The 109735-nt window shown below is 41.2% G+C and overlaps 1 protein-coding gene across 1 annotated transcript; it reads left to right on the top strand.

Moving 5' to 3' along the window:
- Positions 1-13992: 13992 nt before the first annotated feature.
- Positions 13993-87150, top strand: LOC126354336 (surfeit locus protein 6 homolog). The gene is made up of 4 exons (XM_050003902.1): positions 13993-14302; positions 48486-48533; positions 68236-68316; positions 86057-87150. Exons 1-4 carry the CDS (start codon positions 14191-14193, stop codon positions 86689-86691), a joined length of 876 nt encoding a protein of 291 aa, XP_049859859.1. The 5' UTR covers positions 13993-14190; the 3' UTR covers positions 86692-87150.
- The last annotated feature ends 22585 nt before the right edge of the window (positions 87151-109735 follow it).

Genomic DNA, 109735 nt, shown 5'->3' with positions numbered 1-109735 from the left:
TGGCTAAATTAGAGAAAAACGTAGGGTAGTTCTTGAAAGACAAACTAACAAACTAACGACAGTAGTGCACAAAGAAGTCCATATGTTACTAAAAGGACCATTATCAAGAACGAGAAATCCCACAATCAGAATAAATGAGCAGCCTGTGAAAAGAAAAGATATCTGTAGGTAACTGAGAATTAACATCAATGAAAAGAAAACCTACCATGCACATCCAGAAATCGTCTTCTAGAGATGCATTAAAATCCTAATAAAATAGCAACAACTGACCAAAGAAATTTTCAACTGCCACTAAGTGCAGCAAGAACGTACCACAACGCAATCTTACTCGCTATTATGGTCTACGAGTCGAGTGTTTGGGCTCATAGAGCCAGAAAGGTAAGCATAACATGGGCTCTACGGCAAGTGCAGAGGAGTGTACTCCTGCGCCTGACAGGTGCCTAAGGAACAACACAGACTGAGGCAATGCTGGTAATATTAGGCTTGATATCGCTAGACCCAGCAGTAAGAAAGAAAGATGCACAATATTCGCTCAAAAAGCGCTAACATGATAAGGTAAAGGAGATACCATATACAAAAGCCATATCGAATAAGGAAAGAAAGCATGCTTTGATAGAGAATGGCAAGAAATCTGGGAGAGTGCAGAAACAGGGAGTGGGGAGGGGAGAACATACCAGTTCCTTCCTAACATAAAAGAAAGACCAAGAATGACATACTTGCTTACTTCTGACCACGGAAGCTATACATTACCTGTCGGGACATGGTCTGAATCTCATCAGCTTGCTAGATACGGTACAGTGCACCACAGACACTTGTGAATGTATAGTAGTCGCTACCCCAGGTAACATCATTGGGAGTGTGCCGTTAGACAAGATGCTACAGAGCATGAGAGGAAAGCATTTGGAAATGTAGCAGTCTATTATATAATAAAGAATGAGGAACTGTGGTATAAGCTGAGCTCGCTTACAGCTAAGATATACGCTTATGAACTGCAGCCCTGAAAGGCTAAGAGACAACCAAGAAGAAGCCATACATCATGATAACGAGATGCGCCACGGCCGAATATCCACTGCAACAACTTTCTGCAAGCAGTGAAGATACAAGCCTTGGGGAGAAGCAGAAAGGATTACCTGAGATCCTGGCAGCCATCTCCCAATCTCTACACCTTGGGTGGCACAGCAATACAGTCCCTGTGAGTCCTGAGTTGCACCTCAGTGCGCTGGGAGCTAACCATCCAGACAAATGAGAGATCCAGCTTGGTTCTAATATCAAGTAGTAGTTCAGTGCTGTATAGTATAATGTTGACATAGTGTATTCCAGAATTATAGCAAAATGTGTGACCTACTAATGCCACATAGTGTGATAGACCAGTTTCGTTATTATTATTTCCTGCCAAGCCATGTGTCTCTCAGGCACTGAGAGATGGTCATTAAGTGGTGGTGGAGGAGTTAGAGCAGGATGTCGTCGAGAGATGAGAAACACAATGGTAAGTCACGTAAAATGCCATCCAGGAAATGCTGGCTGGTCTGGTCAGCATTCCGAAGGCTTTCAAAAAGCCCAAAGACCGTGGTAATTGCCGTTTTCTGAACGTCTTTAGACGCCAATAGTACCTGTGTGCACATCGTCACGCAGTCAGTTTTGGTAAATAGAACTGACTCTGCCAAGCCATGACTAAGATTTTGCAGGTGCGATACCAGATATTGGTCCAGCATTGTTTGTGGGTTTAAGATATGAGAGTCCCAACATGGTCGCCACAAACAGTGTTTCTTGGGACTAAATGCAAGACAGATTACCATGGACTACGTGAGGTTGAACAATACCTTGTCGTAACATGGCCTTGGAACTCAGCCTTTGCTACAGTGAGTCACTCAGGCGCGAGTACATGTGGACAGCATGAGATGGGTGGGCTGGGCATGGTCACAATGTAGTGGACCATAGAATGTCTGATGTCTCTCAGTGGCCCAAGCATTCGAATGAATGGGCATTTGTCCAATATGTTTGTGTATGATCCAGGGGACTTCACTGGTTTAATGCTTAAAAATGGAGCTTGCCGTCATTGTGCTATTTTCATTTTCACTCTTGGATAAATAAGCTGAGCGTTTGCTACGTCAGTTAGTAGCTTCTTGTGGCCAAGGAAATATGCGTTCAGGATTGGCTCATTGACGACAGTCACAATGAAAGTACATGCTGATGTGTCGTCCAGTCCAAGGTCCAAATTTTGGTCAAGTGTGCTGTTTATTGTTGTACTTGAATTGTTTGCCACCATAAGAGACAATGCCTCAGCCTTCCTGCTGCCTCTTAGCATAGACTGGGGAAAACACACAGATCGGAACCTGTGTCGACAAGGTACGTTACACTACCAGACCATTCCATCACAGAGAGATTCCTGGATATTGTATGACAGCTAGGTGCGTCTAGGCCGAGATGCAGCTGATATTTGGGTGCTAGTAGGAAGGCCAATACCTTGTCAGTTCGTTGCCAAAGCAGAAATGATACCAGAATAGCTAGTATGGTGCTGCCAGTTGCACAAGCCGGATTTACAGCTGCTGGAGCAGCTGCCCTCTGTCATCAGTGTGCAAACCAATCGATGTACATGTTGAGTGCTACCACCTGAGTGGCCAGGTTATGAACTAAGTGGTGCAGGTTGGCGTCCATGTTGGAAGGTAAAGAAAGCTGTGCCGAGATTCTAAAGCAAATTTTGCTTGATTTCTTCTTGACCTCATGCATAAATAAAGCATTATGGAAAAGAACGACGTAAAGTAAATAGTACTATTAGTTATTGTGAGAAACTTATCAGTAATATATTACACTACACCGTGACAATCTTATAAACAGGACTTGTGTGCAACTAAGGCACACAGGTACGAAACAGTTAAAACATCAAGAGTCCTTCGGAAGTCAATGTGAGTCATCATGGAGCCTTCACCAGCCAGCAGCGACTTCGTGGGTGTGGGCATCTGACAGCGCAGCCAAGCAGTACGGTGACGCCGTTATTCCACGAGCAGGCGCATCTGTTGGGCAGCAGCTGAACGCTGCAAACCCTGACAACTTTTTTCTCCCTAAACTAACAGGCCCAGTACGTCAGCTGGGGGCGTTAGTCCGGCTGGTATTAGAGGTGTTACTGAGGGCTTCGCCTGTCTACGATGCTGCCGGGCGTGGTTGCAGCCAGTGACGTCACCGGTGTTCGACTCAGCGTCCTTTCGGTTGCGGAAGCGTGGTCGCAGCGTCTCAGCAGCTGCATCGACGACTGCTACTTCTGCAGCCCATGGCAGCACAATGATCGCCGAGAATTACAAACTACAATATTAGTGTCCAGTGAGTCTGTCTTAAGTTGGAAGTGGAGTGTTGTACATAGGGAGTGTGGTTTTAATAGGATTGTTGATTACAAGTCTTTGTGTGTAACTAGTTAATATCTTACAATAATGTCGGGAAGTGAAATGTCAGACGAAGAGTAATCTGTGTCCGATAGAAGCATGAGATCCCTTTTTAGGCCGATCTCTAAATTAAAACAATCTAACGGGAATTTTTTAGCTGAATTAAAACAATCTAACAAAGAATCTACTGCTAGATGAAAAGAGGAACTAAACAGGAATTAAAACAATATAATGAAGAATCAACGGCTAGATAAAAAGAGGAACTTAAAGGGGAGCTAACAAAATCTACAGACAGGTTGCAGGAACATCTTAATGAAACCAGTAGAGAATTAAGTGATAAAATAGAGGCTTCTAAAGTTGAAATGCAGGAAAAACTAGTAGGACTTAGAAATAAGATTGCTGATAATTGTAAAACATTAAAAGAACATATCCAAGAATCGCGTGAGGATAAAGCTCTCATGCAAAATGATATTACTGACTTAACCAAGAAACTAGATAATGTCAATATATTAGTTATAAATGAAATAGAGAAAAATAACAATAAGTCACGAGATGAATTTTCTATGCAAACAAACTGTTCGTAGAGAATTATTAGAATCTACACTCCTGGAAATTGAAATAAGAACACTGTGAATTCATTGTTCCAGGAAGGGGAAACTTTATTGACTCATTCCTGGGGTCAGATACATCACATGATCACACTGACAGAAGCACAGGCACATAGACACAGGCAACAGAGCATGCACAATGTCGGCACTAGTACAGTGTATATCCACCTTTCGCAGCAACGCAGGCTGCTATTCTCCCATGGAGACGATCGTAGAGATGCTGGATGTAGTCCTGTGGAACGGCTTGCCATGCCATTTCCACCTGGCGCCTCAGTTGGACCAGCATTCGTGCTGGACGTGCAGACCGCGTGAGACGACGCTTCATCCAGTCCCAAACATGCTCAATGGGGGACAGATCCGGAGATCTTGCTGGCCAGGATAGTTGACTTACACCTTCTAGAGCACGTTGGGTGGCACGGGATACATGCGGACGTGCATTGTCCTGTTGGAACAGCAAGTTCCCTTGCCGATCTAGGAATGGTAGAACGATGGGTTCGATGACGGTTTGGATGTACCGTGCACTATTCAGTGTCCCCTCGACGATCACCAGAGGTGTACGGCCAGTGTAGGAGATCGCTCCCCACACCATGATGCCGGGTGTTGGCCCTGTGTGCCTCGGTCGTATGCAGTCCTGATTGTGGCGCTCATCTGCATGGCGCCAAACACGCATACGACCATCATTGGCACCAAGGCAGAAGCGACTCTCATCGCTGAAGACGACACGTCTCCATTCGTCCCTCCATTCACGCCTGTCGCGACACCACTGGAGGCGGGCTGCACGATGTTGGGGCGTGAGCGGAAGATGGCCTAACGGTGTGCGGGACCGTAGCCCAGCTTCATGGAGACGGTTGCGAATGGTCCTCGCCGATACCACAGGAGCAACAGTGTCCCTAATTTGCTGGGAAGTGGCGGTGCGGTCCCCTACGGCACTGCATAGGATCCTACGGTCTTGGCGTGCATCCGTGCGTCGCTGCGGTCCGGTCCCAGGTCGACGGGCACGTGCACCTTCCGCCGACCACTGGCGACAACATCGATGTACTGTGGAGACCTCACGCCCCACGTGTTGAGCAATTTGGCGGTACGTCCACCCGGCATCCCGCATGCCCACTATACGCCCTCGCTCAAAGTCCGTCAACTGCACATACGGTTCACGTCCACGCTGTCGCGGCATGCTACCAGTGTTAAAGACTACGATGGAGCTCCGTATGCCATGGCAAACTGGCTGACACTGACGGAGGCGGTGCACAAATGCTGCGCAGCTAGCGCCATTCGACTGCCAACACCGCGGTCCCTGGTGTGTCCGCTGTGCCATGCGTGTGATCATTGCTTGTACAGCCCTCTCGCAGTGTCCGGAGCAAGTATGGTGGGTCTGACACACCAGTGTCAATGTGTTCTTTTTTCCATTTCCAGGAGTGTATTAAAGAGGTTTCTACCAAACCTGTAGAGATTTCTTCAATAGATAATATAGAATTAGAGACAGTAACTCATCGAGTAGAAAAAGATCATACTGAAATAGAAAACATGAAATTTTTAATTACTGAAATATACAGTAACCTTGAGACGTCCAAAGATAATAATACTGATGAAGGTACAGAGCGTTCACATTGTGAACACAGTCAAGAATCGATATTAGCTAACTGTGAATCCAGTACAGTAATGCGAATACAGGAAATTACTAAACGGTTATCGGAATTAGATAATAATGAAAACATTTCAAGTAGTAGAAGTACTAATGTAATCAGAGACAACAGTTGCATCTTGTTTGCTGGCTCAGTCGACAACAATACAAATAAAGATTTCACGGCAAGCAAATCCGACGCAATTCCGTCTCTGCAATCTAAACAAAATCCAACTATGTCTCTCGCAGAATGTTGGAATGATATAACGACAAATTCAAATATAGCAAGTCGATTTCCTGTATTCAAACCAGGAGGCGAACTTCACACTATAATGTTTATAAATGTTCTAGAAACTTCATTATCTCCTAAATGGAGTAATGAAAAATGGATTCAATTTGTAATAGGATATTTAGAAGCAAAAGCTGCGGAATGGGCAGTACTGCATAGAACTGAATTTAGGGACTGGGATGATTTTGTTAAGCAGTTTAAACAAAATTATTAGTCAAGAGGAAAACAGCACTTAACTTTAGAGTTGTCAGACTCTCATCCTTATTATATATGGTGGGAAGGTTATAGGAATTATTTCGAATGACATTTAAATTGTGCTAAATTAATTGAAGAACCAATTATTGAAAGTCATCTAATACGAGTCCTAATTAGTAGGTTACTGTATTATTTAAAGGAAAGAATGATAGATAGGGAATGGTCACAACCTTGTGAATTATTAGGATATTTAGAACAGTTAGATATACTTAATAGAGAATGGAAAGAAATGACAATTCTCGAAATAATAATAATTCAGAACCACGAAAATTTAGCAACAATAATCATAGACGGTTTTGTTATATAAAACGTCAATCTAAAGATAAAGAGAGCCAACCAAATCGTGGTAATAACTCTAAAATGTGGAAATTACACAACAACGATAATGAGATAAACCATCCTCAAGTAATTAATGAAGATCAAGTTGTATGTGACGTTATCATAGAAAGTTCTGAAAACTAGTAAAGTCCTTTAGTACAGGTCGACTAAAGGGAACTTTTAGTCAAAATTATACAAGACCCAATTGCAGTTTATCATTAAGCTGCCAAAAGGAAGGTGATTGGCAACAAGTGTAATTAAAGGATTATATAGTGTCGATCAAATTAAACCCTTCATTCCTAAATAAGTTAATATTTAGTATATGTTACATACAGTCGAGCGTTCATAGTTTATTCATGTGAAGTTTTTCGTGATAGTTACGTTTTATTTTAAAGAAATGACAGCAAGTTTAAACAACTGTTCTACAATAATCTACCGGTACTTTAAGAAGGGAAAGATAACTAAACAGGGATTTATATGGAAGAAATCTTTTGTTATTAGGTCAGAAGGAATTTTGTATATTTTATATTTACTTGGGTAGTAGGAACCAAAGGGGATGGTTAATAAATATAGAGACAATGGGCATCCAGAGCTATATGGCTCACGAGAACATTGCAGTGTGCCTTTAATAGAGATTTGTAATAGTGTTAATATAGAAGAGACCAAACAGGGCTCTCTCACTTGTTTCTCCTAAATAAATTGCAATTACCCAACAAAGTGTCCGAAGGTAAAGAAAGCCATACTGAGATTCTAAAGATAGTTTTTCTTGATTTCATCTTGACCTCATGCATAAATAAAGCACTATGGAAAAGAACGACAGAAAGTAAATAGTACTTTAGTTATTGTGAGAAACTTATTAGTAATATACATTTTGGAAGGAATAAATCTAGTAAATGAATAAAACTGAAACTAACCTATCACAATTTGAACGCTCTGTCCTAATGTAACAACGTTAAAGAACGTAGAAAATTATTATTTACTAACAACTATTAAATGAAAAGGAGTAATCTCCAGATAATCAGTTGTGAATTACAATAATAGCATAATTAAAAGTATATGACAAATAGTCACAACAATATCGTCATAAAACGATTGAATCTATCTAACAGCAAGGACTTTAGATTACGGAAAATGTGAGAAAAATGTATAATATTAACAGTTAAATATTGTATATAGAAAAAGTTTTATTTTCGGTTAAAATATGACAAACTGAGCTTGTGGGTAGGGTATGTAGTGGGACACAAAACTGAAGCGTCACCCATCCACCAGTGCCAGGCCAGTTTGCAGGTGAATGTAAGTTTAATTTAGTGTTTTGTTTTTATATTTTATATTGTTTGTGAATTATCTATTTGTATTTATTTTTATGTTTCATGTACGGAGAGGGCGGCGCAACGAACGGAGACAGCATCTTCACTGCCGGGACCAGAGAGAAAATTGCTGGGCACTATACGCCGCTGGTCGACAGCCAAAGAGCAACAGAAGATCCTGAAACCGAGTTGTTGGGCGTCGTCCTTTTAAAAACTGAAAAAATAAGAATTTGTAATGTTTCTACAACAATGACATCATAGAAAGTTTAATCATGTTGTAAATGTTCAGTCCTATTTTGTCAAGGCTCATGTTCACGTCTATATGTATTATATATGAAGATAATAAACTAGAGTATACTACAAAAGTTTAAATACGTGTTCTGAGAATTTATTTATGAAGAATTATATTAAGGAAGAAGTATTACTGATTTATTTGAAAAGATTATTAATTTTTGTCAACGCTCATCGCGAGTTTGAGTCTTAAATGTTTATTCAATGTGGTTTTAATATTTATTAAAGCAGATAACTTGCATTAATATAATTTCTGAGAAGAAACAAACGACATCTAAATTGAAAAAGGTTTGCGCAAACCAATTGGACTGAGTGACGTAATCCTGCGCATACGACGCAAATGATGATGTTTTAATTACAGTTTCGTTCAAGAACCATTCAGAGACAACTTTAAAAAGAATTTAAATAATTTTGAAGTGTTTTGTAACTGATGTAGTTGACGAAGTCTGCACATGATCATATGTCAAAAGAAAATTATTTATACAAAACTTACATCGTTACACTACAATACCCTACATGACTCATCTCCCCCCCCCCCTCCCCCCCTAACAAGTGTCAGCGGTATCTGAGGTTGAATGAGGCATGATGTCCTGCATGCATTGTCACTGTTCTTTGGAAACCAGGTATCCTGCTCCTGAATTCGGTGCTACCAGCAGATTGTGGGGAACTGCACTTGGGGTCATTTCCTTCATCACAGCGCCCATAGGCTGTTGCTTGTTGGCATTATGTTGGACATATGTATCTTCAGTTACTGCTCCTTTATCTTGAGTGGTCATGGAGCTGTCGATCTACCTAGCATCTTGTCTAGTGTAGATGGCAGGTTTGTGTCTCTCAATGGATACAGTCATAGGCACACCTCTGATGTCTATTGTATATGTCTTGTTGCTTCTACCAAGAACTGTTTCCAGCTCTTCATACGGCAGCTGCGGCCGCTTGCAAACCATGTCGTTCTATATGAATAAATGATGCAGAAGTCTGCATATACAAACAGGTGTCGTTCCCTTTGTTCTCTAGGTGCCACTGCCCGGAGTTTTCGGACGTGAGATCGTAATATGGGGGCAAACTGATGTATCGACCATATCATAAGCCACATTATGCATGAACTCCCCTGGCAGGCGCAGTGTTTGTCTGTACACTCATTCAGTTGTTGTAGCCTTCCGGTCGCTGTTAAATGGCGTGCAGAAACCACTGAGCACGATGGGTAATGTCTACACCCAATTTTGTGCAGGGCTACACCAAAGGGCTGCCATGGATAGGCGACACAGGTGTTTTACTTTTCTGTTCGCTACTGGATGAAAAGCAGTAGTGTGAATGGGCTTAGTGCCCAACAAGCTCGGCAACACTTTAAGTAATTAAGCCTCGAATTGGTGTACTTGATCTCGTGTTCAAATGGCTCTGAGCACTATGGGACTTAACTTCTAAGGTCATCAGTCCCTTTGAACTTATAACTACTTAAACCTAACTAGCCTAAGGACATCACACACATCCATGCCCGAGGCAGGATTCGAACCTGCTACCATAGCGGTCGCGCGGTTCCAGAATGCATCGCCTAGAACCGCTCGGCCACCCAGGCCGGCTGATCTCGTGTATCGTGTTTCAGTACACCAAACCTGGCGATCAATTTGCGTAAAAACATTTGTGCTACTGTCTTGGTTGTAATGTCTTTCATAGCAAAAGCTTCAGGCCATCTTGAAAATCGATCAACACGAGAGAGAGCATGTCGTGGTACATTCAACGTTCTTTTGGAAATAAACTATATGAGTCATAAATTGACTATAAGTCCAAATGTCGAAGTTGTCTTGGTGATGTTTTCTGTGCTTTCGTACTGAAAGCGTATGTCAGCGGTTTATGATCTGTGTATAAGTAAAATGCCGACTTCCTAAAGACTGCCAGAACTACCTAATTGCAGCATATGTGATGCACAGTTCTCTATTGTAAGTTGCCCAGTGTTGCTGTGACAGTGACAGTAACGGTAACTACAGTGCCTTTAAAAGGAGAAAAGAGAATTGCAGAGGGAGAAGCAGCATTAAGTGTTACGGGTAAACAGAAAACAGCACCTCCTCTCCGTCTAAATGATTTCTTAGTGGAAGGAGCAAGACGAAGAAGTCCACGAGAAAAGTAGTGTAACGAATTTCATAACACCTCACCAAAACGTTCAATCTAAAATAAACAAGAATTATGATCTTAAAATTTGCTATCTGAATGTTCAAGGACTATTAGATAAAGAATTTATTGTAAACAGTTTTGGACTAAATAACAAATTTTTCTGTCTGAGTGAACATTGGGTTACTGAGAGTGTACTTACATTTGTCAAACTTGATAAGTATAATGTAGCAAATAGTTACTGTAGAAAATTGCATATAAGAGGTGGTGTGGCTATATGTATTAATCAGTCAATCAGCTGCTCCATTGTTAAGTTGGACCTAGATTATTTATGTGAGGAACAGAACTTTGAAGCCACTGGTATTGTTATGGACAGTTGTAAGTTAGTAATAGTATCCCTTTACAGGTCACCTAAGGGTATCATCAATGTATTTCTAGAAAAATTGGTCATGCTGTTAGATGTACTAGGAGGGACCAGATAGTTTCATTATGACATAGTAATTGGTTTAGATCTGATGCAGATTTTGATATAACAACACATAAACATACTGTGACTGAGTTGAAAAACCTTCTAAGACAGTGCAATTTGCACTCAGTCAATAACAGACCCACAAGAGATAAAGCATGTCTTGACAATATTTTTGTCAACTTTACAACTAGAGAAGAATCATGTGATGTTACAGCGATTCCATTTTCAGATCATGACTCTGTATCTTTAAACTATACAAATAGGTATTGTATTGATAATAGTAATATTCCTAAGCCTGTCCCAAAAGTTATAATCACCAGACCTGTCACAGATGACAAAATTGTTCAGCTCTGTAAGTCCCTTGCTGAGTGAGACAGGTTCAACCAATTTCATGGTAACACAAGTTATAGTCTTAGTGCTGATTTGTCAGGGTAACTATTATTTGAGAGATTTTTTAAAACATTTCTGACACAATTTCATGACAACATCCCCATAAAATAATGTAAATTAACTGACAAAGGCTTTACAAACAGGGATACAAACAGACGAAATTCATGGTTCACTAAACAATTATCAAACATGAAAAACCAAGTTATGGTGTTGCACAATATATATAGCAATCAGAAAACAGAACATGCCAGATTAGCCTATACAAAATGTAGGAATGAGTATAAAAAAAGACATCGTGGAAGCCAAAAAAACTCATAATTTCAATACCATTGATAACTCCACAAATAAGTGCAGAGCTGTGTGTAAGTTAATAAATGGTGTTGCTAAAGATGTAATAAGCAAACAAATTAATATAAGTCCCCAAAAATTCAATTATTTCTTTATTAAATTTGTTGAGATATAGGAAATACTATAATCAAACCTGATATCAGTTCATCAGAGTTACTGTCTAAAAATGTTTGCACAACACCAACAGACACAGGTACGTTTATGTTCTCCTTGGTCTCACCTAGTCATGTCCTAAGCATTGTAAAACGGTTGAAATCTTCAGACAGTGTAGGTATATATGACATATCCTGTAATTTACCAAAGAAAGTAATAGACTATGTTGTGTACTCCTTTACAGTCTGTATAAGTAAATGCATATCTGATGGATATTTTCCCGAAGAACTCAAAGTGGCTAGGGTAGTTCCAATATATGAAAAGGAAGATATAGACTCACCTTCCAGTTACAGACCAGTCTCCATAGTCCCATCTATTTCTAAAATACTGGATTGTGTAATTTACCAACAGCTATCTGTTTATTTTGAAAAATTAGGAATAATTAGTGAATCTCAATATGGTTTTAAGAAAAAGTTGTCTACTGTGGATGCTATAGACTTTGTAGTCAAATACTTACATCAAGTGTTTGAGGATAAGGACTATGCTAAACTCACATTTTGTGATCCAAGCAAAACTTTTCACTGTGTAAATCATAAGCCACTCCTAGAGAACCTGGAATTCTATGGCATTAGACATAACAGCCTTAAATTAATAAAATCATATCTACAGAATCATACGCAAGTTGTTTGTGGAGGGAAATAAATGTCGAGTATAGAACAAGTCGTGGTAGGTGTTCTGCAGGGATCTGTGCTGGACCCCTTTTTGTTCCTGATAATGATAAATGATCTGCCGTCATTTATCAAGTCCACCACCGTGTTGTATGTAGATGATACAAGATTTCTTGATACTAGTGATTATTTCAATAGCCTTAAAACTTGTGCAGCAAAGACAATTGAGCAAGCATCCTATTGGTTCAAGGCAAATGGATTCCTGCTGAATGAAAACAAAACACAGAAGATGTTTTGTAGTCTTAGAGACAAGCTTCTGTCAGATGATCCAAGTTGTCAAATTTTTGGGGGTATACATAGATGATAAGTTATCTTGGGGTCAACATGTACAATATATTAGTGGTAAATTGTCAAGTGTTATTTAAATGTTAAGGCGACTTATGGGTTGTGTTCCTGAAAAATATGTAAGATCATCTTATTTTTCATTCTTTCAAAGTATAATAACATATGGAATTATTTTGTGGGGGAACTCTAGCTGTATACATGACACATATATACTGCAAAAAAAGCTATTTGGATAATTACTGGTTTTGCATATAAGGCACATTGTAAACCATTGTTCTGTGAACAGAAAATCATGACTGTTATGAACTTGTACATATACTATGTTCTAATTTATACGTAAAGAAATTACCAGAAACAAAAACCAGAGAAAATGTACATAGCCACAATACAAGAAGGAGTAGGTGCCTCTTTATCCCTTACCACAGATTGCCAATGTCACTCAACAGCTATGAAATCATGGGGTACAAATTATTTAATAATCTTCCTCAATCTGTTCAAGAATTACCTGAACAATTTTTCAAACAAACAATTCATGACTGGCTAGTCCTCCACCCATTCTATGATATAAGAGAATTTATCAACTGTAATATAATACTATAATGTTGACAACAAACGTTTTGTTTCTTTCAAACTATTAATTGTATTTTAGTCTGTATGTGACGTTGACTATTGCTGTAATAGCCGAATGACGATAAAATTATTATTAATTAGCTTGCGACTAAAGAGCGTGAGTGGCTACCACCTGTGTTCAACTTGTTGCTGAATATAGCTTCAATAGCTGTAGCTGATGCACATGACCGCAAGTGTAGCCTGTGATATTGCGTGAACTAAATGCGTAGCCTCTGCGACTGTGGGTTTACGGCTTGGAAAGCAGTATTTGTTTGATTTGTCCATTTCACTCTGGCATTCAGTTTCGGTGCGTCCTTCAGAATCTCATTCAGTGGGCTGTTATTAGTGTATGATTATGTTTGAATCGACGATAAAAATTAATGATGCCGAGAAAACGACGTAGCTCCGAAAATGTAACAGAACGGAAATACTTGACTACGACATCCACCTTATCTTTAGGAGGTCGGATACCATTGGAATCGATTGTATATCCAAGAAATTGGACCTCCACAAAGGTACATTTTTGCAGGGCTAATAACTAGACCTTGCATACGCAAATGATCAAATATCTTGGTTAAATGTTGTCGATGTTCCGCTTTAGATGCATACATTACTAAAATGCCGTTTATGTACACAACAGAAATCAAGATCACATGTGATTTCAACCATTAAGCGTTGAAATGTCTGGGCCACATTACACTGTCGGAAAGCCATTCTCACAAGGCCAAAAAGATCGGAAGGCGCTGTTACAGCCGTTCTGTGTATCTCTTCTGGTGCAACAGAAATTTGATAGTACAGTTACCGTGTATGTTGAAAAAACAGTAACTTGTATGTGTCCCAGTCACTTTTTTCCTGCTTTTTTGGCAAATAATGGGTGTTTAACCATTGCAATCATATGTACTCGGTTGCTAACCAAAAATCCCTCCAGTTGATAACATACGCAGAACGCACAGACCATGGAAGTATTCTTACCTCCCAGGCACAGCCATGCAGCAATGTATGTCTGTGGCAGCACGCAATGCCAACTCCAGAGATATTTCTACTCATCCTTGTAGTGTTTGTGTTTATGTAGAGGAAATGTGCATGCATTGCATAGTTGTTGAACATGAAGGTGAAACGACTTGATGTCCCAGCTCTACGAAAACTGCTTGCGGCCGAAAACAAAGTCGTAATAGATTTATGGAAATGCCTGCCTATTCCGGGACAGTACGTACAAGGTAAGAAATTTGAGATGACGAGAGTTTTCGCAGGGATCTTTAAACTTTAGGGAACTTTAAACTACAAGTTAACTCCAAAATTCATTAGTAGTCTCTTACTATATATTCAATAGGATGACTGACAGATTTAAAGACTTTTAGCTCAGACACGATCATCCTGCTCAAAGCCGGAGAACATTTTAGTCTACATCTGCGCCAGTAGAATGTGAGGTGTTACAGGACGAACAATAACAAATATTAACAAGCTAACCTAAAGGCTCTAAGGTAATAAAGCTGGTTACTTCATTAGATTTTGTACATTGATTAGAAACTTTACCGTAGTTCAAATTGTGCAACATATCAGATTTCCTTACGTTTAATGTCTGCACTACACACTATGTTTGATATTTCGTAGGGCACAGTAATAACATTATTTATGAATAATGTACAAAAACTTTCCGTTCGTTCACCCGAATATTGTTTATGTTACGCTAGAGTATGATCTTGAAATCTTGTTTGGGGCGACAGACCGAACTGTGACACAGCCCATCAAAAACACAGTCCATTATCTCCTTTATCCTCCTGACCTTTCCCTTTCCAGTTAATCTCAACAAAAATTTTGTTGTTAAAGTAAATAATTTGCAGAAGAAGTATGAGGGGTGTAAGAAGTACAGACTATAATCCTTAGAAATTGGTTTGAGGAAGTCATGACGTTGATCCATTGCAGGTCCTGTGTGGCTGGTAAACAACAAAAAGTATTTCTCACAAGGAGGAAAAAATAATCAGCAGAGAAAGTTACACTTGACTGAAAAGTCTGAGGCCTAGTGACGTGGTGCAACTTGATGAGACCAATAATCATGTTTGTGAGAGTGATATTTTTAATCCCTGTTCTGCCATACAGAGTGAAGTTTTCCACAGCTTGCTTAAATAGTTCATGATGGACACTAGGATGGTTCCTTTAAAGGGGCACAGTGTATATCTTTCTCCAGTCTGCGCTTGTGCTCCACCACTAATAACTTCGGTGTTGACGAAATATTAAACACTAATTTTTCTCTTTCACAAAAAAACTATAACCTATAGTTTAACTGGAAGCTAAAGTCTGAGAAGAGAGACTAAATTCAAGTCGTTTTTCTTCCACCCTTGATGGTGGAAGAAGATTATAAAAATACTGTAAAAACAGCGGAGGAAACATTCAGCTACTAAAAATAGGCCTCTTTGTTGTGCTTGTTTTATTGACATAAATGACTTGGGTGGACATTTCTGAATCTGCTGTAGTGAACTACCAGTTAAGCTGCTGGAGAAAACACTATGGAACCTAGATGTCAAAACAAAATAACACATTTTTGAACGTGTTTACTAACAAAGAGAATTACAGATTTAGGAGTTAGTTAGTATTGAAAACTGTGATGAAGCCATTCACTTAGCGGTATTGTTAACAATCAGTGTGGCCACTATGTCATTATACAGTGATGCAAATAAGACTACCACTTATGTAGATATCAGGACCCCAGTGGGAATAAGAAGTTTTGAATCAAGAGATTATTCGTGTGATTAACACCTTCAAACCTATATTGAAAAGATCTGACCACTGTGGGAAAATAGGAATTTTCAGTGAGTGTTTCATTAATACTTCAGAATACATAGTGCATATCAAAAAACATTGTCACAGTACATTTGTTGACTTGATCAACTTGCAACCAAACTGGGTATAAAGGAATATTCAATACAAGATGTTGGCTTTAACCAATGACCTAGGAAACATACAAAAAATGCCACAAATAATGTCTACATCTACATTTTTATTTGGCAGACCTCCATATGATGCTTTGAAGTGAGTAGCTTGCACCACTACTAGCCATTTCCTTTACGGTTGCACTCACAAATAGAGTGACTGTATAAGAACCTCTGCACGAGCCCCTAAGTGCTCATATCTTATCTTCATGGCTCTTAACATGAAATGTTCATTGATAGCAGTATAAACATTCTGCAGTCAGCCTCAAATGCCTGTTCTCTAAATTTGTGCAATAAAGTAGTGCCTTGAAGAAAGATCCTGCCAGGAATTTCCCTTCAGAGTTCACAAAGCATCTTCATAATGCTTGCATGGTAATTGAACCTACTGGTAACAAATCAAGCAGTACACCTCTGAATTGCTTCGATGTCTTCTTTAGTTAGACTTACTGGGAATCCCAAATATTGAACAGTACTAAGAATGGGTCACACCAGTGTTTTATATGCAGCATCCATTATGGATGAGCTACACACTCCCAAAATTCTTCTAACAAGACAATGATTAACCTTTCCCTACTAGCAACCTGATGTGCTCATTCCAGGTCATATCGGTTTGCAGTGTTATGCCTAGATATTTAATCAAAGTACCTGCATCAAGCTGCACCCTACTAATGCTATATTTTAATTGTACGGGACTGTTTTTCCTGCTCATCTTCTTAACTTAGATTTTTTCCAGATTTAGAGCAAGCTGCCATTCATTAAACCAACTAGAAATTTTGTCGAAGTCGTTTTGTATATTTCTAGTCACTTGATGACGGCACCTTTGTGTACGCCACAGTGTCATCAGTAAACAGCTGCAAATTGCTTTGCACCCTGTCAGTAAGGTCATTTATGTATGTAGAGAATAAAATCAGACGTATCCCACTTCTCTGGAGCACTTTGGTGATACCTATGTTTCTGGTGAATATTTGCCGTTGGCAACTACTTACTTGGTTCTATTACTTAAAAAGACTTCAAGCCATTCACATATCTAGGAACCTAAACAATATTTTTGGACTTTTGTCTACAGTAGATGTAGATGGATGTAGATGTAGATGGGTAGATGGTCTGCAGTGGGATCCATGTTAAACACTATACAGAATTCTGGGAATTTGGAATCTCTCTGTTTCCCTCCATCCATGATTTGTAGTATTATAATCAAACTTGTAGTGTGTTCAAGAATTCTGCTGCACACCGATGTTGAGGAAATTGTTCTGTAATTATGTGAGTCAATTCGTTTACCTTTATTACCTAAAGGAGTCTCCTGTGTTATTTTCCATTCACGTGGACTTTTCACTGGGTGAGAGATTCATGAAAAATGCAGGCTAAGTAAGGGGCCAATGTCACAAAGTATGGAGTGGTTACAATGTGATAAGTAATGATTTTTTGAAACAGTTCAAGCTGCAGATCAGTCTGTCACAACAACCAGTTTTTTTTAGTTATACATTTATCTTTGCCAGCAAACAACAAAATTGTGAATATATGCTCTAAAATGTGATGTCACAGCAACTATTATACCACTATATCATAGTATCAATGCATGTCCTAGTACATCAGTCCAGTCAGTGCAGTCGGCAACACCTGTATACAGTAGTGCAAGACTACTGTATAATGATGGTAGACTTTGCAGAGAACACGTCTGTTGCCCAGGCTATTCATTTATTTATTTGCATTTTCTTTCAATGTAGCCATCATCTGTATGTACATTTGTTCTCTGCAAACCACTGAGAGACACGTGACAGGGGGGATGTCCCATTGTGCTAGTTATTATGGTTTCTACATGTTCCATTCACATGTGGAATGTGGGAAGGATGATTATTTGAATGCCTCTGTGCATGTAATAATTATTCTAACCTTATCTTTACAATCTTATCATTCCATTTCATATCCCAATTATTTGTATGCATTGCCAATTCCAACAGTGACCAATTGATATTATAGTCATACGATAGCACATTCTTTTGTTGTATGAAGTGCACAGTTTTACTTTGAAGTGCCAAAGAAACTGGTATAGGCATGCATATTCAAATATGGAGGTATGTAAACAGGCGGAATACGGCAGTGCAGTCGGCAACACCTGTATAAGACAACAAATGTCTGGTGCAGTTGTTAAATTGGTTACTGCTGCTACAGTGGTAAGTTATCAAGATGTGAGTGAGTTTGAATGTGGTGTTACAGTCAGCACACGAGTGAAGGGACACAGAATTTCTAAAGTAGTGATGAAGTGGAGATTTTCCTGTATGACCATTTCACAAGTGTACCATGAATATCAGGAATCCAGTAAAACATCAGATCTCCAGTGTTGCAAGATCCTGCAAGAACGGGAACAGTGATTACTGAAGAGAATTGTTCAATATTACAGAAATGCAACACTTCTGCAAATTGCTGCAGATTTCAATGCTGGGCCCTTAATGTGTCAGTGTGTAAACCATTCACTGACATCGCTATGGGCTTACAGAGCCGAAGGCTCACTGGTGTACCCTTGATGACACAAAGCTTTATGCCTCGCCTGAGCCTGTCAACACCGACATCCCCCCCCCTCCCCCCTGCCCCCTCCCTTGTGGGCTCACCACTCTTTGGCTTGTTCATGCTTGGCTACCACGGGGCCCCAGCCTTTGCAGCATTTTTCCCCTTCTGTGCTGCATGTCTATCCTCTTGCTATGCCTTTCCCCTTACTTGGGGAACATGTCTGGGACGTTACTGAGAATGTTCTGCATTGCCTGTCGCTGACATAAGAACAGTCTCACCTTTGTTTTTCCCTCTCTTTTCCTTTCTTTGTGTCCCTTCTCCTCTTATTTCTCCACTTCCAGTTTGAGGTTCCTCTTTTTCTTCTTCCTCTCTGTGCGCTCCTGAAGGCTGGTTCAATTGTCTGATGTGTAACAGGTGACTGGGCAACACATAATTCTGAGCCCCAGGTTGACAGATAGGGTTTGCATGTACCCCAGGTACAGGGCACACCCACAGATGGATGATTGCCAGAGCTGCAACCTTCTAAATTATCGATTGGTCCCTCTGTCAGGTGTTCGGGAGCTGTGACCTGAGGTGTGAGCAATCACGTAAGGTGGGTGTGCGCTATTGTGAAGCCCCCCCCCCCCCCCCCTCCCCCAGTTGGAAAGAGTGTGCCATCAGAGGCAATGGCAAACATGGGGGATTTTCTCGCAATGAGTTAATTATCTTCCCAATCAACATCTACGATACGTAAATGTAATGAGGCTAATGATTCAAAACCCTTCCCACCGCACCACGGTTCCTCATGGTCTCATATACGGTAAATCCATTTGTTATTCAGAAAGGTGTTGGTGCAATTGCCAGCCCTGTGAAATCCTTCTCTTTTTATGGAATGGTACTTTGCTTTTGGAGACTACTTCTGGTTCTCAAGCACAAGAACTGCTTGCTCCCTTGCTTCTCCGTGACTACCCTGTTCGTGTCGAGGCCCATAGAACTTTGAATTCTTCCCTTCGTGTAATTTACACCAGGCCGGAATCCAATCTTACCTCTCTGATCAGGGCATCATAGCCATCCCTCCTTAGTGCCCACCTGCACTCTTTTTCTCACCTTTGATAAAGTGGTGCTTCTGTACTAGATCAAAGCAGGCTATGATATTATGTGCTACTACCAGTGTCATTGTTTCAACCACACTAGAACATCTTGTCGACACCCAGCCAAATGTGTCATCTGTTGTACGGATGCGCACAAGGACAATTGTCCACCTCCTTCTCCCTTCTGTATCAACTGCAATGGTGGCCATGACGTCTCCTCTCGAGATTGTCCCATGTATCTTGAGTGGGCTGTCCAGAAGATCCAGGTAAATGGAAAAGTTCCTTACCCAGTAGCTCGCTGGCTAGTTGCAAATACTGCATTCTCCCGTCTGGCACCTATAAAGTTCTTGCTCCATGAAGGACATGGCCACGCAGGCGTGCATCTTCCAATTCAGCTCTGAGGTTGTGAAACTGCCCAGTGTGAAGATACCATCACCATCACAATGTCCAGCTGTGCAACAAGCTGTCAAACTCTTGCCTCAAGGGGCAAAGCTACCAGTAGGCTGAATAGGACAGGACTAGTATTCCCATGAAGACTTTCTCTGTCCCTCCGGCCAAACAACACCCGAATATTCCTCCAACCAGAAAGGCTCGAAGAAGTCCACCAAAGGCAAACAGTCTTCTCCTTCGCCAACTCGAAGATTGTCTTCAGCGGTGTTGCCACGTGATAACCTTAGCCCGGCCAGCCTCTGTGTCACCAGATCACACCACGAACCTTTTCTCAGCGTTGGACACCATGGAGCAGGATCCTCCTCCCGTGCCCTCTAGTAGTGACTCTTCAGCAGCTGTCACTTGGCACCTGCTTTTAGTTTCACAGCGTCCGCTTGTACTCTTCCTTCAGAGAACGAAATTGCGCCCTCATGACCACTTTGAGCTTTCACATTTCCTAATGATTCGTTTGACGTTTGGAGAAGGCCTGCGACACCTGCTGGAGAACTGGTATCTGTACTCTGTAGATATGGGACTTCTGTGGCCATCAGCCCTGTTTCCTTCAGACATTTTTAAAAAAACGCATTTTCAAGGTGCGTTTGGGTTCTGCATTGTCGGCACCTTTATCCAGGAAAATGGTGTGCCTCAGGGTTCTGCCTGAGCGTTGTCCTCTTTGCTATCGCCATTAACCCTATACTGGCCTGTCCCCTGCCGACCATCTTCGACTCCATTTTTCTTGATTATTTTTCCATCTATTGCATTTCTCCACGGACCTGTCTCACTGAGTGGTGTCTTCAGTGATGTCTTGATTGTCTTTACTCCTAGAGCATCGACAATGGCTTTCGCTTTTCCACTGACAAAACTGTCTATGAATTTCCGGTGATGCAATTGGTTTCTCCCACCACTTTTGCATCTTGAGCCTTTTGCCCGTCCATTCGTAACACTACGAAACTCTGGGGGACCATGATTGATAGGAAACTCTCTTCGTCCTCCCATGCGTCTTACCTGGCAGCCTGCTGTACACGGTTCCTCATGTCCTACGTGTCCTCAATGGTACTTCCTGGGGTTCCAGTCGAACCACCCTATTCCATTTGTTACCGGTCCCTTGTCCTTTCGAAACTCGACTACAGGTGCTTTGTTTATGCTTCTGCATGTCCATCCATCTTACGCCATCTTAACACTATCCACCATCATGGCATCCATTTGGTCACTGGCACCTTTTACAGTAGCCCGGTTGAGATTCTGTGTGCTGAAACTGCTGAACTATCACTGTCCTACCACTGTGACTTTCTTCTCAGCAGGTATGCATGCTGTTTGTCTGCCATGTATCGCCACTCTCCTATGGCTCCTTTTTAGATGATTCCTTTGATTGCCATTATGGGGCACATCCGTCTTCACTGGTATCTCTTGGAGTCTGCTTTTGGCACTTTCTACGGTGGCTTAACTTCACACTACCTGCACCTCTTCCGGTAAGTGTGAACCCTTCACCACCTTGGCTTTATGTAGCAGCCCATGTTAACCTTGGCCTTCATTCGCTTCCTAAGAACGCTACTCCAACATCGGTCTGTCGCCTTCAGTTTCATGACCTTCACATGGAACTTCATGGAAGTACCTTTGTATACACTGATGTCTCTTGGACTGACCATGAGGTCAGGTGTGCCTTCATCATTGGCACTCGTGTCTTTCGATATCGGCTTCTGGAACACTGCTCAGTGTTTACAGCTGAGGTCTTCGCCCTGTATCAGGCCATGGAGTACATCCAGCAACACAGCATTTTAGATTGTATCCTTTGCTCAGACTCACTCAGTGACCTTCAGCATCTATGTGCACTGCACACCACCCATCCTTTAGTGCAGTGGGTCCAGGAAAACTGTCACTTGCTCACTCTTGGTGGAGCCAGTGTGATGTTTCTGTGTGTCTGCCAGAAAATGATGCTGCTGCCACGGCTGCAGTTCTCATCGGCGAGTTTCTATGTTCCCTCCAATGATCTCTCTGTTGCCATCTGTCAGGAGGTGTTGTCCCTTTGGCATTGTCCTCGCTTCATGGGAATAAGTTCCGGCGTATTAAGTCTGTTCCAGTGGCTTGGATGACCTCCTCTCGGCCGTCCTGCTGGGAGGTCATTTTAAGTAGGTTGCCTATTGGGCAACGCCTTTTTAGCAAGTGGTACTACCCCACCACTTTGTACAAATTGCGTCCAAGTTTTAACTGTCCGCCACTTCCTGATGGACTCCCAGTTTTTAACCATTTACATTCCTGCTTTGGTTTGCCATCTGAGTTCTCGGCCTTTTTAGCAAATGACGTGCAGGCTGTTGACCACGTTTTACTTATTATCGGCCAAAGGAATGTGCTGAAGGCAATTTAAGTTTTAATTCTGGACCTCTGTTTCTGTATGGTGTCTTTTTTAGTCCTTTTCCATGTGCCTGTTTTTAGCCGTCTTCTATTATGTTCATTGGGACTGACCTAGAGTTGTTTTTTAACTCATGTCTTATAGGTTTGACTTGGCTGTGTATGACCCCAGTTGTTTTTTGTGCCCTAAAGCAAAGCAAAACTAAACCAAACCACAAACTGACATTGGACTGTTGATGACTGGAAACATGTTGCCTGGTTGGACGAGTCTCATTTCAAATTGTATCGAGCGGATAGATGTGTACGGGTATGGGCACAACCTTATGAATCCATGGACCCTGTGTGTCAGCAGGGGACTGTTCAAGCTGGTGGAGGTTCTGTAATGGTGTGGGGCGTGTGCGGTTTGAGTGATATGGGACCTCTGATACATCTAGATACAACTCTGACAGGCGACACATACGTGAACTTCCTGTCTGATCACCTGCATCCATTTATGTCCATTGTGCATTCCAATGGACTTGGACAATTTCAGCAGGACAATGCGACACCTCACATCCAGAATTGCTACAGAGTGGCTCCAGGAACACTCTTCTGAGTTTAAACACTTCTGCTGCACAAAACTCCCCAGGCGTGAACATTATTGAGCATATTTGGGATACCTTGCAACATTGTGTTCAGAAGACATCTCCACCCCCTCATACTCTTATGGACAGCCCTGCAGAATTCAAGGTGTCAGTCCCCTCCAGCACTACTTCAGACATTAGTAGAGTCCATGCCATGTCGTGCTCCGGCTCTTCTGTGTGTTCGTGGAGGTAGGTGTACAAGTTTCTTTGGCTCTTCAGTGTACATTTCGAAACACTTAAACCAAGTTGCTAATCTCTGCACCACTTTGAAATGTTATCAAGATTTGACTGAATATTTATGCAGCTTCTTTCAGATATTACTTAACTATAGACAACTACATCAACTGCAGAAAGTCTGAGGTTACTGTTAATATTGTCTGCAAGGTCATCAATATACAGCATGAACAGCAAGGGCCCCAACACAATTTCCTGGGGCACAGCCAAAGTTATTTCTACATCTCATGATGACTGTTCATCCAGGATGACATGCTGTGTCCTCCCTAACAAAAAGTCCTCAATCCAATCACAAATTTCACTTGAGGTACAGTATAATAGAACTTTTGACTGTAAACATAGGTGTGGTGCTGAATCAAATGCTTTTTGAAAATCAAGAAATTCATCTATCTGACTGCCTTCATCCAAAGCTTACAGTATGACATGTGAGAAAAGTAGGAGTTGGATTTTGCATGATCATTGTTATCAGAATCCATGCTGGTTGGCATGGAAGAGGTCATTCCATTCAAGATACCTCACTTTGTTTGAGCTCAGAATATGTTCAAAGATACTACAACAAATCTATGTCAGGGATATTGTATGGTATTTCTGTGGATCACTTTGATACTATTCTTGTAGATCAGTCTTACCTGTGCCTTCTTCCAGCTACTGGACACAGTTTTTTGTTGGAGGGTTCTATGATAGATTATAATTAGAAGAGGGGCTAAATTGGCCACAAATTCAGTATAGAATCTGATAGGGATTTCATCAGCCCCAGAAATTTTGTTCAGTTTTAATGATATCAGCTGTTTCTTGACACCATTGAACCTAACACTTATCGTTCATCTTTTCAGTGGTACAAGCATTAAATTGGGAAATTCTCCTGGGTTTTCCCTTGTAAAGAAACATTTGAAAATGGAGTTAAGTTTCAGATTTTGATTTGCTGCCCTCAATTTCAGTTTCTGTCTTGTTCATTAGGGACGGCACACTAACTTTGGTGTCACTGACAGCCTTTACATATGACCAGAATTGTGGTTGGTTTTCATGAAATTTCATTTGACAATACTCTGCTACGATAGTTGAAGGCATCACGAATTTCTCTCTTAATAGCCAAAAATCAAACAGTGGAAAAACCAGTGGCTGTCAGATAATTTCATCTCCAAACATTGCCACAGTGACCCCATTCCAGAAATCCAGCAAGACTGGAGAGTCAGTACTCAAATCCTTAGGCCCATCCCAGAATCTCTCCCCAGAACCCATCTCTCTGCACACCCCTACCACTGCCTGCACTCCTACCTTTTACATGCTTCCTAAAGTCCATAAACCTAACCACCCAGGATGCTCCATTGTGGCCAGTTACTGTACCCCCACTGAGAGAATCTTTGCTGTTGGAGACCAAAACCTTCAACCTATTACCCAGAACCTACCCTTCTATATAAAGGATACCAATCATTTCCTCCACTGACTCCACAGTTCCTGTCCCTTTACCATATGGTGCCCTGCTTGTCACTATTGATGCCACCAACCTGTACACAAACATTCCTAATGGCATCGGTCCTACAGCTATTGAACACTACCTTTCACAATTCCCGACTGATTCCAAAAGAACAACCTCCTTCCTAGTCACCATGACCATATCATCACCCACAGTTACTTCTCCTTCGAAAGCATTGCCTACAAACAAATCCGTAGTATGGCTATGGGAAGTCGTGTGGAAGCATTACCTACAAACAAATCCGTAGTATGGCTATGGGCACTCGGGTGGCACCATCCTATGCCGACCTATTTGTGGGCCGTCTAGAGGAATCATCCTGAAAACCCAGAATCCTAAACCCTTCACTTGGTTTGGATTCGCTGATGACATCTTTGCTATCTGGATCGAAGGTGAGGACACACTATCCACATTCCTGTAGGATGTCAACGACTTATCCCCATTTGTTTCACTTGTTCCTACTCAACCCAACAAGCCATCTTCCTAGATGTTGACCTCCACCTCAAATATGGCTGCATCAGTACCTCTGTCCATATCAAACCTACTAACCACCAGCAATACCTCCACTTTGACAGCTGCTACCCATTCCATACCAAAAAGTCCCTTCCATACAGCCTATCCACCCTTGGTCGCCACATCTGCAGTGACAAGCAGTCCCTCTTAAAATATGCTGATTGTCTCACTAAAGCCTTCACTGACCGTAACCATCCTCCCAACCTTGTACAAAAACAAGGCTCCCGTGCCTTATCCTTCCAGTCTCCAAACACTTCCCAAAGTCTCACTGTCCAGCCACGGAGGAGCGTTACCCTCATAACTCAGTACCACCCAGGACTAGAGCAGCTGAATTACATTCTCTTCCAGGGATTTGATTAACTCTCATTGTCCCTGAAATGAGAAATGTCATGCCTACTATACTTCCCACCCCTCCCACAGTGGTATTCTGCTGTCCATCGAACTCGCAGAATATACTTGTCTATCCTTACGCAGCACCTGCTCCCAATCCCTTACTTCGTGGCTCCTACCCCTGTAATAGACCTAGTTACAAAACCTGTCCCATACATCCTCCCACTACCACCACCTACTCCAGCCTGGTCACTAACATCACCTATCCCATCAAATGCACGACTACCTGTGAAACCAGGCATGTGATCTACAAGCTAAGCTGCAGCCGCTGTGCTGCATTCTGTGTAGGCATGACAACCAACAAGCTGTCTGTCCACAGGAATGGCCATTGCCAAACTGCGGTCAAGAAACAAGTGGACCACCCTGTCGCTAAACATGTTGTTGTTGTTGTGGTCTTCAGTCCTGAGACTGGTTTGATGCAGCTCTCCATGCTACTCTATCCTGTGCCAGCTTCTTCATCTCCCAGTACTTACTGCAACCTACATCCTTCTGAATCTGCTTAGTGTATTCATCTCTTGGTCTCCCTATACGATTTTTACCCTCCACGCTGCCCTCCAATGCTAAATTTGTGATCCCTTGATGCCTCAAAACATGTCCTACCAACTGGTCCCTTCTTTTTGTCAAGTTGTGTCACAAACTCCTCTTCTCCCCAATTCTATTCAATACCTTCTCATTAGTTATGTGATCTACCCATCTAATCTTCAGCATGCTAAACGTGCTGCCAGACATATCATTCATTTCAACGACCCGAACCCACACGATATACTCATCCATCCTTACACAACACCTGCTCCCAATGCCTTAACTTATGGATCCTTCCCACCAACACCAGCTTTTCTGAATTGTGCAAGTGGGAACTTTTCCTGCAACACATCCTGTGTTCCTGTAACCCTCCTGGCATCAACCTTTGTTAATCACTGTCCTTACCCATCCAGCCCCTTCCCTGTTCCCATTCCAGCAGCACATAGCCATCATTCCACTATTACACCCTGACTTTTTATTTCGCCCCTTTTCTGCTACTTCCTCCCCTCCCCTCCTCCTCACCTCTCCCTTGCCCCCTGTTTAACCTGCAGTGCTTCACTGCCCACCATCCCCACCATACTATCCTTCCCCCTCCCCGCCCCAGCCTCCTCCTTACCCCTACCCAGTCACCACTCCCATCATGCACTGGTGCTGCTGCTCGCAGTGTGGTTACAGTTGCCTGAGACTGCAGACGTGTGTGCACACGTGCTCCTGTGTGTGGGGGGGGGTCTGTTGTTGATGAATGCATTAATGGCTGAAAGTTTTAATTGTGAGAGTCTTTGTTGTGCCTATCTGTGACTCAGCATCTCCGCTATATAGTGCGAGCAACTTTCATTTTCATGATATTGTCTCTTAATAGCCAAATGCATTTCATTCAGCATCTCTCTATCTATACCCATACGCTCTGTTTTATACATGTTATGCTGTAATCTCCATTCTGTCGGAAGTTTCTTAACATTGACTGTTTACCGTGCAGGTTTCTTCCCATTGTGAACTGTTCTACTGGATATATATCAATCCAGTGCATGCTCAACTATTCTTTTAAACTTAAGCCATTAGTTTCTTGACATGAAAGATTCAAGTTCCTCATTGAGATATGATAATACTGATTTTTTTAAAATCCAGTTTACTAAACATATATACCTTTACCCTTGTTTTAGTTGTCCTTTGTGTTAATCATTGTTGTCACAACCTCACCATGGGCGCTGATTCTAGTTTCAACGTGGGCATAATCAAAGAGGTCAGTGCTATTTGGTGCCATTAGATCCTGTGTAGTTCATGAGTGGGGTTCTGAACTATCTGTTCTATGTAGTTTTCAGAGAAGGCATTAATAATGTTTCACGGGATGTCTTATGCCCACCAATAACAAAAGATAATTTTTCCAATTAATCATTGGTTTATTAAAGTTTCCATTGGTGATAGCAGTATGATTGTGGAACTCGCGTACAAGTGAACTGAAGTTTTGTCTGAAGTTTTTAGTTGCATCAAGGTGAGTCTGGTGGTCGATAGGAGGATCCAATTACCATTTTATGCACACCCCTGATACTCATGTATTGCCCAAACAACCTCACATGCAGCTTCAGTTTGAGTGTTTCTTTTCTACTGCAACAAATACACCACCTCCATTTCCATTTGCCTATCCTTTCTGTATACACTTAAATCTTCCCCAAAAATCTCACTATCAATGTAAGGTTTCAACCGGCTTTCTGCACCTAGTATGAAATGGGGCTTCACTGGTTTTCATGAGCACTTCAAACTCTGGCACTTTGTTGCAAATGCTTTGACAGTTAACCATTGGCCTTTTAACTATCTGAACTGTGGGAGACATTTCTGTTGATCTTACACTGATACTTCTCAGTTTCCTACAGCTATCATAATCTCGATTTGATGAAGAGACACTTAATCTAAAAAGCCCTTGTTTGCACCCCACACACGTATCAGCTGCCTGAGTAGCAGCCTATGACATGTAGTGTATATCTGACCCCTTTAGGGGGACCCCACAGTCCTCATCCCTGTCATGTAAGTCCTAGCTTGTCGCAGAACTTTCAAGGCCCCTGGTTCAGTCCTTCCATTTGACTTAAAGAACAAAAGGGCCACAATTGTTTCTGGAAACAACGGTGCAAATTGTGAGCTTTGTTGAAACTCCATGCACAGAGGTGGTCTTTAACCTCCTCTGCCAGTCCCTGGAATGATCCAGGTATTACCATCGAGCCTAGATGATGGGCATTATATGTTTTAACATGCACCGCAGTTGGTTGCATCTTGTTCCCTCAGTGGCTGCTGGAATAACCTCTTCAACAATTGAATGAGGCCCCCAGGCATACACACTGAGTGCATCTGGTGTTCTTTACCTTCCCTTGCTGCCATTTTCCTAAGGTGCACCATCATTTGCCATACATTTGAACTGCTGACAATTAATAGACCCTACCCTTTTCCGTTTGCTTCCTCTTGACACTGGACAACACAGGTTTACCCAAAACAGGTGAAGTGAGACTCACTGGCTCAGTTTCAGTGAAAGACAGCATCTCGAACTTGTTTGTTAGGGCGATCAGTACACCACCCTGAGTCCTCTATGGTCTCCATCCTCCCTGTACAAACGCCGAGATCTACCATTGACATGCCACTCACAATCAAGTGATTATTTAATGACATATCCTGTACTTTCCACAGAGGAGACAGGTTCCACAGGAGAGGATCGTACTTTAGGTGCCTCTGGTGCCGGTGTCACAGATACATGACTCTCGGGAGTTCTTCCAACACACTGATTCACAACAGCTGCCAATCATTTGACAGTAGTCAGGGTGATTTCCAGCTGCTTACAAATGTCAACCACCCCATCCCAGGTTCAAGAACAGCAGTCACAGTCGCAGTGTATTTTGGCTGGTGCAGTTTATCATAGGACAGTGGAAAAATAACTTTAAATGAAGCCTGCTGATTATCTTTTAATCTTTTTCAAACATAAAAAATAGTATGACAATAATTGTACTTAGAAAATGTGTCATATACTGCAATTGTTGTCTCTAGTTATTGCTTTACAGCTGACTGGTTCATATTAGAATCAATGACTTAAAAATTTGTTAAACATAAACAATTTTCTGTCGGGAAAGATTTTAATTTTGTGTTGCAATCAGTGTCTTTAGATTTTCTTAGAGAATTTCATAGTATGTTAAACCAAATCAAACCATTAATACAAGGGCTTCTGCCTCTCAGTTGTAATGTTGTTGTTTTCTGGAAATTGGAAATTTTGTCCTGGTCTTGTGATCATGTACATCACTGCACTTTATAAATTTGGTTGGCTGTTTCATAAAAAAGTAACAAATTTAAATACATATAAAGAATATGTTATTAGGTATTTGTGCTGCACGAACAATTGACAACAGGAATCTCTATCTCTTGTTGCTCTTTTCCGTAACAGCTATATTCTTTTGCAGTTCTATAGTTTGCCTCACAATTAACAAAGGGGTAAATTCTTCAATATTATACTATTCTCACATTTGTCTAGAAACTATATTTGAAAGCTGGTTAAAGAAATATAAGGAACTTCTGATTTTTGCCACATGCAAAATTGATGTGGTTTGTTCCCACACTTCTGTTGCTGAGATTTTACATACATTATTCACATGAACATCTTTCGCGAGCAGTAACTATGTTGGAGTGCAACCCTTTGTCTGTCTTGGACAGTGTATACCCAATTGCGCTATTTGAGATTGTGAAAAACACTACTTTCAATTGAACAAAATCCAACAGCTTACCTCTCTAGAAACCCAACCTGTTATAAAAATGTCTGGTGTTGTAACCACTGCATGAGCTTGCTGTGTCTCTGCCAAAAATCGCCTGAACCACAAGGAATATATACACCTCAAAAACAACAACTTCAAGATGTGTTGCATGTTGATGAGGTGATTAGGTGTTAAGGTAAAACAGTCTGAAGCTGGCAGCCTCTGGTGCATCTGCCCCTCCCCCCCCCACCCCCCCCCCCCCTCCACCCCCATACCACCCCACCCAAGCAGGTCCAGGGGTAAGAATAGGCCCGAGGTATTTCTGCGTGTCGTAAGATGCAACTAAAAGGAGTCTCGCACGTGCGGCCTTTATGTGATGATCCCCTGTAGGGTTTGACCTCCATTTTTAAAAATTTTCCCAAAGATTGAGCCAGTTGGGGAAGGGTGCCTTCCATTGTGCATCATGCATTGAGATTTTTAGCCCACTTTCTCCTTGTTGCATTGCAGTCTTGCCCATTCTGCATCTCTTGGGCTTGGACACCTTCCTGGGTGCATTTTCCATCATGCACTATTCAGTGTCACTTTCTGTGTCCAGGATGACCATTGACTTCTTTGTACCTCATATCCAGCACAGTAGCCAGTCCTTTATGGTGGGGCTGCCATGTATCTTGTTGGTTGTAGCCCCCTGACAACACAGTGATCGCTCTGCTGGTGCCTGCGCCATTAACTCCCCACATATGCCAAGGAGTAGATGCCTCTCACCCTGGGACATCGGGACTCCCAGCAATGGCCATCCTGTAGGTGGCCTTTGCTGCAGCTGGGTGGTGCCCTTGGAGAGGGTTCCTGGTCATTGTGGGTGGCATCAGGGCAGATGACAGTGCCAGCAGTCTCTAAGCAGGCAAAGTTTGACTTTAATGCTAAGAAATATGACCCCAAGTTGTTCCCCTCTCTGGCCACACCATGGGAGGAATGTCAGGCTAAGGATGGTAGTGAAACTTATTCGCCCTGGTACCTGGTATTTATGAGAGTTGATGGGGAATGTTTCATGTCCATGAAGCTTAATATTTTGTGGAGCATTTGGAGGACAAATTTGGGGAGGTGGAGGGCTTGTCCAAAATGTGCTCTGGCTCAGTTTTGATAAAAACAGCATCCTCTGCCCAGTCACGGACATTACTCGTTTGTGGCAAGTTGGAGGATGTTTCTGTCACCATCATGCTGCATAAGAGCTTAAATACGGTCCAGAGTGTTATATTCCACAGGGACCTACTTTTGCAGTCTGACAATGAGCTGCACGCCAATTTAGAGCGGCGAGGTGTTCGTTTCGTCTGGTGCGTCCTTCAGGGTCCAAGGGGTAACTAGGTTGCCACTGATGCCTTCATCATGGCCCTCTAGGGTGACACATTGCCCGAGAAGGTCAAGGCATTTATCCCTCTTCCGATTCGGTGCTTTAAGTGCTAGAAGTTAAGCCATATGTCTTGCTGCTGTACTTCCAGCCCCACATGTCAAGATTGTGGATGTCCATCGCATCCCAATACTCCATGCGCCCCACCTCCCATCTGTGTCAACTGCGGAGAGCATCATTCACCTTGCTCACCAGACTGCAGGATTGCACAGAAAGAGAGGAAAATTATGGAATATAAGACCCTGGACCGACTGATCAACACTGAGGCCCGGAGGAAATTTGAGTGCCTACAACCTGTGGCTATGACCTCCCCATTTGCTGCTGCTACGAGAACAGTTCTCACCCCATCAGTTCCTCGAATTCCTGTCCGCTCTCAGAACTGAGAGACACCACCTGCTCCCTTGATGGTGGTGAGCACTTCCCTTCGTGTTGCTCCCGCACCACCTACTTTGGGAGCAACACCTCCCCAACCATTGGGGATTTCAGTCCCCACTTCTGAGCTAGAGAAGCATTAGACTTCTTTGGCTCCTCTCGCTAGGAAGGGGTCCCTTAGGTCACTCCCTCCCCAGGTTTCTGCTAGTGGAAAAGATGATACCTGTAAGCAGCTGAAGAGCCAAATAGCAGCTGTTCGTAGGGCTTCATGCTCACCCTCAGTCCCGGAGACTGATTCAGTGAAGGCCTCCCAGCCAGGGGAACCCAAGGAACAGTGCGAGAAATCGAATAAGTAGGACCCTAAGAACAAGGAACTTGTGGTGGCACCCACACCACCGCTATCTACAAGTTCTGTGTCTGAGGATGGGCTGCTCAAGCAAAAAGTCGGTGGCAGCAGGTGACCTTGAGGTGTAAAGTGCCTCATTGAATGTTCCATGCCTTCCCAGTCTCATGATGATGTCTTCGTCCAGTGGAATTGCAGCGGTTTTTTCCACTGCCTGGCTGAGCTATGGCAACTGTTAAGCTTTACACCTGCTTTCTGCACTGCCCTCCAGGAAACCTGGTTCCCGTCAATGCAAACCCCTGCCCTCTGCGACTATAAGGGATATTACAGGAACCATAGTAAATATAATTGATAGTCATGTGGAGTTTGTGTTTAGGTCCTAAACTCAGTCTGTAGTGAACCTGTGCCCCCTTCAAAACTCTATTGAAGCTGTGGCTGTCAGAATATGGATGGCGTAGGAAATAACTGTTTGCAATTTACATCTTCCTCCAGATGGTGCCGTATCCCTGAATCTATTAGCTGCACTGATCAACTCCCTAAACCTTTCCTACTTTTGGGAGATTTTAATGCCCATAGCCCCTTGTGGGGTGACACCGTGCTTACTGGCTGAAGCAAAGATGTCAAAACTTTACTGTCTCAGTTCAACCTCTGCCTCTTAAATACTGGGGCTGCCACACATTTCAATGTGGCTCAAGGTAGTTACTCGGCCATTGATTTATCAATTTGCAGCACACAACTCCCATCTATCCACTGGAGGGCACATGACGACCTTTGTGGTAGTGACCACTTCCCCATTTCCTGACAATGCCCCGGCATCAGGCCCGAGGATGCCTCCCCAGATGGGCTAAAAACAAGGTGGACTGGGAAACTGATGTCGCTCTGATGCCGCCATTGAATTTCCCCCATGTGGGAACATCAATGCGGTGGGTAAGCAAGTGACTACAACAATCCTTTGTGCGGCAGAAAACGTGATCCCTCGCTCTTTAGGGTGCCCCTGGTGACAGGCAGTCCTTTGGTGGTCACCGGAAGTCACTGAAGCTATTAAGGAGTGTCGGTGAGCTCTACAGCGGCATAAGAGGCGCCCTTCCATGGAGGAGCACCTCATAGCATTTAAACGGCTCCTTGCTCGGCGTTTGCCGACTTATCAAACGATGGAAGCAGGAGTGTTGAGAGATATGTCTTGACCATATGGTGCCATACATCACCTTCCCAAGTCTGAGCAAGGATCAAACGTGTTTTCGGGTACCAGACACTCAACAGGTGTTCCCGGTTTTAACATAAATGGCTTGTTATCTACTGATGCAAACGCAATTGCCGAGTGCTTTGCTGAGCACTATGTTCAAGTCTCTGCATCAGAGAATTACCCCACAGTCTTCTGCACTTTCAAACAATGGCTGGAAGGGAAAGTCCTGTCGTTCACTATAAACAACAGTGAATCCTATAACACCCCATTTACGGAGTGGGAGCTTCTCAGTGCCACTGCACATTGCCCTGACAGCTCCTTGACCAGATCGGATCCACAGTCAGGTGATTAAACATCTCTCATCTAACTACAAACGATATCTCCTCGTCGCCTTCAACCGGGTCTGGTGCAATTGCGGGAGAGCACCATCATTCCGGTGCTTAAATCCGGTATAAACCCACTTGATGTGGATAACTGTCGGTCCATCATCCTCACCAACGTTCTTTGCAAGCTGCTGGAATGTATGGTGTGTTGGCAGTTGGGTTGGGTCATGGAGTCTCATGGCCTACTGACTCCATGACAGTGCGGCTTCTGCCAGGGTTGCTCTACCACTGATGATCTTGTGTCCCTCGAGTCTGCCATCCGAACAGCCTTTTCCAGACGCCAACACCTGGTTGCTGTCCTTTTTGTTTTACGAAAAGCGCATGACTTGACCTGGCGACGTCATATCCTTGCCACATTATATGAGTGGGGTCTCCGAGGCTCGCTCCTGATTTTTATCCAAAACTTCCTGTCACGTAGTACTTTCCATGTCCAAGTTGGTGCCTCCCATAGTTCCCCCATATCCAGGAGAATGGAATCATGTAGGGTTATGTATTGAATGTATCTCTATTTTTAGTGGCCATTAATGGTCTAGCAGCAGCTGTAGGGCTGTCAGTGTTACCTTCTCTGTATGCAGACAACTTCTGCATTTCACACTGCTCCACCAGTACTGGTGTTGACGGTTTCCTGTTTTGTTGTGTCGCTTAGTCGTGTGCTGTGCACTTATGTCGGTGTTGCATCGTTATCCGGAACCAGAAATTTACCTTAATGCTGATCCACTCACTGTAGTGGAAACACATCAATTCTTAGGTCTGATTTTCAATGCTGAAGTGCTGTCAGCAGCTTCATGCCCTCCGGTGCCTGAGCAACACCAACTGGTGTGCAGATAGCTCTACACTGCTGCAGCTCTACAGAGCCCTTGTTCAATTCCGCCTTGTCTGTTGGAGTCTGATTTATGGTTCAGTGGGGCCCTAAGCATTGCATTTACTCAACCCAGTGCACCACTGTGGTGTTTGCCTAGTGACATGAGCTTTTATGACGAGACCCGGTGACCAGCATCCTGGTGGAAGCTGGAGCTCCTCCATTGCAGTTTAGGCGTGCACAACTGCTGGCCAGTTATGTTGCACCTGTACATAATTCTCCTGTGCATCTGAATTATTGTCTCCTTTTCCCACCCAGGCAGTTAATCTCCCACATTGGTAGTCCAGGTCAGGGCTTCCAATTGCAGTTCATGTCCGATCCCTTCTTTCCGAACTGGACTCCTTGTCTTTACCACCTATACTTGAGGTCCATTCATGTACACCTCCATGGTATACACCTAGGCCACGGCTTCACGTAGATCTTTCACATGGCCCTAAGAACTCAGTTAACCACGCGGCTCTCCACTGCCACTTCCCCTCGATTCTTGTCGTGTACCAAGGCCATGAAGTGGTTTACGACGACGGCTCAATGGCTAATGTCCACATCGGCTTCGCGTATGTCCATGGAAGAGATATAGAACAGCATTCTGTGTCCAATGGCACCAGTGTTTTCACTGCCAAGCTGGTGGCTATATCTCTTGCTCTTGATCAGATCCGTTCATGCCCTGGGGAGTTGTTCCTTCTGTGTACTGACTCCTTGAGCAGCCTACAAGCTATCGACCAGTGCTACCCTCGTCATCCTCTGGTAGCTACCATCCAGGAGTCCATCTATTCCCTGGAATGGTCCAGTCGTTCAGTGGTGTTTGGCTGGACCCCAGGTCATGTCGGAATCCCAGGCAACTAGCTGACAATCTGGACAAACAGGCTACACGGAAACCACTTATGGAGTTCGGCTTCTCTGCAACTGACTTGCGTTCAGTACTAAGCTGAAAAGTTTTGGCGCTTTGGGAGACAGAATGGCGCAACCTTGGTACGCACAACAAACTGTGTACCATTAAGGAGACTAAGAGTGTGTGGAAGACCTTCATGTGGGCCTCTCGCAGGGACTCTGTGGTTCTCTGTCAGCTCCGCATTGGCCACGCTTGGGTGACACACGGCTACCTCCTGCGCCATAATGACCCACCTGAGTATCGGTGCGATGTCCAGCTGACAGTGGCCCATATCTTGAAGAGCTGCCCTTGTTTGGCTGCCCTGTGATGGACTCTTCAATTACCGGAATCGTTGCCATTAATTTTATCTGACAACACCTCATCTGCTATCTTGTTTTTATTCCTTCTACCTGTTTCTTGTTTCTGTGGTTTTCTTTTCCTGTTTTGTCCATAGTAGTGTTGGTTGTCCTTCTATCGTTCTTCTGGTTCTTCCATTGTCCTATTATTGTGCTGTACGTCTCCTTTTCTTCTTTCCATTGTGTAACTATTTTACCAGGAACAAGGGATCGATGACCTCGCAGTTTGGTCCCTTCCCCCCCTTTGCTTTAAACCAACCAACCATGGTTAGCTGCTTTGATATAATGGAGATACACCCTGGGGAGTTACATGAAGAATGGACAATCTGGCTGTTGTGAAAGTGCAGAGTTACATGAGGAGAGTCAGTGCCACATGGGAAAAAACTGCAATGTTTGTTCTAACCTTCAACACCTTGTAATTACCGGAACTTATTCTTGTAGATAATATCCGACAGAAGGTTCTACTGTTTGGTCCGCATTCAGTTGTGAGCTTCAAATGTCAAAAGGTATGGTCATACCACTATGTCATGTAACAGAAGGGCTGCATGTGGAAATGTGGAGGCTCAGTTTATGAACTGGGCAACTCTTGTATACTACTCCTGAAATGTATAAATGGCTCTGGGGATCATCCAGTATGGAGCTGGAAGTACATGGTTTATAATGAGCAAAGAAAAAATGAGAGTTGAAAGTTGAGATGCATACTCTATGATGAACCTAAAAAAAAAATTTAAAAAAAAGCTTTCAAAGCTATGCAGCCTTGATGTCTGCTACCTATTTTGCATCAGCCCTCAAGAAGCCAGTTGCCAAGCACGTTGCCTTCACACAGACCCAGACCACAGATTCAAGTTCAAGTACATGCTCTTGTCACAGTACACATGGAGAAAAGCTACATTTGATCCTGAAGCCATTCAGAAGTCCTCAGTGAGGAGCTAAGCTCGACCACATACTACTGCACATCAGATGCCCATTAAGCTATCTTCTCTAGCCATACAACCAACTCCTCTTGTAAGGAAGGAAAAACATTGCACAAAAAGTAAATGGAAGAAAGTGGCAGCCAAACTATTGGCCAAGTGAGCACTCTTCCTTTGTGGTAGTGTATTTACACTAAGGAATAGTGATATCTTCATGGAGGAACCGGAGAGCTGGATACCAACTAAAGGTCCCCGTGACCTCTCTAGTAAATCATGAACGCCAGGAGCAAGGACCATTGGTCACTCCCACAGGGACTTCTGTATTGCAATGGAACATAAATGGATACCAATCGCATTTGGAAGAATTACAGTTCCTGGCCCAGGAGAGACAATTTTGTATCTGTTTACAAGAAGCTCATTTTAAAGTCACCATGACATCGGAGTTAAGGAGCTTCCATTCCTACAGGAAGGGTGATCTTCCTCAAATGGGGCTAAGGGTGGAGTAGCTGTTTTAGTCAATGACAGTTGCCATTGCTCTTGTGCCCCTGTTACCATGAACATACAAATAGTTGCAGTGGAATTAAAATTACTGTGTGTTCTTTACATCTTCCACTCTCTGACCTGTGCTCTTGTGGCACTCCCCCGCCCATTCCTCCTCAAGAGTGACAACATTGCACACAATGCACTGTGGGACTCAGCGACCACTTCCTCTGAGTGTCGAATTATTGAGCACCCATCCATTTAGAGTGTATCTGCCTGTCCTAGAGCTACAGTATAATTTTCAGCCATTGACGTTCATTCTTGCTACCCAGCTATTGTAAACTCGGCTCAGTGGGAAGTGACCACAGATCTGTACTCCAGTGACATTTTTCCAGTATGGATACACCTGCTGACTCAGACTGCAAAGATGGATGCTTAGCAGGCCATCTTCAAACAACAGAATGTCCACAGGAGTTGGTGGACCATGTCACCTGGATGATCCAATGAGCTGCCGCCAATTCCATTCCCCAGACTAACAATCATCTCAGACAATGACATGTCCCTTGGTAGAATGAAGAAGGACACTTGCCAATCAGACACAGGTGTGCAGTTTTATGGCAATTCAGACACCGCCCAACTCTAAAAAAATTTCGCACCTGCACACCTTTGAGAGCAAGAGTGAGACAACTCCTATGCGAATGGAAGAACTCTGGAAAAGAATTTATAACTTCCATTAAGCAGTCCAGGTATTCAATAAAAAGGATTTCAGGAAAGGGCAGTACACCTCCCCTAATGGCATTGTTGAGAAATGGAGTCATTGTAGATGCACCTAAAGACAAGGGCCAGGCTTTAGCTGAACACATTCTACTGTCACTGCATCATCCAGAAAAATTCCAAAACTTCATAAGTTCCATTGGACTGTGGAGATGAGGTAGCTTCACTACTTCTCCTGTAGTGAGGTGGTCACCAGTCTTCCCTTCTCAGTGTGGGAACTGGAATCATTTCTGTCTGCAGCTAGAGACACTGCTCCACCAGATCAGATTCTTTATGTCATGCTGTGTCATCTGTGCATTGGACCCAAAGACAAACTCCTATCATGTTTCAACTAGATATGCTTTGATGGACAGTACCCCGTCACTTGGAAGGAAGCAGTATTAATTCCCTTTTGGAAACAAGGCAAGTATCGTGCCTGCCTAAAAAGTTACCTGTGGGACAACTTAATTTTCTCTCTCTCTCTTTTTTCTTTTTTTTTTTTTTTCCTTGTGCAGCCATTTAGTTGATATGTTTCTTGGCCATTGAAGAGTTCACAACACCACTTGGAGAGACAAGATCCTTTGCTAACTTCAAAAATGGGGACTATGCAGACATCTGCTGCCTCATATTCAATCCCTTCTTGATGAGAGGTGCCTTTGCTATATTTGGCGATTCCCTGTTTGACGGCTTTGTGCAGGAGAATGTGGACCCCCAAGGTAGTGCATTCAGTATCATACTGTTGGCAGTCACTACAAACGGTCTCTCTCCTGCAGCAAGACCACCTTAAAAGTTCTTTGTGTGTGGATGACATTGCAATTTTCTATTCTTCTTCCAATCTTGTGATGGAGATGACAAGGCAACTTCAGCGGACCATAAGGAGACTCGAAACTTGGAATTTAGGTTCACACATAGGAATTCTATTTGTGTCAGTTTTCACTATGTTTATCGCAGCTTTCACCCTCTGGAGCCAAGGACTGGGGACACTGTTTTAAATTTTAAGGACAAGGTGTGCTTTTTGTACCCACTGCTTGACTTGAAATTAACCTTGCTCTTGCACCCGAAAGACCTCCAAACAAAGGACTTAAAATCATTTTATGTTTTGGAATGCCTTGGTGGAAAGGTGTGAGGAGCTGACAGGTCTTGCCTTGTGCAGTTTTATAGTTCATTTGTTAGATCACAGTTAGATTATGGTGGCATGGTTTATGGATATGCCCATATTTCATATCTCGAGATGTTAGACGCTGTCCAGCATGGAGCCATTCACATATCAAATGGAGTCTTTTGGACCAGTTCAATTCAGAAATTATATACAGAGGATGGTGAACCACCACTCGGTATTCACCACCACCTCCTAGTTTGACAGGCTGTTACAATCTTTGTGATATTTTTTGTGGTGCTCCACCCCAGCTTTGAGAGGCTGTTCGGAAGTTGGCTTCATGTGACCAAGCCATTGGGGATACATACTATTGACTGTCTCATGGACCTGGCATTCCGGTCCAAGCCGATGGACGTGGCAGGCATGTGTGAGTGAGATGTGCTTGCTTGTGTGAATGAATATGTGTACATTTCCTTTTCTGAAGAAGGCTTTGGCTGAAAGCTAAATCTGTAACTGTCTTTTCATTGTGCTTGTCTGCAACTCAACGCAACATCTTGACAGTAAGTGGCAATCTATCTTTCCCTTGTATTGTTGATATTACAACCTGGAATTTCCATTGTTGGATCGGAGCCAGTGCCTCGAAGATTTCTGCAGGCACCACGTATGGCACTTTGAACATCACCACCAATGAAGAACATCCAGGTGGTCTACAAATGAACAACACCAGGATGGTGTTGGTGGCAGGCATCTGGGCGCTAGTTAGTTGGTGCCAGGCGTTAAACCAAGTTGTTGATAGATAGCTTTGCTTTTAAACATTCTGTGTACATAGACACATGACCATGTTGGACCTCTGATTATATTTAGCCATGGCTGCCACAAGTTGTCAACAGTGTAGCATTTCTTCATCCACAAATCGAATGCAATATATTTCTGTAAAGTGCACTTTTGTCGACTAATATTTTGCTTTCATTTCCAGATTCCTACAGTGACAGATCCTTTGGTCACTTTCCACTCATTAACAATTAGCAGCGAGGATGTAACATTTGGTTCCTCGGATTATAACCAGCTCAACAAATTTCCACTGTGATGACTTCAGAGACCCAAAGTGGTTTTAAGCCTGACACTATGAGAAAACTTCCCCCCTCCTTCCCCAGCAGCTCACAACTATTTTGTGATACACTATGAAAAAACTTGTAACCCCATAGCTCACAAGTGTTTTGTGAGTACTTGGTTAGCTACCACAGGGCCCCAACCTTTGGAGCATTACTTCCTTTGCATGCTGCGTTCTGATACTTCTACTATTCCTTTCCCCCTCTGCCACTCCATTGAATGGTTTTCTTGATGCTGACCCTGCTTGGACCTAGTTTGTGATCAGGCTTCGAGTTTCCACTTCTCGTGCATTCTTCAACACATGGTCCCCCTTTGTTAGGTTTGGCATGCCACCAATTTTTAAAAATTCTCCAAAAATCATGCAGGGTAGGTCACCCACTGTGGTGTTTGCTCCACCTTTGTGCCTTTCCATCTGTGCACCCTTCCTTTTAATATGGTAATACACCCTGAACCCAGCACAGTAGTGATCCCATTGGGAGGGGTGGGGTTGTCACCTGAACAATGGTAGCTGCCTGACCACACGGTGATTACACTGTTGGTGCCTGAGCTAAAACCTCCCCATTTATGCCGAGGAGTATGTGCCCGCCTTGACTGGGGCACAGGGACTTCGGGCAACGGATTATTTGCCAGGTAGCCGTTGCTGAGGCTGGGTGGCACTCATGGGGAGAGCCTCCATTTGGAGTGGGTGGCACCATGGCAGATCAGCAGCAAATGAAGCGGATCAAGTTATCTCCTGCTGGTGACCTTACGGCCCCAGCAGTCTCTGATAGGACAGTCCTCTTTCAAAGGAGAGAGATATGACCATAAAATGTTCCCTCCCTACTACGCTGTGGGAAGAACATACAGCTAAGCAGCAAGCAGAGCAATACTTGGTTAGTACAAGGACGGGTGGTGATTCCGTCTCGGCCATAAAGGGAGAACTTAGAAGACAAGTCTGGGAAAGTGGCAGCCATCTCTGAAATGAAAAGTGGATCAAGTTTGATCAAAATGGTATCCCCTGCCCAGTCACGGGCACTGATTGCTTGTAACAAGCTGGGTGACATACCAGTGACTGTCACTCCCCACAAGAGACTAAATTTAATTCAGAGGGTCATTTTCCACAGAGATCTGCAATTACAATCTAATGATGAGCTACTTGGGAACTTGGAGTGAAGGGATTGTACACATTTTCCATGGTATATGTAGGGGGCCAAAAGACAGTGTGGTTGCTACCAGTGCCTTCATCTGGCCTATGAGGGTGATTTATTGCCTGAGAAGGTCAAAGTGATGATATACCAGTGTGGAGTGAAACCACATGTTCCCTCCCCTATGTGTTGCTTCAAGTGCTTGAAATTTAGCCACATGTCTTCCATTGCAAAGCCCCATCTATACAGATTGTGGATAAGTGCTGCATGTGAGTGCTCCCTGCGCATCTGTGTCAACTGTGGAAAGCACCATTCTGTCTGCCCACTAGATTGCTTGGTTTCCCAGAGAGAAAAAAATACCAGAATACAAGACCCAGTTACCGAGAGGCCAAGAAGAAGTATGAGCAGTTGCACCCAGCATGTTAAACAGTGTCGTATGCTGCAGCTACGATGATGTCGCCCCCTTCGGTTACGGTACTCCTGCCCATTACACTTCCTACGGTGGGTTCTGAGGGCTACTCAGTCATGCCTGCCTCCATGATGGTTGTGATGTCCCCTCTTGCTGCTTCCCCCACATCTACTTTGGGATCATGGCTTTCTGGCCACCAGGGACATTGGTCCTCACCTCCCAGCCAGAGACAAATCACCTTCCTTTGGCTTCTCTTGCCAGGAAGGGATCCCTTGAGACACTTTCTTCCAAGGTTTCCCTAGTCTACAACTGGACACCAGCCAGTTGCTGAAGGAGCCACAGACTGCTAGTTGCAGGGCTTTGCGATCATCATATTTACCTGAAACTGATTCAGAGAAGCCCTGGCAATCATCAAATCCTCTAAGAAGAGGAAAGAGAAGAAAATGTCCTCCAAGAAGGGCATTCCATGGACCCCCTGACATTACCAGATCCCGCCTGATCCACTCCTGTGGCTGAGGTAGAGATTACAGCAGCCCCTGAGGCCCCAGTTCGCACCAAGCAATGGAACCTGGAGCCTATGTATATTGTTGCCATAATACCTCAACCAGTGACAGCAGGTGACCCTAAGGCATAACCTGCCCCATTTGTCCCTTCGTGGCCTCTTCTGTATTGCCCTTCGGGAGACCTGGTTTTCAGCTATGCAGAGCCCACCCCTTTGTGGATACCGGGGATATTATAAGAATCTTTCTGCCTATGACAGGGTGTTGGGTAGAGTTTGCACATATGTTCTAGACACTCTATGTAGAAGATTCATACTTCTTAATACACCTTTGGAGGCTACAGGTGTTCATTTCGAGGTATTATACATGCAGTGTTTATCTCCCTCCCAATGGTGAATTGTCTCAGAACATACTGTTTGCATTGATTTCTCAGCTCCCCCACCTTTCCTAATCTTGGGCAATTTCAACATCCAGAACTTTTTGAGGGGTGAAACCATGGCCATTGACATTGGTAAAGACCTCAAAAATTTACTGGCACAACTTGACTTTTGATTCTTGAGTACTGGTACCCTACACACTTTAGTGTGGCACATGGGCCTTCTCGACCATTGACCTTTCAATTTGCAGCTCTTGTCATCTTTCATCCATCCACTGGAGGGTCCATGATTACCTGTGTGGTAGTGACTATTTCCTGGTATTTCTGTCCCTCCCTCAGTGTCACTCCCCTGGATGTCTACCTCTTACTAAATGCTACCTGGAGCCATATAATGCTCCATCAGTGAGTGGAAATTCTTCAGTGTCCTAGTCCACTGCCCTGATACAGCCCCAGTGCCAGATTGCATCCATAGCCAAATGTTCAAGCACCTACCAGTGAACTGAGTCATATCTTAGCCATTCTTAAATGCCTCTGGAGTGAGGGTCAGTTTCCATCGCAGTGACAAGAAAGCAGCATTGTCCCAGTACTAAAAGTTGCTAAGTACCCACTAGAGATGCACAGTTATCGCCCAGTATGTCTCACCAACGTTTTCTGTATGTTGATTGAATGCATGATGAACTGGTAACTATGTTGCCTCCTTGAGGGTGGTTTTCGCCAACGTCTTTGCAGTACTGATAATCAAGTTTACTTTGAGTCTGCCATTCGAACAGCTTTTGCCTGATGTCAACACCTTATAGCTGTGTTTGACATGCAAAAGGCGTATGACACCACACCCTTGTTACCTAACAGAGATAGGGTCTCCGGTGTCCACCCCTGATTTTCATAACTTCCTGTTGCACTCTACATTCCAGGTTTGTGTTGGTGCTTTCCACGGTTACTCCCATAGCCAAGAGAATGGAGTCCTGCAGGGCTCTGTATTGAGTGTCCATCTCTTTCTGGTAGCCATCAATGGTATAGTAGTAACTATTGTGTCCCCAATATCACTCTCCTTGTAAGCTGATGACTTTTTCATCTGCTATTGCTCCTATAGTGTGGGTGTCGCTGAACGTCGACTGCAAGGCACCATAAAAAGGCGCTGGACTGTGTCTTCACCCATAGCTTTCGATTTTCCACGACAAAGACTCACGTCACGCACTTCTGTCACTGCTGTACCACTCACACATTCGACCATAACTTTCCCTTGATGAGACTTATGTGGTGGAAGCTTATCACTTTTTAGGATTGCTCTTCGATTCTTGGTCAACATGGATTCCCCATCTTCGGCAGCTTAAGTGAAAGTTCTGGCTGCACCATAATACATTTTGCTGCCTGAGTAACACCAGCTGGGATGCAGATTGCACTACTCTTTTGAAGCTTTACAAAGTCCTGACACCATCCCACCTCAAATTTTTGTCATCACCCTCAGCATTGCAGAAACTGGATCCAATACACCACTGCGAGGTTTGCATTGCGACAGGAGCCCTTCAGACTAGCCCTGTGAATAACTTACTTGTGGAGGCTGAGGTCCCTCTTCTATGTATCAGGTGCCAACAGTAGCTTGTCAGTTATGCTACCCACGTTCGCAGCTCTCCTAAGCATCTGAACTACCATATCTTCTTTTCAAAGACTGTAATCCATCTCCCATATGACGGACTCGATTAGGATTACAATCACAATTCACATCTGGTCTCTCCTGTCTGAACCTCAGTTGTTACTTTTCCACCTCTCCTCTGGACACACTCCCATACACCTCCATGGTGTGTCTCTTGGGCACAGCTTTGTGTTTACCTATCACAAGGTCCAAAAGACTTCGTTCATCCCAAGGCCCTCCGCGGCCAATTTACTCCACTCTTGGTGCATCCCAGGGTTCAGTATTAGTCTTAACTGTTGGGTCGATGATTGCTGGTCCTATAGACTTTGCTTATACTCGTTACAGATGGCTGTAGTGTTTCCACTACACAGTTGGTAGCCATCTCTCGGGTTCTTGAACATATCTGTTCGTGCACTGGTGGGTCCTTTCTGCAATCTGTCAACTAGTGCTACCCTCGCCATCCCACACAGTCATTCCTATCCAGGATTCCCTGTATGCCCTTGAACAGTGTGGACACTCGGTAACCTTTGTATGGACCACATTGGGATCGTGGGGAATGAACTCAGTGATAGCCTGGCCAGATGTAGGTGCCTAGAATATGGAATGGCTTGCTCTTCCTTCATCAAACTAACTATGGGTGATAAAGGAGACTATGAATGTGTGCAGTCTCTTGCAAGGACTTTATTGTCCTTTTCCAGCTCCTCCCTGTGTTAGACTCCTAATCTCCCTAACTCACTACCCCTTGTGATAGGAAATGGTGCCCCTACAGCTGTCTTAGTTTTAAGTTTTATTCATGAAGCAGACTTTTGCTACTCTCTTTGAGGGAGGACCACTTAATCTTCTTGGTCCATTGAGGGGTTGGCAGAACACTCTGTTGCCTCCTCTGTCGAGACCAGACTGCAACTGTCCTCACCCTACCTGCTCTTTTACCCTTCTCCCCCTCCCTTCCTCTCCTCTTGTGTGGTCTGTTAGATTTGTTAATCTTTTGTCTCTCTGTGCTTCTCTTGCCCTGTCTGTGTTGGTAGTTTTTCCAATGCAATCTCGGAGTACCTCTGGTAAGTGGTGGAGGTGGGGGGGGGGGGGGGGGGGGTACATATGTCCCCTCATTACACTCTGGTTTCATGGGCACCCAGCTGCTCCCTAGATGGGACACCTTGCATGCTTTTCTTCCTCTTTCTCCTTTTCTTCTTTTTCTCACTTGTCTCAGCTTCGCTCACATTGGTAGCCCTTAGGGTTTTCTTCCCCTGGGTTTTGTGTGGTAGGCTACCTCCAATCTACCAGTCTTCAATAATTTTAAGTCAGTGTCACAGCTGTTTATGTGGATGGATCCCATCAAGGCAATGCCCTTCGTTGTTTAGTGGTTTTTCCTGTTTAGATTTTCTAAACAATTCGCAGGTTATGATGTGGAGTTATATGGCATTTTGATGGCCCAGAAGGCAATTCAGAGGCATCACAGTAAAAGATTTCTCACCTGTTCTTATTCGCTCAGTGTGCTACAAGCCGTCCAGCATATGTACTTGGTAGACCAGTTGATTCAGGTCATCCATGACATATGTCAGCGATTCCAACACCAAGGCAAGGAGGTATTGGGGTACAGGGAAGCGACATAGCCAACAATGCAGCCAAAGAAACATCTCCGGTTGCTGTTGTACATCAGTGTGCAGTCCCCTTGCCCACCATCTTCACATCTAACAGAAGGGCCATGTGCCATAGAGGGAGACTGAATGATTGGAGATAGTAGACAACAAACAGCAATCACTCAAATCAACAACATAGACATGGTGGGCTTCTTGCCAGCCCCAAAGGTGGAAGGAAGTGCTTCTCTCCACACTGCGCGTAGGCCTTTAACACGTGGTTTCCTCCTTGGGCAGTATCCAGTTAGTGAACTGTTGGGCCTCATCCCCCTAAAGTACTCGAGAGGGGATGTGGACTTTAATGCAGTATAAACAGCTCTGCTTGTGGGCTGACTGTAGTGGTTCTGAGACCATGTTGTTGAGTGCCCCATATCCAAAACCATCTTCCATTAGGGTTTTATTCCAGTCTTTCCTTATCCCTTGGAATATGTGAGACAATAGCCTAGGTCCACATGCTATCCATTTGTCCTACTGCATGCCCTATCACCTACGTTTCACTATCATAGCAGTCTTAATTACACCTTCCACTTCAGTCTATTCCATGACCCATTTCTTTGTTTGCCTCTCTCTAGTAATCATCCCTGACGCTCATCTCTCCATTGCTCTCTTTTCAACCCTCAGTTGTTCAGTGGTTACTTATAAATAAAGCCCATGTCTTTATGCCACAAGTCGAAACTGCTAATACACACAGATGGTTAACTTTCCTTTTCAGGCATATTAGAAACTAAATTTTGCAATCTGATTTAGTTTATCAAAAACACTCCAAACAATTTTTAGAATTCCGTTTAATTCTTTTTCTTTCCATGTCGCTATCATCAGTTGTCATAAATACAGAAATTCTTCAGACAGTTCTCAGAGTTCTTTTGACATTCACACTATTTGTTTTTAAGTTAGTTGGTTACACATTATTTTAGTCTTATGTTAATTGATTTTTGAGCTTACTTCCAGATTTGCTTTTTATGCTCTTCCATTCATTGTCAAGTTTATCTACTTAAGAAACAAACATGTCATTAGGAAAACAAGTGTTGATTAGATATGTTCCTTAATACATCTTCCTTCTTTGTTTACCCAGTTTAAGAATCTGGGAACAACCTCTAGGACTGCTGCGGAATTTTTGTTGATATGTAATCTGCTTGCCAATCTCCTCTTTCAATTTTGAATTTTCTATCATATTGATGACTAAGTCTTCCATCATTCTGATGATTAAGTCTATTGGAAACTGTAGCTCTGACACATATATTTTTCAGTATTCTAATGTTTGAATCGGTGCATTGCTTCTTAAGAGCTGTTAGAGTAGATTTTGTTGAAACTGAGCCAGTGGCTTTTTCAAAATCTGTCAGTTCTATACAAAGAGGCAATCCATACTCGTTGCTCTGTTCTGTAATTTCATTTGTGAGTTCCAATTGGGCCATCATGATACATCCATTTCTGATGCCAAGTTTTTTCTGTGCTTTATGAAAATCCACTCCCCTAAGAGTTCCAAGTAGCCAACCATATTGCCAGACATTTTTCTTCTCGTATGGTGGATAAGCGAAAATAATGTTGTTGATGAGCACCAGGACTTATCTGAATCCAGGGAAATATGGAACCTGACACAACAATCAAAAAGGGAAATAAAGGTGTCTACTGTGAAATTCCCATGCATTCAGTTATCTTGTCTTTTCTCTATTGGGGGAGGGTAAAGGGGGAGTACATATGTCAGTAGGAAAATATCTGGAGGGATATAATAACACTTAAACTCATTAAATTGATTTCCTCGGTATTTAGATATCCTATTCAACTTTCCATGTGTATGAAAGTCCTGCCTCGTAAAATAGGGCAATATTTTAACGAGAAGGCTTGCTTGATTTTGGTGCAGGTGATCCCAGTGTGTGATTAATTTTTAGTATCTTTGCCTGATGATAACACATTGTCAGACAGCAGGTTGATAAAATGGCTTGTGTGATTTATCCTACAAATGATGCACAATTGCACCCACATTATGTGATACATGCCTCAGGTGTCCAGCTGTGGTTAAGAAGGCAGCCACCTTTTTCCAGAAACCAGTGCAATATCAGCTCATCTGCCTTTTGTCACCACTTCATTAAAAAAGCATGCATCAGATTTTACACATGGTTTTATGTTCAACTTATTCTTCAAGTTCTGTATCGTTTACTCATCAATGAACTGTAGCCTTCTATTAGGGTATCTTGTTGCATTTATAGACAGGAGGGCATTTTGATGTTTTCCTGGTTATTGGATGTGCTGTTGGATGTTTGTGGTGTAATTTTCATTGTTATGTGGATCTTGAGCAGCTGTGTAAGTTGATAACAAGGATTGTTGTAGAGCTTATACTTAAGTGTGTCTCGTCCACACTGCTCTTATGCCTGCATTTTATTGCTTTATATTTTTGTGTTGTTTAAAATGGTTTGATTTATTCCTGCCACATAACTCTGGTCATTACCTAAGGGGTCTTTTCATGTCAAGTGACCTAAATTTAGATAAGCCCCCTAAGCAGCTCATGTCCAAATGTGTCTTATTGTATTGTATATGGACTTTGCAATGATAGTGATTCTGTCGCTATACATACTGTTTGTCACCCTTATTATACAGTCTTCAGTAAGCTCATCTGTGTTGTATTTTAAAAAAGCATGGAGGAGGAAGAGATTTGGTAGAATGAGACAGCATCTGTAAATTCATATTCTTTCTTTGATGTATTGTATAATTTTTTGCAATATAGTAGGTAGAAAATGGAAAATATAAGGGAGTTTATTTATTGACAATGTAACTCAAGCTTTCATTCAGAATGCTTGTTTCATATAGGTGCCTAGAAAACTTATTGTCCTTTCTTTTATGCACAAAGGAATTATTTGTTCATTTCAGAATATGAAGGTACAGAGAGGCCCACGGCTGCCCATCCTAAGAAAAAGAGTAAGTACTTTTATCTAATATATCTTTAACAGTTGCCATCAGTCACATATGCTATTTATGCATTTAAAGGATGGGCTTGTCTCAGTGTTTAGCTAATTCTGGATAATATATCGTACATCACTAATCAGAAATTAAGTAATATTAATGTGAATTATGATATTTATTGGTAACTCAGAGTTTTTGTAGTAATATTTGTTGCCTTTTATTTACTTTATTATCGTGCCAGATGGAAAAAAAAAAACACTCATTAGCACAGTGGTAGTCTCTTGGATTAACTTCTGGAGGAGGCATAGTTTATACAACAACACACACAAAATGTAAGATCACATTATTATAACCTGAACAAGATGAAATATTTAACTTTGAAACAGCTCATGTCCACAAAACAGTTTATGTATATTTGTTCTTCTCACAGAACACTTACTTGTCACTTTATACAGTACAGAATAATGGTGTCTTCACTCAAGGTACAATTGATTATAAGCTTTGCTACATAGTTCTGTCTAATAAAACTCTCATGCTGCTGGCTCTGCAGTGAGACAATGATGTTGTCTACGCCAATGATTGCAGAGTAGACTAAGATGCACTCCACTCTGATGCAAGTAGGTCTGCAGCAGCAGCAGCGGTGTATGAAAAATTTTGAGGTCGTGTCTATACTCTTGTCTCTCATTCATCACTGTGTGTACTTGTGGTTTCATTGTGGGGACCATCTTTGTCATGGTACCTTATTGTTCAGATAATGCCACCACATTCTTTCCCTCCCCCCTCCCCCTGCTCAAACCTCCACACCATCATGGTGTAGTGCTGCATCATGTGACAGTTGCAGGGAGGGGTAGTGGGGGGACTCCTGAATGCAGATGTAGATAACGAGACAGAGAGGGGAATGACAGCCAATGGCAGCTCCCTATCTGCAAAAAAAAAAAAGAGGGGGGGGGGGGGGCATAGGTTGCACACCCACATCCAGTGACACGGATGCTTTGATAAAGTTGAAGCAATTGGAACTCCTTGGCCAGTGTGATGGCTGTCTGGGGGCAACACCTCCATAGACAGTAGCTTAGTCTGCAGGACAGACAATGACAGCAGTGGCACAGTGTCAGTATCCATTGGCATCATGTTGAATGGTTGCTGGCCAAGAGACGTGGAGATGTCTGCTGTGCGTACCCCAGTGGCATGCTGGGTCTGTGGGTAAAAATGCTGCAACAGAATTACTGACATAATAGCAGTGCAGCTGTTTCTGGTGACACCATAGCATTCCAGCAAAACCGTAAACGATGTAAAAAGTACGCGCCAAGACCTTTGTGATGCCACCATGCTTCCAACTCTGTTTCTTGCCAAAATCTTTAAAGAAGACTTCATCCTGCAACTCAGACTTTGTCTGACCCAGCAGAAAAAATTGATTCTGGATTTGGTGCAGAAGATGTAATGGGGGTAATAATTCTGCCGATGACTTCCTGTCACATGGCAAGGAGAGGTAGGAGGAAAGAAAAGTCATGAGGCTTGTTTCCATGTATGGTAGGAACGGAGTTTCTCCATATGACTTTTGAATGTTCAAAAGAACCGTTTAGATTTACCGATAGACTGAGGACGAAAAAAAGGAGCAGTTGTAACATGTTGTATGCCGTTGGTGGTACAGAACTGTTGGAAATTGTCTGATGTTAATGGCAGTCTGTTGTCTGAGAAAAGGACCATCTACACACAGCCAAGTACAATGACACCACGCGAGTTGCTTTGTGGGAACTACATGCCCTGACATAGGTGCAACAAGCACAAAACTGTGTGCTGGTGGGAGTGAGAAATCACAACTTGTGAATCGTCATACTTTGTATGCAACAGCAGAACACCTGTGTGTGACAATGCAAAAAATAGTGATTCTCCACTCAGGAAGAATTTAGTTTGAACTACAGAGCCATCCATGGCACACTTATTCCAAAACTATCTGAAGAGCTGGGTCAAAAGTAGTTGCTGCAGCAACATGGCAAAAATTGAGAGGAAAATTTTGAAGAATTTCAAAACCCTGAGTATTAACTTGATAATATGAGTCCTCAGATGAATCAAATGCCATGTTGGTACCGATTAGTAACAGAGACAAGAGGTCAGCTTCAGAGTTGGGCAGTGGTCCTGTACAGTAACTCTGTTGATAATCAGACGTCATAGCCCAATATTGCAATTTTTGTGCTGTCTGTGGTGGGATGGGCTTGGAATGATTAAAAAAAGCTGTTAAAGCTTATAATCAAATAGAGCTTCTGACCATACATATATTTGTGGAACTTGGTAACACTGTAGATAATGGTGAGTACCTCTTTTTCAAGTTGACTGTAATTGTACTATCTTTTGTTGAGAGATTTCAAGGCAAAAATAATTGGCCTATCAGATGAACTAATTCAGTTGGAAAGCAAGCTCAGATTTGGTAAGATGCATTCACAGCTAACTCAGGAGGCATAGCTGGATCAAAATGAATCAGACAATGATGACTTAATAACATGTCCTGTAACTGCGGAAATGCATCCTGACATTCTTGAGACTATACAGAGGGAACACCATTCCAGTGCAGATGGTTCAGTGGAGCAGTGTGCAATGTTTGCAATGAACTTAATGTAATAATTAAGCTTTCGAGCTAACCAGCACTTCATTACTACCTGAAAAGTGTGAATTAGTGGGTTGAACACCCTGTGCACGTGTGACATGTCCGTAGTATTCAAGGTGCGGTTTTCCTTGTTGCACTGTAAGCTACCTGTAAAGAACTTCAAGGAAGTAGTTCAAATTTGCAGTGAATTTTGCTGTTAATTGTTCCAGAAACAGTTAAAATAAATAGAAAAAGTACAAATCCAATGGTAATTAGTGGTGTTAAGAGAAAAAAGATTTAGATAAAATTATGTGGGGTGATTGGGACTGTACGGCTTGCTATACCTTGTGAATATATTTTATCCCCCCACCCTCCAAACCACTATTATCAAAAGGTATATCCATTGAATCATAATTAGGCCAGTTACGTATTACTGTTGTATAAGGAGGATATCACCTGGGATTAGTATCTGTACTATTTATTTCACTATTTCATGAACAATAGCTAAATTTCCACCTTCATTATAAATTACAAATGGTGCATGTGCTACAGTTTCTAAACCACTTAATGTACTACTTGCGGAAAAAGAAGCCTCTAATCCAACCGGTATTAAATCAGTAGAAATAAATTTAACATGACAATAATCTGGTGGATTGTGAAATTGAGCTTTAAATAAAAATTGACGTAATTGCTTAGAGTGCCACTATTATTATTTCCAGAAGAACAAATTTGTGTAGAATGTTCTTCAGCCATTTCTACTGTGTTACCTGAAGTATCTTTACAAGGTTGCTTATATTCTACCAGACCAGGCTGAGAATCTTCTTCAGCTTTCCATTTTAATCGAAAATGTTTATCTGTTTCCTCAACAGGTGGAGCATTTAATTCACCACTATCATATGCTTCTTAAATAATATCTCATGGTTCTTGTGGTTCATCATCTTAATTAGTAAACAGATCGACCATGGTGTCAAGTACTTTATCTGCAATAGAATTCTTACAAACAACACCAGCAGTAGCAAGAGTAGCAGATGTAGCTGATCTTGTAATATTAATTCTTCCTATTGCAGTCCACAAAGAACAAGTTGCACCTGTCTTTTTGTCTTTCCATGTTTTCAACTTAGGCATTATGTCCCCATTGTCACTGAAATACAAAAGAACACCTGCTTCATATTTCCATCCTTTTATACCCATATTTGCTTGGATAGCCTTGACTCGTCACTTGCCAACAGCAGCCCATGAATCGTCCCTCCATGTGGACTTTGATGTTAGCAGTGCTCTATGCGCAATTTTAAAACATTTTATTTGAATATTAGTACAATCACCACTAAAAATACATTTTAATTGTCTAAATGATCCAGGGTCAAAATTAGGATCATCCATACATATTTTCACAAGCTGCAGCATGGTCGTGAATAAAATATTGACCCAAATATAGAATAAATTTATTTTACTTCATGTCTATGGTCACATATTCTTGTCATCAGACTACCAGTTTTGGTCAGTAATGACCATGTCTGTTTTGTAAAAACATATGGTAATATACTGGAGCCATAGTTGCATCGTCAAATGTTAATGCTCACTTTGTGTTTAACATTTGATGATGCCACTATGGCTCCAACATATTAGGACGTGTTTTTATAAAACAGATCTGAAGATGATCATTATAGATCAAAACCGGTAGTCTTACGACAAAAATAGATATGGAGTAAAGGAAAATTATCCATACATATTAAACGTTGAACAGCACATTCAGTCAACCCAAATGTAAAATGTTTGTTATTTTTAATTACACCAACCAGTATTTATCATAGCACTTGGTATTAATGGGCAAATATAGATTTGAAACTATTTGGTTGACATATTAACTGAGTGCAATTCCATTTGTTTTGTTTAATACATTAATACATGAGGATCACCCTGTGGCTAAACATGCCTTGGTGCACGGCCAGCACATCTCGGCGCAGTGTTACACCGTTAAAGTTATCTGGATACTTCCCACTAACAACAACCTCTCAGAACTCCGGAGATGGGAACTTGCCGTTCAGTATATCCTCTCTTCTCGATATCCGCCAGGCCTCAACCTCCGCTAATTTCAAGTTGCCTCCGCTCATACCTCACCTGTCTTTCAACAACTTCTTTGCCTCTGTACTTCCGCCTCAACTGACATCTCTGCCCAAACTCTTTGCCTTTACAAATGTCTGCTTGTGTCTGTGTATGTGCAGATGGATATGTGTGTGTGTGTGTGTGTGTGTGTGTGTGTGTGTGTGTGTGTGTGTGTGTGCGCGCGCGCGTGTATACCTATCCTTCTTCCCCCCCCTAAGGTAAGTGTTTCCGCTCCCGTGATTGGAATGACTCCTTACCCTCTCCCTTAAAACCAACATCCTTTCATCTTTCCCTCTCCTTCCCTCTTTCCTGACGAAGCAACCGCCGGTTGAATCTGTACTTGATGTTAACAAATTTCTCTTCTTCAGAAACACTTTCCTTGCCATTGCCAGTCTACATTTGATATCCTCTCTACTTCGACCATCATCAGTTATTTTGCTCCCCAAATAGCTAAGTTCATTTACTACTTTAAGTGTCTCATTTCCTAATCTAATTCCCTCAGCATCACCCGACTTAATTAGACTACATTCCATTATCCTCGTTTTGCTTTTTTTTATGTTCATCTTATATCCTCCTTTCAAGACACTGTCCATTCCATTCAACTGCTCTTCAGAGTCCTTTGCTGTCTCTGACAGAAATACAATGTCATCGGTGAACCTCAAGGTTTTTATTTCTTCTCCCTGGATTTTAATACCTACTCCAAATTTTTCTTTTGTTTCCTTTACTGCTTGCTCAATATACAGATTGAATAACATCGGGGAGAGACTACAACCCTGTCTTACTCCCTTCCCAACCACTGCTTCCCTTTCATGTCCCTCAACTCTTACAACTGCCATCTGGCTTCTGTACAAATTGCAAATAGCCCTTCACTCCCTGTATTTTACCCCTGCCACCTTTAGAATTTGAAAGAGAGTATTCCAGTCAACATTGTCAAAAGCTGTCTCTAAGTCTACAAATGCTAGAAACATAGTTTTACCCTTCCTTAATCTTTCTTCTAAGATAAGTGCCTCACATGTTCCAGTATTTCTACGGAATCCAAACTGATCTTCCCCGAGGTCGGCTTCTACTAGTTTTTCCATTATTCTGTAAAGAATTCGTGTTAGTATTTCACAGCTGTGGCTTATTAAACTGATTGTTCGGTAATTTTCACATCTGTCAACACCTGCTTTCTTTGGGTTTGGAATTATTATGTTCTTCTTGAAGTCTGAAGGTATTTCGCCTGTTTCATACATCTTGCTCACTAGATGGTAGAGTTTTGTCAGGACTGGCTCTCCTAAGGCCGTCAGTAGTTCCACCTTTCTGCTTGCCCTTCTTTGCTTAGAACTGGGTTTTCATCTGAGCTCTTGATATTCAGACAAGTGGTTCTCTTTTCTCCAAAGGTCTCTTTAATTTTCCTGTAGGCAGTATCTATCTTACCCCTAGTGAGATAAACTTCTACATCCTTACATTTGTCCTCTAGCCATCCCTGCTTAGCCATTTTGCACTTCCTGTCGATCTCATTTTTGAGACGTTTGTATTCCTTTTTGCCTGCTTCATTTACTGCATTTTTATGTGTTCTTCTTTCATCAATTAAATTCAATATTTCTTCTGTTACCCAAGGATTTCTACCAGCCCTCGTCTTTTTACCTACTTGATCCTCTGCTGCCTTCACTACTTCATCCCTCAAAGCTACCCATTCTTCTTCTACTGTATTTCTTTCCCCCATTCCTGTCAATTGTTCCCTGAAACTCTGTACAACCTCTGGTTCTTTCAGTTTATCCAGGTCCCATCTCCTTAAATTCCCACCTTTTTGCAGTTTCTTCAGTTTCTTTACGTACTTCTTTTTCTTGTTACTTGTGTTGTGAATAAAGCTTGGTATGACAATAATGGTCCTGGATCACCCCTCCTCTGCTCCCACAAATTCTTCTTGTCTGCTTCAGTCCTCTTGCTGCAGGATTCTCGCCGTCGGTGAAATGATAAACAGGTGGTTTTTTTAATAAAATTCGTGTCCCAAATAACGCTTATGACACTGGTTTAATGTCCAAGGAGAATACACATTTTTGAACAATATTAATGCGGCGGAACTCTTCATACGTCCGCCTGCTACCACTTATAGACACAAACAGATTATTTTTTTATTAGCAATATTAACTCTGTGGAGCTCGCAATACGTCCACCTGCTATCACTTATTGAGACGAATAGATGAATGTAAAGAAATCAAAAAATTGAAAAGCATATCTCTACTTGTTTCGTTTCTATGCCAATGTTATCTGTGGTACAAAATTATTATTACTTTATGTAATCTTATATGTATGAAAAGAAAATAATGAGGGAGAAAATAAATAATAATAATAATAATAATAATAATAATAATAATAATAATAATACATTGTGAATCAGATATATTTCTATTTGATTCTTCATCTGAATAAGTAGTAATATCATTAGGTTAATCTGAATCCCAGTTAACATTCCTCATGCACCTGATACAGATGGAAGTGAATCACTAGAATTTTGTCAAAGTTTCTACTGCTTCAAAAGATAGTTCGGTTCACATTTCTAACAATAAAATATTTAAAAGAAGTAAATGATATTAATAAATACCTGCTAGTGCTTTTACATAGCATATAGATTACTTGCCAAAAGTGATGGAGAGCAACTTCCTCCATGACAGTAATAATGTATCTGTTTCATATTTCCATACTGTTACACCTTATTTGTTTCGATAGCCTTGCATGATTCTTGCCAACAGCAACCCACAACCCTCCCGACTGCCTTCATGCAGTCTCTGACGTCAGTAGTGCGCTATGCGTGTTCATCAAATACTGCAGTCCTTAGGCCATCCTAAACCTGTTTCACACAGTTCACTGTGCTTATTAGACAAGTCAGAAACATTAGTATTAGGCACTGATTTAGTAACATATTGTTGTGGATGCACAGGTTAAACAAATAAAGACGTATAAATCAAAAATGTTGCACTGTTCCTCGAACTGTTTATATGAAATGAAACATATTTTGTAACATCACAAAAAGTTGCTGGCATACTCTACGCACAAAGTACTGGTATTTCATGTCTATTGTATGCAGAAAAAAACAGAAGTAGGCTTCTGTAGTCATGGACTGCAGATACTTTCATATGCATATTCATATATAAGGGAAATAGATGTAACTTTTTCTAACTAAAATTTGTTTTTTTAGCCACTCTTAATTGGAGAAAATTTTTGTTCTTCTGTCCATGGACGAGAGTAGAAGGTTTCCGTGAGATGGAAATGTGGCCTTCATATGTGTTTCTTCCAGTGGTATTGCAGACATGACATGCATTTCCTGGAAGCATCACTGAAGCTGTGTGTCAGACCTGTGCTTGTGCTGACTGCCTTGTAAACAGGCTGTTTCGATATGACCTTGCCTACCAAACTGGAAACATGTTACATTGCAACAAGCTCAAGTTTTCCTGTCATTGTCTGAAAGTCACTGACGACATTGTGGTGGGTTCTTAGATTTACTTCTGGAGGAGGCGAATTAGACTACAATTTACACAAAATATTACATCTCTTTATTGTAACTTGAACTGGATGAAATACTTAACTTTGACATAATCCATGTCTACAGGATTGTTTCTTATCGGTAACTTTTTGAAAAGTGAATGTAATAAATTATTCTGTTAAATTTGGAATCAAATATTTTGTTAAAAATTCTCTTTTTTTTGTTAAAAGCCATGACTAATTTTTCTCATGGCACTATCGCCAAAAATATCATACGTATTCCAACATGAAGACATCCATGTTACTCATGATTAATGAGAAAAAATAAATCTTTCTTTAATGTTATGCGATAAGCCAATTAAATACAATGCTAATTAATTCCTGTTTTGTGAGGCTTGATGCTCCAGTATAGCTGCCTATGTGCAATGGCAGCGTATACATTTATAGAAAATACTTTTTAATAAAACTGTACCTCTGGCCTAGAAATTGAATTGGAAAATATTACAAGATGCCGTTTTGTATTTATCGAGATTAATGACTTCAGTACTTTCAGAGTTAAATGACTGTTAAACAGGTTTTCATCATTTTATCATTAATGGCATCGCTTCAACTATGTACTTACACAAAATGGCCAGGGCAACATTTAATTATTACATAACTAAATCATGGATAGGGTAGGTGCTTTCTTGCTACTAACAAAAACACACTCTACAGTAATTATTTGGATATATATATTCAATATATATTATAATGATGCTACAGATAATTGTATTAATTACAGACCGTGATTTACACGTGTCTGTCAGCTAGGACATCAGAACCAAGAAGACACAGAAGACAATGAAACAAAAATGTGCTTTTCTTTTATACTACGAGACAAACATTACAATTAATACAATTCTAAGAGCGCATATAGCGCTTCTTTATTGTTGAATATCAATAAGTTAATTTTGCACTCCTTCTTTTTTCCGGAATCTATGCTATATTCTGTAACTGAACACTAACACATCACTTGATACAGAACAGAATAATAGTCACTTCTAATACTGTACAATCGATTATAAACTTTGCTGTATAGTTTTGTCTAATAAAACTCTCACACTGTTAGCTCTGTAGTTAGGCACCGCTGTCTTCTTTGTGATGTTGGCGAAGTAGGCTGAACAGCACTCTGCTCTGAAGTAAGCAGGTCTTTAGCAGTGCCCATGAATAGAAAGGCTTGAGGATGTTTCTAAGTTGACAGTTCCTGTTCATTGCTGCATCTGGCAATGGCTGTGCTTTTTTACAGTTCTGTCGTGAGGTAACAATTATGTCGTGGTACCTCGTTGAAGAAGACACCACAGTTACGGTGGTTGACTCATCTGTAACTATAGCATGTGAAAGTACTTTTAAGAACTCTGTAGTTACTAGGGTGAACTGAGGTTATAACAAATAATGACAAGTTTTATTCTTGACAGATCTGAAATTGCTGCTAATGACATTGAAGTGGTCCATATGACAAACCAAAATAGTGCGAAACTTCTTTCAAAAGATTAAATCAGTCAATAATTTACAACAAAGCAAATGTCCTTTGTTAAACATAAGTAATGTTGTGTGTATGAGTGCAGTGTTGAATGTAATGATACTGTGATGTGGACAAAAATACACAAACAAGACATGCGGAACATATCACCATACCTAATACGGTGTATGTTAATTATTGGCGTTCAAAACAGCTTCCAGTCATCTTAGAATGGATAAACAGGGGTCTTGTATGGTTTTAGAGGGAATCTTACACCGTTCTTCCTGCAAAATTATGGCAATGAGATGGAGGTGGATAGCCATCGCACACCCTGCTCTTCAAAGTATGCCACAAAGGCCCAATAACACAGAGATCTGGTGACTGTGGTGGCCAAGGGAGATGTGACAGCTCTTCCTCGTTCTCACCAAACTAGTTTTGGGCGATGTGAGCTGTGAACAGGGGCTCTGCCGTCTTGGAACACAGCACCACCATTGGGGAACAAACATGGTACCAATGGGATGGACCTGATCAGCAAAAGTAGTATGTAATCCTTGACAGTTATGTGACCTTGGAGAGTAGTAATGTGATCTTGCAGAGTAGTATGAGGTAAATGGAATACCGTGATATGGCAGCCAAAATCACCAAACCACTGCCAGGTAAAATCGGCCAGAAGCTGGAAACGGAGTGAAACAAGACCCATCCAACTAAATGACCTCCTTCCATTTCTCCATAGTCCAGGTTTCAGGGCTTTGGTACTACATTTTGCATTGTTGCTGAGTGGTTTTTGAATTCCAGCTCATCCTCCTGCAATTTTCTGCTTCTGGAGTTCCCTCGTGCCATCTGTTGAGCAAAGCTCATACTATGCTATACGCTACATGTCACTCTCCAACTGGTGTTTACCAGTAAATAAGTGGCGGAAAATTACGGGTATAGGACGGCTCAACATTTATTATTCCTTTAAAATCGCATAACAACTTCAATAAAACACATTTTAATCACTCATCCCCACACTTATTTCACAATTATGTCACTTTTAAACTGCAAATCCTCTAAGAGCTGTCTCGAATCTTCACGAGTCTCTCTCGACAGCCTTGATGTGGATAGATACGTACAGCAACCAGTAATCAAGAGTCAGAACTGTCTCTGCAAAATCACAAGGATTATTAAACAATTTTTGCTGTCACTAATTACAAGCAATATAATTGACACAGTAGATTGCTAATATTTGCTGTAATGAAAGCCACTCAATGGGATATATATATATATATATATATATATATATATATATATATATATATATATATATATATATATATATATAAAATAGAAAGAAACTTCCACATGGGAAAAATATATTAAAAACAAAGATTCCAAGACTTACCAAGCGGGAAAGCGCCGGCAGACAGGCACATGAACGAAACACACACACAGAATTACTAGCTTTCGCAACCGATGGTTGCTTCTTCAGGAAGGAGAGGGAAAGACGAAAGGATGTGGGTTTTAAGGGAGAGGGTAAGGAGTCATTCCAATCCCGAGAGCGAAAAGACTTCCCTTACGGGAAAAAAAGGACAGGTGTACACTCGCGCACACACACACACACACACACACACACACACACACACACACACACACACATCCATCCGCACATACACAGACACAAGCAGACATATTTTTTTCCCCTAAGGGAAGTCTTTCCGCTCCCGGGATTGGAATGACTCCTTACCCTCTCCCTTAAAACCCACATCCTTTCATTTTTCCCTCTCCTTCCCTCTTTCCTGACGAAGCAACTGCCAGTTGCGAAAGCTCGTAATTCTGTGTGTGTTTTTGTGTGTTTTGTTCATGTGCCTGTCTGCCGGCGCTTTCCCGCTTGGTAAGTCTTGGAATCTTTGTTTTTAATATATATATATATATATATATATATATATATATATATATATATATAGTCATGTTTATATTCGTATTAGTCTTATGCATAATAGTGCTACAGTCAGAAATGAAGCACGGCAACTGACTAGATGTTTAAATTCTGTGGAGAATTTGATGTACTAAAGAAGCGGCCGCAAAGATTTTCAAATGGAGAAACATTTTCGCCTAGCTCTCGTTCAGAACATGTTCTATCATACGCAGTCTGTTATTTGGTTCTTGTTGATCATTATCAAAGAAAGCAGCAGAGTAAGTAACAACAAATAGCAGTCTCTTGCCATTGTTTCTCTCTCTTTTTTTAAAAAAAATTGTAAGCGGCGGTAGCGCGCACAAAAGCAAGCCATACCGCGAGCAGCGACAGGCCGTAAACACACATTATCAGAATGTGACAAACAATGCATGGCACAGTACACTAATGCATTTTCAGCTTAGAGTGATGTAAACACCTATAATAAAGAGAACTGCACTTATCAGATTAACGCAAAATAATCTATTGATTCAAACCAGACGAAGCACGTGAAAAGGGAAGGGTACCCGTATAAATACGGACGGAGTTCCTGACGCATAGCGAAGGCCTACCTGGTAAAGCTTAACTGCTAAGCTTACAACTCGAACCAAACTACTGTAGGTGTAGCGTCATTCATTCGACCTAAATTGTGTCTCGTATTACAATGGACCAACTTTGTTTCGATTTGGAGGTGCGGCCTAAAACTTTTCTCTCTCCTTGAATTTCGAGTCTCAAATTTCAGGTGCGGCTTGGATTCGGGAATCTTTTTTTTTTTTTTTTTTCCTTTATTTCGAGCCTCATTTTTCAGGTGCGGCTTAGATTTGAGTAAATACAGTAATTTCTATAGACCAGACAAACACAAAAACATTAATGTTAATTGATATACTAAATAGGCCTCTTCTGTGGCCGAGGGGTAGTGTCTTTGACTAGTAATCAAAAGTCCTGGGTCCTGGCTTCAAACCCAGCCACTGCTTAAATTTTGAATAAAAATCATCAGCAATGGTGACCAAAGACTTCCAAGCATATGAAGTCATGCTTGTTCTTCCAGCGGTCTTGTCTAAGGAGGAGGAGCAGTCAGAGGTTCAGGGCACTATCTTGCCCTTAGCATGTGAAACTGCTGCTGAAAGGTGGAAGAATCTACAGTGATCAATGGCATGAGGCTGCAGAAGGCATGTAGTAAGTATCCACAGGACATGTGGCATGTAACTGAAAAGTGCCAAGAGAAGGTGATCGTCAGAAAAGATGGAATATTGAATGAAGGGATAACATTCTATGGCTCAGAGTAATGTCAGAAGTTCGAACATAACAGGAAAGGTAGAAAATATGCTAGGCTCATTTTAGATATAGGGGGAGTCACTGAAATGGGAGGAAGATAATTTCTGATCTGATAAATATAGGGTAATATCAACAGCTGCAGAAAATTGTATAATGGAAGTAGAATTTGTAATCAATAGGAAAATAGGGCAGAGCCTGAGCTACTGGGAAAAGTTCAGTGAAAGGAATGTTCTCATCAGATTAGACAGCAAACCAACACTGACAACAATATTTCAGGTATGTATGTCATGTTGCGAACAGAAAATAGAGACTGAGAAAGTACTTGAGGGTACTGAATGTATAATTCAGCATGTAAGGGGAGATGATGATCTAATAATTATGAGGGTTTGCAAGATTTTTATAGGGAAAGGAACAGAAGAAATGATATCAGGAGAGTGTGGGCTTGGCAATAGGAATGAGAGAGGAAAAAACTAATTGAGTTCTGCAATTCTGTATGTAAAGGGAGTTGATAATCAAATAATCACCGGGAATTGTAACATGTTTGTAGGGTAAGGAATAGAAGAAAGGATTGTAAGAAATTGTGGTTTTGGCAGTAGGAATGAGAAAGAAAGAAGACTGATTGAGTTCTGTTATAAATTTCAGGTGATAATAGTCAATACTCTGTTCAGGAATGACAAGAGAAGGTGGTATACATGGCAAAGACCCGAGAAGATTCCAGCAGGATTACACCATGGTCGGACAGAGATTTTGATATCAAATACTGGATTGTAAAACACACCCAGAAGCAGGTATAGACTCGTATCACAATTTAGTAATGATGAAGAGTAGACTGAAGTTTAAGAGAATTGTCTGGAATTATCAGTATGGAAGGAAAGGGAACACTAAAGTACTGATTAATGAAGAGATGCATTTGAAGTTTGCTAAGGATATGGGTACTGCGATAAGGAATACCAGAGTAGGCTGTTCAGTTGAAGAGGAGTGTACATCTATAAAAACAAGCAATCACAGACATTGGACAGACAAACATAGGTACAAGGGAGGTAATGAATAAGAAACCTTGAGTAGCAGAAGCAATACTTCAGTTGATTGATAAAAGAAAAAGGTATTAAAATTCTTGGGGTAAAACAGGACTACAGCAATGTAAATCACTAAAAAATTAAATTAATAGAAAATGCAGGGAAGCCATGACTAAGTGGCTGCAGGAAAAATGTGAAAAAATCGAGTGATTGTCAAAAAGAAGGACTCATCATATAAAAAAAGTCAAAAGAACCTTTGGTGGGAATTAAAAGCAAGGGTGTAATATTGAGTGTGCAATGTGAATTCCGCTGTTGAACACAAAGGAGAGAGCACATCGGTGGAAAGAAGACATTGAAAATCTCTGTAAGATGGAGCAATTGTTTGACAGCTTGATAGAAGAAGAAATTGGAGTCAATATGGAAGACAGAGATATTATATTAGGGAAAAAATTTAAAAGAGCTCTGGAAGACTTGAGATCAAATAAGGCAGAAGGGATAGATAACATTCCATCAGAATTTCTAAAATCATTGGTGAAGAGGCAACCAAATGACTATTTAAGTTGGTGTGTAGAATATATGAGACCGGTGATGTACCATCAGATTTTTAGAAAACCTCACATCTGCATAAATCCAAAGATAGCAAAGGTAGATACGTGTGAGAACTATTGCACAGTCTCCGTAACAGATTATGTGCAACCAAGCTGGTGATAAGTGTAATATACAGGAGACTGCAAAAGAAAATTGACCATCTCTTAGGTGGTGATCAGTTTTTTTTCCAGACATTACACTTGGTAATGGAAGCAAGACTGAAGGAAAAATTAAGACTTGCTATAACAGTTTGTCAACCTAGAAAAAGTGTTGGGTACAGTGCTGCTCGGAGATGAAGAGGTCATCACACAAGTGGAATTAGTGATAGGTCACATCAAACCAACCAGAAAACTGACAACTCAAAAATAAAAGTAGGCCTGTGGTTCATTTCTAATTGCAGACAGACTCCTTATCACCGAAGATTAATGGATTTATTAGGAAAAACCTTCTATAACTGAACACAATGATACATGAAAGAATTTCCTTCTAAACTATGTATGAATTAAGTTAGAAACACTCAAAAATTCCAGTTAGTGCCAATGTAACACAATAGATACAAATAAAAATTGTAGAAAAACATAGTAAAATTCTGCAGAAATTATCAAAATGGTATCTTATTGAGCTGCTGAATAGCGACAAAGTAAGCCCCCGCCCCCCCCTCCCCTCGGAAGCTGGAAGTCGCACAAATAGTATCATTATTGGTTTCAACTTATTACCTAGTCAACCTAGTCATCATCAGATGAACTGTTTTTAACAAAATGTTGCTCAGTAACTCAACTGAAAAGGCCTGGAAAGCTCCTCATGGACGGGAGGCAACAAAAATAACAAACTTTTGTTGTTTTGCATTTTTATGGAACACTATATTCACAGTACTGGTCCCATTCAAAGTATTGTCAATGTAAATTAATGCACTTGTTGCAATACTTCTACCACTTCTGAAAACAGTTCTGGAAGTCTTGATGCAGGATACTGTTCAAAGTTGTTAGCATGTTTTCTTTGATATCATCTGCGTCACTGAATCGGGTGAGTAGGGTGGAAGAGGCACAAGCACCTGTAGTCTTTTGCCACAAACTGTTAGTCTCTCAGAGCTGTGTGGGCTGGAGCATTGTCATGGTGCAGCAGTCAGTTCCCATTTCTCTACAGTTCTGGTCATTTTCGTTACACATTTTCTTGTAATCTTCATAACATATCCAGGCAAAAATGTTGATTTGTCCTGGAGGAACGAACTCCTTATAGACACAAGATTGGCATTAGAAAAAACTAATCAAGATTATTTTCACATGGGATTGCACCTGACATGCTTTCATGGGTCGTGGTGACATTTGAATTTTTCACTGCCTCGACACTTGCTTTGACTCTGGATCGTACCAGTAGCACCAACTTTCATCACCAGTCGCAATCCTGTTAATAAAATTTGGATTGTTCTGTCCTTCACTGTTCAAGTCGCAGCAAATGTTCTCATCAGATTAGACAGCAGTTTTTTATATGGGCACCTGCGAGCAAGCGAGGAACAAATTTTGCTGACAGCTGTCGCAGGTGCAGATCTGTGGTTGGAATTCACTAGACCATACTCAACAACATTATTTCCTCAGAAATTTAGTCAGTTGTCCATTAACAATCCCCATCAGTTGCACATTTGATTGTGGCAATGTTTTCATCATTTCTTCCTGTCAAAGGGCAACTGGGGCATGTTATATCTTCACTTGCCATGTTGCCAGATTTGAAATGGGACAACCACTCATAGACCTGTGATTTCCCCCAAACATCATCATTATAGGCTTGCAAAGCATCCCAGTAGTCTTGGCTTCAGTTTTCCGTAACAGAAAACAAAATTTCACACAGACTGTTTGCTCCTTGTTGTTGGCCATGTCATTAAATCCCGAAGTGTTGAAATAGGAATATAAACAACAGAGCACCACAAACAAACCACTGAACTCTGACTGACACCAGCTTATTGTGATGTGGGAGGCCACAAGTTAACACCACCTAGTGAGTGGCACAACACATAACAACGAATTGTGGACTTGCAACAGTTCGATTTTGGTTATTTTTGGGCACTCCCTTACATTGTAAACATGTGTGTGCTCTGGAGTGTTTGAACTGAAGACTATTGTTGACTACATTATAATATAAAGTTGACAATTCTTAAATCACAAATATATGATTAAGAATATTCACAATGTAAAATTGAGCCCAAGAGAAAGTCATTTTAAAATGAGAATTAGTGAAACAAGTGTGAATTACTAGTGTTGATAAGCTGGAAGTGCACTAGAAGCAAGAATGATAACACCTGCCTAGTACACATATAGCTAATTTACCATTGAGCTAATATATCATTTAACTGTTTGTTTTGGCAGTCATAATCTCTCTTTAGTTCCCAATAACTTCCCTCTCCATTGGTTACATAAAATGGGTCAATTGCCAACCTATACAAACTTGAATGAGGTGATACAGTGATTAAGACACTTGATTTTGATTTTGAAGATCGAAGGTTCAGTTACCCCTTCCAGCCATTCATATTTAGGATTTCTATGGTTTCTTAAGACAAATGCTTGAATGTTTCCTTTGAAAAGAACACAGAAAATTTTACCACCATCTTCTCCTGTTGATCACATACTCTCGTCTTTAATGACACTCAATGTATGACCTAGCAGGTCTGTAGCTCTAAGCGACTGTCTGCAGGTAATGCGCTAGTGCACATAGAGGTTAAAGAATGTAGAATGAAGTGCAGTTATCAGTTTCTTATGTGAAGATTGACCACAATAAATGTAATTTAATGTGTATAAACAGAAAAATATGTTGTTTGATATCATAGCAAAAGATCAAAATTTTGATACTTGCATATGGAAATAACAAGCCAACCAATAATGTGAATAGAAGTCAGTCACTGAAATCAGAAGTCCATGAAGTCTGTAGGAGTATCTGTCCAGAGCGATTTAAGGTGGAAAAACTACATGAATTTAGCTACAAGATAGGAAGAAAATGGAATTCACATATAAAACAACTTACAAACTGTACCTGCAGACAGACAAAAAACTATGTAACTTTATTTTTTCTTGGTGGTTATTAAAACTTGATTACCCCTTACAATGAGCGCATTACTAAAAAACTTGTCCAGAACTGAGTAGGACTCGCCCATTATGTATATAGATAGTTCATTCATTCCGGGAATTGAGAACCTCAATAATTTTTGCCTGTTACCAGCATTGATACTGGCAAGATATTGGTCCCAGGGATTCCAAGATTTTCGAGTATGTTTAAATTTCAGTAATATAAAGTCATTCCTTGCCTGATATTTGGCTTTTACCGTTGCAACTGAATCAGTCAGAATGCGAAACTACTTGTTTTAATTTCACGTTTGGCATTGGATAACAAATGCAAGAGGCAGGCGATTATTTTTATAGTAATCAGCAGTTCTCCATTCAGGCTGACTGGGTTACAATGGTGAAAGTCAGACATAAGGCAAGCAGTGACTTTATTGCTCTTATGATGTGGCTTGGAATTTACCAATCATCAGATATCCAGGAGCAATTATTACATGTAGATATGACATTTCAAGCTGTATGCAAAATATGCTTTTCAAACTGCATGCAAAATATGAGCAATTAAGTCATTCCTTGCCTGACTTTTGACTTTTACCATTGCAACTGTATCAGACAGAATGCGGAACTACTTGTTTTAAATTTATGTTTGACATTGGATAACAAATGACAGAAGAAATATTTTTTGTTTCATATAATTACAAATTAACAATGTTCAGATTTTTTTCCTTTACTTGTACTTTGAAACCTTGCTTCTTGCCAAATTGCATACTTTTTGGTCTTGATTTTGATGAGTAAGTTTGCGAGTATCAAATAAGTGACATAAATGGTATTAGCTTTTGATTGCATTGACTTAAAAGCTAATGTTCATTATATCACCAATGGACTATAGACCTTAGTATGTGACATAAATTTCAACTTGATACATCGTCCCGTTGTTGAGGAAAAGGGGCCTTGACAGACAGACGAACGGGACAGTCAGTCAGTTTGACAACAAATGACAATTTCTTTTTTCCATGTGTAATTACATTTATAGATGTTGGATTTTTTCCTTTGATTGTACTGTGATTCCTTGATTCTTGCCAAGTTGCTTAATTCTAGGCCAACAGGAAGTACTGTATAGGTTTTAACAAGTGAGTTTGCAAGTATTACATTATGTGACATAAACAGCCTTACCTTTTGATTGACGGCCTTACATTTTGATTGCTTTGACTTAGAAACTTCAATGTATTACACTGCCAAGAGCTGTAGATCTCAGTATGTGACTTAAATTTCAACTTGATATGTACTACTAATTCCTGAGAAAGTGTTTTAAATAATTAGGTAGGCAGATAGACAGATATAAGGACAACAAAGCAATCTGATAAGAGTTCAGTTTTTACCAATTGAGGTACGGAATCCTAAAAAGATTTTACTCCTAACATTTTTAGAGCCCATGTTCCTAGAGAAGTGAAGAAATGTTTTATTTCCTCCAACATATGTACAAAATAGTTTTCTTGTTGCCAGAATATGGAAAAAGAAAACTGATCAATGAGGGTTGTTTTTTTTTTTTTTTTTTTTTTTTTTTTTTTTTTTTTTTTTTTTTTTTTTTTTTTGGGGGGGGGGGGTACTTGAAGTACTGACATTGAGGAAATAATGTTAGGCTACATTTGCTAGTATCGCAAGTGCTGTTCAGAATTTTTCATGAGTAAGAACATTGAAAAGAAAAAAAAAAGTCTGCACAAGCTTTTGATTTTTGAAAATTCTTTTTATACTGAAATAAGAAAATAGAAAATGATGGAAATTTTAATGTCATTTTAGAGCTTTATTTGAATGGGTGGTCACGGATTATGAGCTGCAAAATAGAGCTCAATTGTCTTAGTTGTAGTGTAGGATCAGGAAGAAACAACCTTCAGAGTACCATCCATACTCTTATGGGTGAATGGTATAAAGACATTGCAACACTATTACCCAGGCACCCAATACTTTGATAAGTTTCAGTCAGTTATAATAAAAAATATATTCTTAAAAGTGGAATTTTAGTTCTGTTTTGAATGAGAGACTAATTATAGTATTGTTACCTTCTTCAATAGCTTTCTGAGACCATAGTAATGATTTGTAATGGAGTTGGCCACATTGCTTACAGATTAGAAAAGATAACTTTCTGTTAAAAAAATTAGTAACACCCCTTTATTTGCAATTATTATGATTAAAGGCTTTTTTTCTAAATAGTCTGCTTTATTCCAGTGAAATTTGCTACGTTTGGTGAACAAACAACACGTGCAAGAAGTTTGCAAGAACTCCATGAGAAACTGGATAGCCTGAAAGGTAACGTACAGCTCTTTTTGGTTAAATGTAATTTTTCACATGTTATATACCAATCAGTTTTCTTTGTGATCTGACCAGTATTGAGAAATATCAGCTTGAATGTTTGTGCTTCTGTTTTAGTATCTTGCAATATCATCCCTTATATTCTGTCATTATTGAGTAATTTTGCATTTTGATGAACAAAGTACAACTTGCTCATTATTTACGTTTACTTCACACTACCCCTTGCCCCCAATGCCCACACCCACTGCCTTATAAAATGTTTTGAATCTCTTAGTATTGCATATTATGGTCATACATATATTGTATTTATGCTAGTTTTAGATGACCCCCCTCCCCCATTTTATTTCCTTAAGAGGCTCTTTGAGAAAATTTTATTTTTAACATATTCTAATTAATCAAAATTACAATCTTGTTTTATTGGTAGAAAATATCTATCTGAAAAAGTTAACTGTATACCTATTCTAAACATATGTCATTTATTGATGTTCTTCATTTTGATAATACAAGGAGAAGTAAAAGAAATACACTCCTGGAAATGGAAAAAAGAACACATTGACACCGGTGTGTCAGACCCACCATACTTGCTCCGGACACTGCGAGAGGGCTGTACAAGCAATGATCACACGCACGGCACAGCGGACACACCAGGAACTGCGGTGTTGGCCGTCGAATGGTGCTAGCTGCGCAGCATTTGTGCACCGCCGCCGTCAGTGTCAGCCAGTTTGCCGTGGCATACGGAGCTCCATCGCAGTCTTTAACACTGGTAGCATGCCGCGACAGCGTGGACGTGAACCGTATGTGCAGTTGATGGACTTTGAGCGAGGTCGTATAGTGGGCATGCGGGAGGCCGGGTGGACGTACCGCCGAATTGCTCAACACGTGGGGCGTGAGGTCTCCACAGTACATCGATGTTGTCGCCAGTGGTTGGCGGAAGGTGTACATGCCCGTTGACCCTGGACCGGACCGCAGCGACGCACGGATGCACGCCAAGACCGTAGGATCCTACGCAGTGCCGTAGGGGACCGCACCGCCACTTCCCAGCAAATTAGGGACACTGTTGCTCCTGGGGTATCGGCGAGGACCATTCGCAACCGTCTCCATGAAGCTGGGCTACAGTCCCGCACACCGTTAGGCCGTCTTCCGCTCACGCCCCAACATCGTGCAGCCCGCCTCCAGTGGTGTCGCGACAGGCGTGAATGGAGGGACGAATGGAGACGTGTCGTCTTCAGCGATGAGAGTCGCTTCTGCCTTGGTGCCAATGATGGTCGTATGCGTGTTTGGCGCCGTGCAGGTGAGCGCCACAATCAGGACTGCATACGACCGAGGCACACAGGGCCAACACCCGGCATCATGGTGTGGGGAGCGATCTCCTACACTGGCCGTACACCTCTGGTGATCGTCGAGGGGACACTGAATAGTGCACGGTACATCCAAACCGTCATCGAACCCATCGTTCTACCATTCCTAGACCGGCAAGGGAACTTGCTGTTCCAACAGGACAATGCACGTCCGAATGTATCCCGTGCCACCCAACGTGCTCTAGAAGGTGTAAGTCAACTACCCTGGCCAGCAAGATCTCCGGATCTGTCCCCCATTGAGCATGTTTGGGACTGGATGAAGCGTCGTCTCACGCGGTCTGCACGTCCAGCACGAACGCTGGTCCAACTGAGGCGCCAGGTGGAAATGGCATGGCAAGCCGTTCCACAGGACTACATCCAGCATCTCTACGATCGTCTCCATGGGAGAATAGCAGCCTGCATTGCTGCGAAAGGTGGATATACACTGTACTAGTGCCGACATTGTGCATGCTCTGTTGCCTGTGTCTATGTGCCTGTGGTTCTGTCAGTGTGATCATGTGATGTATCTGACCCCAGGAATGTGTCAATAAAGTTTCCCCTTCCTGGGACAATGAATTCACGATGTTCTTATTTCAATTTCGAGGAGTGTAGTTTACATTAATATTTATTTTAATTTCCTTTCTTGCATAATAAGTCAGTTGTCTCTTGTGTCAACATCATTGTCGCCGTCATTATCTGAAATTATAGTTTTACCTAACCAATGAGAGGCAAGAAACGAGGCAACATATTTCTATATACATAGAGCAATGAAATGTATAATCATGGTTGTCTCCAATATTTGACAGTTTACTCCAAATATGCTGCTATTTCTGAGGTTATGGTTGAAGTGAGACCTGAGAACACAGCTGTTTTTCTTCCAAAATACATAGTGGATATCACATCTATTTTGGTATGAAAATGCAACAATATTCCTTCATCTTAAGCTTCCAGACTTTTTGTCTGTCTGTGGCTGTCTCATTGGATGCAGGGATCCATCAACTGATACACCCTCTTTTGTTTCCGTCATACCACATGGTGGATGTTGACAGCATAGTTGCACAAAACATATAAGTATGCTAGTTGCCACTATCTAGACTATTACTGTCTCCTGCAGAAACATCCACTGTTGTTGAGTATTTGTCCAATTTTAAAGTATTCAATTCAGACTTAAGATGGCTTCAGGCAAGCTGCAGTTTAAATGTTATAGATGTTCATAAAAATCCAAGGTAGGTGGTATATGTTCCTACTATTGGAGCATGATGAAATTTATTGGCCACCAACCACTCCCGTCCCTATGTTCATCACAGTTCTCAACCCAATTGGTGTCAGTGTTCCCCCTCCATCCCTTCTGAATTCTTCAAAATAAATCTGCATTTGATCTCAACTGCCAAAGCTTAATTCATAAACATAGGAACACCCTTCTATTCATTTATAACACAGCATAAAAACATTGACCTCAGCAGCAGTACTTTAATCTGAGAATGTGAGATAAGCCCGTAATTTTTGGATGATGAATTTGGGGAAAAACGCTCATCTTATAAATGGTAAATACAATAATTGCAAAAAAGCAAGGCACTTTTTTATCCATTCCTTTCAGTGGTTTATATCATTATTGGTTAAATAATAATGTTATCTTCCTTGTCAGTCCCTGCATTAAGAAATATGTTCTTATATATCTTAAAATTTCTTAATTTTGTCTGTTTCTTATATTTGGTCTTTCTGTTATATGCCTTTGTGAACACTACTTGGTGGTGGTGTTATTAATGGTAGTGCAAGGGCAGATGAACATTGACCCACACTAATAAGTGACCATTTAAGTAGCTATACATATAGGTTTTCATTGAAAAGCAAGAAATAGAAAACAATGGACCCTAGAAGTTCACCTTTATCAAAAATGAGAATAAAAGTGATTCTGAGTTGCATCAAGATTCTTATAAGATTTCTAAAAACAGCTCTGAAGAAAAAATAGCCACATGAAAATTATGTGCAAAAAGACAGGTGTACACACGCGCGCGCACACACACACACACACACACTCACACACATATCCATCCGCACATACATTGGTGTATGTGCGGATGGATATGTGTGTGTGTGTGTGTGTGTGTGTGTGTGTGTGTGTGTGAGTGTACACCTGTCTTTTTTTCCCCTAAGGGAAGTCTTTCCGCTCCCGGGATTGGAATGACTCCTTACCCTCTCCCTTAAAATCCACATCCTTTCGTCTTTCCCTCTCCTTCCTGAAGAAGCAACCATCGGTTGCGAAAGCTAGTAATTCTGTGTGTGTGTTTGTGTGTTTTGTTCACTGTGCCTGTCTGCCGGTGCTTTCCCACTTGGTAAGTCTTGGAATCTTTGTTTTCAATATATTTTTCCCATGTGGAAGTTTCTTTCTATTTTATTTGAACCATAAAGAAACTTTGATATGATTAGTAGCACATCCTGAAAAATATTAGAAAATCCTAATACACTTAATTTCCTGCAGCAATTTACAGCTTCATCAAATACAACATTTTATTTCTTGATTACATTGCAGCTGGTAAGGAAGAATAGTATAGATTTTGATCATGCATTGACATAATTTCATTGTTGAACAAAGCCTGCAGAATTAAATAATAACTGAGTAAGTTGCTACTTATTTCAGAGAGAGATTAATAGTATGCAGATTTCTGCTTTTTGAAACTCTTTATACTTAAAGCATGACATGCACCTTAATGCCAGAGAAAAAGATAGCTAACGAAATTGTTAGCTGATATTATAATGCAGGGCACTGCCACAGCCACTAAACTGTCAAGTGATCACTGATTTGAGGGGTCCGACTTTGATGTATCCAAAGCTCGTGTTCAGAAAGAATACTGTTAAATTATCTGATAAAAATATTTGTCTACCATATCACAAATCATGCCACTATTGTAACAGTGTTTTCTTAACAGAATTTTGTTATAAACTAAATGTCTTGTGTTAGATTGTTATTGAAAATATGCATATAGTTCCCTCCAGTATGGTATGGTATAGTATAGTGTAGTATTTTCATTCTTATAGCATTCTTACTTTGTACTTGTAACCATTTTACCTTTATCATCAGCAATTAAAATATCATTGGAGCTATTTTGTATACTAGTGATAACCCATAGATGGATGTTAAGAGTGGTGTACCTGTAAGGAGGTGGTTGGATGATGCACAAAACACACACACACACACATGTTTGTAGTGGTGGAAAATCCAAAATGGAATAACAACAGTATGAATTATAATACATTACTACACTCAACACTTGATGTGTTTGGAAGTAGCAACATTAATTGCTTTGTTATATATGGATAGATAAAATCTTATCACCGAGTGGTGGCAGGAGAACACACACAAAAGATGTGCAAACATATTAGCTTTTGAAGCCAGTGGCTCCTTGTGGCAGAAAGGTTAAATAGAAAGAAAAAGGCTAAAGGAAGAGGACTGGTGAGATTTAGGTGATGGAAAGTGTTACGGAAAACACACACATAATTCCGGGTCAGGGGAGACTTTCTGAACAGGATGAGAAGTAAAGACTGATTTTGGTATCTGCAACAGACAAGATTTGAAAAACTGAGAACTTAAAAGTGGAATATAGGGTAATAAGCAAGGCAGAGGTTACTGAAAAAACAACATAAAAGAGCCAACAAAAGTGGAAAGATCAGTGCATTATACAAAGTAGACAGGTGAGGGGGCATATCTCTGGCTTGGTTGATCAATATTAGCAGTCCATATTACAAATACTCCCCTCCTACATGAAAGACAGTAACAGTTTCCTAGACCTCTGAAATGTGTGCCCATTCCATTCCCACCAAACATCTTACTTGTCACTATTGATGCCACCTATTTCTGTACAACATTACCCTTGTACATGGTCTGTCTGCTACTGAACAGAACCCTAACTGACACTCCCATGATTCCAAATCTATTATGTCCTTCCTGTTCACCATAATCAAGTTAATAACTGACAAACAGCTACTTTACCTTGGAGAGACAGGCATACAAACAGATCAGGGGCACAGCCTGGGAACAAGGATGGCTCGTTTGTATTCTAATGTTTTCATGGACCGCTTGGAGGTACTGGCATAGAATCTCTAAGCCTTCAGCCATGTTGGTTTGGATACATTGATGACATTTTTGCCATATGGGCTCATTGTGAGGATGACCTGTTGAAATTTTGAAATCTCTAACCACATTCCTTCAACTAAATTTCGTATGGTCCTGTTCTGTATCTTACACCTTACGTTGACCTTGTGCTCACCAAGAGTCAACTACACACTTCTGTTCACTGTTCCAGCCCTGGGATGGTACTGGGTGACAAAGGGAACATTCCTTCAGGGTTGGTTCTTGGAGATAGTAGGAGGATTCAGGGTGTGGGCGAAGTGGCACGGGAGATCTGTTTGCGGATGAGGTCTGGAGGCTAGTGCCTGTGTGTGAAGACCTTGGCGAGACCCTCAGCATATTGAGTAAGGGAGTTTTTGTCACTACCGATACACCATCCCTGGGTGGCCAAGCTTTATGGGAGAGACTTTTTGGTGTGAAAGGAATGACACTAGCTTTTCTGAACTGTGCAGACAGGAGTTATCTTTACAGTACATTCTCTGCTCCTGTAGTTATCCCAGCATCAACCTACAGTAGCATACTGTCCCCACACCATCTGCCTTTCAGTTTCCACTCCTTCTGTCCTATCATCTCCTCCCCATTCTTATCTCCCATCTATTTGCAACCCTCTGCTAATGCAGCTGCCTGTCTTCCCCTGCTCCTCTTCTTTTTTGCTCCATGTTTTCCCTACCTCTCTGTCCCACAGCTTCCTGATGCTGCACCTGTTGGCATTCTAGTCCGTGCATGCTCCACCGGGCAGTGTTTGTCTCTGTCCCCACCTGTACATCACACCTTTCTCTTCCGTGCACCTTCCAGATTGCTACTTGCATCCCACATGATGTTGCATTCCGATCCGAGATGCTGGAGTTGGTGATCGTGTGTGCACGAGGTGTGCTTTCTTGTGTAGGCGAATGGTGTGTGTCTCTCCTTTACTGATGAAAGCTTTATGTAAGTGTCTTTTAATTGTATTTGTCTACAACTAGACATGTCTTCATTGTGGTAAGTAGCAATCTGTCTTTTCCTACACTGTTGATATTCCTTCTTGGAATTTCCATTGTTTGATTGTTGTTATGGAGTTTTTATTTAGAAACCTATGAACATTAACACCGAAATTGGGAGTTCTTCCATCGTGCATGAAGTACATTTTGCTGCAATCGTAAAGGCACATCTAGCAGAACATATCGAACAAACGAAAGGATGGCTGACATAGTGTTTAGTGTATCTGGGATTGTAAAACAGTTAAGATCCTTAGACTCCAGGAAGGCCTCTAGCCTAGATGGTATCCCTGTAAGATTTTATGTTGACTATGCTACAAATATAGCATCATTCTTATCCATCATCTATCAGAGATCATTGGAACAGCGGAAAGTTCCACGAGACCGGAAGAAGGCCCAGGTCATAGCAATCTATAAAAAGGGTAGAAAATCAGGTGCACATAATTACCGGCCAATTTCACTGGGATCGATTTGTTGTAGGATCATGGAACATATTTTGTGTTCAGACATAATGACTTTTCTAGACTCAGAGAAGCTCATCTGCAGAAACCAGCATGGTTTTAGGAAACAGCAGTCGTGAGACACAGATGGCCCTCTTTGTTCATGATATACAAGCAGCTCTAGATACCTGCTCCCAGGTCGATGCCATATTTCTCGACTCTTGAAAGTCATTCGAATCAGTTCTGCAGCACTGTCGCGTGCTGCAAAAAGTGCGTGCTTAAGGTCTATCTGATGACATATGCGATTGGATAGAAAGTTTAACAGACAGGGAGCAGTATGTCGTCCTGAACAGGATGACTTCAGGTGTGCCCCAGGGCAGCGTAATAGGTCCTCTGCTTTTTACCATCTGGTTGATGGTATTGATAGCGGCCTTGGACTGTTTGCCGATGATGCTGTAGTCTACAGGAAAGTAGTATCACACTAAAGTTGTGAACAAATCAATGAGGATTTGCAGAAAATAAATGTGTGGTGTAATGGCTGGCAGTTATCTTTCAATGTTTTAATATTAGTAAGTGTAACCTACTGCCTATAACAAGGCGAAAATCCCCATTAATGTAAGAGTACAAAATAAATGCCCAGTCTTTGGCAGCGGTAATATCCGTCAAGTATCTAGGTGTAACTATTTGAAATGATCTCAAATGGAATGATCAGATTACACAAGTAACAGCTAAGGCGAACTCTAGATTACAGTTTATTGGTAGAATCCTGAAGTGATGCAGTCCTTCAACAAAGGAAATAGCTTACAATACATTAGTTAGTCCAGTCTTTTAGTATTGTTTGTCTGTGTGGGCCCCTTACCAGATGGGTCTGAGTCAAGAGATTGAGAAGATCCAAAGAAGAGCGGCAACATTCGTGACTGGTACATTTAGCCATCGTGAGAGCGTTACAAATCTCATAGAAAGTTTGAAGTGGGTCACACTTGCAGATAGATGGTGCGCTATACAGAAGGGGCTGCTCATTAAATTCCGAAATCTGATCTTCACCGAGAATGTAGAGCATATATTATTACCACCAACTTTCAAATCGCGCAATGATCACCATTCAAAGATAAGTGAAATAAGAGCTCGTACTAAGGCGTTCAGACAGTCATTTTTCCCTCGCGCGATCCGCGAGTGGAACAGTGGGGGGGGGGGGATATGACTTTGGCACAAATTGTGCCCTCCTTGTGCCCTCCACCACACTCCGCTTGGTGGCTAGTGAAGTATATATGTTGATGTAGATGTAAGTTACTCCACTGAGCCTGGATGGGAGACCATGACATCCTGTCATACATTTGCCAACAAATGTGGCCCCAACCTTGACAGAAAATCTTTGTTAATAACATGATTGCACAATTTTATGACAATTCTTGATAGCCTGTACATGCCGATTGTGAAAATTTACAATATGATCACACTGGAACAAAGCCTCATTAGTGGATGACACATTTGCATTAAAGTGAGAGTTGATGCATTGCTGAATGAACCATTTTCAGAAGTGTACCTGTCTGGGAAAATCAGCTGTTGATAGTACCTACACTCGCTGTTCGTGGTACAGGTACAGCAGGTTCTCATATAGTGCTCTCCAGTCATAGTATCAGCATTTCTTGTTGCAGCTAATTGTCTTGCACTGACACTTGGGCTGTTGTCAACTCCATGAAGAAGTTTACGCTCCAGTTGAGGTGTCCTCATCCTTCAAGGCCTCCCCCTGTTGCAAGAGGCAGACTTAAATGTCCCATGCTCCCAAAGACAATGCTCAATTGCTTCATGTCCTCCTATCAGGTCACTGTCATTCTGGAAATTTCTCCCAATACAAACATTTAGTACCATGACCATTACAACCTGCTAATTTATATTGCAAATAAGCATCTGCCAACTCTGCATTTGATAACAATTCAATTGCACTGTATCAGAAACCAAGTCAGTGATGAACACTAAACAGTTGATTCTACATGCTTGATGCAAAAAAAAGTGAGTAGAGCAGTGCGGTTAGCTGCATGTAAACATAAACAGTGAAGTGAGTCACATGTAAAAATAACATTTGTCCTATTGGAATAACAAACACTGGTGGTGAAACTAAGAATTACAACTTACTGTACATTCTAACAAAAAATAACCGGGAGATATTTTGAACATATGTAAGAAAATGTTTCGTGTAATGCTGGTATATTCTGTTTCTGCATGATTCCCAAGAGTAATGTGATTATGAGAACAAGTAGAGAATGAGCAGTATCCTCAAAATAAAGCATTTATGGACCCATGTCCATGTAACACACTTAATTCATCTGTATGTGAGGAATGTTTCCTGAAAGTTTGGCCATATATTTCTGTTACACCCTGTAAAATGCTTTTAGCTTTTCACTCTATTGCTTTTTCAGTACATTAAAGTTGTGTGTGTCACAGGGAACGGGGATCTTGGGTTGGCCATCGGGATTTCGAGGCACAAAGGGCTGTGTTTAGGTGGATATTTGTATTACCCTAGCTGCTCATGGGACCAAGATGGGCCCTTCGAAATCTTTTCCTCCTCTCAGTGGAATGGGTAGACTGCTTGGAGGTACCAACACACAATCGCACAAGAGGCCTCCTATGACAAGCCCTCCAGATTCTGGAGCTATTAAAAGTAGTTTGGTATTTAGTAACAGAATGAATGCTGCAGGACAGAAGGTATTATTGATGGGGAACCCTTGGAAAGTCTCCCTGTTTTACGTTCTAAAGGGTTTAGAGGCCATCGCAGGGACAATAAAATAAATCAATTGATTATGAAGTGGGAAACTATGGACAAAACTTCTGATTCCCAGCAAGCAATGACTTACAGAAAGTCAAATGCCTTGGAGAGTATGGCATGGTAATTGAGCTCCACACCACTTTGAATTATAGCAAAGATGTTGTTAAATGCAAGGATCTGGTGGACATACCCAAAGAAAAACCGAAAAATTGAGTGAGCCCAGGAAGGAATAGTCAATGTGCAGAACATCACAAAAAGAGTGGATGGCAGTCTTGTCAAATCCAACTCCTTAATCCTGATATTCAGCAGCACGAAACTTCCATAGCACATTAGAGCAGGCTTCCTTTGCATCAGCAAGTGGCCTTATCTCCCCAACCCAATAGTGCAATGCCAATGCCTTGAGCCTACTATTCTCAAGGAGTGCGAATTGCTTTGGTGATCATCCAGCTTGTAGTTGGGACTGCAACTTGTCTCTTGAAGAATGAAAGGTACAAGAGCTTAAGACTATAAAGCACATCCCGTATAATGAAACGAAAAAGATGTATAAAGCAGTGCTACCCTGAATGTTTGCCAAGTACTTTACTTCAGTTAAACAACGAGTGCAGAAAGCCAGTGCTGCTACACAGAGGTTGCTAATATCAGTACTAGTACCAGCATTTGTCAATGTACTTGTGCTGCTTCAGGAATTTCAAAGCTTGTCCTTCCTCTCCCATTCAGAAAAGTCTATAGTTGCTGACCTTGTGGAACTCCCTGCCCTCCAAAGATCAAGTCTTGTCCACCATCAGCACTGCCACTACCAGTCCCACATTTGTGCTCTGAAGCTGCCACAGACAAACAAACATCAATACCAAAGACAAATAGTAGCCCACTGACAGATATGGGAAGTACACAGTCAGACTGATGTCAACGTCATCCTCTCTGACGTCTCTCTCAATCTTCTTCAGAGGCGATGGACTTTGATGTGTGACTGGGGCATTCATCTCGCTCCAAGACTAAGCCTCCATCCATAGCAGGCTCCCCTCCCCAACAGAGTCAGGATGGAAGTGCTAACCCTGTGATAGATGGCTCCTATACTACAGTGGAACATTAATGGGTTCAGGACACATGGAGGAAATGAAACTCCTAGAAAAGGAATGTCCCCTGTGCTTGTGTTTGCAGGAAATGGATTTTAAAGTATTTGATGCCACTGTACTGTGGGGCTATACATTCTATCGCCAGGATATCCTGATTGAGGAAAAGGCCAATGATGAAGTCGCTGTGTTTGTCAATAAAGCATACAACCCCTCTGCTGTCCCCCTGGTGACTGACATCCAAGCAGTTGCCATTGAAATTCTTCTGTGTCAGAGGATGACGGTTTGCTCACTGTATCTGCTCTGAAAGATGCAATACTCTCTGAGACTCTCTCAAATCTTCTGGAACAACTCCCCTGCCATTTCTCCTACTGGTAGACTGCAGTGCCCATCATGTATTGTGGGACTCGACCTCTACTTGCCTTCAGGGTCAGGTTTTGGGGAGCCTCATAACATCTCATGAACTGTGCATCCTCAACACAGGTACTTCAACTCTTTTTCTGTGTTACTACTGGGTCATTTACAGCCATCGACCATTCTTTCTGCCCTCCAGCCCTTGTGGATCCTGGTCAGTGGGAAGCTATGAACAACTTCATTCCAGTGACCATTTCCCCCTCCGCATTCACCTACTGGATTTAGCATTACTTGAACAGAAGCCACCAAAATGGATGGTCAGCAGGACTAACTGAATGCTATTCAGCCAGCTGGCTGTGTTTGAACACCATGACGGCATCCAGGGATGGGTGGACAACATCACACGAGTGATCTATCATGCTGGTGACTTACCCATTGCAAAGTCCTCTGGTTACCTTAGGAGGCAACTTGTACCTCGCTCGACTGGTGAGTGCCACTCAGCAATCTGGGCCAGGCATGTGGCTCTTTGATGATTTAAGTACTGCCCAAAGGCAGCCCACCTCACAGCATTTTGGGTCGCAAATCCAAGGCTCAACAGGTAGTTAAGGAGAGCAATAAAAGGTCATGGCAAGCATTCCTGGTTTTCTTCAACTATTCCATTTGTTCTACAAAAGTACAGGAAGCCATCAGAAAGATACCTGGTAAACACAGTTGTTAACCAATAGTAGCAGAAGTGAAACAGGGATGTCTCCATAAAGCACCAGGAGATATTGGTCAGATGCTGGCAAGCATTTTGCAGAAACTACTGTCAATACCAGCCAGGATCTGGCATTTCGTCAGTATCGTGTGACTGTAGAGAGGGGAAAATTTGACCTCAGATCCCAAAATTTTCTCTCTTTCAACTACCCTTTCTCCATGTGGGAGCTGGAATTGGCACTGTCTGAGACTTGTGATACTGCACATGATCATGACCAAATCCAGTACTGCATGCACCAGGAGTGCCAGGACTGTCAAAAGAAATACTCCTTGTATGTTTTAATTTGATATGGCAGGCAGGTCACTTCCCCAGCTCGAGAAGAGATGCAAATCTGATACCTCTCCTCAAACTAGGAGAGGACTGCACATATCCCAGTAACTACCAGAGTATTGCCATGACGAGCTGTGTAGGAAAGATCCTGGAGCGAATGGTTAACCATTGTCTGGTCTGCTTTTTAGAGACCAGGAAACTCCTTAGCCACTCTCAAAGTGGATTCCAGAAGTATCGGTCCACCGTCGAAAATGTAACCCTGCTAGAGGCAGCTATTCAGCTGGCGTTCTTACATAAGTATCATTGTATTGGTGTATTCTTTCTTTAATATCACTAAGGTTTACGATACTACTTGCAGACCGTGTGTTCTCATGCAAACTGCATCAGTGAAACTCTTGTGGCCATCTCCCCATTCTCATATAGTCTTTCCTGTCTAAATGCTTAAATTTTAGGTCATGAGTTGATGACACACTGTCAGATCAATTTGAGCAGGAGTATGGCATCCCTCAAGGCAGTGTTTTAAGCGCAACCATCTTTGCCATAGCCATAAACAGTATCCTGTCTACTGTAAGGATTATTGTACAAAACTTCTTATTTCTGGACGATCTGTCTTGCATATGAGGGATATCATTCCACATTTTAAAGACTCAAGTGACATTTCTGGGCCTCATTTGTGACTGACTCCAAACTGTTGTTGTTACCACACCCGAGAGACCTGAAAGCCAGAAGACACTGAATGTCTTAAAGTGTTGTGGCAACAGGTTTTGGGCAGCATACAGGGCATGTCTGCTTCAGTTTTATGAGGCTATTGTGTATTAAACTACAGGTGCACAGTGTGTGAGTCGGTGAGGCCCTCCCTCCTGAAGATCATAAATACTATCCACAATGCGGGGATTAGGGTGGCTGTATGTGCTTACAGGACCAGCCCCCACACGCATTTCTGTGCTGTGGCTGGGGAACCACCACTCACCATCCGGCGGCAGCTCCTCATGCCTCACAGCTCCGGCTCCACCTGCATATCTTACTGTTGCTCATCTGCTTAAGTAATGCGTTTTCTCCAATCATCCACGAGCAACAAGTCCATTTGGGATCCGCGTACAGCATGTGCTGGTATCTGTTGGTGTGGAGCATTTACAACCCCAAAGCCAGGATTTTAACTGTCTGCCAACCTGATACTGCAGAGGCACTGAGTAATTTTAGATTTGTTGCAGTACAGCAGAGACTGCACTCTTGCATATGTTTTTAATACATTACATTTTGGTATTTTAACTGAGCACTACAGCTGTCTTCACAGATGGGTCAAAACAGGGGCCTTTGTTAGTTGCCATGTTGTTTTCCCTGATCTTGTCTTCAAGGTCTGATTGCCTTGGGCTTAACTATCTTCAACGCAGAACTGTATTTGATCTTGTGGAAACTGGAGCAAATGATACATCCTTAGAGTGCTAAATTCCTTGTCCGTTGAGATTCTCTGATTACCCTTCAATGTCTGCAACATTTGTACCTAGCAGAGAAAGTAATCCAGAATATCCAAGATGCCCTTCTCCAACTACAATGGCTGGGAAAGGGGAGGGTGTCTTTCTGCTTGCTACCAGAGCGCATGGGTATTGCGGGAAATGAGACAGTGGATGTAGCAGCCAAGGAGGCATGTAATGATCCTCAGTCATTTCAGTGTGCTACCCCATGCATGCCATCACCTCGCTGTTGAGGTATAGAGTTATGCATTAATGAAAGACAAGTGACTGGAAATGATTGACAATAAGCTGCATCTAGTAAAGCCCACTACGCAGCCATGATGTACCTCCTTTCAGCCAAATGAGGTCTTCCTTATTCATCTTCGCATAGGCAACAGTCCTCTGATGCATGGCTTTCGCTCCATTGCGACAACCTTATAATATGTGGTGCTTGTTGCATTGAGATCATGGTGCGCCACAAGACTGTGTTTTATTTTTGTACAAGAGGGGAGCAGCAGATTTACCAGCAGATCTGCCCTCTATTTTAAGTGACATTAAAACAAATGTGGTTAGAGTTTTAAGGTTTTGTGATTTGTCCAACTTGCAGTAATTCTGTGGGTCAATGAGAGTGAGGTGGGAGTGAGTGAATAAGTGTCATTTTATAGGTGTTCTCCTTACTGTGTAACAACAATTTTAGTCGAGTGCCCATAAACTCTAAAACACACACACACACACACACACACACACACACACACACACACACACACACACACCTCTTCGTCACTCTTCCTTTCTTTTAACCTTTCTGCCAGAAGCCAGAGGAAGTAGCCACTACTGGCTCTACAAGCTCGTGTGTGTGTGTGTGTGTGTGTGTGTGTGTGTGTGTATGTGTGTGTGTGTAGATGTTGTGGAACAAAAACAAAATTTCTATCAACTTTGACTCTATATGGAATTGTTGTGCACACACACTGTGCAATACAGCAATCAGTCGCAATCCCCAAGATTCTCTTTATTATTCTTGCATATCTAGATTTTAGCTAAAATAGCCATCTTCAGTTGATTTGAGTGAGATATAATTCAACAAACACCCATCAATACATAACACCATATGACTTTATTGGTGTACAGGCAGGAGGAAGCTCAGTGCCTGTACACCAATAAATTCGTATGATGACATGTACTGCCGGGATTTTGTTGGATTATAACTCAGTGAAATGTACTGAAGATGGCTATTCAGAGCTGGAATCTGGATATACAAGAAAAATAAAAAAATCAATGAGATTTTGACTGATTGCTGTATTCATATCCTTCCTTATAATAAAGAAATTTAATGAAAATTTTACCAAAAGATGATGCTGTAAATGTCGTAAGGTAAATGAGGGTGGCTACAAACGACAGATGAATCACAATTCGACAGCTATGGTTTGATTTGCACATTATGTCATCCATACTGTTCATTGTGCATGATTGCAAAAATTTGCCAGTCAGCAGTTGTGACACTGTTAGTAAGTTAAGCCCACCCACCACACCAAGGTAGTACCACATTGGATAGGAAAAAGTCAGTTTTTAACTGTAGGAGACTGAAACCAGTAAAAAAGTAAAATGACATTGGTTTCTGATTGTCATGAGACTTGACATAAAATGTGTTCAATATGCTATCCAGCATTTTCTGCCCCAAGTTGAAATTGAGAAACATGTTCCAGAACAGATCAGTGTGTCTTGAGGGTCATGTTCAGAATGTCTTACACAGTGGATGCCTTCAATTCAGCTATGTTGGAAACTGGAACACTGAACACCTTATCTTTCAGGTAACCCCAAAGCCATAATCACAGATTAAGATCAGGTAATCCGGATGGCTAGGCTGTAAGGAAATGATAGCTTGATAAATCTGGCATTTCCAAAATGCCTCTGCAGCAATTGCTTCACTGGCTGTGCAATCTGCAAAGTGCTATTTTGCATAAAAATGAGACTACCCACATCACATGTCCGTGCTGTTGAAGGATTGGAATGATGTTGGCGGGCAAACAACTGTTGTAGTATTTACTAGTGACGGTACAAGTAACAGGACCCAAGTGACTTGTCTTCTTGAAAAAACACAGCCTTGCAATAAAAGATGCTGTCAACCTGCACCTCACAGTCACCTATGCAGAATGAAGTGGTAATGGTTGATGTGTGTGCTGATTTTCTGTTGCCCATATTTTTCAGTCCTCCTTATTGACATTTCATTGGAGATAGAAATGGGCTTCATCTGTTCACAGAATATTCTATGGCCATTCATTGTCCACTTCCATACCAGCAAGAAATTCCAGAGCAAACATTTGTCTTAGTTTTTTCATAGCCTTGGGTACCCAGAACTTCTGAAGGGCTGCTGGCGTGCAGTCACTGTTCCTGTAAAACAGCTTTACAGCATTGTACAGTCCTACATAGAGAGAGTCATATTGGGTGTCTTAGACACAAATGGAGGAACAGCCATGTGCTGTGCATCTTGCGCATCTGGTGTGCATATTCTGATGCACAGCACCATCTGTTGGTCAATTTTTTTTTTCTTTCCCTCTGCATCAATAATATGCATCCAAATTTGACATCATTCTGAGCAGTGGTTCTCTTTCTGTAGCATTTGAAACTGCAGCTTTAATTATGGATGCTCTGTGTAAAACAGGATGGTTGTTCCAAGTGGAAACAAACTGCAGATCCCTGAGAGGATAAGGAACAAAAAGGGTCATATGGACGTTTGGTCAGAGGTATGTTCCAAGTGGGGTACACCCTCTTTAAGTTGGAGGTAAAAAATCTTTGATAGTGTAGATTTCAGTGATTAAAAGTACACATGTGAACATATGAGGTTAGTGGGAATGTTCTGTGTATATTAATGTTTTAGTTCCACACTCACACACATGGTGCCTATGCCACAGAGTCGCCACAGAGGCAAGTCGATAGGTAATAAGATCTGTGTGTATTGTAAGTGATACCATAGTGGTAGTGATCATGATAAACATTACTGCCCTCTTAAGAATGTGGAGATAAAATATTAGTACCGATAAAACATTTCCTCTTCTGTGATATGTTCTCGTGTGTACTTTCAATCATTGAAATCTATACTGTCAAAGATCTTTTATTTCCACCTTCATGTGGGTTTTTCTCTTTTAGAATACATCTCTGGCCTTATGTCCCTATAACCTGTTTTACTCCTTATCCTCTTAGGGATCATTGCCAGCAATTCATCCCAACTTAGCAAAGTCATCTTGTATGTAGCTATGCATAGAGTGGGAGTGTGATAATAAGCTGTGCTTGTGATCAGAAAGGGCTGTTATTCAATCCTGATCCAGACAGACAGATTTCAGATTATCATGGTTGTCCCATATGAACATTTGACCATAGGAAGTTTCTTTCTCTGAACTTACTCAAACTGAGACAGTCTTCTCATTTTTTTTTTTACTTCACGATCCCTATAAGATGTTGAACACTTTTGTAAGTGAATTATTTCTGTGTTCTTTCATGATCAAGTGATAGCATTTGTTGTTCCATCCAAGTTATCCATTGAATATACTTAAGTTTGTTTTTAATAAATTCCTGTTGTTTTTCAAAACCTAATACCCCAAAAAGGTTTTATTCAAGTTTTTGATACTGCCCATGGGAACTTTCTGGCTTGTAACTTAATTGCTTTGTTTTTATAAAAAATATGACAAGTAGATTTCCTCAAAATACCTCCTAGTTAATATTAACTCAGTCTGGATTTTATGGGTTAATCCATTCAAGGTTAAAGTGGTTAACAATGACCTTGTATATTTATGATTGTGTGAACTTTCTGGTATCGTATATTGATTCATTATATTCTTGTCAGGTCTGCAGCTGGATCCTAGTCATTTTGGCACAGTATTTCAGCAGTCCATTTGGCCACCATCTTCACTTGAGATTTCAGTTTGCTGAATCACCTGACAAGAGTATTCAAATGTTCAAATGTGTGTGAATTCCTAAGGGACCAAACTGCTGAAGTCATCGGTCCCTAGACTTACACACTCTGTGACATGGCATCTCAAACCTCGGGGCTACTCTGCGCGGCGACAAGATTATAATTGATGTGTGTTTTTCATGTACTGTTTTATAATTCTGTTGTTTCAGCATTTGAATTGAAAAGTAAGCCTGAAACTTTCATTAACACTTTCATTAAAATAAATCTTTTGTAATGGGCTTTTTCAGGCAAACGCCTTGTGTACAAGGACAAACTCATTAAGAAGGGATTGAAGAATAGACTCAACAAGAAAAGAAAGAAAGAAGAGAATACCCTCAAGAAGAAGTTGTTAAAGAGGAACTTGAACAAAGCTGCCCTTAAGAATGAAGTGGGGAGTACATCAAAGCCAGTAAAACAAATATATAATGAAGAAGGAAAGCTTGTTTTTAATAAATTTGATTTCTCAGAGTCTGCATCAGCACCTGCCGCAGTTTCTAAGAAGGCTAAAGAGCCAAAAGACCCAAGGAAAATACTACAAAAACTAGAGAAACAGAATGAGAAGCTTAAACATTTGGAATCAGAAGGTGAGACTGAAAAGGCAAAAATTATAAAAGAAAGGACAGCTTGGAAAACAGCCCTGCAAAAAGCTGAAGGAGTCAAGGTCAAAGATGATCCAAACTTACTCAAAAAGTCAGTGCGTAAAGAACTTGAGAAAAAACGCAAGAGCAAAAAGAAGTGGGATACAAGAAATGAGAAAATGAAACAGCAACAGCTAGAAAAACAGAATAAGAGAATGGAAAATATCCAAGCAAGGAAGAAACAAAACAAACTTACAAAACTCAAAAAAGCTGCAAAGAAAGGAAGAATTATTCCAGGATTTTGAAAGTTATCTGTACTGGTAAATTGTTTCTGTATTGTTGTTATCAGATATGTGTGACAAGGTTTGTGACAATAAGTTTTGTACATTTTCACAGAGATTATCACAATGAGTACAATCCAAAGGTAGTGATAGCTCGGTGTTGCGCAGGTAATTGAAGTCTGTAGACTCTAACTTTTTTATCTTTTTTGCTATTTTTATGTGATACAAAATTGTGGAAAAGTATTTAAAGCTGTTGACTTAAGATGTATCTAAGTTATTTTGTAAAACATATAAGTTGGTAGTACATTTTTTAGAATATGCAGTACAACATCCCAAAAAGTTTTACATGTTCATGATTTAGTTTGTTTTTCTTGAATGATTATCACAACATTTTTTATAAACATAACATTTTTTGTAATGATTGAAAAATATATGTTTGGTACAGTATGAAATGAAAAAATAAAATTTGTAATCAGCTTGAGACCAGGGTTGGTGTTGCACATCATTTCAAGATAACTGAATTTTTCAGTTACGAATAATTATTTAAAAAATGTTATTTTCCCTCACTCTCTCTCTCCACTTTAGTGAGGTGGAATTCTCCTTGGAACTTTGTCAGGGAAATCAAACCTTAGTTATTCTACAAGGCACAGCATGCTATTTATATGATAAAGAGAGAACATATGTCTTTCAAGAAAGTACCTCACTCTGGAGGATTAAAAATTTTAGAACTATAATTGGAAGTGGTTGTGGTCAGTATGCTGTAGTACTAGAAAAACACAATACTCTTTAACTTCTGTAAATGTTTTATAAGTTGTAAATACATCGTTGATATTGACTCCGCTGAACTACAAAATAAATGGGAAATGGAAGGTGTAACAGAAGTCAAAGTATGAGGAGGAATGTGGGTAGTGAACTGTAAAATACTGATGTCTTCATTATGGGGGAAAAATGAAGAAGCAGGAAGAGGAAAAAAAAACTGTTTTAATGTAATCTGATGCAGTGCTGTAAGTGTCACAGATATGGTCACAATGTATTGGGGTGTAATGACAAGGCAACATACAGGAAATGTGCCCAAGAAGCAGTGTCACTGTGTTCAATTCCAGGTTCTGTGTAAACTGCTCAGGTAATCACCCTCCTAGAAGCTGTATTTGCCTTGTATTTTTAGAAGAAACAAGAGTTAAAATGGCAATTGGAATTTTATATACCAGGGCAAAAAAAAAACCTCTCTCTTCTCAACTTCTTTGCTCTCACATTGGGAAAGCTGTAGTAAAAATCAGCACTGCCACACAAACACAGGTAATAGAGTTTGCTAAACACAAGTATTTGCGACAAGAATCGTGGTAATAATCATGCTGCTGCTGCTGCTGCTGCTGCTGCTGCTTCGAAACCAGTTCTAGCAGAGGTTGGTAGCAGCTGAAGATACTAATCTCAGTTAAAGAGTTAGAGGTGAACAGTAGTTAAACATGTACTATACAGTGTGCATCACAACAAAAGACAAAATGCAAAGAAACCTGCCATGAAAGTATCAAAGAGGTCTGTAATAACAATTGATAACTCTGGAGTGAAACTGGAAATATATGGTGAAGAATAGGCAAATTGTCCTACTAATTCACTCATTGGCCAAAATGTGCCACCAAAACAGATATATCCAAAGAAATCCCCTTTTGATTAATGGCTTCTGTACTGCAGTGGACTGAGAACAGATTAGGAACATAAGTGGAGGAAGTAAGGCATTAAAAAAGGGGAGGTCATTGGGCATATGTGTACAAGAGATGCATTTGAAAACTCTGTACATCCATGGGTTTAAAGGCTACACCAGCAACAGGAAGAATGATACAGGTAGTAAAAGGGCTAAGGGGTGGAGTTGGCAGCATTCATCCATGACATACATCATGGTGTACTTGTTATTAGGGATGGGGAGTGAAAGTGCCTTACTCAAGATACTCAAAAACTTTTCAATAAAGATCTCATGAAAAACTTGGGAATATGAACATGCACTAGCATCATGGTTCCAGAACAGGCTCAGACACTTGCGGAATGAGCCATCATATTGACAAGGAGAGTTCCCCAGTGGTGGAATCAACTTTTTGAAACCATCTATACGGTTATGTAGGTTAAGGTCCAAGGTATCACACCTTGCCACTGTTCATCCTGGTGGTCCCTGGTTTGCAAGCAAATGGCAAAAAAATTTTTCACATAATGCTCTGCAGCTTTAAAAATAGAAATGTTAAACAGACTGGTGGTGAAGCATAATGGTTAAGTTGCAGTCCTCAAATGCAATCTCATCAGACGCTTTGAAATTTCTTATTTTTAAATATTTACAAAATTACTTTGATCATATTTTTATTCAGTCAGTTGGTTTAAATGTATTTCTTTTAATTTCTATTAACTTTTTCATTTATTTTCATTTTTTCTATCATTTTTCCACGTGGAATCTTTGTTCATGTGATTTCAATTATGTATTAATATAATACAGGGAAACGTTCCACGTGGGAAAAATATATCTAAAAACAAAGATGATGTGACTTACCAAACAAAAGTGCTGGCAGGTCAATAAACACACAAACATACACACACAATTCTAGCTTTCGGAACCAATGGTTGCTTCTTCAGGAAAGAGGGAAGGAGAGGGAAAGACGAAAGGTTAAGGGAGAGGGTAAGGAGTCATTCCAATCCCGGGAGCGGAAAGACTTACCTTAGGGGGGAAAAAACGACAGGTGTACACACACGCGCGCACGCACGCACGTACGCACGCACGCACACACACACACACACACACACACACACACACACACACACATCCATCCGCACACACACACATCCATCCGCACACACACAGACACAAGCAGACATTTGTAAAGGCAAAGAGTTCAGGCAGAGATGTCAGTCAAGGCGGAAGTACAGAGGCAAAGAAGTTGTTGAAAGACAGGTGAGGTATGAGCGGCGGCAACTTGAAATTAGCGGAGGTTGAGGCCTGGCGGATATCGAGAAGAGAGGATATACTGAAGGGCAAGTTCCCATCTCCGGAGTTCTGACAGATTGGTGTTAGTGGGAAGTATCCAGATAACTCGGATGGTGTAACACTGCGCCAAGATGTGCTGGCCGTGCACCAAGGCATGTTTAGCCACAGGGTGATCCTCATTACCAACAGACACTGTTGTTGCTGGTCATTCCCACATAGAAAGCTTCACAGTGTAGGCTGGTCAGTTGGTAAATGACGTGGGTGCTTTCACACGTGGCTCTGCCTTTGATCGTGTACACCTTCCGGGTTACTGGACTGGAGTAGGTGGTGGTGGGAGGGTGCATGGGACAGGTTTTACACCGGGGGGCGGTTACAAGGGTAGGAGCCAGAGGGTAAGGAAGGTGGTTTGGGGATTTCATAGAGAAGAACTAAGAGGTTACGAAGGTTAGGTGGCCGGCCGAAAGACACTCTTGGTGGAGTGGGGAGGATTTCATGAAGGATGGATCTCATTTCAGGGCAGGATTTGAGGAAGTCGTATCCCTGCTGGAGAGCCACATTCAGAGTCTGATCCAGTCCCAGAAAGTATCCTGTCACAAGTGGGGCACTTTTGTGGTTCTTCTGTGGGAGGTTCTGGGTTTGAGGGGATGAGGAAGTGGCTCTGGTTATTTGCTTCTGTACCAGGTCGGGAGGGTAATTACGGGATGCGAAAGTTGTTTTTAGGTTGTTGGTGTAATGGTTCAAGGATTCCAGACTGGAGCAGATTCGTTTGCCACGAAGACCTAGGCTGTAGGGAAGGGACCGTTTGATGTGGAATGGGTGGCAGCTGACATAATGGAGGTACTGTTGCTTGTTGGTGGGTTTGATGTGGACGGACGTGTGAAGCTGGCCATTGGCAGATGGAGGTCAACGTCAAGGAAAGTGGCATGGGTTTTGGAGTTTGACCAGGTGAATCTGATGGAACCAAATGAGTTGAGGATGGAGAGGAAATTCTGGAGTTCTTCTTCACTGTGAGTCCAGATCATGAAGATGTCATCAATAAATCAGTACCAAACTTTGGGTTGGCAGGCCTGGGTAACCGAGAAGGCTTCCTCTAAGCGACCCATGAATAGGTTGGCGTACGAGGGGGCCATCCTGGTACCCATGTCTGTTGCCTTTAATTGTTGGTATGTCTGGCCTTCAAAAGTGAAGAAGTTGTGGGTCAGGATGAAGCTGGCTAAGGTAATGAGGAAAGAGGTTTTAGGTAGGGTGGCAGGTGATCGGCGTGAAAGGAAGTGCTCCATCGCAGCAAGGCCCTGGACATGCGGAATATTTGTGTATAAGGAAGTGGCATCAATGGTAACAAGGATGGTTTCCGGGGGTAACAGATTGAGTAAGAATTCCAGGCATTCGAGAAAGTGGATGGTGTCCTTGATGAAGGACGGGACACTGCATGTAATGGGTTGAAGGTGTTAACCCTCGTCAAAGATTTACTGTCCTACACGTACTCTCTGCTGGAAATATCACTTTGCCATGAAGAGAAATGATCCTAATCCTACTCCTAATGATCCAACTCCCCACTCCACCAAGAGTGTCTTTCCGCCGTCCACCTAACCTTCGTAACCTCTTAGTTCATCCCTATGAAATCCCCAAACCACCTTCCCTACCCTCTGGCTCCTACCCTTGTAACCGCCCCCGGTGTAAAACCTGTCCCATGCACCCTCCCACCACCACCTACTCCAGTCCTGTAACCCGGAAGGTGTACACGATCAAAGGCAGAGCCACGTGTGAAAGCACCCATGTGATTTACCAACTGACCTGCCTACACTGTGAAGCTTTCTATGTGGGAATGACCAGCAACAAACTGTCCATTCGCATGAATGGACACAGGCAGACAGTGTTTGTTGGTAATGAGGATCACCCTGTGGCTAAACATGCCTTGGTGCACCGTTGGTTGCGAAAGCTAGAATTTTGTGTGTATGTTTGTGTGTCTATCGACCTGCCCGCACTTTTGTTTGGTAAGTCACATCATCTTTGTTTTTAGATACAATTATGTATTAACTTTGATATAATTCTTCCATTTTGTTGCCATATATTTTTGTCCTTGATATTGCTTTCATTACACTATTTCTCACTTCGCTGGAATTTTTTTACTGCAAATAGGACATCTGATGACCATGTTCAAATTTCAATTCTTCATTCTTTAGTCTTTTTTCTCCCTGTTTGCCTTCATCTGTTCACTATGTTTCTTCTTTCTGTTTTCAGACTTTTGAACCAGTCTTTTTAGCTACCCAGCCTTGGAATCCTTCTATTTTCAGTACTTTTCCCAAAAGGCTTCTCTGTTGTTTATATCTTCTATTTTTGTATTGTTTCTTTGTAAGTCCTTTTTAGCTTCGTTGACCCAGCTTGTCGTGGACTTCTTATCCCACAAACATTTGAAAATATTGTTAGTTAATCTACTGTCTTGCATTCGGAATAGATGTCCAAGAAACAAGAGTCTTCTTTTTCTCATTACATTTGAAATGTTTTCTATATTTTGACATGTTTCAGCATTACTTAGTAATTTACAACTAAATTATAGTTTAATGCCAGGCATTCACTGACATATAGGCATTCTGGCTTCACAACTGTGTGGTAATGCCTTATTTTTGCATTTTTGGATAGGCACTTTTTAATGTGTAGGTCTTTGGTGATACCATATGCTCTCTCTGTTTTATGCAACCTTCCGCCTATTGCAGATTTTTCCAAAGCATTTTCTTGGATGATCTCTTCTAAATGTTCAAATTTTCTTATCCTCTCTATTTGGCCAATATAGTTTTCAAAAATTTTGGAGCATCCTTAACATTTGTTACAAATATTGTTTCTTCTGCAGAAATTCTTAATCCAGTTCTGCTGGCTGTTTCTTCCAGGAGATTTATTTGTGTTATAGCAGACGCCACATTTTTGGAAAGTATAGCAAAATCACCTGCCAAATGCAAGACAGTTTATTTTGATCTTTTTGGTTCCTTTTCCTAAGGAAGAGGAATTTAATTTTATTTATAATTCCTACCTTCATTTAAATCTTTTTCTGTATTATTTTGTAGATAGTGCAGTAATATTTTTTTTATGTTTGTATGACAATTACCACACAAAAAAGTACCTCTTGTAATGAAAAATGCATTTTCGGCACCATTGCACAGTCAGTATAAAGATTATTTCACCCTTTACTTTTTAACTGACAGATTGGCATTTCAAATGTTTAAATATTGTAGTAATTAATTCACATGCACAAAGATTACAAGTGGAAACAGAGTAATATGGAGAAAAAAATGAGAGTAATTGAAATGGTAAACACAATGATTAAAATGACTTGACAAATGAACAGAGATAAAAAAAATTACACTTAAATCAATTAATGGAATAAAAATAAGCCTGTCAAGCACCTGACAAGGTTCTAAACAACAAACCTTTGCTAAGCAATCAGTATATTTAATGTTCTATTTTTAAAGCATCACGTGAAATTCCAGATTTTTTTTTTTCTGTGATGGCCCACCGGAGTGAATGGCTGCAGGATGTGGCACCTTTGACATTAACCATATGGTTTCAAAAAGTTGATACCACCACAGGAGATCTCTCCTTGTGAGTCTTAATGGGGGTATAAAGCAAAGAACAGTTCTACATTTTACAGCCTAATAACCACAAGAGCAGAGGGTGGTTATGATTAAATTTCACTACATGAGTGTCTGCCCATGAATAGTGAGCGATCAAAGGACAATAAACATTGAGGAGACATTTGTAAGGACATGCTGAAGAGAAATAATGAATAAACCATTGAGAGAAACTCATTTCAGTTTCCACGTGAGAGGGTATTGTGTAATTGCATGCCATGTTTACGTTCAAGGTTACAAACATTGCTCAATGCGACAACCGTCTGCATCCACAACAGCCTGGAAGCGCACTGGAAATTGCTCTTCTGCTGCCTGAAACATCTCAAGTGGGATGTTCGATACCTCCCTGGCTATGCTCATCTTCAACAACCTGTGCACTGCCTGAAGATTGCACATTGTGTCCCGAATTCCCAGCCATCAAAATGGCCACTTCTTTAACAATTTGTGGCATAATTGGCCATCGGCTTCTCCCAGTAGCACTTCCAAAATCACCAGTTAAAAAATTAACTTCTGAATTTTGTTATTCCGTCACAGTGTAATATTGTACTCTGCTCGTGATGTAATAACATACTATTTTCCTTTCCTATCAATATACCAAGAGTTAAAGATATAATTTAACCACTTAGTCAATGAACTGTGCAGCAAGTCATTGAATATGTATGCCCAGGATAATGAGAGTGGCGTTATATTATCATCTGTATTTTGTTCTATATAAGAATGTGCACTTGTCTTTTCTCTCTCTTTGTCTTTAGTAACACGCCTCTCTGACAGCATCTTACACTATCAGACTCTTATTTTCTTTTATTTTGTTCAAATGAACTGAAATTGTATTCCTGTTAGGAATTTGTTTAATGACTTTACTATGAATACTTTTTTCTTTCGTTCCAGAGTTGGGCTAAAATTATTGTAATTTCTACGTATTTAGCCGAAATACAGCAAAAAATTCTTTGTTTTGTTCAAAACTGTGAGATTAACGCATGAGATGTCAGATGTCTGTATAAAAAGCTTCTTTTGTTAAATAATAATTGTTTAATTTGGTATTTCTGCATTCATTTCATAGTAATGATCACCAACCCCCAATTTATAAATGTTAAAGATTTTGCTCTGCTACTTTTTTTTCTTACGTTGCCAACGCAGTGCCCACGAAATTAAATTAACTGTTCTGAATTTTCTCACAAGGTGAGAAGACAGTTAGTAATTTCCTTGAGTTTATAGAAACCCAAATTAAACATTTTTCAGCACGCCACGAGTCTACCAATCTACACTTCAAACAATGAAAAAGGTAAAAAAAGGAACAGTATTAACTAAGGAGTGAAGTGGTTTTTTTTTACGTAGTTGATAATATTGAATGCATTTTTTGACAAAAAATAATGTACATTATAGAGACTAAGAAAGTGATATACGTGTGCATGTGAGATATATAGGTTCATTTTGCTTTCCATTTAGTAGATTTCCTTTTGATTGATTATTTATTTAATTATTATCAATTATTATTATTACAGTAAGGGAAAAGGACCTCATTGTACTCCTTTAATATGCTGATATTCATGAAGAGTGGCATCACTGTTGCTGTTATTTTGATAAAACAGCTTTACGAGTAAAGCCTTGCTTGCCTTGTCCAGGCCCATGTTGACTGTCTGCAAATGCTTGTCTCTCAATCTCATGTCACCATTCAGTCCTGGTGTCTAACAGCAAGTCATGATACACACTACAAACAACACAGCCCTGCAGCTCACAGTCTGAACATCATTCCTATAAAGTAAATAGTTTTCTGCCTGCACCGGCTCAAGTAGCAAAAGTTTAATTATAACCATGCTGTAAATCATTCACTGGAACAAAAGCATCTTCTTCTTCTTATTATTCCTCATATTCTCCTTCTTCTGTAGTGGTTGTGCGTCCTATGACGGTCTACTAGATTCCTCTTCTCAGAAAACATCAGTCCATTTGCTGTGCACCCATTGAACTGTTTCATTGAGATTTTGTTGTCATTTGTGTCTCAGTGATATAAGTGCTTTGCATTCACAACACAGGAATCTAAAGAGAATCCAAATAGATAAAGATACCATCATTTTTAGTTCAGTGATCTCCTGTAGTCCGCAGCTCGTGGTCTCGCGGTAGCGGTCTCACTTCCCGAGCTCGGGGTCCCGGGTTTGATTCTCGGCAGGGTCAGGGATTTTTCCTGCCTCAAGATGACTGGGTGTTGTTGTGTCGTCTTCATCATCAGCATTCATTACGGTCGGAGGAAGGCAGTGACAAGCCACCTCCACTAGGATCTTGCCTAGTAAGGCTGCGAGGGTCTCCCGTGTCGCTGCCCTACGCTCTGTAAAGGAGTATGGGACTCATCATCATCCATCATCCATCATCATCATCATCATCATCATCATCATCGTTCTCCTGTACAGTCCAGTAACCATTCCTGCCAAGTCCACTCCTCCCTTTGCCCTCTAATGCTACCAACTTAAAGTGAGAGTGTGAATCTGGGTTATATCGGTTTATTCCCCCAAACCACCTCCCACTTCTTTATGAGGTGACTTACTGGGAATTTGCAACCACTCTTCTTTACTGGATAACTGGGTGCTGGAAACCCTCTTGACTTCTTCTCCGTCAAATAATGCTAGGTACAGGAATTTTTAGACTCTGTCCACTTATGAAATAAGCACACATACAAACTTTGCTTTTTGTCAATTAACGATTTGACTTTCATACGCAATAAAACCTGCACTTTAAACACACACACACACACACACACACACACACACACACACACACACACACACACACACATATATATATATATATATATATATATATATATATATATATATATATATTAAAAACAAAGATTCCAAGACTTACCAAGCGGGAAAGCGCCGGCAGACAGGCACATGAACAAAACACACAAACACACACACACAGAATTACGAGCTTTCGCAACTGGCAGTTGCTTTGTCAGGAAGGAAGGAAGGAGAGGGAAAAATGAAAGGATGTGGGTTTTAAGGGAGAGGGTAAGGAGTCATTCCAATCCCGGGAGCGGAAAGACTTCCCTTAGGGGAAAAAAAGGACAGGTGTACACTCGCACACACACACACACACACACACACACACACACACACACACACACACACACACATATCCATCCGCACATACACAGACACAAGCAGATGTCTGCTTGTGTCTGTGTATGTGCGGATGGATGTGTGTGTGTGTGTGTGTGTGTGTGTGTGTGTGTGTGTGTGTGTGTGTGTGTGTGTGTGTGTGTGCGCGCGCGCGCGCGAGTGTACACCTGTCCTTTTTTTTCCCCCTAAGGGAAGTCTTTCCGCTCCCGGGATTGGAATGACTCCTTACCCTCTCCCTTAAAACCCACATCCTTTCGTCTTTCCCTCTCCTTCCTGAAGAAGCAACCATCGGTTGCGAAAGCTAGTAATTCTGTGTGTGTGTTTGTGTGTTTTGTTCATTGTGCCTGTCTGCCGGCGCTTTCCCGCTTGGTAAGTCTTGGAATCTTTGTTTTTAATATATTTTTCCCATGTGGAAGTTTCTTTCTATTTTATATATATATAACTTCTGGTAAGTCCCTCATACAGTTGAATGTCAGAAACAAATTAAATTATAGTTAAAAGAAAGTTGGCTTTGATACCATAACTTTTCTTTATATAAATCAGAAAATAAGTCTTGCCTATAGCAAGGTTACATCAGTAGTAAAAACTGCCACATGAGCATGCTTCTAGAGTGTTTTCTCGTTGTCGGAAAGACAGATTTTCAATCTGATTTGTAGCTGTTTCATATGAATTATTAAGTCCAATGTGAAGAAAAAGGTAGCAAATATACTTTATACAGTCACCATCACAATCAGAGGCAACAGTCTTTTGGTCGTAAGATAATGAAGGGTTTTCATTTCTTCTATAAAATGTCTCTACTTCTGTCTCCAGTATCCTGTAAATGACTATTCTGTGCAGGTTGTCACCTGTTCAGACAGGGAATACTTCCCATGGCCTATGTGGCAGAATTTCAAGCCAGAAATGGTTAGCACTAGTTAGGGACACTGGCAGCATGCTTTGTGAGCAGTGACTGAGGCAATTAACGTGTGCGTTCTGGGGTATGTGAGTAGTGTGTGACTTTAATAGGCTGCTCACTTTCAGCCTCCTGACCAGCAACACATACCTTTCCTCCTCTCTCATTTCCTATTCTGTGGTCTTTGGCTTATCTTAGCTCAGCCACAATAGCTCCTGACATGTGCACTGCCCCGTGATCCACCTCATATATTGCATCACTGATGATATGTGACACTCTTATCTACCATTCCTTGTTATTAATTTTTTTCTAGTATTCTATTACTCCCTTCGGGGTCTTCCATTCACTGTAAAATTCATCACAGGTTTAGAACACATGTATTCACAAAGTTCAATATAGGGGCATTGTTGCGTACCGGCAACATTTTTTTTTTCATTTCATTTTTATAACCTTCATGTAAGGAGTTGCTGTCATATTAGTGAAATAAGTCATTTCCAAGACTTCCTGTGTCTGTTTATAATCATTTTTCATCACAAAATGTAAAACGGAATCATAAATTCAAAAGAATCTGCTACAGGTACCTGATGTTTACATAACCTAGCTCGCTGTTGCCAAAGATGAACAGTATTCAGAAATGTTTAAACATTCGTTGAATCATCCTACTCCTCCCCATCACTGGACACTGCACTCAGCACTCTCTGCGTGAGGTCTGAACAAACTTACCATTTCTACATTCCTATCCTGTGTACCTGCTGCCGCTTCCTACTAGCTGTTAGCCACTCATCCTTGTCCCTTCTTCCTGCTCCTTTCTCCCCTCGCGCACTTCATCTAACACAACTCTTGCACCCACCTTCCACTCAGTCACACTACAGTGCTTGTGAATTGTGTGTGTGTGTGTGTGTGTGTGTGTGTGTGTGTGTGTGTGTGTGTGTGTGTGTGTGTGTGTGTGTGTCCATGTCCATCCTTTCAGTGACTCAGCACTTCAATTATTAGGGGAGTTGTTACCTTTCCTCCTTGCCTTTTTTATATTCCATGGAGGACACTGTTACCATTGTTAACACATTGACTGCCATGTGAGCCATGTTGGCTCACAGTTACACGGGTTGTGTTGCCACATGAGCCATATTTGGGTCACACATACATTGTACTGTGGGCCACCTGAGCTATAACTGTCTCACACGCAGAGTTGTGTTTAGAGGTCTCCTGAGCTTCGTAGGGCTCACAGACTGAGTGTAAAAGTGGTGGCTCCGCTGAACACTCTCATATTTGTAGCACTCAATATTTTTGCAGTTGGTAGCCATGGTGATCCCTAACTGCAACCGTCAGAGATATACTTAATGAGAACTCAACTATAGTAGTCTTTTGTTAATTTTCCTGACTAGTCATGTATGCTAATTGAGGTTACGTTTGTGTATTTTATTAGTTTTCTAGTTTATTATTATGGCCAAAAGAAGGCAAACTTTTGAAGAACTTGAAGAGCTATACAAGATAGCTTATCAAGTTGTGAAAGTTACACTATTGATAACACAGACAGCAACCCTGATTACGAGCCTGATAATAAATGTTGTGTTAGAGACCGTACAAAGCAACAGAAGTTTATTGAAAGTGATGACGAAGAGAGTGACTTTGAGGAACTGAATATCTGTAATACGTCTAATCAGGTCTACCTCTTCACAAGATACACTAGGCCCGCAAGACCATTCCTGCTCTACTGACCATAATTATTTAAAACATTCATTGTTGCAAAATAATGTGGATGTGAGTGTTATACATGACGGCTATAATTCCAAAAATGCCACTGATGAAACACCAGATGGGAGTATTACACGGGGCAGTGTACATGCCAGGAGCTATTATGGCTGAGCTGAGATAAGCCAAAGTCCACAGAATAGGAAATGAGAGTGGGGGAAAGGTATGTGTTGTTGGTCAGGAGGCTGAAAGTGAGCAGCATACACTGCTCACATCCTCCAAGGCGCACACATTAGTTGCCTCAGTCACTGCCCATGGAGAGTGCGGCCAGCAACCCTAACTGGTGCTAACCATTTCTGGCTTGAAATTCTGCCACACAGGCCATGGGAAGTGTTCCGTGGATGTATGATAACTTTGAACTTGAATTTTAAAGAAAAATTTTAATTTACATTAAATGTCACAGATCTAATATGGGCAGATGCTACTGAGGAGCCAAAGATATTTCCTACATGCTTTCCCCCTGCTTTATCAAATGATGTTTTGGATATGTTGAGCAGTTGTTCACCAGAGGAAGCACATTACATTTCATTGATAATGACGTGTTTGAGTTTCTTGTGGCTGAAACAAATCAATATGCAAAACAAAAAATTGATTGTCAGCATCTCAGTCGTAATTCCAGGCTAACGGAATGGAAAGAAACAAGTATAGCAGAGATGAAACATTTCTGTCGCATTATAATGTCGCATGGGCTTGGTAAAAATGGCAAATTGAGCTTCCTATTGGAACAAGTCAATGCTTTACTCTGACAAGGTTAGCTCCATTATGTCACATAATTGGTTTGAAATACTCATCAGATTATTTCATGCTTCTAGTAACCAGACATGAAGGGATATACTCCATAATCCAACGTGTCTTAGACCTGATAGTACCAAAATTCAAGGACACAATTTGTCCTCGAGAGGAAATTTGTATTGATGAGACTATTATCCCATTTAGAGGACGTCTGCCATTTCGGCAATATGTACCAAACAAAAGGCATAGGTATGGGGTAATAGTCTTCAAACTTTGCCTTCCATCAGGCCATACGTGGAACCTTGAAGTTTATGCTGCTAAGGAAGCAACTACAGGTGTTTGTGCTCCACGAAAAGTAGTTATGGAGTTACTTGACCCTTTGTTGCACAATGGGAGGACCCTGTATTGTGACAATTGGTACAGTAGTGTATCATTGACTACAGAACTAATGAATACCTCTACCCACCTTGTTGGCACTCATAGTAGTAACAGAAAAGGTAACCCACAAACAGTAATACTTGCAAAACTGAAAGAAGGGCAAACACTGTGCTCACAGAGCAACACAAAAATCTCTGTGATCAAATGAAAAGATAAACGGGATGCTTTGATGATTTCTACCAAACATAACAATGATATGGTGCCTGTAAAACGTAAAAATGGCATGGAAGTTTTGAAACACAAAGCAGTCATGGACTATAATGCTGCCAAATAATTTATTGATGTAACCGATCAGATGAGTTCATACTCAACAGCACTTTGATGTACGGTTAAATGGTAAAGAAAGATCATTTTTTAAATCCTTTTTTTGAACATCTGTTGTAAATGCTCAAGTGCTGTACAACTTTGCAAACAGAGGATCCAAGTCTTGCGTACAAATAATTCCTTTCAGGTAGTGTGTGACTCTACTGCTATTGAATGCCAAAGATCCACAACCACGAGCAACACTACAACCATTCCACGAAGATAACAGGTATCGGCTTGTGACAGTAGAGAGACCAAAGCAGAGCAGTCAAAGATGATGATGGGCTGTTATAAGCACCTGTGAAGAACCAAAGGATGCTGCTAAGAAAGTGAAGAGGGTGTGCACTAAATCCAAAAAATGTGATACTTTTATGTTCAACGAGTGTTTTAGTGACATTCACAATTCTGTGTTGAAAAAGTAGAATATTCTAAGATCTTTATTCATGAACATTGTCAGACGAAGTAAAAAAATTGTAAATAATACACTCCTGGAAATGGAAAAAAGAACACATTGACACTGGTGTGTCAGACCCACCATACTTGCTCCGGACACTGCGAGAGGGCTGTACAAACAATGATCACACGCACGGCACAGCGGACACACCAGGAACCGCGGTATTGGCCGTCGAATGGCGCTAGCTGCGCAGCATTTGTGCACCGCCGCCGTCAGTGTCAGCCAGTTTGCCGTGGCATACGGAGCTCCATCGCAGTCTTTAACACTGGTAGCATGCCGCGACAGCGTGGACGTGAACCGTATGTGCAGTTGACGGACTTTGAGCGAGGTCGTATAGTGGGCATGCGGGAGGCCGGGTGGACGTACCGCCGAATTGCTCAACACGTGGGGCATGAGGGCTCCACAGTACATCGATGTTGTCGCCAGTGGTCGGCGGAAGGTGCACGTGCCCGTCGACCTGGGACCGGACCGCAGCGACGCACGGATGCACGCCAAGACCGTAGGATCCTACGCGGTGCCGTAGGGGAGCGCACCACCACTTCCCAGCAAATTAGGGACACTGTTGCTCCTGGGGTATCGGCGAGGACCATTCGCAACCGTGTCCATGAAGCTGGGCTACGGTCCCGCACACCGTTAGGCCATCTTCTGCTCACGCCCCAACATCGTGCAGCCCGCCTCCAGTGGTGTCGCGACAGGCGTGAATGGAGGGATGAATGGAGACGTGTCGTCTTCAGCGATGAGAGTTGCTTCTGCCTTGGTGCCAATGATGGTCGTATGCGTGTTTGGCGCCATGCAGGTGAGTGCCACAATGAGAACTGCATACAATCGAGGCACACAGGGCCAACACCCGGCATCATGGTGTGGGGAGCCATCTCCTACACTGGCCGTACACCTCCGGTGATCGTCGAGGGGACACTGAATAGTTCACGGTACATCCAAACCGTCATCGAACCCATCGTTCTACCATTCCTAGACCGGCAAGGGAACTTGCTGTTCCAACAGGACAATGCACGTCTGCATGTATCCCGTGCCACCCAACGTGCTCCAGAAGGTGTAAGTCAACTACCCTAGCCAGCAAGATCTCCGGATCTGTCCCCCATTGAGCATGTTTGGGACTGGATGAAGCGTCGACTCATGCGGTCTGCACGTCCAGCACGAACGCTGGTCCAACTGAGGCGCCAGGTGGAAATGTCATGGCAAGCCGTTCCACAGGACTACATCCAGCATCTCTACGATCGTCTCCATGGGAGAATAGCAGCCTGCATTGTTGCGAAAGGTGGATATACACTGTACTAGTGCCGACATTGTGCATGCTCTGTTGCCTGTGTCTATGTGCCTGTGGTTCTGTCAGTGTGATCATGTGATGTATCTGACCCCAGGAATGTGTCAATAAAGTTTCCCCTTCCTGGGACAATGAATTCACGGTGTTCTTATTTCAATTTCCAGGAGTGTATTATATTTGTATGTAGCTAATATAATCAAATAAGCTAAGTGTTTGTATCGATTCTTGAAAAACGATTTTTTATGCCTATTGTGGTTTTAAATAATTTGAGTCACATGGGGCCACAGATTATAATTGTGTTAAAATGTTGTTGTTGGGCTACGTTAGCCATATATGGCTCACACCTGTTATCAGTCCAGTTCAGTCATATATTACCATTTTATCAAGTTACTTAATTCTACATGTTCAAAAGAAGTCCTGTGATGCAAAAAATCAATTTGGCTTCAGAAGTAATATTCATGATTTCAGTGTGGCATAGCAATGCATGGTCCAAATTTCATCATGGCAGTCAATGTGTTAAATAATATCTTGGTGTAGAAAATAATTAAATTACTTCCATTAAGAGCTCATTACGTACAGACCATACAACAAAGACTTTTCTGCTGTTCTGTTCATCTTCGCAGTTTCCCTCCCAGACTTGTCATTTATGATTTAGAGTACAAAGTTGAGAAAAGAAAGAGGTCATAGAATAATTCATTGGAAGATGAAATACAACTGAGGTGATGTGCAAAAGCCCCACTAGCCAGAAAATCACAGTTTTGTGAAAACAAAAGAATTGTAATCTTCTTTCACATAAGAAGCTAATTTATTTTTGTTTCATCTAAATCTCCTCTAGACATCAGGAATGTTATCAGAATTGAGTAATACCAAATTATATTCTCTGGATGTGAAGGAGGACAATAGTTTAGAAGAGTGGGAATTCAATAAAAATGCCGTAATATCAAATTATATTATCTGGGTGTGAAGGTGCTCAATGGTTTAGAAGGGTGGGAATTCAATAAAAATGCCATAACAATATTTTAGTTATATACCCTACAGATGTTATTGTCATGACAAAAATAATCAATTTTTGACATTATAATGTAATTAGATAGGTGAAAAATCTATTCACCAAGTGCTGGCATGAGAGCTCATGTAAAGAAAGGTTTTATGTATGCGAGCTTTCAGAGCCAATCGCTTGTTCCTGCAGAAGGGTTCAAGGGGCAGGAAGAGCAGTGAAGGAAAAGGACTGGAGAGGTTTAGGAAAAGGGTTACAGTTTGGATAAGTCATCCATAACCCTAGGTCAGGGGAGAATTACAGGATGGGGTGAGAAGGAAAGACTGCACCGGATGAGATTTGAAAACCAGATAGCTTAAATGTGGAAGACAGGGTAAAGGCAAGACAGAGGTTACTGCTAAGGGACGTCTTTACCATATGGACTCACAGTTGAGAGTTGAGGCTGACCAGTTAAAATTCCTGAAATCTCTAAATACCTTCTCCCAGTTAAATTTCACAAGGTCCTATTCCAAATCCCTTGATCTCAATCTCATCCCCACTGAAGGCCAACTACATACTTCTGTCCATATTAAATGTGCTAGCAAACAACAGTACTTAAATTCTGACAGTTGCCATTCTTTTACATGTCAAACATTTCCTCCCATACAACCTGGGCATTCGAATCAAAATTATTTGTTCAGATGCAGACTACTTACAGCACTACACCACCATTCTCACCTCATCCATCACTGGACATAATTACCCCAACAGCCTAGTTCGAAAGCAGATTTCCGGGGTCACCTCAGCCAATCCTTCTGCTGCTGATCTGTCCAAAAAACAACTTCACAGCACACAACTTGTCTCACTAAGTATTATCCTGGTCTTAAATGTATTAATCAGCTACCTCAACAAGGCCATGATTTCGTAAAATCATACCCTGAAATGAGATCCATTCTGTCTGAGATCTTGTCCACCACACTTAGAATAGCTTTTTGTTTCCCCCCCCCCCAATCTCCACAATATCCTTGTCAGACCCTATGCTGCTTCTGCACCCGTCTCCCTACACTATGGCTCCTACCCCTGTGACTGTCCCCACTGCGAGACTTGCCCTATGTATCCCCCTATCACCACATATACCAGCCCTGTAACTGGCAAAAGAGCATGCTCTACAACATGGCAACAAGACAATTGTAGCCTTGGTGTCTGTTTCACCACATGCACTATCTGGAATCTTTCCCCTGACACCAGACATCTGCAGGTAGGAACTAGCACAACATGTCCTTTGTTCTCACCACCCACCTGGCTTTAATTTATGTTTATTTCTTCTGCTCAGAATTTCTTCACAATAATTACATCTTTCATTTTCTTACCTGACTATTTTTTGCCATCCCCCTCCCACCTCTGTTACATACAGTGCACATAGCTTCTCAGTATTATTAACTATTGCATGATGTTTATTATTAACTCTTGCATGATGTTTATTATTAACTCTTGCATGATGTTATAACAGTAATCTTCCATATTACCTTGTCTTCCACCTTTAAGCTCCCAGGTTTTCAAATCTCGTCAGGTGCAGTCCCCAATAATCAGTCTTTCCTTCTCATCCCTAATGGTAAGTCTTCCTTGACCCGGGTTTCTGGGTGACCTCTCCAGACTTTAACCTTTTTCCTAAACCTCTCCAGTCCTTTTCCTTTACCCATCTCCCTTCCCCATCAACCGTTCTGCCAGAAGAAACAGCCACTGGCTCTGAAATCTTGCATACGTAAAACCTTTCTTTTGTATGTGTATTCTCCTGCCGCCACATGGTGAGCAGATGTTATTGTCAGGTTGAAGTAAATCTTAAGACTTAGTAAACAATTATTTATTAAAAAAAGAGTATAAAAATGTGATATATAGCTTACAATATAATCAAAACATCAGTCTTTTCATCATTGTCTGTTTCATAGTCCCAACTGGTTGTAGGTGAATCCACCGATGCATCCGTGCCAAACATTCTTGAGTAATACTCTTTGTATGCACTGTTTTTGAGGTACTGGGCAAGATTAAATACATTTTTAGCCTTTGCAGATTTCAACCTACCATGGTTGGATACTGTGCAATTCACACTGAAGTGGTTCATTGAAACACCTTCACAATAATTCTCTATTTGCTCCACTCTCGAACGAGCGGAAAAAATGAACACCTTCTGTGCAAGCTCTGATTTCCCTTATTGTATTATGATGATCGTTTCTGCATGTGTAGGTTGAAGGCAACAAAATACTTTCACATTCAGAGCAGAAAGTTGGTGACTGAAATTTCATGAGAAGATCCCACCCCAAAGAGAAACACAACCCTAAGTCCCTTATTGTGACTGCCACACTCTCTCCCTTATTTCTCAATAATACAGAATATGCTGCTCTTTTCTGTACTTTCTCGATGTACTGCATTAATCCTATCTGGTAAGGAATCCACACCATGCAGCAGTACTCCAAAAGAGGTTGGACAAGTGTAGGACGCGCAGTCTCTTTAGTACATCTGTTGCCTCTTCTATGTATTCCACCAATAAAATACAGTCCTTGGTTCCCCTTCCCTACAACATTTTTCATGTGTTCTTTCTAATTAACTTTGTAATTCATAGGTATTTAGTTGAATGTACGGCGTTTTGAATTCATTGATTTATCATGTAACCAAAATTTAATGTATTCCGTTTATCACTCATATGAATGACTCTCGTGTGTGTGTGTGTGTGTGTGTGTGTGTGTGTGTGTGTGTGTGTGTGTGTGTGTGTGTGTGCGTGCGTGCGTGCGCGCGCGCGCACGTATATATTAATCCTTGTTCCATACATTATGAATACGACATTTTGTAATGATGTGGAATGTGTCACTTTAACATAAGTTTAATTTACACCAAATAATTAATTAATTTTTATTTTTCATTTATTTATTTATTTTATATTTTTACAGTTAATACTTCATATTAATAATTCATCTATTGAGTAGAAGGAGTTGTCATTCAGAAATTCTTTTAATTTGCTTTTAAATTTTGGTTGGCTATCTGTCGACTTTTAATACTACATGGCAAATGACCGAAGATTTTTGTGGCAGCATGAGTCATCCCTTTCTGTGCCAAAGTGAGATTTAATCCAGAATAGTTAATATCATCCTTTCTTCTAGTGTTGCAGCTATGCACTTCGCTGTTATTTTTTAATTGGGATGGGTTATTAATGTCAAATTTCATAAGTGAATATATGTATTGCGAAGGTACTGTGAATATCCCAAGTTCCTTAAATAAATGTCTGCAAGGTGATTTTGGGTGGGCTCCAGCTATTATTCTGATTACATGCTGTTGTGCAATGAATACTTTCTCTCTTGATGACGAATTGCCCCAAAATATGATGCCATATGAAGGTAGTGAAAGAAAGTAGGCATAGTAGGCTAATATATTGGTATGTTTATCACCAAAATTTGCAATAACTCTTAATAGCATAAGTAACTGAACCTAATAATTTCAGCAGATCATCGATGTGTTTCTTCAAATTCAATTTCTCATCAATGCACACACCCAGAAATTGTGAGTATTCTACCTTAGCAACAGACTTCCATTCATAGTCTATATTTATCAGTAGTGTTATGCCATTTAGTGTACAGAATTGTATAAACTGTGTCTTTTCAAAATTTAGTGAGAGTTCATTTGCAGAAAACCACTTAATAATTTTCTGAAAGACATTATTTGCAATTTCCTAGCTGATTCATGCTTCTTGGGAGTGATTACTATACTTGTATCATCAGCAATAAGAACTAACTTTGCATCTTCATGAATATATATTAAGAACAATAAGGGACCCAAGACTGAGCCCTGTGGGACATCGTTCTTGATACCTCCCCAGTAAGAGGAATCTGCTGGTTTTTGTAGACTATATGTACTGTTAATTTCAACCTTCTGGATTCTTCCAGTTAAACCATTTGTGCACTGTCCCACTCATACCACAATACTTAAGCTTATCTAGAAGAATTTCATTATTCACACAATCAAAAGCCTTTGAGAGATCACAAAATATCCCAATGGTTGATGTTCGGTTATTCATTGTATTTAATATTTGATCAGTAAAAGTATATATAGCATTTTCTGTTGAAAAGCCTTTCTAAAAACCAAATTGACATTTTGTTAGTACTTCATTTTTACAAATTTGTGATGCACTCTTGAATACAGTCTATCTGGAAACATTCCCTGTTTCAGTGAGCTGAGAATTCTACTTATTTGTTGGGAACAAGATTTTAGTACTCTGTAGGAAATGCCATCAATTCCATGTGAGCTTTTACTTTTGAGTGAATTTATTATTTTCCTAATTTCAGTAGTAGAGGCGGGTTGAATTTCAATTTTATCAAATTGCATAGGTATTGTCTCTTCCATATACTGCCTTACATTTTCTATTGAATAGCTAGAACCTATTTTCTCTACAACACTTAAAAAATGATTATTAAAAATGTTTTCTACTTCTGACTTTTTGTTAGCAAACTTTTCATTGTGTTTGATAGAGGTAGAGTCTTCCTGTGCTCTCGGTTGCCCTGTTTCCCTTTGCACAATATTCCAAATTGTTTTCATTTTATTATCAGATGTGCTAATCTCAGATATAATGCACATACTTCAGAACTTTTTAATTACTTTTCTCAATACAGTGCAGTTGTTTTTATAATGTTTCATTGTTTTAGGATTATTACTCCTCCTAGCTAAAAGATACATTTCCTTTTTCTGTTTACAAGATATTTTTATCCCTTTAGTAAGCCATGGCTTTTTACATGGTTTCTTACAATTATATATCGCTGTTTTCTTAGGGAAACTGTTTTGAAATATATTCACAATAATATCATGAAATAGGCTAAATTTTGAATTAGCACCGTTTCCCTGTACACCTCATCCCGGATATCTTTTCTAAATCTTTTTGCAATTTGCTTTGATCTTCTCGTGGCTTTACCACACAATTAATGACAGCATCATCTGCAAACGACGTAAGATGGTTGCTCAGATCCTCTCCTAAATCCGCATTCGGGAGGACGACGGTTCAATCCCGTCTCCGGCCATCCTGATTTAGGTTTTCTGCGATTTCCCTAAATCGCTTCAGGCAAATGCCGGCATGGTTCCTTTGAAAGGGCACGGCCGATTTCCTTCCCAATCCTTCCCTAACCCGGGCTTGCGCTCCGTCTCTAATGACCTCGTTGTCGACGGGACGTTAAACACTAACCACCACCACCACCTCTCCTAAATCGTTTATTCAGATAAGGAATAGCAGAGGGCCAATAACAATACCTTGGGGAGAGCTAAAAATTACCTCTGTTTTACTTGACAAGTTCCGTCAGTTACTACTATGATCTCTCGGACAGAGAATCACGAATCCAGTCGCATAACTGAGATGATATTCCAGGAACACACAATTTGATTACAAGATAGTTGTGAGGGCCAGTGTCAAAAGTCTTCTGGAAATACGGAATCAATTTGAAATCCCTTGTCGATAGCACTCAGAACTGTGCGTAAGTAAAGAGCTTGATGTGTTTCAAAGAACAATGTTTTATAAACCTATTTTGGCTGGGTGTCAATAGAGCTTGCTGTGTTTCACAAGAACTATGTTTTATAAATCTATGTTGGCTGGGTGTCAATAGACCATTCTCTTTGAGATAATTCATAATGTTCTAACACAAAATATGATCCAAAATCGTGCTGCGTATTGACATTTGTAATATGGGCCTGTAATTTAGTGGATTATTTTTGTGTCCTTTCTTGAATAATGGTGTGACCTGGAAAACTTTACAGACTTTAGATAAAGATCTTTTGTCGAGTGACCACGTATATATGATTGTTAACTACGGAGCTATGGCATCAGAATCCTCTGAAAGGAACGTAATTGGTATATAGTGTGGATCGTTAGATTCGCGTTTTTTGAGGGATTGATGTTGCTTCACTAATCCGAGGATATCTCTTCTAAATTATTGCGTTTGTCAGTTGTTACCGATTCGAGTCCTAGGAATATTTACTTTGGCAAAGGAATTTCTGAAGGCCGTGTTTGGTAATTCTATTTTAGCAGCAAAATCGTCAATAGTGCTTCCATTGCTGTCGCGCAGAGAGGGCATTATGTTGTGCTACTAGCATACTTTCTCTATACTATAGACGTTGTTCCACATCTCTGATTCTAACCTGCTTGCTTGTTTGTAACATCCTTGGGCACAATGCAAGTTGAGAATGATCTTTGCTTCTACATCAAATGTAAACAATGCCAGTGAAGTGACGTGTAGAAACAAGAGTATACCCCCGCCGGCGAAACATTGCACTTGACAGTTCGCTTTTTGTCTAGTTAGGTTGGCTATACTGTAATAGCGATGTTGCAACAGCAGCCCCTATACACACAGCAGACGATACAGTTTTCCGTCCCGTCTCGTAAATGCAAGCGATTGAGCAATTACAATGTATATAAAAACTCGTTTTTAGTTGCACTACAATGACAGGAAGTAAACAACCGTATAATAATGCATGTAAAAGCATAACAATGCGCACCCTTTCGTTAACGGAGCAA

Source organism: Schistocerca gregaria, chromosome 3 (assembly GCF_023897955.1).
Source record: "Schistocerca gregaria isolate iqSchGreg1 chromosome 3, iqSchGreg1.2, whole genome shotgun sequence".
Lineage (NCBI taxonomy): Eukaryota > Metazoa > Arthropoda > Insecta > Orthoptera > Acrididae > Schistocerca > Schistocerca gregaria.
The sequence above is the reverse complement of the archived record's forward strand: the minus strand, read 5'-3'. Positions and strand labels throughout refer to the sequence as shown.

Coding starts and splice junctions, on each gene's coding strand:
- LOC126354336 (XM_050003902.1), top strand. CDS start 14,191: ATGAAGGTGAAACGACTTGATGTCCCAGCTCTACGAAAACTGCTTGCG. Junction 48,534..68,235: donor TGCCCATCCTAAGAAAAAGA/GTAAGTACTTTT, acceptor GCTTTATTCCAG/TGAAATTTGCTACGTTTGGT. Junction 68,317..86,056: donor GAAACTGGATAGCCTGAAAG/GTAACGTACAGC, acceptor GGGCTTTTTCAG/GCAAACGCCTTGTGTACAAG.